The sequence below is a fragment of the Bos javanicus genome, chromosome X, assembly GCF_032452875.1.
Source record: "Bos javanicus breed banteng chromosome X, ARS-OSU_banteng_1.0, whole genome shotgun sequence".
NCBI classification, from domain to species: Eukaryota; Metazoa; Chordata; class Mammalia; order Artiodactyla; family Bovidae; genus Bos; species Bos javanicus.
This window is the reverse complement of record NC_083897.1, coordinates 107,175,501-107,281,467: the sequence shown is the minus strand read 5'-3', so window position 1 is coordinate 107,281,467 and position 105,967 is coordinate 107,175,501. Positions and strand designations below refer to the sequence as shown.

Sequence of the window (105,967 nt, the reverse complement as noted above, 5' to 3'; positions counted from 1 at the left end):
GGCTTAAGTCCTCAGGTTTGTCCACCAAATAAAGCCTAATTTTTAACTTTTAGGCATGAGCTCTAAAATCAGACAAAGTTGGATTCAAGGATCCTAGACTTCCTGTGTGTACTAGAGTGAGTACTGACTTTCTCAAGGAGTTTGCCTGAGTTTTCTAGAGTTTGTAGATTAGGAGGGGAGATTAAACTATCCAATATACAAATAATTGTTTACTTACAAAGCAAAGTGGGGGTTACTAAGAAAGTATTTAAACCAGGAGCACTGACCTGGAGTAAGAGGTTAAGAAAAACTTACCTGAAGAAAGGACACTGAATCTAAGAACTGAGGAAGGAGAATCTGGGAGGGGTGAGAGAGCTCCGGAGCAAAGAGTAAATTAGCTACAAAGATGTATAAGGAGCTTGGCTGTTTCCAGGAGCTCAAAGAGGTGACACTGGCCCATGGCAAACTGGCAGGATCTTGGGCCTGTTGCAAATCTGAGATTTTATCCTGAGGATAATGGGAAGCCACTGAGGGTTTGTAAACAGTGAATTGATGGAATCAGGTATATATATTCCTGCAGTCACCCTACCTGGCTGCTTTGTAGAATATAATTTGGAGCAGGGAGGAGGATTCGGAGCTATTGCAGAAATTTAGATACTTGTCATGCAGCCTTGAAATACAGCACATTGGCACCTGAGAGGAGCAGACAGGTTCAAAAATATTTTAAGAAGGAGAATCAACAGGAAATGGTGTCTGACTATTGACTCCTAGGCAGGCCAGGGGCTCTTACAGCAACAGCAAAAAAAGGGCCCAAAATTATTTTGGAAAGGATCTGATATTCTGTTTTAAAAGCATCAGAATAGTCCCTGTGGGAAAAGCAGAATTTAAAAGACCTACTTTAGTTATGATATGCTTTAGTTTGTTTTTTTATTTCAATATAGAGTTAAGCACATTTTTGTGCTGAACCCTCCCAAAAGGATTGATGCAACACTGTTCCCAAGTTCCAACATAAGCAAATAGGTGGAGGATGGTACCCTTTACTGAGATGGGGAACTCAGAGGATGGAGCAGGAGGGGTTGAAGTTAAGTAAGCAGAGGCTGTTCCCAGGTGGCTTAGTGGTAAAGAATCCACCTTCCGATGCAGGAGACACGGTTCGATCCCTGGGTTGGGAAGATCCCCTGGAGGAGGAAATGGGAACCCACTCCCATGGACAGAGGAGCCTGGCAGGTTACAATCCATGGGGCCACAAAAGAGTCGGACACAACTGAGGGACTGAACATGCACGCACTGAAGCAAACAGGAGAGAAGTTGATGGTCCAGCCTTTCCCACACTAAGACGTCAAAGTGGAAGCAGGCAACTGACCAGGCAATTGGTGAGCAGAAGCTCCAGGTGGAGTCACACACTTGAGGGATGCCTGGGTCGACATAGTGATAGCAGCCTTAGCAAAGACTGCTAGGTGAAAGACTGAAAAGTGACTACAGGGTGAGAAGAAAAGAGAGGCTAAGATGAGTTGTGACAAAGGCTAAAATTTAATGACCCAGCACCCGATGATGAAGCTGCAAAGGAGACAGTGACCAGAGAGGAAGAGCCTACAGCATGAGGTTTCATCAGGAGGCTGTGGATAATCTTGTCACGTGATGCTGAGAAATGATGTAAGGTGAAAAGTGTCCACTGAATTTAGCCACACGGAGATCATCATCGGTGTTGAAAGTAGCTGTTTGGTAGAGCGATGGCAGAAGAATGGTATCGTAGTAGCTGGAGAGGGGGGACACTGAGGGAAGGAAGGGAGGGTGAACACTTTCAAGACAGGAGAGAGAGACGGGACAGGAGAGGAGGAAATGAGGTGGATGGCAGGCTTTTATGAAGCTTGGAGAGACCTGGGAATGCTGAGGGACAAACTGAACAGAAGTGGGGAAAACACAGATTTGGGAGAGTGAAGGGATAATCACTAATGGAAGGGAGGAAGAGACGGCATCCAGATCTCATGTGGAGGGACTGCCTTACTAAGAAGGAGACACTACTTCCAGCATAACAAGAGGAAAGGAAGAACACATCCTTCACAATATACTACAGCTACACATAAAGCTACCATCCCTTGGTGGCTCAGATGGTAAAGAATATGCCTGCAGTGCAGGAGACCCAGGTTCAATCCCTGGGTCTGAAAGATCCCCTGGCTAAAGGAATGGCAACCCACTCCAGTATTCTTGCCTGATTTGGGCTTCTCAGGTGGCTCAGTGTTAACGAATCCACTTGCAATGCAGGAGACATGGGTTTGATCCCTGGGGCAGGAAGATCAAGATCCCCTGAAAAATGAAATGGCAACCCACTCCAGTATTCTTGCCTGAGAAATCTTGTGGACAGAGGAGCCTGGTGGGCTATAGTCCATGGGGATGCAAAAGAGACATGATTTAGCAGCTAAACAATAACAGCCCATTATATCCATATCTACACAGCAATGATATCAAATACTATTGATACATATGATATAGATATCTCTCATATAGGATAATACTATGGTCTATCTCAGAAAGTTGTTATGGGGTACCGGGTAGTACTTACTGCTTGGTGTCTGGCATAGAGTAACATGCAACAGTATTAATAAGGCAGTCTGCTATGCTCTCACTGCATCAGTCAGTGTAACCCAGGCTATGCTGCAGTGCGACCACCACCCACATCTCAGTGGCTTAACACAAACAAAAAAGTTTCGCCTTCTTACCACCCATTGTCCAGATCCCGTATTCTGTGCTCCTGAACACTGCATGGTGGTGGGGAACTGTGGGAGCACTTCTGACATTGAATGAATAGGAAATACCTCTGCCACATCCCTGTAGCAAGATGTTTCCAACCTGTCGAGTCACCTGCTTCATGTTGCAGAAGGCAAGGAGTTTGAAAGTAAAATTTCATGACTCCCCACTGCAGTCATGTGCTCTTTGGTGCCCCCTTCATACATGGCCAACCACTCATATGTGCTGTGCTATGCTGTGCTTAGTTGCTCAGTCATGTCTGACTCTGTGACCCCATGGACTGTAGCCCGCCAGGCTCCTCTGTCCATGGGGATTTTCCAAGCCAGAATACTGGAGTGGTTGCAATGCCCTTCTCCAGGGGATCTTCCCAACTCAGGGATCGAACCCAGGTCTCCTGCATTGTAGGCAGATTCTTCACTGTCTGAGCCACCAGGGAAGCCCAAGAATACTGGAGTGGGTAGCCTATCCCTTCTCCAGGGGAATTTCCTGACCCAGGAATCAAACCAGGTCTCCTGCATTGCAGGCAGATTCTTTATCAGCTGAGCTACCTGGAAAGCCCAACCACTCATATGCTCCTTAGCAAATCACACTGATATACACACATCATCACACATCTGATGATATGTCCAACTCTTGGCAAATTCCCCTGTTAATTCTTGCTGTGACTCATTTCTGGAGCATTTTGTGTCAACTAAAAATAGACACATTTATGAACAAGGAAGACATTTGATGGATTATACATCCTAACTAGTTCCTTCCTTGACAGCATTCAACAAAACTTCCAAAGCCTGCATTTTACATGTTATCACAACTTGGCTACTATCACTGCTTATTTCTCTCTTTGGAATCAGATAAACAGGTGTGTCTCCACTTTGAGAACCTCACTATGAAATCCCATAAACATGTGAATTTACAAATCAGATTCTAACAGCTTCTTTGATTTCTGAAATTTTGTAGTGTCCTTGGTAGCTCAGATGGTAAAAAATCCATTTACAATGCAGGAGACCTGAGTGTGATCCCTGGGTCAGGAAGATCCCCTGGAGAAGGGAATGACAATCCACTCCAGTATTCTTGCCTGGAGAATCCCCATGGACAGAGGAGCCTGGTGGGCTACAGTCCATGGGGTTGCAAAGAGTCAGACACTACTGAGAGACTAAGTGCGTGCGCGCACACACATACACACACACACACACACACACACTCTCTCTCTCTCTCTCTCTCTCTCTCTCTCCAAGATATATGAATTGAGGACATATAGGTCCAAGGCAGGACTTTTATTTATAAAGAAGAAAGAGAAAGGTGGACTGGGCTATTATCCCAGGTAAGAAAATTTGCATATTTCTTAATCATTTAATCTAGTATTTAAAAATCAAATTTAGATTCTAATTTAGCGATAAGAGTGGGTCCTAGGAATCCACATTTATAAACAAGTTTCCAGATGCTATCAATGCTACTGGTCCATGGGTCACAATCGAGGTAGCAAGGGATTAACTTGTGGAAGAGCATAAGTAGTTTATAGAAGCAGTGAAGTAAAAGGCTGATAAATGTGATTTTTGCTGTTCATCACTGAGTTGTGTCTGACTCTTTGCAACCCCATGGACTGCCAGGCTTCTCTGTCCATGGGATTTTTCAGGAAAGAATACTGGAGCAGGTTGCCATTTCCTTCTCCAGGGGATCTTCCCAACCCAGGAATCAAACCTGAATCTCCTGCACTGGCAGATGGATTCTTTACCACTGTGCTACCAGGGAAGTCCCTGGTAAATGTAATTATGGACATTTAATGGATAAAGGACTTCTCTGGTGGCTCAGATGGTAAAGCGTCTGCCTGCAATGCAGAAGACCCGGGTTCAATCCCTGGGTCAGGAAGATCCCCTGGAGAAGGAAATGGCAACCCACTCCAGTACTCTTGCCTGGAAAATTCCATGGATGGAGGAGCGTGGTAGGTTACAGTCCATGGGGTTGCAAAGAGTCGGACACGACTGAACAACTTCACTTCACTTCAATGGATAAAGGATCTAGTATTCAGAATATGTATAGAATACTAACAAATTGATAAGAAAAAGACAAAATCATAAGAAAGAAAAAATGAGCAAAGGGCATTACATTAACAGAGATAAAAATTCAAGTGGTCAATAAGCATGTAAAAAGATGTTTAATCTTACTGGAAATGAGGAGAATGCAAAATAAGTGATAATGAAATGATATTTTATATTCACATTATTGGCAATATAATAATATTGATAAGTGTATTTAGGAATACAGGACACTTGCTAGTGAAAGCGCAAATTAGTACAAATGCATTAGAAAAGAATTTGTCAAAACTGAAGTTGAAAAGATAACCTGTCCCAAAGAGGCATACATGAGGATATACATCTCAGCATTGTTTATCATGGAAAAAAAGTGGAAATAACCTAAATTTGCATCAGTTGAGGAATGGATACTATTTATTCACACAAAGGAATATCATATAGCAGTTATAATGTCTGGACATGAGGTTTTACATGTCTGGACATGAGGAATTCTCAACAATTTATCTGTTGAGAAAAATGGTAAAAATACAAAATATTGCTATGTCATGCTATTTTATCTTATAAATTTTAAACACATGATAAATAGAATATTTGTATAGAGACATGCAACATGACCATTCATGGGAAGGATGAACATTATTTTAGGAAGAGTTATTTCCTCTGGAACAGGAAGGAAGGGTGAGAGATGAACAGTGAAACTTCATAAGTTTCAGTCATGGTTTATTTCCTTCAAAAGAAGAGAGATCTCAAACAAATATGTTGAAATGTTAACATCTTTTCAATTAGAGTGGTAATGTGTGAGGGACTATTATGTTATTTTCTGTACTAATTTCCTGTACTTTAATGTACAAGTGAAATGTTTTGATTCAGGAACAAAACAATTTATTTCTCTAAGTCAACATGATTGAGGCATAATTTACTTAAAAATGGATACACCCATTTTAAGTGTATATTTTGATGGCCTTTGACAAATGTATATACCATTATGCTATTTAACTACCACCCTAAGCCAGATATGTGTTTTCCTCCTTCACTTCCACCTTCTAGGAAAAAAAACCCACCATTCTGATTTTTCATCATGCATAGATTAGTATTGTCTTTTGTACAATTTCTTTTGTGTCTGGTTTCTTTCAGGAAAATGCCTTTGAGAAGATATCATGTTGTACATATTGGTAATTTGTCCATTTTTATGGGTATACATTTATTTCTCTGTCCACCTATTGATGGACATTTGGGTTGTTTCCAGTTTGGGTCTCTAATAAACCAAGCTGCTATGGATATGCACAGGGTTTTTTTGTGGACAAATGCTCAAACTTCTTTTGGATAAACATCCAGTATCCTTTGTCAATTTACGTATCGCAAATATTTTTCCTTAGCCTACGACTTGCCTTTTTTCAAATTTTAAAGACAAAAAAAGGAAAAAATAAATAAAAGGAACTCCGGCAATGGACAAAAGTAGGAAGCTTGTACCGAAAAATCCAAAATTTAAACATACGAAAAGATAATTTACTATTAAAAGTGCAAATAAAGCAATAATATTTATTTATTTTGCCTATTAGACTGGCAAGGATTAAGAAGATTACCAGGACCTAGTCAGCAGGAGAAGTGAGCACTTTCCTTTTCAAAGGCAATATAAATTAAACATATATATTTTAAAAGCATATAATTCTTTTTTTTAATTTTTATTTTATTTTTTAACTTTACAATATTGTATCGGTTTTGCCATATATCAACATGAATCTGCCACAGGTATACACGTGTTCCCCATCTTCTTACTCATCATAATCACTTCTGGAGATACGTGGTTTCAGAACTTTTTTTTTTTACAGAAAGTTTGTTTTTTTTTTACAGAATTTACAGAAATATACAAATTTGCACCAAAAACATGTACAAGGATGTTCATTACAGCATTATTTAAGAAAAATTAAAGACACATAAAGTATGTCACTAAGTTAGTGAATAAGTAAATTATTAGGCTTCCATACAACAGAATACTATGCAACCATGAAAATCAGTATAATGAGTTTGTGTGTACTTATATGGGAAGATATCTAAGATTACATTTTTAGTGATAAGAACAAGTTGTAAAATAATATGCAGAGTATTACCCTACTATATAAAAGTACATTAATCAATATAACTACAAGCATAGGCTTGATATACACATAGGTAAATATCTGGACCAACCTTTACTATGCTATGCAGCAGTGGTTACCTCTGGGGTGAGGAATTAGAGGGGACTTCTATTTTCTAATTCATTTATATCTGTATGGCTTTAATTTTTTCATAATGAACACAATTTGCTTTTTCAATCAAAATCAAAGAGATTTTAAATGAAAATAATAAATAGAAAAGCTGATCGAAGCTGACAATCATAGCAGCTAACATTTAATGATTATTTATGATGTGGTAGGCATATTTCTCAGCACTTTACATATATCAACTTATTGAATCCTCATAAAACTCCTTGGGGTATATTTTATTGAGTCCATTTTACAGATGAAGACACTGAGGTACAGAGAGATTAAGCACCTTGCTTATGATCAAACAGCTAGTAAGCAGTGGAGTCAAGATTTGAAGTCATACTTGCTGTCTACAATACCCTAACTCTGGGGACTATGCCATTTGTCTACTGAGGAAAAATTAAAATATGTTAGGAAGGAAGAGGATATCTTAGAAGATCCTAGTTCATAACAGTCCGGAACAACTGGCTACCCAGTGACTACTGTACAAGTTGTGAGCATAAAGTAATAATGACTGTGTCTTTTTATTGGTTTCAATGTATACCAGATACCTTATTGGGGCCTTTTACTTACATTATTCCTTTTGGCTACAAAATATCAAAATATATCTGCAAACTCCTCATATCTTATCATCTTCAAAATTACCTCCCTGCTCCAAAATACCATCACCTCTCATCTGGAGTACTGCCATCATTTCTTTTTTTTAAATATGGTCCAAGTTTTTATTTGTAGCCCTAGAGTACAACATACATTATCAATTATCTGTTAAAGTCAAATGTCACTGTAATTATTTTTTTAATTGAAGTATAGCTGATCTACAATGTTGTATCAGTTTCAGGTTTACAGTAAAGTGATTCAGATGTGTGTGTGTGTGTGTGTGTGTGTATTGTTTTTCAGATTCTTGTCCCTTATACTTTATTGCAAAATATTAAGTAGAGTTCCCTGTGCTATATAGTGGATCTTTGCTGGTTATTTATCTCATATATAGTAGTGTGTAAATTTTTCTAATTATCCCACCCAACCCTTTTCCTCTTTGGCAACCATAAATTTGTTTTCTTTATCTGTGAACCTAGAGATTATCATACTAAGTGAAGTAAGCCAGACACAGAAAGACAAATATCATATAGTATTGTTTATATGTGGATTAAAAAATAAAATGATACCAATGAACTTATATACAAAACAGAAATATACCCTGCACATCACTTCTTAATCAGTGTCCTGCCTCCATCCTAACAGTTTTCACAACCCAGGAGTCAGAATGATTCTTTTAAGGGATATGCCTTCCTCTTTTCAAGACCCTCAATGGCTTCCCTACTCATTCAAAATAAAAGGCAAAGTCCAGCCAATAGCCTACTCGTTTGGCTCTATACCTCACTGAGCTCATCTCCCATCCTAGACTCATAAGCAAGGAATCATTAAATCACTCTACACGAGTTAATGATCTGTAAGTGATTCTATTAGCAAGTATTGAACCAGTAATCAAGCTGAGTTTTGACACTGGTTACTGGACTCCCTACATTACACTGTGCTTTGATAAACCATTTGATAAAATGGTTATTTTTTTTGCAGGAATATGAGACATAACTTAGATATCCAAATGAAATTTCTCCTTCTCTGTGCAGTCACTTGGTCTAGCATTGCTGAAACTGCTAGAAATGTGCTTTGACTCTTTTGGAAGAGACTCTGGAGCTTGAGTTATGTTCTTGTAAAAAGCCATGGGAGTGAAAATCCTAAATCTCTATACTTGTATTAGATTCATAAAAGAGATTTATTTTGAAGAGCAATTTTGAACTTAAATGGATGAAAAATATAAAAGATTTTCAAGAAAAAAATATGCTTTGGGGTGACAAAGAGTGACTATAAAGAAATGGACTTGATCTCCTGTGACTCGTGGACTAACTCAAGAGACAACTCCAAAAGTAGAACTATGAGGGGTATATGGCAGTAGTTGTATGACTAGGTTATTTCCTAGATGACTACTTTTAAGGTTCATGTGATGCGATGATAATGCCTTAGATTATGACACTCTTGTTTGTGCCAGACACTGGTTTAAGCACTCTATGTATTATTTAAGTTTGCCTATCACAGAAAACTGAGGTACAGAGAAGTTGTGACCCAAAGTTAGCTAAAATGTGGTAGGGCTGAGGTTTGAATACAGAGTCTAGTTCCAGAATCTAAGCTCCAAATAACTACACTATGTTGTTGTTGCTGTTCAGTTGCTAAGTTGTGTCTGATCCTTTGTGACCTCATGAACCGTAGCCCGCCAGGCTCCTCCGTCCTTTGCCATCTCCTGGAGTTTGCTCCAATTCATGTCCACTATACTGCCTTTTGAAAGAGCACAGAGTAGTGGTCTTCAAACTTGTAGATCACACATCTCATTCATAACCAACCAGAAGGCAGAAAAAAAAAAAAAAAAAAGAGCTCGTCAATGTACCCACGCACCTCAACTTTCCTAGGTAGATACCTAGCATTTGAAGCTCTCAGCTGGTAACAGAATCAGTGAAAAGTTGGAGGAATGAGGCTCAGAAGAAATAAAGGCAGAGATCAAGAAAAGCTACAGAGCAGAAAGCAATACATGTGTGTATGCATGTAATAATATACTGTGTATATTGTAAAACATACACAAAAGCTTAAATTATGAGATAAAGAATAAACAAAACTAAAAGCTCTAGTATTTGGTTTGCTCCACCAAGATGGATTATCTTGAGCATCCCGTCAGTGGGGGAGGGGAGGGTCACACACCTCAATTGAGAAAATAGGCTTGTGATTGCATGGTTTTTAATTCTGGCTTTACCACTTGTTAGCTGAGTCATCCGGGCAAGTTGCTTATTCTTAGCCTCTGATTCTTTATCTGTTAAATCAGGATAATAACTCCTAATGTGCTCGAAACCTGTAGTGCCTGGCTTTCAGCAAGTTTTTTCCATATGGTTTACTTTCCCTCATAATACAAAATTCCCCTTATTTGCTTTATGGTCTGTGTCTTAAAACTCACTATTCCATTAATGAAGTGGAGGCAGCTCTGCAGTTTGATTTGGTGTGTCTAGGTGGCGCTAGATCAATAGCTTTGTCATGCTGCATAATTCCAAACACTGTACCGCTGCCTGACAACAAGAAAACTGTTGGGCAGAGACACGGAGAAGAACCAATGTGCATTTTAATTTGCACAGAACACTATAGGAACTGGGGGGGGGGCGGGGGCGGGGAGGAGGACTTAATGACTGTCCAAACACTTAAAAAATGAATGGCCCAACTGTTCAGTAATTGTATATCTGTGAACAGAAGTTCCCTTTTACATGTGCCATTTGCCATTGCCCTTTGTGATCGGAATCGGGCTTCAAGACTCTAAGAGTATTTTGAACTACTTTTATTTATGCCTTTACACGGGTAACTTTTTCCTAACAGGGTCCCTTGGCTACATTCAGCCCCATTTATTGCCAGTGACTGAAAATTTCACCTTTGACCCCAACTCTGGGCTTTTGTTTTTTCTTTCCCCTCCTCCCAGATTGCTAAGACTGTAGGCTTTCTTTGGCATAAAGCTAACCAGAAAATAAATATACTTGAAGGCATGTCAGTTAGGTTTCTGACAAACAGGTGAAACCTTCTTATTAGAATAATTTGAAATGGATTTATTGACAAAGGAACAAATTTCAAAGGGTTGGAAGGGGGTTGGGGCATAACCACAAGGTACAGTGCCAAGACCCAGGGCTAAAGGCCGTGGAACTGTTGCTCTCCCTTGGCCCAAGGAGATGGAGGGATGCAGAGCTCATCAGAACTTGGAAGGAGAGTGGTGTAAAGTAGGTCACCTCGATAGGAACATGCATTTCTATCAAGGAACAGCCAACCCAAGGCAATCTCATGGGAAACAAGGAGACTCTGACTTCACTCTACTCCCCCTCCCAACTTTCCTGGGTAGGTATTTTGCACTAGAGGCTATCAGCTGGTGAAGAGAATCAATGGGAAGATTGGGGAATGAGGCTCATTTAAAAAAAGGCAGAGATCAAGGAAAGCTACCCAACAGGAGCAATCTGACTAGGACACCACTGCTGGATGGACACCTGCTCTCACTATGCTTCTAATCTCTTCCTTCATCTTTCAGTTACATTCTTGAGAGCAAAGTCCTGGATGGGAACATCCAATTGACTGAGGTTAGCTCACCTGCTAGATCACCCTCTTTGCTAAGAGGTGGGGACAGGAAATATTGCCTCCTTTGCTTTGTCGGGGGCTTCCCAGGTGGCTCAGACAGTAAAGCGTCTGCTTGCAATGCAGGAGACCAGGGTTCGATCCCTGGGTTGTGAAGATCCACTGGAGAAGGAAGTGGCAACCCACTCCAGTATGCTTGCCTGGGAAATTCCACAGACGGACAATCCATAGGGTCGCAAAGAGTCGGACATGACTGAGTGACTTCACTGTCTTTCACTTTGGCTTCCTTGATGGGAACTGGACTGCTACTTTCTTTTAAGACTCACACACTTGGGAATTTCTAGATATTCAGAACAAGGCGTTTTCTGTCTCCTCTAAAAAAAGACAAATCTCCATTAACAAATGACCTCCTAAATATCCTTTGTAATCTGCAGCAGTAAGACTGTCAGACAAAAGTAGAGATTTGGTTTTTATTTCCAGTTCTCTGTCTTTTCTCTCTCATTTCCTTCCTTCCCCATTTCCTGATCTTAGGAAGTTCCATTTATCTATCTAGATCTTTCTACAAGAAAGCAGGACTAAGATCCTCAAATCTAATCAGGGGTTCAACTGTTGGACAGCCAAATAATATAATCAGCCCACCTAATAGAATGCCCTAATTAATGATTTCCTGATAGAACACCTAAACCCATTGTGCTGTTAATATCTAAACTTTATTGAGCATGTATTTCTCTCAATACAATGTTGAGGATTTTTTTTTTTTTTTTTTTTGTAGCTGCTATTTATATAGAAGGACTTCCCTGGTGGCTCAGTGATAAAGAATCCACCTGCCAAGTAGGAGAGTCAGGTTCAATCCCTGGGTTGGGAAGATCTCTTGGAGAAGGAAATGACAACCCACCCCAGTATTCTTGCCCTGAGAAATCCCATGGACAGAGGAGCCTGGTGGGCTACAGTCCATGGGGTCACAAAAGAGTCAGACACGACTTAGTGACTAAGCAACATTTATACAGAAAGTGTTTATATTTATGTCCATAACATTCAGTGTAGCTTTTTTTAAACAGATACAGTAATAAATGAGACAGACATAAGAGACTTTTGCTTTTTTGTGTGTATCACAAGGAACATCGATATTTCCTCTGAGAAGCCCACTCACAATTTTCTTGAGACTTCCTTGTCTGCAGTCTTGAATCTTATTCCCTTCCATGCACCTAATCATCTGGCCAAATTAACTAGTGCTTATGAATCAGAACAGACCCATGCCTCAGGGATTCTCTCCCTCCAGGACAAATGTCAGGGAGGTATAAGGCTTGATACCTGGGAACATTTTCCTTCTTCATCCCTTGGATTCAATATACCTGCTCAATCTACAGTAATCTTTCATTATTGTATACAGACAATCCAAAATCACATTTCTCATCCTTGATCAAGCATCCTTAGGCTCTCTTCTCACACACACTTCCCACAGTTTTTCAACATAAACTAGAAATCCAGGAGTTCTTTGGCCTTCTCTGGCTTTGACTTTGTCATTGCCAGCCCCCTCCAAAGGCCATGCTAGAATCTGACAATCTTGGGGCTTCGTGGGGACGGATGAAGTGAACTGACTTCAGCTTGTAAGGCAACTCCCTTAAGTAATAATATGTCTTCAATCAAGAAAAGGACAGTTTCACCAGACAAGCCAAGGGAGATTTCTGGGGCTGACAAGGGAGATTCAATGAGACTTAAGGGTTCAGCACTCTTAGGATTCTCTAAATCCTCTCATATATTTCCATGTCAATTTTCCAGCATTTGGTCTAACCCAAATAATGCCAAAATGTACACCTCAGAAACCTGTCAGGGTTGTGAATACCACTGTAATTCATCAGCACCCAGGATCAGACCAAAGTTTGAGTTTATCTTTGACCATCTCAGATCAGTGCAGGCAGATGACTTTTTCCTGCCATTAAGCCATACATTATAAGAAGCAGCCATTTCCTTGACTGTCATTGAACTCTTCATGCCCTTCATACTATTCTTAAATCATGTTCTCCATCAGCATTCCAGGTGGCCATAAGCAATGGTTTAAGCATCTGTTTTGCCACTGTATTTCTAAGGGGGAGTTTTAATGTCATTTAATTATTCCAAATTTTTTATCACTTTTCCCCAAGTGTCAGTTGCCTGCAGTTCACTTTGTGGTACTGATTTCTGAATCAGTCAGAGTTCTTGAGGTTAAAAAAAAAAAAGACAGTGGGAAATCATCAGGAAACTCATAGAACTGATGAGTGGAATGCTTGATTAAGGTAGGCAAAGTAGCGAGGCAAGGTAGCAGATTAGGTTAGGATGGTACTGCTGACTCTGCTGTAGTCCATGGCCACCGATGAGTCTAGTCACTATGGCAAGAGTGTGCAAGTCACTAGATACAGCTAGAAAGGCTGGTAGATTACAGCATTGTCGACTCATCTCCCAGACTCTTTTTCTTTAGTCCTTCAAGATTCAAAGCCCCAGGTGAGAGAATCTGCTGGATCATGTGCCCATGATCTGACTTTGCAGGGGGTGGAGAGAGGGAGAGAATGTTTTAACACCAAGGCTCTACACCAACACTCACACAATGAGAACTGGATGGGGTTTTGGATGCTGGGCACAGCAAGTCCCCTACATGTGAACCTTCAAGTTGCAAACTTTCAAAGATGTGAACATGCCTTCGCATGTCTAATCATGTAAGTTAGTGTTCGTGTGTGGTATATACCTTGTCGTGTGCATGCATCCTGTATAAGTGGCTGTGCTTTTGTGTACTTTATTGCATAATATGGTATAGAGTATAGTATTTTTATTTCAAGCCCAGAAAGTCTGGAAGCAAGTATAAAAGCAGCGGTGATGTAGCTGGTACTGCTAAGAAGTGCCAAATGATAACAATGGAAATAAAAGAGAAAATAATTGAGAGAGTGGCGTGAGGAGATAAGGTGGTAGACATTACTCATTTTTTGTGTTTGTTTTTTATATATTATTTGTGTGAAAAGTATTACAAACCTATAACAGTACAGTACTGTAAAGCTGATTGTGTTAGTTGGGTACCTAGGCTAACATTGTTGGACTTACAAGCAAATTGGATTTATGAATGTGCTCTCAGAAGGGAACTCGTTCGTATGTAGGGGATTTACTTAGTGAAAATTCTTCCTATTCAATCATGGAAAGAGCTTTCACTAGGAGTCCACAAGCTGTTTTCTATTTCTCATTCCCTCACTTGCTTTCTCTCTTTTCCCCTCCATTACCAGATTTTGAGAAAATCAGTGTACCTCCCTGGTCCTCTGGAGGAGAGAGCTGGACTAAGATATCCTTGGTCCATCTATGTCTAACACTCTATGATCTCAGATCTCTCAAGAATCTAGTAAGAAAGCTGCTATGCTTACATTAAAAGTTTGATAAAGGCAGAATCTAACATCTTTCCTTTTATCTAATGAGTAGTTTTAGAGGAACATTTTTGACACCGTTTCTTACTGTATATGAAAGTTCTACATATGTCAACAAGTCGTAATATGTATAGAATTCCTCTTATAATAGTAGATATTGAAGCATTTTGACCTTACTTGCCTTTTGGCATTTGATTTTTATTTTAATAGCTTCCTCAGTACCCGTCTCCCCCTCATTCCCCACCCTGTGATCCCACCCAAGTTAAAATGTATATAAAAATCAAGGTGAACCTTAGGGAGAGCAGTGATAAAGGAAGTTAATATTCCAAGAGGTCTTAGGGTCTTATCAAGGTTGAATCATCAGTTTTACTTTAAATCTCTTATCTATCTAATTATTTCACCACTTTGATTAAATGAAGCTAAAATTGGTATTGATAAAAAGAGAAAGCACAATCAAAGAAGCAGATAAGCAAATAATTGAATGCAAGTAACTTTTAATTATACTCACTTAATAAAGTTAAGGATAGTGTCAGGTGCCAACATTACTTTGTCAAATCAAAGGGCAGTGTTGGGATAAAAATAAAATCACAGAAGGATTTGAAAATTGTAATCAATTTCAAAATCATGAAATACTTTTATATGAATCTGGTTCTAAAACAACCCGGTATCCTGGGTTGTGAATATGTTCAGAGCTTCTAATGGAAACCCAATTCTTTGCATCATGCCACATGTATTATTCATTTGTCAAATCCTACTAAAGTCCCTAGTCTTCCCCAAACAGAAAGAAATACATGGGCTTCCAGGTAAGGCAATTATACTTGGCTAGTTTAAACTACTCTATATAAAATAGATAACCAATAAGAACCTACTGTAAAGCATAGAGAACTATATTCAATATCTTTTAATAACCTATAATGGAAAAGAACCTGAAAATATATATTTTATATACATATATATGAATCATTTTTCTATACATCTGAAACTAACACAACATTATAAATCAAATATTCTTCAATTAAAAAAAATTTTTTTAAGCTGTCCTATCCCAGGTGGCTCAGTGGTGAAGAATCTGCTTGCCAATGCAGGAGACAGAGGAGATGTGGGTTCGATCCCTGGGTCGGGAAGATCCCATGGAGTAGAAGATGGTAACCTACTCCAATATTCTTGCCTGGAGAATCACATGGACAGAGGAGCCTGGCAGGCTACAGTCCATGGGGTTGCAAAGAGCTGTACACGACTGAGCGACCAAGCACACACACGCACATAGGTATCATAATAGGAAAACTAGCAAATAGCTTTTCTGTAAGTTGATTAAACAGTGTCTTCTAAACTCAATAACGCATTTACTTTGTCCTTTACCTAATCCAAGGTTACCTGGATGATTTCTTCTCTCTGTCCAGTTCCCTGCTGCTCTGAAGCAGGATGCATAGGAAACACCAGGTAGTGATACAAACTAACAAATACTTGCCGAAGAGATGTGGACAGCACATTTATTGCAGACAGAGAGCTTGCAGGTGAGGAAAGAGTCACTAATATCATTAGAAACTGAAGATGATCATGATGTGTTATTCTCATATGGACGCTGCAAAATGAATTTGCTCACATCTCCAGAGTCATTTTATGTTCAATTGATTAGGGACACTGACACCAACTTTAGAAAATGACGGGGTTGTTTTCATGGCCCTCGTGGCTTTGAACAAACAGGCTATAGTTGTAAATTTTAACTGGCAAAAAAGAGTAGGGTCCATGGTAGCAAAGAGATTTTATGATCCATTTTTATGATACCATTTTGTTATACTAGAAGGCAATAATGACTCTTGGCACTTAGAGAGTCCTTCACGTCTTCAAAGCACTTAGTAATCAGTAATTCCTTTATCTCCCTTCCATCTCAAATGTGATAGGCTGGTTAGCACGGCAGGGTTTCAGAAGGAAAATACTATCAGACAATAAAAGATTAGAAACCTGAATAGTTAAGCTGTTGAAGTACTAAGGGTGAATAAGTCCCTGGTTTTTCCATCATTTAAGGGGAAAGGGGAAAGAGAGAAGACAACACATCACAGGTCTTCACTGAGAAACATTGTTTTTGTTTCTTTCTTATTTCTGATTAGTTTAGAGGATAGCAATGAAAAAAAGGAGGGCACCTCCACACTTCCATTTAGGAAAGCAAAAATCATAAGGCAACAACCAGGGCAGGCATGGGGGCTCTCACCACATGTACTGATGCTAGTAACTAATGACAGCTAACATTTATTAAAAACTGAGCGAGGTACTGTACTACAGGACTCTATATCCATTACCACACTTCATCTAAACAACAAAACCAAGGGATGGGGCTGCTGGTACCACCAGTTAAAGAAAGGGGAAATTGAGGCTTAGAGAGAAATTTGCTCACAACAAACAGCTCTCCAACAGAAATGGAATGACTCCCACATCCCTAGATTCATTCTCCTTCTATTGCTTCCCAGGTGATTTGCTTATTCCTTAGTAATAACATGGGCTTCCGAGGTGGTACAGTGGTAGAGAATCTGTCTGCCAATGCAGGAGACATGGGTTCAATTCCTGGGTCGGGAAGATTCCCTGGAGGAGGTAATGGCAACCTGCTCCAGTACTCTTGCCTGGAAAATCCCATAGACAGAGGAACCTGGTGGGTTACAGTCCATGGGGGTCACAAAGAGTGGGACAAGACAGAGAAGCCGAGCACTAGTAGAAACACACTGTAACAATTGAGGATGACCTGGGAATCCACGAACTCCAGTTAATGAATGCTGGAGGATGAGGGACTTCCCTGGTGGTCCAATGGTTAAGGCTCTTCATTTCCACCATAGCGGGCATGGGTTCAATCCCTGGTCCAGAACTAAGAACTCCCACTTGCTAGGAGGCAAAAATGTAAAAAAATTAAAAAAAATAAAAGCAGGAGGAATGAAATTGGTATTGGTAAATGCCCAATCTCCATGACCTAGATGCCAAATACTCAGGAAAATTCCAAGAAAAGGGCTTGTTTCTCTCCTGTTTTGGAGGCAAGATTTCCATAGTTCATCTTCTGGATTCTGGGTAGGTCCCATCTTTAGAAGCCACAGAATTATTAACAGTGGAGCAGCCTTAAGAGAAGAAGGCTGTGATTTCCTGTTGGCTTAAGGTGAGGACAAAGCCCTTCCTTAGTCGAGGTGGCCAAATACAACAATCATAATCAGGTCAAGTGAATTTTCCAAGTACTATCTAGAGGGAGACACCAACCACAAAGATGATTATAGCTTTCACCAAGAACTAGAAATGGGCATGAAAGTCATTCACTAAGCTGTAATTTCTGAGAACATACAGTATATATGTGCTAAGCTCAGGAGAGAATGTCCCTGTGGAAGTTATTGTTGGGACAGTGCTTCTTTTGGTTTTGTTGTTGTTTTCTTTGCTTGTTTTTGGTCACACCTTGCAGCACATAGGATCTTAGTTCCCTGATCAGGGATCGAACCCATACCCCAGGCAGTGGAAGCACAGAGTCCTAACCACTGGATCTCCAGGGAAATCCAAGACAGTGCTTCTAAGCCAAGTCCTGGGCAGCAGTAAAGTGATCCCCATAGCCTCACAGGGGCCCCACATCACTCAAACTCTAGAAGGATCTGGCTGTCCTAGAGAGCATCATGGATGATTACTGAGACAGTGGTAAACTTTGAACCTCTGTGATTTTCCTGTTTGCTTAATGCCTGATAGCCCCTGGTCTGCTAATAAATCTCCTTTATGCACAGCTTGACCTCTATGCTTCCAAGGGGAGGAATTGGAATCAGCCTATGGGGGAAGAGAAGGCTGTAGGATTCTGGGTGGGAGCTTGAGTAAACAAAAGTGCACTCCTGAAAGATAACCTCACCTTTTGCATCTCATCTGCCATTGACATAAAAGTTGGATCAGATTTATTTACCCTTTATCTACCTCCTGAATTTCGTGTGAATTTCCCAATCTTGTTTTCTAATGCTGAAATTTACCAGATCACAAAATAAAAAGCCCCAGGCTTGAAACCTTGAGATTTTTATCCCTATCTAAGCTCGGAAAAATCCTAGGCTCTACTTAAAATCAACAACTGCCAGAGTAAATGATTAACAGAATAACTTCAGTGGAACTATGGTTTAATAAGACAACAGAGAAGAGAGATTACACTTGAATTTGATGATCAGTATTTCACGCTCTGGTTTAGAATTTGGTCGTATTTTGGTCCTCATGTAGGACCCCGTCTACCTTCTTCATATGCCTTGGTTGAAAGGGTATGGTGGGAAAGGGAGTGGAGAGGGGATCAGAGATCTTCTTCACTGATTTCACAATCTCCCTTAGGGCCTGCATGTTTGAACAAATACTTAGCAGTGAGGTAGCAAGAAAACACCCCCAAATCAATATTTTGACAAAGTCCTATTACCATCTGTTAATTAAAAAGTAATTTTCAGATTATCAAGTGCTCTGTGGTTGACATATTTATGAGTGGAGAGGAATATAATAGTAGCCAGCTGATGGGTGGTTTACTTCATAATTCTGATTTATTTTCTTTTGCCAATTCCTATGCAGATCCAGACCTCATACGAATACATTTTTACAATAGGGTACAGGTTTATATTTTATGATATAATGGCTCAGACGGTAAAGCGTCTGCCTGCAACGTGGGAGACCCAGGTTTGATCCCTGGGTCAGGAAGATCCCCTGGAGAAGGAAATGGCAACCCATTCTAGTACACTTGCCTGAAAAATCCCATGGACGGAGGAGCCTGGTAAGCTATGGTCCATGGGGTCAGTCCATGGGGTCGAAAAGAGTCAGACATGACTGAGCGACTTCACTTCACTTACAGTTTATGAAGCACTCCAGGGACATTGATACAAAAGGATTTTTTGGATTCTTCAGCAAATTAGATATGACCAAGAACATAGAGAGCTCTTCATAAAAAGGAAGCTGTACATCCTTATGCCCCAACTGCCCCTGCAAACCTAAACCCCTTACCTTAGACAAGACATCTCAAAATGGATCATAGATCTAAATGTAATTTATAAGGCTATAAAATTTTCAGAAGACATAGAAAATCTTTGTGACATTGGGTTAGCAAAGAGTTCGTAAATATAGCAGCAACAGTGTAATCCACAAAAAGAACTTGATCAAAATTTAAAATTTCTGCTCTGCAAGAGAATGAAGAGACAAGCTACAGTCTGAGAGAAAATATTTGCAAGGCACATATCCAATAAAGGTCTTGTATCCAGAATATATAAAGAACTCTCAAATCTAAAAAAAAATTTAAAAAAATCAGAAAACAACTCAGTTAAAGAATAAAGTAGGGCAAATAGGCACATGAAAAGATGCTCGTTTCACTAATTATTACAGAAATGCAAATCCAAACTACCTCACATTGGTCTGAGTGGCCATTAATAAAAAATCTACAAATAATAAATGCTGGAGAGGGTATGGAGAAAAGAGAATCCTTCTACCCTGCTGGTGGGAGTGTAAATTGGTGTAGCCACTATGGACAACAGTATGGCAGTTCCTCAAAAAACTAAAAATAGAGTTTCCATATTATCTAGCAATCCTACTCCTAGGCATATATCTGGACAAAACTATAATTCAAGAAGATACATGCATCCCGACATTCACAGCAGCACTATTTACAATAGCCAAGACATGGAAACAACCTAAATGTCCATCGACAGATGGATGGATAAAGAAGATGTGGTCCATATATACAGTGGGATACTACTCAACCATTAAAAAGAATGAAATCATGCCATTTGCAGCAACACGGATGGACCTAGGGATTATCATACTAAGCAAAGTAAGTCAGAAAGAGAGAGACAAATACCACATGATATCACTTATATGTGGAATCTAAAACAGGTTCAATGCACAATACTGGATGCTTGGGGCTGGTGCACTGGGACGACCCAGAGGGATGGTATGGGGAGGGAGGAGGGAGGAGGGTTCAGGATGGGGAACACATGTATACCTGTGGTGGATTCATTTTGATATTTGGCAAAACTAATACAATTATGTAAAGTTTAAAAATAAAATAAAATTAATTAAAAAAAAATAAATAAATAAAATAAAATATGACACGAATCAACATATCTTTGAAACAGACTCACAGATATAGAGAACAGACTTGTGGTTGCCAAGGGGGTGGGGGAGGGATGGATTGAAAGTTTGGGATTAGCAGATGTAGGTTTTTATATATAGAATGGATAAAAGCAAGATCCTATAACATAGCACAGGGAACTATATTCAACATCCTGTGATAAAGCCATAATGGAAAAGAATATGAGAATATGAAAAAGAATATGTATATATACAACCGAATCACTTACTGAATAGCAGAAATTAATACAACATAATAAATACACTATACTTCAATAAAAATTTATAAATAAATAAAGTAGCCCAGCTTGTTTATTTTTTAAATTTAAATTTATTTGTTTTAATTAGAGGCTAATTACTTTACAATATTGTATTTGTTTTGCCTTAATTGTTAACAGATACTTCACCAAAGCTTCCCAGATAGCTCAGTTGGTGAAGAATCCACCTACAATGCAGGAGACCCCGGTTCAATTCCTGGGTCAGGAAGATCCACTGGAGAAGAGATAGGCTATCCACTCCAGTATTCTTGGGCTTCCCTTGTGGCTCAGCTGGTAAAGAATCTGCCTGCAATGCGGGAGACTTGGGTTTAACCCCTGAGTTGGGAAGATCCCCTGGAGAAGGGAAAGGCTACCCACTCCAGTATTCTGGCCTGGAGAATTCCATGGACTGTATAGTCCATGGGGTCACAAACAGTCAGACACGACTGAGCGCTTTGACTTCACTTCACCAAAGAAGATACATAGATAGCATGTGGAAAGATGCTCAGCATCATTAGCCTTTAGGGAAATACAAACTAAAACCACAATTAGAAACCACTACATACCCATCTGGGTGGCAACTATGAAATATACTGACAATGCCAAGTGCTGACAAGAGCACAGAGCAACTGGAACTCTCATGCTTTACTGGGGGAACCACAAAATGGCACAGCAACTCTGGAAAATATTTTGGCAGTTTCTTCAAAAGTGAAACATGTACTTCCCATATAACACAGCCATTCTACTCCTAAGTATTTACCCTAGAAATAAAATTTCTGTTCACACAAAACCCCATACATAAATGTTTGTAGCAGCTCTGTGTGCAAGTTCCAAAACCAGGAAACAACCCAACTGTCTCTTAATGGGGAATGGATAAACTGTGATATACCCACACAATGGAATACTAGTCAACAACCAAAAGGAAGAAACTAATGACAAACACAACAATACAGATGAATACCAAAGGCATTATGCTGAATGAAAGAAACCAGTCTCAAAAGATTACCTAATGTATGATTCCATTCACGGTACACTCTGGAAATGGCAAAGTATAAGGAGAGAGAAAGCTCAGTACACCAGGAATTAGGGATAAGAGGAGGATGTGACTACAAAAGGATTTAAAGGAAGGTTTTTGAGGGGAACTGTTTTGTATCTTGACTGTGGTGGTGGCTACATCAATCTATACATATGTTACAACTCATAGCACCACACACACACAAGTCATTCACTGTGCTAATTCTAAAAGTTTAAAAATTACAAAGCATATCAAATACATTCATTTAACCAGAAGAATAGAGAGATAAAAAGAATATTGTTTTCATTGGCAGATAAGGAAACTAACTTATGATGTCCAAGGTCATTCAACCAATAAATGATAAGTTCTGAAGTAGAACCTGGACTTATGAAATACATGATTCTTTTCCTGTTGTTTTCCATGAGTATTAAATTTCAAAAACCTAGCCAAATTTTGTATTAGTTAGCATGCATTTGGTTGTGTGTGTGTGTGTGTGTGCTAAGTTGCTTCAGTCATGTCTGACTCTGCAACCCTATGGACTGTAGCCCGCCAGGCTCCTCTGTCCATGGGGATTCTCCAGGCCAGAATAATGGAGTGGGTTGCCATGTCCTCCTCCAGGGGATCTTCCTGACTCACGTCCCTTATGTCATCTGCATTGGCAGGCAGATTCTTTACCACTAGCACCACCTGGTTGTTGGTAACAAAAATCCCAATTGGAGTGACTTAAAGAAAAAGATCATTTACCATTTTATTTATAATTTTATCATTTATTTTTATTAATGTTTTTGGCTGTGCTAGGTGCAGACTTTCTCTAGTTGCTGCAAGCGGGGGCTGCACTTCCTTGCGGTGCTTGGGCTTCTCATTGCAATGGCTTCTTCTGTCACAGAGAATGGACCCTAGAGTGCACGGGTTTCAGTAGACTTGGCTCCTGGGCTCTAGAGCACTGGCTCAGCAGTGGTGGCACACTGGCTTAGTTGGCACTCAGCTTGTGGGATGCTCCCGGACCAGGGATCAAACTTGTGTCTCCTGCATTGGTGGGCGGATTCTTTACCACTAAGCCACCAAAAAAGCCCCTATTATTTTACTGAGTTGGCCAAAAAGTTCATTCAGGTTTTTCTGTAACATCTTATGGAAAAACCCAAGCAAACTTTGTGGCCAACACAATATTCAGACGGTAAAGAATCCGCCTGCAATGTGGGAGACCTGGGTTCGATTCTTGAGTCAGGAAGATCCCCTGGAGGAGGACATGGCAACTCACTCTAGTATTCTTGCCTGAGAAATCCCATAGACAGAGGAACCTGGTGGGCTACAGTCCATGGGGTCGCAAAGGGTCGGACACAACTGAGCCACTAAGCATAGACAGCACAGAAATGCATAACAAGGTGTCCAGTGGTAGGAAGAGTGTGAGATTGGTTGATTTTACAACTCAGTGATGTCATAAATGATCAAGATTCCTTTCTTCTTTCACTCTGCCAAACCACAGTTTCATTCTAAGGCTGCTTCTCCTCATGGCCACAAGATGCCTACTGGTCTCAGACAGATACATGCTTCTTTATTCATATCCGGTGGAAGACAAACTACAGGCAACAACCCAACAGAGCTTGTAACTGAAGTGTGTACTGCATGCAAATGCTGTGGTTTCTTAGGATCTTAAAGACTCTAGACAACCCGCCATAAAAAGTATTTATGTAAATAGTAACCCTTTGAAATAAACAGAGCCTCTCACTGCAATTAACAGCCATATGTCTTATTTGTACAGAGCTCAGATTTGCAATAGATCTTTGGCTAAATAGCTATGTCAATGTTTTTAGACACTGAACGCCATGTTTGGTTGAAGCTGAAGGTGAAAGTCACTCAGTCATGTCAGACTCTTTGCAACCCCATGGACTGTAGCCTGCCAGGCTCCTCTGTCCATAGAATTCTCCAGGCCAGAATACTGGAGTGGGTAGCCATTCCCTTCTCCGGGGGATCTTCCCGACCCAGGGATCGAACCTAGGTCTCCTGCATTGCAGGTGAATTCTTTACCCTTTACCACCTGAGCTACCAGGGAAGCCCATGTTTGGTTAGCATGTTAAAATTTCCCAAGCAGTGTCATAGCCCATTTTGATAAAACCTTTAGTTGAACAGATAAGGACTCTGAGGGTCTTAGAGGAGTCCAGTGACTTGGCCAAATTCACCATTAGTGACTCACCCAGAGATCACATTTGATCTTCAAATGTCCTTCCCATAATTCTTTCCTTTACGTAACATTGATTCCCTCTTCAGTGCTTAGATTTCACTAGGGAAGTGCAGTAGCGATTTCAAAGAAATATTGCAAGTTCATATACGATACTTACAAGCTCTAAATGTCAGGAAATGATTTTTATATCCCTAATTATGACATTTAGCTATTTGGAATTTTAGACCAAGTGTGATTACACTTGAAATCCTGGAGTCTATTTAACTTCTCCATCTCTCTTCCCTTACCATCCACCCAATTGTCCTGATAGGTGGATTCTAAACCCTAAATCTCTCTTCCATCCATCTCTAGTTTTCCATTTCCACAGCCCTAGTATGTTCTCCAGTGTTCTTGCCTGGAGAATCCCAGGGACGGCGGAGCCTTGTGGCCTGCCATCTATGGGGTCGCACAGAGTCGGACACAACTGAAGCGACTTAGCAGCAGCAGTATGTTCTCAGGCCTTTATTATTCTATTTATTTACCTTTACTTGGAGGATATTTGCTTTACAATATTGTGTTGGTTTCTGCTGTACAACAAGGCAAATCAGTCATAACTATATACATATATATATATATGTATATATATCCTGTCTGTCTTGAGCCTCCCTCCGACCCCCTCAATCCCATCTCTCTAGGTCATCACAGAACACCAGGCTAGGCTCCCTGTGTTATAGAGCAGCTTCCCAGTAGCTATCTATTTACACATAGTAGTGTATATATGCCAATGCTACTTTCTCAATTAGTCCCACACAATAACGTCTCTTTGTCTCCATTTTCTCCCCACTGTACTTCTTACACAGTGCTGCTGGATTAAAGCCTTCAAAACACAATGCAGACAATGGCATATGTCCCCCTGTCTGCCCCAGCTCTAAAACTTTGATAATCTTCCTCTGACGATAGATTAAATTCTTAATTCCATAATCTGGATTTCAAGGCCCTCAAGAATCTGGTTCCATTATTCCTTTCCAGTCTTGAGAGAATCCTCCTTTCTGTGTGGGAGTTGTCAGCTGACAATGACTTGCAAGAGCCAATCTTACACCTCTCTTCCCAACTCTGTGTTCAGTGATGTCGCTTTGTAGCCTGAAGCTGTCCACGGTGGGAACATTTATACCACACAAATTGGTCAATGCCACAAGTCAGAACTTTTTTCTTTTTTGAAGAGCTGGTTATTAAATATTTACCAGCATACCACCAGGTACAGGGTAACAAGGACCAGACCTGAGAGTGTTTGAAATGCTATAGGATACAAAGATGTTGACACTGAAAGCCCAAATCAGAGATAGGAGGGCCCTGAAGAAACGAGTAAGAAGCAGAGCACTGAAAAACTTTTAAGTAAGTAGACCTGGGCAAAGACTGGGTTCCCATAGAAGCAGATATTGAGAAAGGGATTTGGGTTCAAGTAGTTTATTTGGGAGATGATCCCAGGAAGCACTGGTAGGGGATGGAGGGAAGTAAGACAGTGAAGGGAAGGCAGTTAATAGAGGGTGAATCGACAGGCAGGTGACTACTGTGGGCGATCAGGGCTTAGTCCCACTGGGGACCTATGGAAGAGCATGTAAAACATGCCTCATGGTTGCCCACACAGGACTGAGGAATATGAGGACTTTCTTCTCAGCCAGAAAGCTATAGGCCTGTGCACTAAGAAGTGACAGGGGACTTCCCTGGTGGTCCAGTGGTTAAGACTCTGTGCTTCACTTGAAGGAGGCCCAGGTTCAATCCTTGGCTTAGAAACTAAGATACCTGCATGCTGAACAATAAATACAGAATTAAAAAAAAAAAGTGGCAGGTATGCTTCCCCAACAACAAAAGTCATCACCCCCTCACCATGATCTCTGTCCTAGGAAACTCTTACAGATGATTTTTTAAAGCTTATTTCTATGCCAGTATTATCCTAACAAGTTGCTGTTTTATGCATTTTATGTAATAAATTTCATCTGAAGTAATGCTTAATCCCAAACAATGATACAGTGGATGAAAATTTCAAGTAGAAGAAAACTTTTGGGGGAAGGAAGGATTTTGTACCTGAAATCACCATAATAATAATCACTCATTATTATGGTGTGATTAATAATAGGTATCAATAAATGTAATCACAATAATAATCATTTATGGGAAAAAAGACAATAGAAAAATAGTGTATTCCAATTATAGACTTATTCTCTATTTCCTTCATTTTGAATAAAATATTATGTCGGGAAATTTAAAAAAGAATTGGCAGGTATGTAGGGGAAGACCAAATACCAAGGGGATACAAACAGGACGTGGATGCTCATGGTTTTGTGTTTTTCATAGCGGGCCTGGTGGTGGCAGGGCTTCATTTACATGGTCAAGGATAGAGTGGATCCACTCCCCTAATTCTTGTTACCCCACACACCCTATTTGTTCCGTTGGGTCTATCTTTTGTAGCCCCCCTCCAGTTTTGACAATTCCCTAATTCATTCCAGTTCATCAAGGATCAGTGCTACTTCCTCCAGGAACCCCACCTAATCCCCAACCACCAGTAATGGAAGCTGGATGAGGGACCCTCCAAGCTGGAGGTCCCAAAGGGCCTGAAGCAAGGGCACAAGGGATAAGCCCTACCTTCTTGGTGTGGATGCACGAGGTCAGGGGACAGAGACAGAAGTTGTGCTCTGGAGTCATTCCAAATGGTGAACTCCCTGTGGGAAAGGACTCATCGTTCCTGGTTATCACTGTATCCCTCAGAGCCCGCCCAACACAGAGCCCCGGCCTACTGGTGGTGGTGGTAAAGGAGAGGGAATGAATGAAGGGCTGGGTGAACAAAGGAACTAGGTCAGAAGCCAAAGCCGGCAGTTGAAGTGGAATTAGAGGAGTCATGGGGGTGGTCCATAAGAGCGCCTGTATGAATTCTGAGGACTGATGGCAAACCCTGTATGCTGTCTTTCCACCTGTGACCCAAATGTTCATTGAGACAGCTTGTCTTTTGGGAGTCAGTGAAATGACCTTTACACTCATTGCACTTGTGGTACAGCACCTCTCTTCCAGTCTCTCTGGGGGTTAAGTGGAGGGTAAGCTTTTCTTAGTCCTTTCTGGGAGACTGAACTCCTACCTGAATAGAAGGATGAGGGTTTGTGAGTCACTTTGGCATCTCAGCAGTGCTGCCCACGTTCTCTGCCATGTGGCATGGCAGACTGCATGGTTTCTCCCTGAGCTTTGTTCAGATGAATTGTTTGTGTGGGTAGCATCCTTGACTGAAGAGGTGGGCTTTACATCAGCATGCAGTTGAGTGCAGTTTGCCCACTTCTCTTCGTGTCTCCCTGCAAGCATCCAGTTTCCTTCCCTGTATTAGGTAGATCAGATCTGTTCACTAAAAGCTCTCCAACAAGAGGCCAGTTTTGTCACTTCAACAACGCTTTTAAAGCAATCTTTTCAAACAGAGCTGCCATCTCGTCTCCCACGTGGTGCGTTCACTATCTGCTTTCTCACCACCACCACCACCCCCCGACTCCCCGCCCCGCCTCTGCAAACAGTCTGCCTGGAATAGTCTTTCCAGAACAGAAGATGTGGCAGAGGTTTGGAGATTTCAGTCTTTCCCTCTATATCCCACCTCATTCTCTGTGAGTAGAAGGGAATCGTGTCAATAAATTTCCCTGCTACTAATTATAACATCATATCACAACCCTCCCTACCCCTGAAGTGGTCATAGTTGGTTTTAAAATGGCACTTTTTTTTTTTTTTTTGCATTCCACAAACATCAAGCAAGTGTTTACCTTACCCTCTTACTCTGCCTCCCATCCTCCCCAGCTCAGAATTCTCCCTTATCTGTGATGAGGTTGCACTTTACCTGGATGTCTCCAATAAGGTGTCCCCTATAGGCATCTGTTATGGGTATTTATTTACAGATCTATGACTTTTACCAAATACTAAACTCTGCAAAGATGAGATCATCCTCCTTCCCTGAAATTCCAGTCTTGCCCAGTATCTGCCACAGAACAGATTTTGAAAACATCCGATCTACGACTACGGATGAACGAATGAGTGAGGGTGAACCTCTGGATTGGCCCCTTAGTTGCCCAGATAGGCTGCAAGGGGAGGAACATTTGGTACCCCACCTCCTCACTTATGCAAATGATGGGTTTCTGTAGGAGTTAATAGGCAGCTCCTTACTTATTGAAGACCTACTATGTGCAAGGCACAATGGGAGCTCCAGGCTTGAGATCTTTTTACTCCATCTCCAGCCCCTCTCCAGCTTTTGTGCCACACACACACACACACACAAAATACCTTCCAGGGCACGTCTTTCTGTTTGTTTTTGTGGATAGGCTGAGGCTTAGAGGGAGGAAAGTGCTATTACTGAAAATACTCAGGGATGTCATGTCTACATCTGGAGTTTTGCATTGCCAATTCGCATTTTCTGAATGAGTTATTTCTATGTACCTTCGCAGCAGCCAGCCCTGCAGTCTCTTGCATATATTATACGCTCAATGAGTACTTGTCAATTGATTTGGTACAAGTATGTGACAGCATAAATATATGATGAAAAATGAGGAGTCTAAGCACCAAAAGTGTTAGGATTCCGACCCCCAACACCACCAAAAAAAAAAAAAAAATACACAATGGTGGAGCATGGCTTAAAGTTCAAATACTCCTGGACCCTGCCCTGCACTATCTCTAGCCTGGGGAACTTGATAAGGTAGTTGAAGGGCAATATTACCTTTGCTCTCTCACTGTGATCGAAACCACTCTTAGCTTTCAGGTGGACCCCACTGGCTACCTTGGTGCGGCATTTTCAACAGCACAGAATCACCCTTTACACGATCAAAAGATGCTGTTTCATCTAAGGACCCTGTTGAACAATGCAGCTCTTAGAAATGGTCACAATTTCGTGGTTCGAAATTTTCGGTAAGTGATGGCCAGAGACTAGAGTCTGACTTAGGAGCCGTGGTGATAAATGAAGTTCTATTCTGCAGAGGAGTGCCACCTCCTAAAGCTGCTTTCTGCTATAGTGTTTCTGTTATAGTGGCAAGTTCTATCCTTATTGTAGACAGCTGTCTCTAATTCCAGCTGAGCTTTCATTCCTCAATCCCCTGTAATCAGATTTCACAGGGTGCTAGGGGTGGGGTTGGGATGGGGGGACTGTGGCAGGTATAACAGACTAAATGTTCTTGACATCTTCCATTTGTGTACATTCTAAAGGAGCAAGTGGCTGAAGGAAATGAGAGAAACTAATTTCCATGGGGCCTTCTGCTTGTATTTAGGTCAGCCTGAAAACAATATATCATTCTAGAGCATGGGGATTGATTCATTCTTTAAAAAAACAGACCCCAAAAGAATGACTAGATAAATACTTGCAAACTGCTGGAAAGAAGCCTTGTATGTGATGATGATAATGATATTTTTAAAAGAAAAATCTAAATTTAAAATCAATTTCTGAATTTTTTGTTAGCATGTGAAACGAGGCTGTCTCCAATGAATTCATTAAAAAGCTACATCCTGGGACTTCCCTGGAGGTCCAGTGGCTAAGACTCCAAGCTTGCAATGCAGGGGGTCCAGGTTCAATCCCTGGTCAGGGAACTAAGATCCTGCATACCTCAACTAAGACATGGTGCAGCCAAATAAATATTGAAGAAAAAAAAAGCTACATCATGCTCAGAATTAGTCAATTGTCTATGCACACAGTCGAAGGCAGTGTGGAGCCTGTCCCCCAGGAAACGAGACAGGGGTGATGGGTTAATCAGGGAAGCAATGCTCTCAAATTTGGACATTGTTCCCAGAAGACTTCTGGAGTAGTTGCCTGTTAACAATCAGAATTTTCCCAGTGCCTCTTGACAACCTAAACCAATCTCAAAACGACCTCAATGACTTCCTAAAGTTAGAAGCTTCTAGTCTGAAGTTTTCTCCCACTGTTAAGTGGCCCTGGGCCTCCCCTCTCTGGGCCACCTGACAGCTCTGGACTCTCTGGACTCTACCTTTAGCACCACTCAGAAGCCAGAACGACGTAGTAAATGATACTGTAAATTACACCCATAGAATTAGATGCAGCTGGGACCTCAGAGCTGCAGAATAACGCCTTCTCTTATTTTATAGATAAGGCAAATGAGGTCCAGAGAGATAATGAGGTTTACTAGTTAGTGGCAGAGCTAGACAACAGAAGCCAGAGGAAAGCTCAGGTTTAGAGTCTAAAGAACTGGGTTCAAGGCCTGTCACCACCACTTATTGGCTATATGACCCTGAGCAAGCTACTAAACTTTTCTTTGACATTGCTTCACTTACAAAATGAGAGAAAGTGTAATACATGTTCTGCCTACATCACAGTGTGGTTCAATTATTAATTTAATAAATAGCTATTGAGTGCCTACTTTGTGCCATGCCCTAAGCAAGGTGTTGGAGATACAGCGGTAAATAAGATAAAAAGTTATTTCATTCCAGACACATGAATTCACAGTCTAGCAGTAATCTGTAAGATAATTTGTGTGGAAATTGTAAAGTGACAGGCAAGTGTTCATTATTTTATCATTCCATCCCACTGAGTTACATCTATTAAGAGTGTGATGAAATTTTATTCCATACTTTTTTAACAAACACTGAGCTAGAAATAATCAGCTGAATGAATAACCAAAGCTTGGAGCTTAAATTTATACTTTTCTTTGAAAATCACAGTGATGATTTTTTACCATTGAAAGTGAAAGTATTAGTCAGTTGTGTTTGACTCTTTGTGACCTCATGGACTGTAGCCCGCCAAGCTCCTCTCTCCACGGAATTCTCCAGGCATGGGTCGCCATGCCCTTCTCCAGGAGATCTTCCTGACCCAGGGATAGAACCCATGTCTGTTACGTCTCTTGCATTGGCAGTTGTGTTCTTTACCATCTGAGCCACCAAGGAACTCCCCCCTTTTAACATTATTACAAGTTAAATTTTTGCTACTAAAACCTCTTCCATGTATTTAGGTAGGAAATTCCAGTGGTCCAGTAGTTAAGACTCCACACTTCCACTGCAGGGGGCACAGGTTTGATCCCTGGTTGGGGAACTAAGATCCCACATGCCGTACAGCGCAGCCAAAACCAAAAATAAGAAACAAATATTTAGGCACTTTGGGGTATTTATTAACATTCTATTTTCTATATCCAGTAGCCAGACTATGACTCTGAAAATCCTGGCTAGCTGTCTCTCACAGTGAGTCAGGGCTGAGGCAAAAGTAAGACTAAATCACCTCAAATCCATACTGGCTATTTGAAAATACAAAAGCCTCGGATCACCCATGTTATTAGAAACTATAGAGAATGAGTCTGTTGAAAAATGACTTAACGTGGAAATGCTGTGATTTTCATGTGGCGTGAGTATTTTTCTTTCCTACTCTTTTAATGAGCCACACTACCCGTTAGATGAATTCAGACTTGCTGATCTCCAGTAACACCTACTGGGGCTTCCCACGTGGCACTAAAGGAGAAGAACCCGCTTGCCAATGCAGAAGACATAAGAGACACAGGTTCGATCCCTGGGTCGGGAAGATCCCCTGGAGGCAGGCATGGCAACCCATTCCAGTGTTCTTGCCTGGAGAATTCCATGGACAGAGGAACCTGATGGTCTACAATCCATAGGGTCTCAAAGAGTTGAACACAACTGAAATGACTTAGCAAGCACTCAATAATACCTACAGTCTTTGATGACCCATTAACAACAGAGAAAATCTTCTTGTCATCTCCACCTATATGGTATTTTTACTTTGATTTTCAGCCTTCTTCAGAGATTCGGGTTCTTTTTCAACCCCACCAGCCACCCCCCACCCATCTCTCTTGGAACGGTGGAGGGTCCCTGTTATGAAATATACCACATGCGTTTAGCACTAGGGAGCAGTAAGAAATACGTGGTTAGGGTTTGGCAATGCCACAAGTGGGGGCTTCACAGTTTTGAAGTGAGCAGCCATATGGCCATGGACGTGATAAAATAACCACTTGAGTGAGGCTAAAGCCATCTACACAGGCTCCCAGATCAATCATTTTTAGTCAATTTTCTTTCTTTTTTTTTTTTTTTTACACAAAATCAATAGGATCAGACACCAAGACTGCCAAAAACACCCAAATCCATCGGCTTTTCATCTCACAAACAAGGCTCGAGAGCCTGGCTGTGTTTGGATAATAGACAGTATTCTATGATTTGTTGCCTATTACGGGAAACACAGCTTTTAAAGAAACCACTAAAAAAAAAATTCTTTCTTTATCAGAGAAGACCCATTTGTAAGTGCAGTTCAATTTCATCTCACAAATAGAAATTTCTTCAGAGAATATTGAGCTAAGCCACCCAATTCTGTGGAGGTTATGGATTGGAGCCGGAGGTGACTGGTTTTCAGGTATTTCATTCCAGACCTCTCTAAGGGCTTACAGAACTCATTAAGTTCCCTTCATCCCACACACATGCCCATCTACACACACGTGGACACACATACACAGACATAGCCATTACAGGCCATCCGTGCTCTCATGTCATGGACAGAAGACAGTCCTCTTTGATTATTCACATTTTCCTTCATAACTGAAAATAAATGCCTTTAAAAAAACATATTTCTTGACTTCAGAAAACTCTGCAAGGCAAGAGACCAAGAAAGGAAGGGTCGCGATGTTTCCCTTGGCCAAGAGTAGAATTGAGGTTTTATTTCTAGTTTGTTATTTTTAGTAATTTAGCGATTTACCCAAGATAAAAGAAAGAGAGGTGGCCACAGATTTTCAACAGTTTCTGGTTTCCAGCCCTTTAATAGTAAGTCTACATGAAGCTAATCCTTATCCCAGTCTTCAATTTTCAGATGAGGGCTAAGTTTTGCAGTTTTAGAATACTGACAATCTAAGTTAGCTTTGACATCCTTTAGTCACCCAGTTATCAGTAGTAATTTATACTGCATACGACCATGTGGCAACGGTGAGAAAGGCTGCAAGTATATTTTTATTAATAAATTATCATTATGTCTAAAAATATAGAAATTTGGAAACAATTTGTGCTTTGATTTCCCAGATCAATAGGATCATATTCAAGGGTTTTGTGAAAAAAGAGTCACTCTCCCTGGCACGCATTGCAATATGCAATGCATATTTTTTTCTGAGATGGAAACAACAGGATGAAATGAAAGTTTGGCCACTGAGAATTCAGCTGGCTCCAGTGTGGCCTGTGGGAAATCTTGTATATATGAACTTCATGACTATTGTGGAAGACAAAGACATGAAGGATCACTGATTTGTAGTTCATTTTCTTACTTTTTCAAATGAGGATTTAAGGCCAAAAATGGAAAATGATCGGAGAAGGCAATGGCACCCCACTCCAGTACTCTTGCCTGGAAAATCCCATGGACGGAGGATCCTGGGAGGCTGCAGTCCATGGGGTCGCTAAGATCGGGACACGACTGAGCGACTTCACTTTCACTTCTCACTTTCATGCATTGGAGAAGGAAATGGCAACCCACTCCAGTGTTCTTGCCTGGAGAATCCCAGGGACGGGGGAGCCTGGTGGGCTGCCGTCTATGGGGTCGCACAGAGTCGGACACGACTGAAGCGACTTAGCAGCAGCAGCAGCAGCTCTTTTCATTCCATTGCTTGATGACTTTGATCCTTCCACACTGATCAAATTGGCCAAACTACCCTTATTCAATATTTCGCCCCCTTTTAAAGATAAGCAAAAGACCTCAGTAAAGAAGGAAAAAAACACCAAGAAAGTATGCCTTTTGTATCAGTCTGTAATGTTAAAGAAACCAAAAAATCTCTGCCATATCATCCATTGGCCCTCTCTTATGCCTCCAGAAGCTAAAGTCTTTATCTCAAATTCTCCATAGGGATCAAAATATTTAACACTGAGTTTTTTCCTACTCTGGCAAAGTCTGTTTCTGACTGACCACATTTTACTCAAATTAAGCACTTTCTCTTCCAACAAAATACAATTATACAAGGGAACACATCCAGGTCTTCCCCCAGACTCCAAACAGTTTACTAGAGCTGGAAAATGCACTCTAGCAATGAAAGGCTTCATTCTGCCAATAGAGAATTCTCTTCCATTTTTTAGCTAGGAAGATATTTGGGTAAAGCTAACACAAGGGTCTACTATTACCTTGGCCTAACTTCTTAGCATTCAGTGATCTAGGGTTGAAAAACATCTGTAATTATTTTTTGAAGGGATAAAATTAATGTGATGAATGAGTCTTGCCTTTTTTCAAAAGCTCTGGCTTTAACCCGATTGCCATGACAGTTTTGATGGAAAAATCTATACATGCTTCTCATTGTTTTCTCCAATACTATATCCTCCCTGTTATGTGTTGGCTGAAGAATGATAATGTGGTTTAGGGCTGGTTTACCAAGGAGACACACTTAAGTACAAAGAGACCAGGCATTTTATGGGAACACTGAAATAGTCATTCTGGCCTTGGTTTGGGTGCTCATGAACCAGACTGGGCTGCTTCCAACTGAAGCACAGGGTCTCTATGAGAACTTAAAAGCCATTTAGGTCAGCAGTTTTATCTGGCTAACTAACTAGAATGTGGGTTTGTCACCAGAAAGCAAGAAATGCTTAACACAAACAAGGAAAAAAAAGGAGGGTGCCTGTAATGGAGGTATTTTGACATGGTACAATTGTGGAGGTTTTCAATTTTCCTCTAATTTTTGAGTAGCTCAGGAAAGAGGTGTGGCAACTCCATTTTGGAGCCAAGGGGAGGTCTATGAGGAGACAGTAAACAGGATAGGAATTTAAACTGGAACCATTGTGTTTGCTTTCCTTCCAGTGATAAACTGTCCTGGTTAGCTCTTGATATCTATGAAAAACAGGTCTTTTTCCCAAGCCAACATTTCCTGCCCTACCTCCTGGATAGAACTGAGAAAAGGTGGTGGCTGCTCTAATGGTCTTTCAATGGTGTAAACATTATGAACCCCTTAACCAGGTGAGATATAACTTTAAAAAAATTTTCCAGTTAATCACTCAAACCCTCTCAGGCTGGTATGACAGATGGACAGGATCTACTGCTCCAATCTTTTTGTCCCCAAGAACCTTGGGAACTTATTCTGTCCAAAAGGGGTTCATGGAAAGAGGTAACCAAAATATTGGTATGCTAAGTCGCTTCAGTCATGTCCGACTCTGTGCGACCCCATAGACGGCAGCCCACCAGGCTCCCCCGTCCCTGGGATTCTCCAGGCAAGAACACTGGAGTGGGTTGCCATTTCCTTCTCCAATGCATGAAAGTGAAAAGTGAAAGTGAAGTCACTCAGTCGTGTCTGACTCCTAGCAACCCCATGGACTGCAGCCCACCAGGCTCCTCCGTCCATGGGATTTTCCAGGCAAGAGTACTGGAGTGGGGTGCCATTGCTTTCTCTGAAATATTGGTATAGTTCATTATTAATGTATTTCGGATTTGACCCTCATGGTACTATGGACAAAAACTCATCCACCAGGCACTCTCACCAGTTTTCTAGTTTTTGCACTTGTCTCAGGCTACTATCTGTAGGCTTTGAGGTTATAATGCTTTTTTTTATTTCATGTGTATATGTCCAACTATTCTTCCCAACAGTGCAAATACTGTAGAACCTTAGGGAATTTCAGCTTTAGCAACATACCAGGCCGCAATCAATTCTCCTCCATGACTCTTAGGCCTTGTGTTCAGCCTGGACCACAGCCCACACTTGCTCTTGCCTCAACATTAATTCTTTTGGGGGTGGGGCAATTTGGTATCTTTTTTGGTCATCAGACTTCAGTCAGGGCCTTAAAAATCCATCATGGCGAATCTCTCTAAATTCATGCCCAGAAATCTGCTGAATTCCTTATACAAGTTGATTTACTTCTACCTCATTCAATCATTCATTTACTTAAGAAATATTTATTGAATGCCTACTATATTCCAGGCATTGCAAGCAGCACTGGGATATATTAATGAACAAAACAGGCAGGACCTCTGACATCGTGGGTCATGCGATTTAATGGGAAGATTAAAAGTAAGAAGTGAACAGGGACTTCCCTGGTGGCCTAGTGGTTGAGAATCCACCTTCCAATGCAAGCAACTTGGGTTCAATCCCTGGTTGGGGAACTAAGATTCCATATGTTACAGGGAAACTAAGCCCAGGCACCACAACTATGGAGCCCGAGTGCCACAACTAGAGAGAAGTCTGCATGCCATAACAGATCCCATGTGCTGTGACTAAAACTCGATGCAGGCAAAAATAAATAAATCAATTTTTTAAAGACCTTAAGAAAAAAAAAGTACGCAGTGGACAGACACAAATAGATTGGGTTGGCCAGAAAGTTCCTTCTGGTTTCCAACCTGAACAAACTTTCTGGCCAACCTGCTGTATTAAAAATTGTGATAGGTGTTTTGAGGAAAATGAAGCCAAAGCAGAGATTACTTGGTACAGGGAAGGAATCTCATAGGAGGTGGTATTTAAGCCCCCAGCCTAAGGATGAGAAAGAGAGCTTGACAGCTGTGGGGCGAGTGTTGTGGACAGAGGGAGGAGTATGTGAAAGGAAGCCTGTGATGGGAATGCATCTGGAGTACAAACAGTTGTTCCTTTGTATGGTCCCCACACGAAGGAATTTTAATTACCGCAGTTTTCTCAAGTACACAGTTCAAATTTCAGTTGCCATGGGACATTAATTGGGTTTAGTTGCCTAAAGTAAAAATTTCATTGCTGGCTCAGTTCAGTTCAGTTCAGTCGCTCAGTCGTGTCCAACTCTTTGTGACCCCATGAACCGCAGCACTCCAGGCCTCCCTGTCCATCACCAGCTCCCAGAGTTTACCCAAACTCATGTCCACTGAGTCAGTGATGCCATCTAACCATCTCATCCTCTGTCGTCCCCTTCTCCTCCTGCCTTCAATCTGTTCCAACATCAGGGTCTTTTCAAATGAGTCAGCTCTTCGCATCAGGTGGCCAAAATATTGGAGTTTCAGCTTCAACATCAGTCCTTCCAATGAACACCTAGGACTGATGTCCTTTAGGATGGACTGGTTGGATCTCCTTGCAGTCCAAGGGACTCTCAAGAGTCTTCTCCAACACCACAGTTCAAAAGCATCAATTCTTCTGCACTCAGCTTTCTTTATAGTCCAACTCTCACATCCATCCATTGCTGGCTCTTCAGTTTACAAATCACTGTGTACATAACAGATGCACTTCATGATCGGTGGCCAATCACATCACTTCTTTCAAAGTCTGTTGCTGATTGCTCACTGTGCAGCTGTTACCCAGTTCACCTACACACATTAAAGAGTATAGTTGTTCTGCCTTCTCTTCTTCCAGTGATAAGCCTGTGTGACACTTTAATAAAAAATGGATAATTAAAAGACAGAGTTGTCTGAAAGAGGTGAAAATGCAGCAGAGAAAGAAAAATAATAACATTGACAAGTTAAATGTGAATGCAAATGTATTTATAGAAGAAATAGCTGACTGTGGGGTTGTTGACCCTGCTACTATTTGAGAGGTTCTAGCTATGTAGCTAGAGAAACTTAGTGAAAACAAACTTATCGACATAAACGAGTATAGTGGTGTGACCAAAAGTATGAAGATATTCCAGAGGAAGTGATACCAGTAAGACATTTCACACTAAAGGAATTCTCAGGACTTCCCTGGTGGTCAGGTGGTTAAGACTCTGTGCTACCAGTGCAGGGGGCCCAGGTTCAATCTTGGTCAGGGAACTAGATCCCACGTGCTGCAACTAGAAGATTCCACATGCCATAACTAAGACCCAGAGCAGCCAAATACTAAATATTTAAAGAATTAAAGGAATTCTCAGAGAGATTTCACAATATTAAGAGTTCAAAGAATAAAATGTTGGAAGTGGATTCAAACTTAGAAGTATAACAATTCACCAAAGCGTAACAAACGTGATAAGACAGCATACACTGTTCAAACTACCTGATAATTTTTACAAAGAAATAAAACACTGTAATTCTTGATGTTTCTAATGTTTTAAATGACAATGTACTAAATATATATCAGTTTTACTCTTTTATTCATTTCCTTAAGCCTTTATAACTGACTATAAGAGAGTTTGTAATGTTTTGCCAAAAAAACTTAAGTCACAGAACAATTGTGATTTCTCCCTTTGATTATTAAGGTTATTTTACATGGCTTCAGATTTAATAGTTATTTACAGTCCCTCACTGCTGTGCAAAGCCAGAACTGTTTTTTTTAAATAGGTTATCTGCTAAGATTTATTGGTTTATTGGAGGTGTGATTCCACAGTAACAGGAAGGAGGGCAACATATCAGCTGCTGCCCTGTGGAGACTAGGGACACAACAGGTATTCTTCTGATCTCTTGTGGTCTAAGGAAAAGAATTTGAAATAAGGCTTCTGTCACTATATAAATTTGAAAATGAATGGTCTGGACAAGAAGGGAATATTCGAGCAGGATGTTGGTGTCTTCTATTTTTAAACTCAAATCTGTCAATGGAGAAATAAAAAGAGCCTCTCACAACACAATCCCAAAAGCAGAATATCAGCCCTAACTCTAACCCTACCTCCAACTTAGAAATTTCTTAAAGTTTGTAAGGACAAACTTGAGAAAGCTTCAGAGACCTTTTACCTCTTCCAATCTGTTTTCTGTTTGGGCAATAAAGAGCTGGAAGTTGACGCTCTTTTGCAGCAGCTAAAGGTGTTGCTGCCCCTCCTCTTTCACCATTATTTTGCTATTTCCTTTCATGGGAAGGGGGGAGAAAAATCAGTGCTCTTCAAAAGTTCTATTTCCTTTTCATTTCCAATTATTTTTCTCTGAGATTCAACCACACCACCACAATTCTAAAATCTATGATATGCATTCAATGAAGCATATAGTCCTGTGAGTACTTAGAGCAGAGTAGATGCAACAAGGGCTTCCCAGGTGGCTCAGACAGTATAGAATCCGCCTGCAATGTGGGAGACCTGGATTCAGTCCCTGAATTGGGAAGATCCCCTGGAGGAGGCCGTGGCAACCCACTCCAGTATTCTTGCCTGGAGAATCCCCCTGGACAGAGGAGCCTGGTGGGCTACACTCTATGGTGTTGCAAAGAGTTGGACATGACTGAGCGACTAAGCACACAAATATAACAAAACCCTATAGGGGCTGAAAGTAAGGGAGGATACTGAATCCCTTAAGTGTTGGAGTTTGGCAACTCAGCTTTCGTGGGCTCCAATATAGCCAGGAGTCAGAGCTTGAACTCTAGGGAATTAAAAAAAGGCCTGAAAATTAGCCCGTGGTTTGTTTTTCCTGGTTTTGATGGATGCAAATTCAACAACTATAGTGATATTTCCCAAATTTCTTGAATCTAGGGAGTGGGGTTTTCCAGGAAGGTTTTTTTCCCTTCCCCTTTTAATATAATATCAAGTGACATCTTAACCCATGGAATATTAATGTGTTATTGTAAGACACAGAGTCAAGAAAGTTTGTCTTCTGTGATTGTATATTGTTTGGACCTTATTCCAGAAGAAATAATACTCTCAGAGCTGCCTTAAATGTTGTTGACTTAAAAAAAAATGCACAACATGAGAGTTGCGAGTTAAGTTTTATTGCGGTGTGGATGCAAAATGAGGTGCGGACTGCAGCCTGGGAGAGAGCACCTCAGGTAGCTCTAAGAGACTGCTCCAAAGAGACAGTGGGGAAGGTCAGTATGTATGAGATTTTGGTGAAGGGGAAGTACATGCAATCAAGCACATATTTTTCCAGAAGGTTTCTACTAGTCTCGGGAAGCTTTTGCTAGTCATGAAAACAGTCATCACTGTGAAGGATTTTAGTGCTTTTCTAAATATGGGGAGATACAGGAATTGGGCTCATAAAATTAGCTCCTGAATTTATCTAACTATCTAAAGATCTGTCCTGCCAGCTTTTCCCCTGAGCACAGAGTGCCTCATTCCTGCTCTCCACCCTGAACTCCTTTCATGGAGTGTTGAACGTCAGCAGCTACAGTAGCTCATGATTTAATCCTTGTAGAGGTAGATGGTAAGTGCCCATGGCAAGTACCTATTTGTAGTTGACAGTGTGAATTGGGAAAGATTAAGCTGCCATGCCTCCATCCCAAGCCAGACATGTTAAACCTGTTTACAGATCCTAGAAGGATCCAACTGACAGAGAAAAATGCATGAATACCAGACAAAGGATTTACTTCTCAACAACATCACTACTTGTATATTCCAAGCACTCAACAGTACTAGATAGTATCACTAGTTAATATTATCAGAGTCAAACATAAAACCCACATACACACATAAAATTAAATTTCCTGCCTAAATGCCACATCTCTAAAGTTATCAAATTGTTTTCTGTTACTACCCAGATCTTGGACACAATTTTGTAAGCTTTTTACTAGGGTTTCAGTAAAAGGAAGAAAATGAATATCTATTCTAGAAACTTCTTTAGCTAGCAATATTTTTTGTATACTTACAAATTTATTTTTACAATATCTAAATCTTATTCTACACTTTAAAATTTTTATTTCTTTTTTATGTTTTGTTACGTGCATAATCTATTAGGATAGTAATACATATAAGTAAGTAAACATATATTGTAGATCTATCTTCAAAATTTTTTAATGTTTTGCATCTGTAATAAAAAAATTGAGACAATTGCTTTAAAGAAATTTCCATCTGAAGAGTATTTGAATCACACATTTTTAAAAGTTGAAGACAATGGTAGGTCTTAGGAATGTTGAGCAAAATTTTAATGCACATATAGGCTGAAAACTCTAATCTTTATTAGAGTTGAATACATCATTAGATCTTGTATTAAATCTATCAATTAATCATTAGCCAGCTAACCCGCAAACCCTCCATCTTTATGGAAGCCCCTTTCCTTACTAATTAGAATCTCTGAAGGGCTTTATCTCATAAAAGGTCTACTGAAAAAAATCTGTTCACCTTCTGAACATTAAACAAGCTCTGCTAGAAAGTTGGATACTTAGTAAAATATACATTTGTCTGAGTTATTTGACATCATGCAGTGAAAACAACAAATGGAGAGAATTTGTTATTTTCTTACTTATTATCTTGTTATCAATGCAAAAAGACATAAATTCCACCAGATAATTTACTCTTCATCTCAAGTAGCACAAGCTTTTTTTTGTTAGGCTGGAGTTCAAGCATGATTATTTTCTGACAGTCATTTTACTCCAAGTAAAATGAATGCTTAATATACGTGGTAAATCACAATTTGACTTTGGTTATACACAATTTCTAATGGTATACAATACTAATTATTATTAAATAGAGAGAACACTGAGAATAAATGCTGTCCATTTTATATACTGATTATCCCAAATAACAGTTACTGTCATCATAATGTAACAGAATGTTAAAATGGGACTTGGTCTCAGTTTCTGCCCAGGCCCAATAAGTTCTGGCTCTTTCCTCAATCTGAAGTGAGATGCTAGACCACTAAAACAGGGGTTGCAAAGGAGGTACACAAGAATTAGTTTTGCAATCCACTGGTGATTGCCTCCAGCTTTTACAATGGATTGTAGAAACCAGGAGGTGAGTTGTAGATTTGAAGAGGATTTTACCCATGTACCATTGTATAAACACTAAGATCGTGGCATCTGGTCCCATCACTACATGGCAAATAGAAAGGGAAAAAGTGGATGCTGTGACAGATTTTATTTTCTTAGGCTCCAAAATCATTGTGGACAGCGACTGCAGCTATGAAATTAAAAGATGCTGCTAGAAAGGAAAGCTATGACAAACCTAGATAGCATATTAAAAAACACAGACATCAGTTTGCCAACAAGGGTCCATACAGTCAAAGCTATGGTTTTTCCAGTAGTCATGTATGGATGTGAGAACTGCACCATAAAAAAGGCTGAGCACCGAAGAATTGATGCCTTCAAACTGTGGTGCTGGAGAAGACTCTTGAGAGTTCCTTGTATAGCTAGGAGATCAAACCAGTTAATCCTAAAGGAAATCAGTCCTGGGTGTTCACTGGAAGGACTGATGTTGAAGCTGAAGCTACAATACTTTGGCTGCCTGATGAGAACAGCCAACTCACTGGAAAAGACCCTGATGCTGGGAAAGATAGAAGGCAGAAGGAGAAGAGGGCAGCAGAGAATGAGACGGTTAGATAACATCACCAACTCAATGCACATGAATCTGAGCAAATTCTGGGAGATGGTGAAGAACAAAGGAGCCTGGAGTGCTGCAGTCCATGGAGTTGTAAAGAGTCAGACATGACTTAGCAACTGAACAGCAAAAACAACCATTGTATACGATGTGCCTCACATGGATGAGAATTATTCCCTCACTTCAAGACTAGGGCAAGTGGCTATGATGGCACTAATATCTTCAATAGGAGAGCTTGGAGACATAGTACAGTGATGTCAGGCCTATAAGTGGAAAATATAGAGAGGGACTGGCTGGCTTGCTATTTTGATGGCAGAACAAGAGTCTATGCTGGGACGGACTCAACTCTAGTCAGAGCAAAGAACATGCAGGGTTTCCCAAGAACCAATATGGATGAAGAAAGAGACCTATCATGGTGCTGTGTCACATTATGACCAAAAGACTTCCTGAAGCACCCAGGTTGGGGAGATCTCAGCAAAAAGAGTTTGGATATGTTTCCGCCATCAAGAACTGCTATGAGAAATTCCCAGTGACGAGAGACTTCTTCCATGGACCCTCAAAAGTACCCCAGAAAAGAATCAGCCTCAAACACCTATACCAATGCTAGATTCTTAGAACAGAACCAGACTTTGCCTGGCCCTTAACTCCCCACCTTCCTTTGACTTTACTTGGAGGAACTAAAGGTAAGGAAACAGAGAAAACAGTTCATGGTTCTCCTTCCCCTGTGGAGGAGGCCAGCTTAAATTAGGCATGAGCTGGAAGGAAAAGGGTATTAACCTGCAGTACATTTCTTAAAGTCAAAAAAATTATCATTATTATTATACATTCTTTAACCAAGACTCTTTGAGGGAGTAAAGTTAGCAGAGAACTTTTTCTTTCCCTGAAAGTTACTAGAAAAGCCACAGGGTCCACTGTAGCTGACCGGGGACAACAAAGAACAATTCTTCAAGGATAGATTTGAAAGGCAGTAGAGGAAAATGAATGAAATTGTTTTCTCTTGTATGTACATACATATTCTATTTGTACCATCTAATGATTTCAATTACAGGGCTTCCCTGGTGACTCAGTGGTAAAGAATCCACCTGCCATTGCAGGAGACTTGGGTTCCATCCCTGGGTCGGGATGGTCCCCTGGAGAAGGAAATTGGAACCCACTCCAGTATTCTTGCCTGGGAAATCCCATGGACAGAGGAGCCTGGCGGTCTACAGTCCATGGGGTTGCAAAGAGTCAGACTCAACTTAGCGACTAAACAACAATGATTTCAATAGTACTAGCTAAAATTTATCAAATACTTATTATATGCCAGACACTATCTGATTTCCATATATCGAATAATTTCATCCTCACAACAACTCTATAAGCTTCTTATACTCATTTTCTAGGTGAGAAATTTAAGTGCAGAGAGTTTGGGTAACTTGACTAACTATGAAGTAACAAAGCCACTTATGATTATTTTCAGCGCAGAATTCAACCTCTTTCCTCAAGTTTTTCTTTTCTCTCAACATTCAAAAAACTGGATATCTCAAATGTAAATCACAGCCATATCAATTTGAAAGCATTAGCACTTTGCAGAGACACGAGTTTACACGTGACTTGCTATATTTTGTTTCAAAAATTAAACAATGAATTACCATAGGACATGGGTTTTGTTTTCTTAAATATATATTTTTCTTTTTCTTTTTCATAGATGTGGGCAACCACTACAGGATAAAGTACAGCTGAAGGGCCGTGACCTCCTCACTCTAAAGAACTTTACAGGAGAAGAAATTAAGTATATGCTATGGCTATCAGCAGATCTGAAATTCAGGATAAAACAGAAAGGAGAGGTATGTGGTATTTCCATATTACCTTCCACTGTTACCAATCAGTCTTTTTTTTTTTTTTTCTTTCTATTGGCTGCATGGCATGGCATGAGGGATCTTAGTTTCCTGACCAGGGATCAAACCCATACCCCCTGCAATGGAAGCATGGATTCTTAACTACTGGACAACCAGGGAAGTTCCAATCAGCCTTTTGAAAGACAGCCTTTACAAAGAAAGGGGAAAAAGAAAATACATTAAAATTCCTAAACAGTAGCTAAGTAATGAAATCACACAGGCAAGGTAATTGATTATCACTGAGTGCACAGGCATACAAAAAGCATAAAAATCAGTTATTCAATGGCAAGTCATTGCATTTCTTTCATGTGAAATGTTGAAAGTCATTATTAACTGAATCAGAACCTAAGGAATCATTTCTCTGGAATGATTTTATTTTTATCCTTACCTTCTTTTCTGTTTTGTAACAGATTTAAAATAAGGATGATATTTTTTTTTTCCTAGCAACAAATTTCAGTGGTGGATGAAGATCAGATATTTCATCATTAGGATAATTTCAAAAAATTCAGGATGATGTGACGGTGTTAAAAATTTAGATTAGCAAAGAACCAATTAAAAGGTAACCAAGTAGGAGAAGAAATGGGATATGGTGCTTAGCTGGAAGCATTATTCTGCATTTTGAGCAATTTATGTTTGAAACACAATGTAGCAGCTTCATTTAGACTGCTTAACTGTGAAAGTGTTTTCATATTCCAAGCTTGTTCAAAAGCATTTGAAAGAGCTGGTTTCAGGTTGAGAAAGTTGTACACAACCTTGATTCTCTTATCTAGCTCACAAACTCTCCAAGTTCCTATGAATAAACCAAAAACAGGTGTGACTCCAAATGCTATCGGTTCCTATCGAAGACCTTGAAATAAGGAGAAAAGCCCCTCACCTCGAGACCCCAGGCTTTTGTTTTACACACTTTGTGGTGAGGAAGGTTAGCTGGCAGGAATCTATTTGTTCTAGAACTCATCCTATCAGGAATTCCATCTATAGCAGAGGAAGGAGAAAGAGCCCCACCCCACACCCAAACTCAGATTGTTTCCACATGACTTCTAGAAACAAAGCCTTTGCACTCTCCCAAGGATGCACGATGAAAGTGTATTTGAAACTCTGGGGTGTCATCTTTAGGAGTCTGAGTGCCCCATGTTGTGACAGAGAAGCATGTTCCTAGCTGAGAAGACACTTCCCAAACAAGCATCTTTGAAGTCATTGAACATCGGTAGAAGTTTCTTTTACTGAGTCTAAGCTTGCTCTGCTTGCCTCATGATAGGCCAATGAATCTGAGAGACAAGGGTTGAGGAAAGGAATACAACTTTATTCGGAAAGCTGGCTGACCAAGAAGACTGCAGACTAATATCTCAAAATAGCCATCTTATCAGGGTCTGGATGCCAGGCTCTTCTATAGAACAGAGATGGGGGAGGTGAGGAAGTAAAGTAAAAAGGACATTAATCTTGCAAATATGTCCTGGAATGGCCAGATTTAGGGATAGGATATGTTAATTTCTTCCTTCCTGTAGCCATCCACAGGTGGACAGGGTCCTGAACAAAGGCATTTTGGTTTAACATTCAGGAAGATGAGCAGGTTTCACCAAGGCAGCCCATTATATATGGACAGTATCTTTTTACTGAACAAAAGCAACTGGAAGCAAATGTTAAAGTAAAAGAAACAGATCCAACATGGAGTCAGTTCTTCCCTCTAACATTTCCACAGATTTAAGTAAAAAGATGGTTCAAGTATGAAATATCAATACATTTTGGAACAAGTGTTCAGGTTGAACCCAGAGCAACTAATATTACTTTCTCATTACATGTCAATAAGCTGTGGGGTTCCTCTTTCCTTCCCCTATTTGTATACAACAGGAAATAAACTCTTTAAATTCACTTTGTAAATAACATATGAATGCTTATTTGGGAGCAGTGTTAATTATTCTACAGTTTCTGATAATGTAAAGACTAAATCTTAAAATATAATCCTTACTAGTAGGTATAAAATGTATATTTCATTTTAATTAGTTTAATTGTATTATTATCCTTGACTTTCAGTATTTGCCTTTACTGCAAGGGAAGTCCTTAGGCATGATTTTTGAAAAAAGAAGTACTCGAACAAGATTGTCCACAGAAACAGGTGAGTTCACAGACAAACTTGGGCTTGTGTTGAAGAGGGGGCCAACAGGTGAGGACCTGGGAGGAGGAGCCCAGTGGTGGGATTTATCTGTCTCTTTGGCAACAACAAAGGGAAAACAATGTCACCAAGAGTAGCAATGGGAGCCTCTGAATGTTCTTTCTGATTCTCACAGCAGCTGCAAGCAGGAAGATGAGCCTCATCTGTAGGAATTCCATGAGGACTTGAGTAGACATCTCAAATAATTCATGTTCAGTACAGAATATTAGTGGTCATAAATTCTCAGGCTTTCAATTCAACGTGAGCAAGAAATGTGCATTTTTCTAATGTGTAAAGAGCTTTTCCTTGTTTATATCAATTCTGCTGGATGATGGAAACAATCTCTGCAATCCAAATCCTGTCATTTCATCGTTTACTTTGTCAGTTTAGGGTCTCTTCACACTTTCCCCACAGTCATGGTTAAGTCCTAGAGAGAATCTCAATGTCAAGGCATCTAGGGCTATAGGGATCTGGTCTTTGATCATCAGGACATCATCATCAAATGTCTGTGTTGGAATCTGCTGGGACTTCTGTATCCCTACTGGACCTTGACTGGCTCCCATTCACTGTGGAGGAGTTTGTTTTACTCTGATCACAAGATCTGAGATAGCTCTTGGTTTGGCTCGCTTGTTGACACAAGTTTGTGTGCCTGACTTCCAGTGAGACCAAACAACCTGAAATGTTGGAGTTTGGAGCAGAGAAAGGTTTACTGCAAAGCCATGCAAAGAGACAAGGTGGCTCAAGCCTTGAAACGACTTGAGCTTCCTGAAGATTTTCGATAAATCATTTTTAAAAGCCAGGTGAGGGGGTGGGGGTGGGGGTTGCAGGTACTTGATCAGTTTGTGCACAATGATTGGCTGATGGGGAGTTAGAAGGGTAGTGTCACAGGGGTTAACATTATCAGTCCTTAGAGTCCAGGAGGCCTGGGGCTAGGTGATCAGAGTCATCAAGTAGTTAACATCTTCCATTTGGTGGGATTTTTCATATTAGATAAACAACTCTGAGAATTTATTACACCAAATACTATTATCTAGATGTCTTAGAGATGAGCTGAAACAGAGGATATGGGGGAAGGTCTGTCCCTGAGAAGATCCTATAGGGTCCTGCTTGGTTATACTCTCAAGCTCTTGTCAGCTCTCCATGCCACAGTGGGCACAGAGATATTGCAAGACTCTCTCTATTGTTCCTTCCTCTTTCTGGGTGCCAGGGAGTTCTAGAATATTTGCCCCTTCCTTGAACTCTGTCTTAAAAGAGACAGATGTTCTCATCTCTGGTGTCCCCCAAACTCATCTGAAATTTCCACTATGCTTCCCACACTTCAGTACGTGGCCTGGGGGACAGACAGCAGAGTACAGTGTCAAAGGTCCACCGATGTGTTTCTGTTGCTTTTTTGCTCTTGCTCTTCATCTTCTTCCCCTCCAGTTCCCAGGTGATAAAGGAGGAGGAAAAATTGGCTTTAACTACCATGCATTCTTTCAAGTCTGTTGTTTGTACTTGAAATCCTAGCTATTGACACTCAAAATATCTTTTTTCTCAAATTATGATTGTTGTAATGAGTTTCAAAAAACCTATTTTGAAATTCATCACCTCTTTTTTCTCTTTGCATTTCTACTCCATCAGACCTCCCTTGAATCAATAACATGACTGCCCCAAAGGGCAAATGGATAGGATTGAGGAAAAGGTACCACAGACGAAAACATATTGGTTGATTCTTTGTGTATCTTATCCTACTTACAAGCCTCAGAACTTTCTAGGGCTCAGAAGCAAACAACCACTTTATGCAGTTCTTGCATTGTAAGGACCAGTAATGAGGTATCTCAAATACATAACAAAATGGAGTCCAGAGGGATCAAGTGACTTGCTAAGTTCATGCAATTAATACAAATAGCACCAGGGTTCAGATCTCAAGTTTACTGTTATTGTTAATGCACTCCCCTTGCCCATTGAGAGAAGGAAGGAGGAAGAAAGGAAACATATAAGGTGTCACCTAATCTTTAAAGTCCTAGGAAGAAAACTGATGAGAACAGTTTGTTCTTTAAAGCTGGGTCCTTTAAAAGGTCACATTGACATCTGATGTCCAGCAATGGAAAAATGAATATTGCATAAACCAGTCAGTAGTTCTGAAATTCTGCTCCTTTTCAACACTGGTTATCATTCTTAAAAATCATTAGTACTTAAGAGAGGTATTCTTTTCTGAAGCCATCAAAGAATTGATTAAATACATACAATTTTCTCAATGTTAAGTTTTTCTCAAATTATTATTTTTTCTTAGTTGTTGATGTTGTTTACCATGTTTCTCTGTTCAAATGTTACATTTAATTTCACATATCCCTGAATAAGTGATCAGTTTTACCATGCACATGTCATGTGGTAGATAAGCTACTAATAAAACCAAGAGTGAAGATTTAATAAGCTTTTGGGCACAGACCCTACACTAAGTGCTCTACATTAATTACATGGATTATCTCACTTAATCCTCAGGACAACTCCGTGAGGGTGAGACCACTGAGGAAAATAGGCTAAAATAGGTTAGGCAAAAGGCCCGCAGACATATAGCTAATAAACGGCAGACCCAGGATTAGAAGCTATTATTAAACATATTTTTAAACGTCTAATTTAATTTGAGCATGTGTTAGTCATGTTTTATTCCAGCAAAATTGTTTCTACAGGTGGCATTAAGCATTTTGTTAAATGATGATTTTCTATAAAGAAGTGCTCTTTATAGAAATCTGCACAAAATTACAAACAACAAATACATGAGAAAAGGAACATATGACCATAAAAGTTATGGTTCAGAGTATTCATCATGATCTTCAATAAATACCCATGGGTTTCATTGAGATGGCATCCTGCCAAACTCAATAGTAGGAGAATCAGAGTAAGCAGCTAATTTCAATGCATATAGAAATGGTAAACCTCAACCCAAAACATGGCAGTACATTTCTATTATGTATATGTGCATCTTAATAGTTGTCTGTTGGCACAATTTTTCATCAAACCTATTACCCTGGTATTTAGAATGAAAATAGGATGTAATTAAAACTATTTCTACCCCAGATTTGTGCCAGCCTCTGGGATGTGGTGATCCTCACTGGACAGTCCTTGAGGATTCCATCCCAAACCTGAGTTGCAACGATACAGCAGTATTAGCTTGTTAGTTGGTCAGTCTTATCTGACTCTTTGTGACATCATGGACTGTAGCCTGCCATGGCTCCTCTGTCCATGGATTTCCCAGACAAGAATACTGGAGTGGGTTGCCATGCCCTCCTCCAGGGGATCCTCCTGACCCAGGGATCAAACCTGGGTCTCCTGCATTGTGGGCAGATTCTTTACTGTCTGAGCCACTGAGGTTTCCCTAGTATTATCTTAGGAGACAAAATAAAATTCTCCACCCAAATCAAGCCATATTTATTACTCATGTAATATTTTTATTAAAATGTAAGACACATACAGAAAAATGCACAAATCATTAATTACACAGTTCAATGAATTGTTATACATCCTTGTAACTAATACCCAGATAGAGAAACAATGTGAATAGCACCCAGAAGTCCTCCCTTGTATCGCTTTCCATTTGCTACTCTCTGCCCCACCCCTCAAGGGTAATCATTATCGTGGCTTCTAACCTCACAGATTAGTTTAGCTGTTTTTGAACTTTATAGAAATGGAGTCATTCAGTACCTGTTCTTTTGTGTCTGGCTTCTTCTGCTCAGCATTATGTTTGGGAGCTGTATCAATGTCGCTGCATGTAGCTGTAGCTCATTCATTCCTCACTCACTTTTTGTGTATGCCAGCCTGGCAAACCAGACAATTCTCCTGTGTGACTACTGATGATTATACTCCTTCATTGCAAATTAATTGAGCAGATAGATGGATACATTTATTAATCTCAGTAAGCGCAGTATTGGATGGAAAAATGCACAGGGCATCCTAAGAGATGGTTCTTTTCATTATTTAACACTGGTATTTGACTTTCAAGGTTGTGCTTTCCAAGCTCTTTCAAATTCGTCATTTTGCAAGGTGGCAATATAGAAACCATGATACTATGCCATGGGTATGAAAGTAAAGCACAGAGAGGGCAACAGTTGCCTTATCTCTACCAGCAAGAACCCCTGGAGCCCTCACATTTGCTACGTGAATTCTATTTATACCCCTTCTTCCAAAGCTTGCAGGGATCCCTGAAGAAAAGAAAGACCAAAGTAAGATGGACTTTTATTTTCTCAGACAGAAATTTAGATATTAACAGATAAAATCCTTTGTTCAAAAATATCTGATATGTATGCACAAATGAAAGAGATAAAAACAAACTTCCTCTGGACGAAGAGTGAAGAGAGAATAGAGATCTGTCCCTCTGCCCTCCTCTCCTCAGCAATGGCAGCTCCTGGTGGCTTCTCAGAATGTCTGACATCTTCCATAAGCATGCTGCATGCTAAGGCATGCTCAGTTGTGTCCCACTCTTTGTGACCCCATGGACTGTAACCTGCCAGGCTCCTCTGTCTGTGGGATTTCCCAGGCGAGAATACTGGACTGGGTTGCCATTTCCTCCTCCAGGGGATCTTCCCGACCTAGGGATTGAACCTGCGTCTCCTGTCTCCTGCATTGTCAGGCATGTTGCTCACCACTAGCACCACTGAAGCACTTAATTCCATCCAGGTCAGATAAATGAGCAAATGCTTGACTTGTGCTTTTGGACTAGGGTCTGAGGCTTCTTTCTGATGGGTGACCAAAAATTGCAGAGGTAATTCCTTTTTGGAGGCAATGGCTTCCCATTTTATCTCCTTCAAGAACTGCTGAAGGCTTTGTCGACTGAAAAACATTCAACAAACTGAAAGTTGAGAATTATATTTTATTCAGTGGACTTGCTGAGGACTGAAGCCCGGGAAGCTGTCTCTCAGTTAGCTCTGAGGGACTGCTCAGAAGAGGTCAGGGAACAGCCAGGATACATAGGAATTCTGAACTTAAAACCAGGTCGTTGGAACATTGAACGATTACCATTAATGAAAGAAACCAGACATCCCAAGTTAATGAATTTAGTTTTTTTCTATGTATTGGAAGAGCTTTTCTATGTATTACAAGAGTCTGGGCTCATGGAAATCATTCCTTTGATATGCATCTTAGCTATCCAGCACCAGTATCCTGTTCTTAGGCTTTTTATGGTGGCTCATTGGGTAAAGAACCCACCTGCAATGCAGGAGACACAAGAGACACAGGTTTGATCCCTTGGTTGGGAAGATCCCTTGGAAGAGGGCATGGCAACCCATTCCAGTATTCTTGCCTGGAGAATTCCCATGGACAGAGAAGCCTGGCGGGCTACAGCACATGGGGTCACAAAGAGTCGATGGGACTGAAGTGACTGAGCACTCATCCTGTTCTTTCCCATCCCGAGTCCCCTCAGGGTGCACTGTTGGGGTGGCTGCAGTGGCTGAGGGCTTGGGAGTGGGCAGCCTTTTTGTCTTCATCCTGAGTTTCCTCAGGGCTCACACTTGGGGCAGTGGTAGTGGCTGATGGCTTGACAGCCACAGCATCCTTTGCTTGCTGATATGGCAGGCTACATTTTTCCGTCAGAGCTTCCGCTGCTATTTCCTAACACTTTCTGTAACCTTTCTTCCTACCCCTATTGGCTAAGTCCAGATTTGATGTGAATCTTCTTTATAGCACAAAGAAAAAAATGAAAACACAACAAACTAAACCTGGATTGTTAGCAAAATGACTTCTAGTCAAAGTAAGAGTATGACTTCAAGTAGACCAGCCAGGAGGTCTTAAACTGCTTGAAACCTTCCTCCACAGCCCCCAACCCTCAGTGGCATTTCCCTATGCCAGGCACATAGTAGGGGCATAATAAATACTTTCTTGATGAATATGCAGTATTCATATTTGTTTAGGTGATTTCCCTTGTTTAGAAACAGATTAAGTGCTCAAGAGTGATTCATAATTATAATCATCACAAAATCCTATTAGCTCACTTAACAGATAATAGAAAAGTCCATTAACAAAATTAGGAGATGTTTGCAAGTAAGAAGAATGGGTTCTCTCCCCAGAGTCAAAATCCTTCCTACATTTGTTCAACAAGTTTGTGTTGAATACTTACTATGTGAAAGATAAAACTGAAAATGTTAGCTGCTCAGTAGTGTCCAGCTCTTTGCCACCCGACAGGCTCCTCTGTCCATGGGATTCTCCAGGCAAGAACACTGGAGTGGGTTGTCATTAACCTTTTCCAGGGGATCTTCTCAAACTAGGGATCGAACCCAGGTCTCCCCCATCGCAGATTGATTCTTCATCTGAGCCACCAGGGAAGCCACTTACTATGTACCCATATTTATTCTAGGTTCTTGAGACTAATATTGTTAATGCAAGTTTGTGTGCCCAATGTAGTGAGCCAAACAAATTGAAAGGTCAGAGTTTGGAACAGGGAAAGGTTTATTGCAGAACCATGCAAGGAGAAAGGTGGATGATGCCCTAAACGCCCCGAGGTCCCAGAAGGGTTTCAGCAAAGCATTTTTAAAAGCCAGGTGTGGAAGCGGGGGTCACTAGGTCTGAGATCAGCTTGTTCAGTGTTCTCTGACTGGCTGATGGTGAGGGAGCAGGGAGATGTCACAAGCTTTATCAACCTTTAGGCTCCAGGAGGCCTGTGGCTTTGTATTCAAGGTCTTCAAGTACTTAACACCTTACTTTTGTTGGAGAGAGGATGACTTTTTACATCTCCAAAACAACTCAGGAAATGTGCATCAAATACCAATACCTAGGTACTTCAGAGAGGAGCTAAAGCAGAGCATACAGGGGAAGGCCTTTCCCTGAAGGCCCCTTAAGGGTTCTGCTTGGTTATAACATATCAGTGAATAAAAGATAGGAAAATCCCTGCCTTCATGGAGCTGAGATTCTAGTTGGTATGCAGATAATAAACAAGAGACATAATAAATTGTAAGTGAATGATGTATCATGGTGGATGGTGATCAGTGCTCTCAACAAAGACAAGACTGCCTGCAAGTGAGGGAAAAATATGTATCCTATTATTTGGACTTTGCCTTTTACTCTGAGTAAACAGGGGAATCTTTGGAGGGTTTTGAACAGAGGAGGAACGTGGTCTAACTTGCATTTTATTTATTAAATTAAAAAATTAAAAAGAAGATTTATTTTCTTGGCCATGCCACATAGCATGTGAGGCCTTAGTTCAGCATATGAGCTCTTAGTTACCCAAACAGGGATCAGACCCATGCTTCTTGCATTGGAAGTGAGGAGTCTTAACCATTGGACCACAAGGGATGCTCCTAACTTCCATTTTAAATGGATCTCTCTGCTCTGTTGAGAATAAACCGGGGCACTGCTGCTGCTGCTGCTGCTGCTGCTGCTAAGTCACTTCAGTCGTGTCCGACTCTGTGTGACCCCATAGATGGCAGCTTACCGGGCTCCCCTGTCCCTGGGATTCTCCAGGCAAGAACACTGGAGTGGGTTGCCATTTCCTTCTCCAATGCATGAAAGGGAAAAGTGAAAGTGAAGTCGCTCAGTTGAGTCCGACTCTTAGCGACCCCATGGACTGCAGCCCACCAGGCTCCTCTGTCCATGGGATTTTCCAGGCAAGAGTACTGGAGTGGGGTGCCATTGCCTTCTCCGAACCGGGGCACTAGGGGTGGAGAATTCCATGGACTATACAGTCCATGGGGTCGCAAAGAGTCAGACATGACTGATAGACTTTCACTTTCACTTTTCGGGGGTGGAAATAAGATAGAAGCAGTGAAAGCTGTCAACAGGTAGGTACAGTATATAGAGGCTGGGGCCATGGTGATGGCAGATTTGGGCCAGATAAGAGGGCTAGATTCGGGAAATATTTTGAAGGGAGAGTCAACAAGATTCCTGATGTATCGGGTAAAAGAGAGGTGTGAAGGATGACTTCAAGGTTTCCATCTGAGCAACTGTCAGCAGGATGGAGCAGGATAGAGCCAATCAGGCAGGATGGAGATGAAGTGTTTTAGAAGTGTGGAGTTTGGGATGTCTATTAGACACACAGCAAAGATGATGAAGAGGCCACTTGGTATTTGTTTGGAGTATGGGAGTGAGATGTGACAGAGATACCTAGAAGTCAGTCGTCAGTTCAGTCACTCAAGTCATGTCCGACTTTTTGTGGTCCCGTGGACTGCAACACACCAGGCTTCCCTGTCTATCACCAACTCCTGGAGATTGCTCCAACTTATGTCCATCAAGTCAATGATGCCATCCAGCCATCTCATCCTCTTATTGTCCCCTTTTCCTCCTGCCTTCAATCTTGCCCAGAATCAGGTTCTTTCCCAATGAGTCAGTTCTTCACATCAGGTGGCCAAAGTATTGGTGCTTCAGCTTCAGCATCAGCATCAGTCCTTCCAGAGAATATTCAGAACTGATTTCCTTTAGGATTGACTGGTTTGATCTCCTTGCAGTCCGAGGGACTCGCAAGAGTCTTCTCCAACACCACAGTTCAAAAGCATCAATTCTTTGGCACTCAGCTTTCTTTATGGTCCACCTCTCACATCCGTACATGACTGCTAGAAAAACCATAGCTTTGACTAGACGAACCTTTGTCAGCAAAGTAATGTCTCTGCTTTTTGCTTTTTAATATGCTGTCTAGGTTGGTCATAGCTTTTCTTCCAAAGACCATGCATCTTTTAATTTCATGGCTGCAGTCACCATCTGCAGTGAATTTGGAGCCCCCCCAAAATAAAGTCTGTCACTGTTTCCATTGTTTCCCCATCTATTTGCCATGAAGTGATGGGACTAGATGCCATGATCTTAGTTTTTTGAATGTTGAGTTTTAGGCCAGCTTTTTCACTCTCCTCTTTCACTCTCATCAAGAGGCTCTTTAGTTCCTCTTTGCTTTCTGCCATAAGGGTGGGATCATCTGTATATCTGAGGTTATTGATATTTCTCCCAGCAATCTTGATTCCAGCTTGTGCTTCATCCAGCCTGGCATTTTGCATAATGTACTCTGCATATAATTTAAATAAGCAAAGTGACAATATACAGCCTTGACGTACTCCTTTCCCAATTTGGAACCAGTCCATTGTTCCATGTCCGGTTCTAACTGTTCCTTCTTGATCTGCATACAGATTTCTCAGGAGGCAGGTAAGGTGGTCTGGTTGTCCCATCTCTTGAAGAATTTTCTAGTTTGTTGTGATCAACACAGTCAAAGGCTTTGGTGTAGTCAATAAAGCAGAAGTAGATGTTTTTCTGGAACTCTCTTGCTTTGTCTATGATCGAATGGATGTTGGCAATTTGATCTCTGGTTCCTCTGCCTTTTCTAAATCCAGCTTGAACATCTGGAAGTTTTCAGTTCATGTATTGTTGAAGCCTAGCTTGGAGAATTTTGAGCATTACTTTGCTAGTGTGTGAGATGAGTGCAATTGTGCAGTAGTTTGAATGTTCTTTCTAAAATTAAAAAAAAAATTCACTGTGGAATGCAAAAAAAAAAAAAAACAAAACGTGTTAAAGGCTTCACTGGGTTGTTTCATGAGACTTCGGGTTGAGTTTCTGTTCATAGGTCTAATACTTCTTATCACACAATTCACCATGCAATTAATGATTTCTCTCTTTCTCACAGGAAACAGGTAGGATTAGAATATTGTGACTGTTGCATATTTCCCAAAAGACAAGTTAGGTAAAAAAGTAATGTTTCCAAGGAGGGAAAAAGTAATGTTTGCAAACTCCCTCAGACAAGTCTCTATCTTGTAATTATACCTTTACATTGTCTATGTATATATATCTAAGAAAGCCTGCCTATTGAACCTTTCTCAGATGATAGAGTAAAGTTCTGATTGGATGTCATCATTTCCCATAATTTTGCCCCAGGGTGTGTGATAAAAGGGTTCTCCTTGTTCCCACAGAGTTTAGCTATGGCTTGAGGCAGACCCCTGTCTGTCATCCTCCCAGACCAATGGGATGTGCTATGAGGGTGGGAAAGGAGCCAGCTTCATCTGCTTAGATGTCTGCAGTAATCTCACATTCCATGGAGGGTTGAAAAGTGGCGAGGGTAATATGTAAGTGGTGCTTAGCTCTGTCTTGGTTGGAGGATAAATAAAACGGTTGAATGACCTTTGATCTCACTAACTTTTGAAATTTTATTTACTTTTGGCTGGGCTAGGTCTTCATTGCTCCATAAAGGCTCTTCTCTAGTGGCAGAAAGTGGGGGCTACTCTCCAGCTGTGATGCACGGAGAGCCATCACAGTAGCCACAGTACTCACCACTACTCTCCAGTGTGGTGGCTTCTCTTGTTGCAGAGCACAGGCTCTAGGTACATGGGCTTCAGCAGTTGCGGCTCACGGGCTCTAAAGTGCAGGCTCAGTAGTTGTGGCGCATGGGCTTAGTTGCCTCACAGCGTGTGGGATCTTCCCAGACCAGGGATTGAAATCATGTCCTCTGCATTGGCAGATGGATTCTGAACAACTGGACCATCAGAGAAGTTCGATCTTGCTGATTTTTAGAGAACTGAAACTGCCATTTCAATGCTCACTTTATTTTCAATTTTTTAAAAAGGTATAATGTATATATAGGAAATGCACAGATCTGAAGTGTGTGCAATTCAGTAAGTATTGAAGAATACATATACCCATGTATTGGTATGTAACCTTACCATGTCTGTCAAGGTATAACGTACTTCTGTTACCCCAGAAAGTTCACCAATGCTCTTTCCCAGCCAATCACCCTCTCCAGAAGCAACAAGTATTTTAATTTCAGCCACTCTATGTTTGTTTCACCCATTGTAGAACTTCATATGAATGGAATTATACATTATGTACTCTTTTGCGTCTAGCTTCTTTCATTCAGCATAATGTTTGTGAGATTCATCCATGTTGTGTGTACAGTTCATTTCTTTTAATTACTGAGCAGTGTTCCATTGCCATCCATGACATCCCACACTACAGTTGATGTTCCCATTTTCCTGGTGGACATCACTTATATATTTTAAGATTAAAAATGAGATATAGCCTCCAGAAAGGAACAATGGCCCATAATCACACAGTTCTGAAAAGATGGTGGAGAGATGGTCACACATCTGAAGGAGAGTTAAGTGCTAGTACAGAAAATCTCATATACTTCTCTCAGCTCCTCATTTTGCTTTCCCTGGGAATTCCCTATTAGAGAGGCTGGTGAGATTGAAAGATTTTGACTTTTCAATTAAGATGGTGCTGAGACCTCATGATTTTGTTTGCTACTTTAATTCTTTTTTTTCAAAAAGCCTTTCTTCTCTCTCTTTTACTGCAGGCTTTGCACTTCTGGGAGGACACCCTTGTTTTCTTACTACGGACGATATTCATTTGGGTGTGAATGAAAGTCTCACAGATACAGCCCGGTTTGTAAATCTTCTCTTGGAAGCTTATTTCACAATTTATGGATACATCTTAAAAAGAAAATATGCTTCTCTTTAACTAGCGGTTTTCCCTCTCAGCATCCTTTGGACTGTTCTGTTTTTGTTCTTTACCTTTTTACCTGATGTCCTGAATGAATTTCTCTCATCTTCTGGCCACTTTCCTTGGGTTAATTTTTTTTTTTTTCTTAGCAATTTGAAGAGGCTTCTGATTATAGAATTTCAAACTCCAGGAGATTTAGTCATCAAGCATGACTCTTATGTTTTTCAGCTGAAGAAATGGAAGGCCAGGAAAATTGACATGTTCAATGACCCATAACCTGCTAGCATCAGAGCAGGAAGTAATATTGAGGGCTAACATTTATTGGACATTTATTATGTGTAAGGCATTGTTCTGACTCATTTAATCCTTATAAAAACCCAAACAGATTGGCATAAAGAAGGGAAACAACTTTATTAGGGACATACTAGCTACTATAAGACAAAAATCTCAAAATGTCAGAAGCTTAACATAGTGCAAATGTTCCTGATTGATAAGACAGAAGGAGTGATTGTTTATGTGGCCATTTAGGGACTGGGGATGAAAATGGCTCTGCTATCTTCAACATGTGGCCTCCAAGGTTATCCTAGGTGTCAACATCCAGCCAGGTGCTAGGGAAGAGTGCCTGGGGACAGGATGCTCACTTCAAAGCCACCTTAGCAGGGAAGCAGCACAATCACTTCCACTCACATTCTATCAGCAACTACTAAGTAGCTCAGCCCTACCTGGATGAAAGTAGAGGTGAGAAAAGGCTCTGAATCACTATACTATAATTAGAGACTGAAACATAGGTCCTCTGACTTCCCATGCAGTGCTCTCACCATTGTATCATGCCTGATAGAGAAATACAGAGCAAATGTCTGTGTTTAAATATCTCACACTTGATATCAAAGACTAATGATTATTTTCTGAAAACAATATGTCATAAAGCAACTCCCTGCAGACACTGCCTGCTTTTTATGGCCGATACCCTAGTATGTACTAAAGAATCCACCTCATTTGAATTGCTGAAGAGATTTGAAATAACTCATCTTTAAAACTTTTAGTTATGTTATTTAAGATGAGACAGTGTTAGTATTAAGCCGTGTTGTGTTCATCTTCTGGATGCAAGGGACAAGAAGAATAAATAAACATAAAAGAGTTTTTCTTCTAAATATGCTGTCACTGGTTAGAATTCTATTTGCCTAATAATTCTGTTTCCACCAGAGTGAAATATGCTTTGTTCCAGAATAATATTACAAGCTGGTTAGGGGATGAAGCCAGGGACACAACCAGGAAAGAAGTTTCAGTGGGGATCCTCTATATAGGACCAAGTGAATGACAGTGAGTGTCACATGTGAACTAGTGGTTGGAAGAAGGTACAGTTGGAGAAACAGATGAGCATTCAATAGAGAGTGAAGGAGTGCAGAAGTGCAGATCGGCAGCCAGAAAGAGGTCAGGGCCCAGAAATCAGGGGAGTGGGCGGGACCTCCAAAGCAAGAGACAAATAGCCAAGCATGGGTTGAAACCGGAGGACGAGTGTAAACATGTTCTTTTCTGTGCTTGCTCACCACACAACAATTGCCACTGGAAGTCCTTCATTAGAGGAGCTCTACACAGATCCTGGGAAAAACAATCACAAGTTCTGCTAGTGGTAAAGAACCCATCTGCCAATGCAAGACACATAAGAGACTTGGGTTTGATCCCTGAGTTGGGAAGATCCCTTGAAGGAGGGCATGGTAACCCACTCCAGTATTCTTGCCTGGAGAATCCTGATGGACAGAGGAGCCTGGCAGGCTACAGTTCACGGGGTTGCAAAGGGTTGTACACGACTGAGCAACTAAGCATGCACATCTCATTGTGGGAGAATTGCAGACTGAACGCCAAAGAATTGATGCTTTGGAACTGTGGTGTTGGAGAAGACTCTTCAGAGTCCCTTGGACTGCAAGGAGATCCAACCAGTCCATTCTGAAGATCGGCCCTGGGATTTCTTTGGAGGGAATGATGCTGAAGCTGAAACTCCAGTACTTTGGCCACCTCATGCGAAGAGTTGACTCATTGGAAAAGACTCTGATGCTGGGAGGGATTGGGGGCAGGAGGAGAAGGGGACGACAGAGGATGAGATGGCTGGATGGCATCACTGACTCGATGGACGTGAGTCTGAGTGAATTCCGGGAGTTGGTGATGGACAGGGAGGCCTGGCGTGCTGCGGTTTATGGGGTCGCAAAGAGTCGGACACGACTGAGCAACTGAACTGAACTGAACTGAAACCTCAAGGACCAGAGAAGGCAATGGCACCCCACTCCAGTACTCTTGCCTGGAAAATCCCATGGACAGAGGAGCCTGGTAGGCTGCAGTCCATGGGGTTGCTGGGAGTCGGACACAACTGAGGGACTTCACTTTCACTTTTCCCTTTCATGCATTGGAGAAGGAAATGGCAACCCACTCCAGTGTTCTTGCCTAGAGAATCCCAGGGACGGGGAGCCTGGTGGGCTGCCGTCTATGGGGTCACACAGAGTCAGACACGACTGAAGTGACTTAGCAGCAGCAGCAGCAGCAAACCTCAAAGACAGGTACACTTAGGGAGGGACAGGAGTAAATTGTTAAGGTACAAGGAAAATTAGGGTAGTGCAATATCATAAGAGGCTGGAATGGGTGATGGAGATATCAGAAATGGGGGGTGGGTAGAGTAGATACTGTGGAAATCTGACTCTTTTGTGCACCCCATCACTGCTTCATCTGCCCAAATTCCTGACAAACAAGATATGGCTGAGATTCAGAAATTCACTAAATCTAAATTGAAGAAGACAAGGGAAATCCACCGCCTTGCACAGAAGTAATTGAACAGGAGAAGCAAGGAAGTGAATCTTAATGGCATCGACCCTGCCAATATGCACAGTACAACCCATTGCAATTGCCTCCTTACTTTTTATAGCAGTTAAACTCTGTAAGATGCAGAGATTGGATGATGTTTAAATGATAGTGCTGGCCCTTTGGAATTGAGGCAAGCGTACATCTGACATTGATTGACGGTGTTGCTTCACTAATCTGCCTGTCTGGCTGCTTTGGGGGTCTGGTGGAACAAAAAAATAGTGACTGCCCACTGGTGAAAAAAACCTGATGGGGAAAATACTGAATATGGCAACAGAAAAAAAAATAAAGCAAATTGGGCCAGTGTCCTGAAAACTGTTAAGTGCAATTTCCAAAATGTCATTTATTTAATCAAATGATTTAATTATTCATTTATTCAAAAATATTAACCCAATGCCTGATTTTTCTTCCAGGTGTTGGTTTAGCACTGAGAATAAAATGCTGATCAAATCAAACAAAATACTTTTTCGAGTGGAAATTATATTCTAGAGGGAGAAGGCTTTCAGTAAACAAAAAATAAAGCATGAATACAATAGAGGGTTGAAATAAGTGCTATGATGAAGTCAAAGCAGGGGGATCTGTGGGTAGAGTGGGGGCTCCTTTAGATTGGGTGGTCAGGGAAGGTCTCTCTGAGGAGGTGACTGTTAAGGGGAGTGCTCACTGAAAAGATAGAGCGAGGTATTAAAGGCTATAGGGAAAGCATCTCAGACAGGAAGAGCTGCTGGTACAAAAGCTTAAGGCAAGAACAAGTTTGATGCACTGGAGAACAGAAGGACAGCTAGCAACGTTTTTATATCAGCAAATAAACATAGTTTAAACTTGCAAATTTAAAAAACAATGTACCCTTACAAGCTGGTCCTGTCTAAGACACCAAAAGAAGGAAAAACCAGATCAAGAAGTAAAAGACCTAAATACACATTCAAAATAAAATGTATTGCTCTTTTCTTGCATGCATGCTAGGTTGCTTCAGTCGCGTCAGACTCTTTGTGACCCTCTGGACTGTAGCCCGCCAGGCTCCTCTGTCCATGGGATGCTGCAGGCAAGAATTCTGGAGTGGCTTGCCATGCCCTGCTCCAGGGGATCTTCCCAACCCGGGTCAAACCTGCATCTCCTGCAGCTCCTGCATTGCAAGCCGATTCTTTATCGCTGAGCCACAAGGGAAGCCCCATTGCTCTTTTCTTACTTGATTACAATAATTAAACCTGTTCACTTGTCAAAATGTAGTGGGTGAGGGGGACAGGAGACTTCCCTTGCAGTCTAGTGGTCAAGACTCCAGAGGCACGGGTTCGATCCCTGGTTAGGGAACTAAGGCCCCTCCCTGCATGCCATGTGATACAGCCAATATATATACAGCTGACTCATTGGAAAAGTCCCTGATGCCTGGAAAGATTGAGGGCAAGAGAAGAGGGCATCAGAGGATGAGATGGCTGTATGGCATCACTGATGCAATGGACAAGAACTTGGGCAAACTTTGGGAGATGGTAAGGGACAGAGAGGCCTGGCATGCTGCAGTCCATGGGGTTGCAAAGAGTCGGACATGACTGGGCGACTGAACAACAACAGCCAATATATACAGCATATATATATACACACACACACATATATCATTGGTGAATTCTCTTTAGCTAAGTCTTAGTTGAGTATCGTATAATCTGAGGGCACCACTGGGGAGTGAAAGGGAGTGCTCAGATGGAGCTGTTGACTGATATTGTGGAGGAGTTGGTATGTCAGGGTCCCAAGACCAACCCCAGGTTCAATGATCCATTAGGAGGATTCGCATGACTCAGGATATGGTCATGGCTAAGATTCATTACAAAAAAAAAAAGGATAGAAAGCAAAGGGAAAAGGCACATGGGCAAAGGCCAGGGGAGACCAGGCACAAGGTTGCAAGGGTCTTCTCCTGGTGGGGTCAACAGTTCATGCTTAGTTCCCCCAGCAATCAGCTGTGGCCACATGTGTGAAATGCTATTTTTCATGGAAGCCCATTAGACACAGAGTGCATAAGACTTTTATTGGGGACTGGTCACATAGGCACCGTCTGCCTAGCATGAAGCCAGCTTCTAGACTCCCAAAAAGATTCTGTTCAGCATAATCCATAGTATTTTTACAAACAGTTTAGGGAGTGAGCCATCCTTATCATTTCTGGGAATGGTGGAAACCCTCCCACCAAAGTTCAAGTTCCCAGATGCCAGCCAAGGACCAACCTAGGAAGCAGGCCTTTTAAAGACAGCCATCTCAGGACTGCTGTGTTAACTCTTGCCCCCCCCCCAAAAAAAATGGGCCATGATTTCTCTTCTGAATTTTGCTAAACTAGTAAGGACGTGTATCCTACACCCATGGAAAGACAGCCTGAAGATTCAGTATGGATCCTCAGTTCATTGTGGATCCCTGTAGGGTCAGTCTCCCATTGGTGAAAATTGACCATTGCTCACTTCCCTCTTTAGAAAAGTCTCTCTTAGTGACTCTTTTCCACCCCTAACATATCAGAAGCTACAAAAGATATACATATGTATTCCATTACATTTGCTTCAAATCTGGTGTTATTTTCAGATTTTGTTAATTCTCAGGTGCTCTACCAGGGTCAAGGGTTGGATGTTCTATTTTTCCCTTCACTCCGGGCTTGTCTTTTTAGATATGACACCTTGTGTGTGTTAGTCGCTCAGTCGTGTCCAACTCTTTGTGACCCCATGCATTGTAGCCCACCAGGCTCCTTTGTCCATGGGATTCTCCAGGCAAGACTACTGGAGTGGGTTGCCATTTCCTTCTCCAGATCACTTACTCTTTGGAAGTTTAAAAATGGATGAAACTTAGCAACAGCAGTGGGACATTATCACTCCACTTTCAAGCCTTTCTGTTTCTTCCATAATGACAGCTGTTCATGCCTAATGCTCTGAGTCCACTATTGAAAGGTTCATAATACAATAGCTTCACAGTCATTTTCACTTTAACACAGTACTTAGTAAAACAGCTTCAGGAAACGTGTATGAAAGGCACCATATAAAACCAAATAATGTAACATTGTTCTACTCTAATTAAGTCCCCTATAGAGGTAATTTACTTATGGTAGTGATTGCTAAAGTGTTTTCTGCCAGTGTAAAACCAGTAGGAAGGAAACTCAGCATAAACCACTGTATTAGTTTCCTAGGGCTGCCATACAAATTACCACAAACTTGGTGGCTTAGAAACAACACAGATCTATTCTCTCACAGTCCTGGAGGCTCCTGTTGCTGCTGCTGCTGCTGCTAAGTCACTTCAGTTGTGTCTGACTCTTAGCGACCCCATGGACTGCAGCCTACCAGGCTCCTCCGTCCATGGGATTTTCCAGGCAAGAGTACTGGAGTGGGGTGCCATTGCCTTCTCCAGTCCTGGAAGCTAGAAGCCCCAAATCCACATGCCAGCAAGGCCATGTTCTCCCTGAAGGCTCTAGGGAAGAATCTTTCCTCACCTCTTCCTAGCTTCTGGAGGCTCTCAGCAAGCTTTGGCACTCCTCAGCTTGTAGCTCGGCTTGTAGCTTGTCACTCCAGTCTATGATTCCACCTTGATATTCTCTGTATATCTCTGTGTTTCTTCACCTCTTCTAAGGAAAACATCTGTCACTGGATTTAGGGTCCAGCCTACCCCAGCATGACTTCATCTTAACTAATAACATTCGCAAAGACCCTACTTCCAAACTCTGCCCCATTCTCAGTTTCCTGGTAGATATGAATCTGGGGGACACCATTCAACCCATTGGGCTTGGGGGTGGCTCAGTGGTAAAGAATTCACCTGCCAATGCAGGAGGCACAGGTTCGATCCCTGGGTTGGGAAGATCCTCTGGAGAAGGAAATGGCAACCCACTCCAGTATTCTTGCCTGGAAAAAATCACATGGACAGAGGAGCCTGGCAGACTACAGTCCATGGAGCTGCAAAGAGTCAGACATGACTTAGCAACTGAACAACAACATTCAACCCACTACACAACCACATATCCATATGGCCCTGCAGCAATGTGGAAGGGTTTCAAATCATTGTCATTCTGGTAGTTCAAATAACGGAAGTTACAAAGGAATTTGTGGATGAGACACGGTCCTTAAGAGTAGGAATGTGAAAAAAAAAAAAGAGTAGGAGTTAAACTATTGTCATATTGAAAGGAATGTTTTGAAAAGCTGGAATACTGTTTCTAAGATATTTATAGTAATGATTTTAGGACCAAAAAAGGTAATCTTATTTAGGTTTCTTGGTAAAATGTTTTAAAATGTTGGTACATAATGGGAAATATGTACCTAACTGGATACTAATAAATTTGTATCTAAATAGGAAATATGATGTCTCCATGAATCTTTACAGAGGCCACCAAGCAGCATGGCAGTTTTATGTCCTTGGGTAAATAGTAACAAAAGCCAGTTGTTCACAACATGAAATATGATGTAGTTCAGAGGCAGTTTGCCATAGTGTAAGAGTAAGGGCTTCGAAGCAGGGTTGGACTTTAGGTCACAGCTCATAGCACATTGGCCCTGTGGTTTGGACCAGTTGCTTCTGAGACTTAGGTTTCTCAGTTGTAAAATGGATGTACAAATATGTATCCCAATGAGTTATATGAGGGTAAATCACATAGTGCTTTTAAAGGACAGGCACATGGGAGAAATTCGTGTATTTTTCACTGAATCAAGTTACAGTCTAATTCAATCTCAGGAGAAGCCCTGACTCAATTCTGGCCATCTTCGTGGTCTCCTAGTCAGTTTACACTGACCCAACACTAAAATTCCTATAGCACATTTTGAGGAGGTCGTTATGAATACCATTATGCCCTAACCATTTATCTCTGAGGTCTTCAAAACATATACATCAAAAATATGGCAATTTCATTCAACATCCCTGTGCTTCCATCTTTGAGGGGGAGCCAATCTAGGTGTGCTGAAGGTATTATTTTGTTTCCTTGTCATTCTTATATTGATATAACTAAAATTATAACCTGGGTAGAGAATATCAGAGCACTGGAATATTCTCCATCCCAGAGGGAGATTCAGTCAGCAAGTTTATTCCTTGGCCAATTTACACTGGGGATAAAGTCTACGCCTTCTCTAGGGCCTTAGCCTGTTTCCATAAAAAATAAAAACAGGAAATGCCCATTTTTAAATGATTACAGGGTTCTCAACGGTATCATTATACACAGCCCAAAATTCCTCCTACTGTTGGCCAATCAGTTATTCAACTGGTTGGAGAGAGACATCATTGATAACATACTGGAAATTAGGGGTGAGAAATGGAATATTTCTTGCCATATCAGTAAACAAGGAAGTCCCAGTCATCAGTGACTGCAACCCTCCAATGTGCGTTGGTGAGCCCTAAGGGCACTCAGGAAGGAGAATACCTGTGATCTAGCAGCCATCAGAATGGCGGCCACTACCTAGGTGAGCCCTGAGGAAGGAAGCTCAGGATGTGAGAACAGGATACTGGCCCCAGATAGCTGAGATGAATATGAAAGGAATGATTTCAGTGAGCCCAGACTCTTGCATCTTTCCATACAAAGAAAAGTTAAGTTAGGTTACCTTTTGAATTAAGTTAACTGAATTCCTTGTTAGGTTACCTAGTTTTCTTTAATTAACAACAATCTTCAGATGTTCAGACCACCTGCCCTTCGTTAACAAAACTTCTATATAACCTGGCTCCTCACCTCCTTGGAGCAGTTCTCTTCCTGGTTACTTGAGATTCAGTCTCCCGGCCTTGAAGTCCTAAAAATTCCCACTGAATGAAACATAACTCTTAACTTTCAGGTTGTTAATATTTTTTAGGTCAACGCTAGGACACACAGAAATTCAAGGCAGGATAGGGACATAGGAAAGAATGCATGGCACGACCCTATGAGAATACAACCACTGTCTGTCTTTAGCTTTTGCAATGCATCCACCATGTTCTGATAGTTTAGGAACTAATAAACTCTTTCTACGGAGAAGGCAATGGCACCCCACTCCAGTACTCTTGCCTGGAAAATCCCATGGATGGAGGAACCTGGTAGGCTGCAGTCCATGGGATCTCGAAGAGTTGGAGACGACTGATCGACTTCACTTTCACTTTTCACTTTCATGCATTGGAGAAGGAAATGGCAACCCACTCCAGTGTTCTTGCCTGGAGAATCCCAGGGACGGGGGAGCCTGGTGGGCTGCCGTCTATGGGGTCGCACAGAGTCGGACACGACTGAAGCGACTTAGCAGCAGCAGCAGTAACTCTTTCTAAGCATATCAGGATTGTTGAGTGATTGCCCATCTCATCCATATACATGTTTGCTCTTAAGATCTGGCCCAGCACACTATTTGGGTTTGGGGTTTTGTTTGTTTTTAGTATCTGTTTACCCACACACATGGACTCTGCATCAGGTCTTCCTCCGGCCGTAGGAGACTTTGTTTACAGTATTTATTGTTTTGGTTCTTTGCTTTATTTTGGCTTTCTGGGAGTTTTAGTTAATTCCTAAACAAGTTTTGATTTCATACCAAAGGGGAAAATATTAAAGAATAATAGAAACTTGAGATTTCAAAGATCTTTATGAGCTATTTTATATCAACCATCCTTTTCATGCCTCCTCCACACCATTCCTTCGAAATCATTCTTTAGCCTGCATGAAAATACCCAGCATCAGGGTATTCTTTATATGCACAGCTATCTTGTTCTATTTTTATACGGTCTGACTTTTCTGATCAGAATTCATAGAAACTGACAGAGCGTTCTCTTTTACACTGAATTAAAATAGATCTTACTATGGCTCTTCTCAATGTTCCTCTGTTTTATAGTATCTTCATAAACTCATACATTTTAATATATTAATACTTGAAGGTTTCAATTCATTGCAGTTAATACTCTTATTGGTGCTTAAATTGTACCCTATTTGGCCAATGTGATCTGTCTTCAAGTTGGCTACTGGGTCATTTTGACATAACGCTATTAGTCTTTGATAACTCCCTTGCACATCTCTTCACTAAAGCCAAGAATTAGCCATTACTCTAGGAAGTCCTATTTCATTTTCAATTACTTTCAAAATCATGTTTGGGAGAAATTTCCTTCTTTGAATGGTATGTTTTTTTCTGGTTATTACAGTCATACTCTTTTTGGTAAAAAAAAAAAATACTAAAAGAGATTTTTAAAATAGTTAGAACCACCAATACTGCCATCATCCAGAAATAATCAATGTTAACATTTTATCTCCTCAACCATCTTCCCATTTACAATCCTATGTCATGCTCCTCCTTTTTCTAAACAACAGGAAAAGAGATAATGGTGAAAAATAGTTGCCATTTTAAAACATTTAGGCAAAATCAAGTTGAATAAATATTTGAGCTTGTTGACTATTCATTTTAAATCCTCATATAGCTAATTAAACATCCAGAGCAAATTGATCAGTGTCAGAAACTTTAAATTTGGGTACTTTGGATTTTGCAAAAGCTGTTTTGCTACCACTGTTGACAGATTCCTAAGACTGTAAAGCTGCAGGAATCCACCAGAAGGCAAACAAAACTATATGTTCAATGGAAATGAAGAGGGACCAAAATGAAAAGTCATTACAGAGCCAGAGAGTATTTTTAACTTTGTCAACCTTTCATTTGTAACACATAACACAGCTCTTACAATATGTAAAGCTGGGATAATTAATTTCTGGAGGGCTATATAGAAAGCCCAGTGAATCCATGGTAAAGAATTCTCCTGCCAAGCAGGAGACCCAGGTTTGATCCCTGGGTCAGGAATGTCCCCTGAAGGAGGAAATTGTAAACCACTCCAGTATTTTTGCCTGGAGAATCCCATGGCCCGAGGAACCTGGCAGGCTACAGTCCGTGGGGTCACAAAAGAGTCAAACGTGACTTAGCAACTAAACGACAACATAAAAGGCCCAGATCACTGTTAGTGGGCCTCTAAGTCCAGCCCAAATTAGAGGTTTGTCATTGTTTCCAGTGAAAAGTGTTTTTTTAAAGATTTTTAGTAGACTGGAAGAAAACTAAGAATGGTGATTTCTCTATGATTTATAGTGCCTTTAAACATAAAGCAGAAGGCAACATTATTGACAAAATAATATTGACTATTTAGAGATCTCTAATATCTTTGTTTTCCCAAGTGATTCCAATGTGAAAACAGCTTAGGAGTTGCTCCTTCCCCCGTATCATTGAATCCATTTCACCTGTAGCTTCTGTGGCTGAAGGATTGAAGTGACATTTTCTATTAACCTTTGTCATGCTCCCCCTTGCTCATAGATTCTTTAATGTCCAAGAGGCTTTATTGTCTATAGAAATATTCCCTATTCTTTGTACTTTGTTTTACAGTTCAATATCTTAATCTTATGAATTTAGCATTTCTATAAACATAAAAAGAGTAAACAGAAAAAAAGAGCAAATATTTTTGTTTGTTTTGTTTAGTCACTCAGTCATGTCTAACTCTTTGCAACCCCATGGACTATATAGCCTGCCAGGCTCCTCTGTCCATGAGATTCTCTAAGCAAGCATACTGGAGTAAGTTGCCATTTCCTCCTCCAGGGGATCTTCCTGACTCAGAGGTCAAACCAGTGTCTTCATGTCTCCTGAATTGCAGGCAGATTCTTTACCGCTGAGCCACCGGGGAAGTCCAATATAATAGTCTTATGAATTAAGCATTTCAATAAACATAAAAGAGCAACATTAGAAAAAAGAGCAAATATTTATGGACTTAAAAAATACTCACAACCTAAAAGTTGAGAGTTATGTTTTATTGTGTGGGAACTTTTGTGGCTTCAAGCCCAGGAGGCAGCATCTCAAGTAACCCCAAGAGAACTGCTCAGAGGAGACAGGTTATATAGAAGTTTTGCAACAAAGGGCAGATAGTCTGAATGTAGAAAGCCAGATATCCCAAGTTAAGGAATTTAGTGGTTTTTCATGTATGGAAAGATGTAAGAGTCTGGCTCACTGAAATCATTCCTTTGATATGCACCTCAGTTGTCTGGGGCCAGTACCTTGTGTTTTCACATCCTGAGTTTTTTCAGGGCTCACCAGCTCACCATCCGTGGTAGCTTTAATCACTGATGACTGTGATATCCTTTGTTTACTGATATGTCAGGGAATATTCCATTTCTCATATTCCTCAGTGGTTCTCAAAGTGCGGTCCCCAAACCAGCAGCATAAGCAGTACATGGCAGCTCATTAGAAATGCAAATTTTGGGGGCCCCTAAAACAACAACCAGACCCACTGAATCAGAAACACAATTGGCCTCCTGGTGATTCTGGTGTTGTGTTTAAGTTTCAGAGCAATTGCTTTAAATGGTCACATACTAACTTATACAGCCACTAAATCAAATACATATTAAATGAACAAAACAAGTCTCATCAACCATTTAAACACTGATTGCAACTTAATCAAATGCTCTAAAACATTTAACTTAATCACAAGCCTAGCATTTCAAATTTCCTTGAATGCTCTAAATATTTTAAAAAGGAAAATATACACATAAAATACCACATTGATTAGAGAGCTGATTAATTTTTTAACAATAAAACTAAGCACAATGCTATTAATATCATAGATTTAATTTTGTTTACATTCTTGCCCCTACTTTTATTCTTATCCTTACATGATCCTGGAATTTAAATGCATGTGTGTAATTCTAGCAGACTGGAAAGAAGAAAAATCATCTCAAGAGGCTAGAAATGCAGATTAAGTGGATTGGTGATCACTTAATTTTGGTTGGATTCCGGAACTGCTTGCTAAGTTCAAGATGAATTAAATTCAAGCTGCCATCCACTAGCTTGAATATATTTTTATCACCTAGTTTTCACTTTTAACAATGGGAGCTGCTACTGGTTTCCTATTACTGCTTTAACAAATTACCAAGGCAATGGCACCCCACTCCAGTACTCTTGCCTGGAAAATACCATGGATGGAGGAGCCTGGTAGGTTACAGTCCATGGGGTTGCAAAGAGTCGGACACAACTGAGCGACTTCACTTTCATGCATTGGAGCAGGAAATGGCAACCCACTCCAGTGTTCTTGCCTGGAGAATCCCAGGGATGGGGGACCCTGGTGGGCTGCCATCTATGGGGTCGCACAGAGTCGGACATGACTGAAGCGACTTAGCAGCAGCAGCAGTGACTTAACACAAGATTTATTATCTTACACTTCTGCAAGTCAGAGGTCTAAAATGAACCCCCCAGGGCTGTGATCCTTCAGGAGGCTCCAGGGGAGAATCCAATTCCTTGGTCTTTCCAGCCTCCAGTGGCTGCCTACATCCTATGGCACATGGTTCCCTTCTTCCATATCAAAGCCAGCAACATAGCTAGCATCTTCTCTTCTGACCTCCCGCTCTGCTTTCTCTCTCTCTCTCCTTTTTTTTTTTTTTTTGCCTCACTGTGCAGCTTACAGTGTCTTAGTTCCTCAACCAGGGATTGAACCCATGCCCCCTGTAGTAGAAGCACAAAACCCCAACCTCTGGACCACCAGGGATGTCTCCCTCCTGCTGCTCTGTTATAAGGAACCTCTCTCTTAGATTAGACCCAGCCCAGGATCATCTCCCCATCTCAAGATCCTTAAATGAATCACACATGGAAAATTTCCATTGTCATGTAAGGTAACACTCACAGGCTCTGGGTATTAGGACAAGAGCATCCTGTGGGGGTAGGGGGCTTATCCTGTCTTCCATAGGATCCTTGCTTCTGTTTTTCATACGAATTCTCATTTATTAAAGAAGTTAAAAGATGGGGTGTCATTCAATTTTTATTTGTTTTCAGTCTCTGGCAGGACATGACTCATTGTAATATTTTTATGCTATATTAACCTGGCCTGGTCTCAATGTTTTAAAATATATGCTTTTCTGATTGGCATTGTTTTATAATTAGTTGGGTCACCAAGAGGTTTCACTCCCAGAGTGACAGGAGAGTGAGTTTGAAAATTTAGATTTCTTCTTCAGGACAGTAAACTAAATATTTATTTTGGAATAAATGGTTGTATCATCTTTCTAATTGGAAATTGTATATGACAACAGGTGCTAGTTAGCTGCAGGATTCTTCTTCTACATCACTTCATGTAAGACCACAAATGCTGATGGGGCTTTTCCAGTCATGTTATAGCTTCTGCTATTTCTAGGACAATTTGACTTCTAAGTTGTCTTAATTATTTGTGGTTTACACAAACTAAAAATGGCAGATATCTATACTTTATGAACAGAAATAACAAAAACCCACAAAATATCTATCTGTATCTACACAGTTACATATAAGCATTTTCCTACTTACTTGAGTAAATACATTTAAATGCAATGGTAATAGTCATCCTTCTTTGACATTACAATTATATTTTTGTACATTTTCTTTACATTCACTCTTTTCTTATGAGCTTCATGGCCTTTTTATAAGCACAGCTTGCTTTACTTAATGACTTTTGCTATAAATGCTCACAACTTGACAAACGGTTAAGCTGCTCCTTTTTTCCTTTTAGCACTGCCCCTGCTATTTTAAAAATATCTTTGGCTTCCTAGCAACAACAGGGTGTTACAGACTATACTGATTTTATCCTGACGAGGGACATGGAATTAACTAGCCTCTGGTTTGTGGTTCCTTTTTTAGGTATAGCACAATATTAAGACCAAAATTCGGGCACTAGGGATGCTTACAAATGTTGAGGGGAGAAAAGATTATAGCTATTGCTCCTGCCATGGCAGCTCTTGGTAGTAACTGAACTGAAAGGAAAATACAGTAGACCCTTGAACAACACAGGAGTTAATCCATATACAACTTACAGTCCACCCTCTGTATCTGTGGTTCCTCAGCATCCAGGGATTCAACCAACCAGGGATTATATTCTAGTACTTACTGTTGAAAAGATGCACGTACAAGTGGACCTCTGCGGTTCAAAGCCACGTTGTTCAGGGGTCAGCTGTACTTCTTTTATGTGTATGAGATCTTGTTCTTTCCAGCATAACATATTGTGTTGTTATCCCTTACTTTTCTTAAAGTCTGAGAGTTCAGCCACTACCAAGACTTTCTTCCTCTACACTGATCCATTGTTCCACCCAGAAGCAGAGTATCCCACTCTTCTGCCACCTCCTCACTATCTCTGTTTTCTAGGACAATTGCCGGGGTCCTGCCCCGGCTGATCCAGGGTATTCGAAGCGGGGATGGCGTCGGTGACCTATTTATTTAAATATTTTATCAAAGATATACAGAGTAATAGGATGAGGATAGCTCAGTAGGAAAATTCAGTGGAGAAAAGAGGCTGAGTAGCTTGGTTTACGCGGGAGACCAATAAAACTTCAAGACAAGAAGTTTGCACCACTTACGTAGGCCACAGGCGTCCTTCCGTTCTCCCGAAGGAGAGGAGACACTGAGGCCTCCCCGGTCGGATCTTAGAAGCCCAGGCATAATTAGTAAGCATGGTGGGTTCCGCGCTCCAGATGGAGACTCAACCAGAGTGAGAGAGAGAGTGACATGGGGAGACCAGTATTTCGAGAAACTGATCCCAATTCTTTATTTTCCATGGTCTACTTTTATACACTGAGATGTTATGCAAAAGTCACGCGGGGTCAGCAGTCCTGACTTTTATCAAAGTCAGGTGCTTCATACAAATGTATACAGAGGTCTTAGGGGTGTTACATCATCTTCTGGCCAGGGGGGCCTGCTGACAATTTATGACCCTCTCCTTGTGACAGCGGTCAGTCAACCAGGACACTTATTTCTCCAGGGCTGATTATTCTCAAAACAGACACTACCCAAATAAAGTTACATTCCTATAGGGTGAGGATGTAGTGGGTTTTAGTTAAGGAAAGAATTTACTTAGCCTAAGGTCTAACGTGATTAATATCAAAGGTTAATACTTATTTCTTCTATATATTCATTAATGTGTGTAAGGGCAGGGGATGTGGAGACTTAGCAACAAACATTGGCTCAACAAATGAAAAACCCTTCACCAATACAATTTCTAATCAGCCCATTATACTTATACTAATAGTTTTCTAACTTTTCTAAGGAACCTGTTTTTAGAAGGTTTAAAGCATCTCGTGCCTCTCACGGTTGGGAGGCTGTGAGCAATCACATGTGGCCGGACAAGCCTGTCAGGCAGGCTAGAGAACCTTCAGAGGAGTTTGTAGGTTAAAACACTCTTATCACGCCCAGGAATGATTATTAACTGGAGCTCTAAGTTAACTCCTTCTCCGAAAGAGGTGGTGGGGGACAGCCCCCCGTAAAGTCAGAGATGTAGGTGAAAGCACAAAGTAGTAAAGTAGGCAGGCTCTGGTTATGGGGGTAGATACTCGAGGAGTTCCAGGGGGACTCCTGAGGCTCGTTCCCGCCTTTGCGTATGTCGAGCCTCCTTCCTCATGACCTTTGTCACGGGCGGAGTACCTCACTCTGGCCCCCAACAGACAATGGTTCTCAGCCTTGTCTGTAGATTGGACTAACTTGGAGAGCTTCACAAATATGGATATGAATCCCCCACCACAGCTTCTGGTTTAAACTTCCAAAGGGCTGAATATGGCATCAGCATTTGTACACCTTCATAGGTGATGCTAGTGTTCAGCCAACGTCAAGAACCCTTCTAGGAGGTGTTGGGCAACCTGAAAAAGCAGACCAGTCACTATTTTATGAGACTATACCATAAAGGTCCCAGGGATACAAAGTCCATGTTATAAACAGGGCAAGTAAATACCTGCTTGCCTGTTGGCTTCTTTGCTTCCAGAACTCTTGGGATTGTTCAAGGCAGGGAACGATAACTGCCCTTTTTCAATATTCTTGAAAATTTCAAGTGTATAGGGCACTGACTTCTCCAGTTGCTCTCCCAGTGTTTCCCTTTGTCAGCCTCACCTTTGTTCAATCTTTCCTAACCTTACTGTAATTCAAAGCTTTCAAAATCTTTCTCAACTATGAGATTAAGATAACATTTACAAAACAGGGCATTGTAGAGTTCATGAACCAAGAGGTTGGCAGCCCACAGTACTAGCTCCCTAAAACTATCTGAGAGGCTACAACAGAAGTCAGATCAGTTTTTCTGACTGGGAGATTCCAGAAGGTCAACTGCAATCTGCTAATCCAGATTTTTTTTTTAAATCCCATCTCTACACACTGAGGGAAGTGATGCACATTTAAAGATGTCCTTTGGGGTCAAACACTCCTCTACTGCTCTCTGATAGGATTTTAACTATCATAAAATTAACCAATTCTTCTGAAAAAGGAAACTGATAATTGTTTATAATTATAGACTTTATTGGAATATCTGCTGCTGCTACTGCTGCTGCTAAGTCGCTTCAGTCGTGTCTGACTCTGTGCGACCTTATAGATGGCAGCCCACCAGGCTCCCCCATCCCTGGGATTCTCCAGGCAAGAACACTGGAGTGGGTTGCCATTTCCTTCTCCAATGCATGAAAGTGAAAAGTGAAAGTGAAGTCGCTCAGTCATGCCCAACTCTTAGCGACCCCATGGACTGCAGCCTACCAGGCTCCTCCATCCATGGGATTTTCCAGGCAAAAGTACTGGAGTGGGGTGCCATTGCCTTCTCTGATTGGGATATCTACTGCCATCTAAATAACTCTCCCAACACAGAGTTAAAAACCTGTATTCTGTAATATGAAATGTCAGTATTTCTGTACTGTGAAGGAAATTTGTACTGCGATCTTGAAAAAAGGGGAGAAGATCTAAAATTCTTTTAATATGATAGCCTATGTCTTAGGACTATGGTTCAAAAACTTTGAAAGGTTATCTGAGTTACTTGGGGAACTTGGTAAAAGTACAAAGACCCGGCCTACTCTGTTTCAGGAGCTTGGACCTCTGTGGTTTATTATTCACTTAGTTCTAATATACACCCAAGTTTGTGAACCATTGCCTCAGGGCATGAGATTGATCAAGCTAGGTGGTCACTCTAAAGATGGAGGCCTTAATGGAAGAGAGTAAATGATTCATTTTTCAGGATTTGAGGTGCTTTTTTCTTTCAACTAAACTAGAAAGCATTCTCTGCCAATGAGATTGTGGACAAAGTCCTCTGTCACTGTGGGCTGTCATCCCTTGATCTCTTGATTTCTGCGGAGTTGGGTGAGGCTGGTTAGGCTTCAAAGAAAAGAATGGATGGTACTTTTGAAAATATGGTGGCATCAATTTCCTCTTTATAAGGAATCTCGAACTTTAATATGCAAATGAATCACCTGGAAACCATGTTAAAATACAGGTTTTGATTCAGGGTGGGGCCTGCAATTCTGCAGTTCTAATAAGCCCCAGGTTAGATGCTGATACTGTTGATTTGAGCAGTGAAGTTCCAGCTTTGGTTCTTAACCTTGGTTGCACACTGGAATTTCCTGGGAAGTCTTAAAAAGTGCTGATCAGTAGGTTGCATCTCTAGAGATTATATTTTTCTGATGAAATTGATAGAGATTATGGCCTGGGCCTCAAGAGTATAAGGAATTCTCTGGGTGACTTTCATATGCAGCAAAAATGGAAGATCCTGATCTTAGTCAACCATCAAATATCACCCATTTCACAGGAGAAACTCTTAAGTGGCTCTTTTAGTCACCTCTTTCAAACTGCAATGTACAATGTGCTTAGACAGCTCAGAGCACTGGTTTGCAAGTCTTGACCCCCTCCCCTGATGCCCTGCCATACGAATATTTCATCAGAAGTTTTAAAATAAGAAAATAAAGACAACAGAGTCAATTTCATAAAGCTAAATTAATTCAAGCTCAAGGATGATTTTTGAGATTAAGTCATTTACACATTTTTGTTGTTAAAATGTCTTTTACTAAATGAAGACATTAACATATTTTATATGTTTATTTGTTTGTTTCTCATGTCCTTAATTTTCTAAACGAAAAGTTAGAAATTTTATGTTGATTGCCATATGGTTTTAGAAATTTTGCTGATCCATGAAATCTGAAAATCTGGAAGCTATGGGTATGAGAAATTAGGAAAATATGAAAAAAAAAAGTCCAAGTACTTACAGTGGTAAGGACTCTGCACTTCCACTGCAGGGGTCATGGGTTCCATCTCTGATTGGGGAGCTAGGATTCCACATGCCACACATCTCAGCTGAAGAAATAAATCCAAGTCTAGAAAATATTGTTGCTGGAATATGATTTTCAATCTTTGATTGTATAATCTCTTGGATAGAGGAATTTTTTTTAGCGGTGCTTGAATTTTATAAGCACCAACAGTTTTCTATGGACTGAGTTCAGCCCATATCAGTTCAGTTCAGTTGTGTCCAACTCTTTGCGACCCCATGGACTGCAGCACACCAGGCCTCCCTGTCCATCACCAACTCCCGGAGCTTACACAAACTTATGTCCATTGAGTTGGTGATGCCATCCAGCTATCTTATCCTCTGTCATCCCCTTCTCCTCCCACCTTCAATCTTTCCCAGCATCAGGGTCTTTTCAAATGAGTCAGTTCTTTGCATCAGGTGGCCAAAGTATTGAAATTTCAGCTTCAGCATCAGTCCTTCCAATGAATATTCAGGACTGATTTCCTTTAGGATGGACTGGTTGGATCTCCTTGAAGTCCAAGGGACTCGCAAGAGTCTTCTCCAACACCACACATAGTTCAAAAGCATCAATTCTTCAGCACTCAGCTTTCTTTATAGTCCAACTCTCACATCCATTCATGACTACTAGAAAAATCATAGCTTTGACTAGGTAGACCTTTGTTGGCAAAGTAATATCTCTGCTTTTTAATATGCTGTCTAGATTGGTCGTAGCTTTTCTTCCAAGGATCAAGTGTCTTAATTTCATGGCTGCAATCACCATCTGCAGTGATTTTGGAGCCTAAGAAAAGAAAGTCTGTCACTGTTTCTATTGTTTCCCCATCTATTTGCCATGAAGTGATGGGACCAGATGCCATGATCTTAGTTTTTGGAATGTTGAGTTTTAAGCCCGCTTCTTTACTCTTTTTCACTTTCATCAAGAGACTCTTTACTTCTTCACTTTCTGCCATAAGGGTGGTGTCATCTGTATATCTGAGATTATTGATATTTCTCCCAGCAATCTTGATTCCAGCTTGTGCTTCATCCAGCCCTGCATTTCGTATGATGTACTCTGCATATAAGTTAAATAAGCAGGGTGACAATATACAGCCTTGACATACTCCTTTCCCAATTTGGAACCAGTCTGTTGTTCAGACAGATAAAAAGGATTAATTTTCCAAATATACGATGATTTAAATACAAATCCATGAAATACTTACTAAATACATACTAGCTTTAGTTTTTATACAGTTTCTTTTGACATGGTAATATCATCAACTATTTTTTGATCTTTCACCACGAACAAGGCATCATACTATGCATCTTATGTAGGTTATCTCATATAACCCTCACAACAACACAATGAGATAGATACCATTATAATGGCTTTCAGTTCAGTTCAGTTCAGTCACTCAGTCATATCCGACTCTTTGCGACCCCATGAATCACAGCATGCCAGGCCTCCCTGTCCATCACCACCTCCCGGAGTTCACTCAAACTCACATCCATCGATGATGCCATCCAGCCATCTCATCCTCTGTCGTCTCCTTCTCCTCCTGCCCCCAATCCTTCCCAGCATCAGAGTCTTTTCCAATGAGTCAACTCTTCACATGAGGTGGCCAAAGTACTGGAGTTTCAGCTTTAGCATCATTCCTTCCAAAGAACACCTAGGGCTGATCTCCTTTAGAATGGACTGGTTGGATCTCCTTGCAGTCCAAGGGACTCCCAAGAGTCTTCTCCAACACCGCAGTTTAAAAGCATCAATTCTTTGGCGCTTAGCTTTCTTCACAGTCCAACTCTCACATCCATACATGACCACTGGAAAAACCATAGCTTGACTAGATGGACCTTTGTTGGCAAAGTAATGTCTCTGCTTTTGAATATGCTATCTAGGTTGGTCATAACTTTCCTTCCAAGGAGTAAGCATCTTTTAATTTCATGGCTGCAGTCACTATCTGTAGTGATTTTGGAGCCCAGAAAAATAAAGTCTGACACTGTTTCCACTGTTTCCCCATCTATTTCCCATGAAGTGATGGGACCAGATGCTATGATCTTAGTTTTCTGAATGTTGAGCTTTAAGCCAACTTTTTCACTCTCCTCTTTCACTTTCATCAAGAGGCTTTTTAGTTCCTCTTCACTTTCTGCCATAAGGGTGGTGTCATCTGCATATCTGAGGTTAATGATATTTCTCCCGGCAATCATGATTCCAACTTGTGCTTCTTCCAGCCCAGCGTTTCTCATGATGTACTCTGCATATAAGTTAAATAAGCAGGGTGACAATATACAGCCTTGCTGTACTCCTTTTCCTATTTGGAACCAGTCTGTTGTTCCATGTCTTACAGATGAAGAAACCAAGTTATAGAGAAATTAAATAACATGTCCAAGGTCACACAGCTAGTAATTTAGAGACTCAAAATTACAAAGTCTAACTTATTATAAGACTAACTTATAATAACTAACTTATAAGGTATAAGGATACCTTCTAATAATGACTCTATATTTAATAAAACTACTATCATGAGAGGTTTTCCCTTTTTTGCCATTATAAAGAGTTCCTTAAAACTGAAATGACTAGAAGCCTCTGCTGTGGGGTTTCTGTTTAATAAGAAATAAGACATAATAATGAAAAAAGCAAGATTTTAAACAAAAAGCCATCCCTGTTATTTTTGTAAGGCTAAAACTTTAGCTGTGGGACCGCCATCACTCTGACACATGGAGAGAACTTAAACTCTGGATCCCAGATTCTCATTCCAGGTTTTTGTCATCTGCACATTTGAGGCAATGTATTATAATGGTAAGATCATGGACTTTTGAAATTAAACTGACTTTGGTTTGAAGATGAGTTCTTCCAATGTAATGAGTTGTGTTAGCTGGGGCAAGTTACTAAACTTCTTTGTATTTCAGGTCCTTCAGCTATAAAATTAGAATAGTTATATCCATCTTCACTGCCCAACAGAGGCGTCCCATGTCAGGCAGAATGGCCCAGCTCTGGGGACCCCACTGTGCTTGGCCCTTGGTGGGAGCAGGCTGGGGAGGTTGTGGCCTTGACAGAAATGCTGTGATAGATCCCAAAGGTGCAGCACCTGGGGGCTGTCAGCTAATGGCACTCCTTCCAGAAGGTTCTCTCTTGAAAAACAATCTGTGTATTTACCTCCATGGTTGCCACACTGCTACTTTCTATTTTGTAGTGAAACTGCATACTTGAGGGGTGATGTCTCCCCTCCCAAATGCCACAATCCAGTTTACTAATTTTTCTCTATATATCTTGTCTTTAGTCTTGTCCCTTTCAACTTTACCAATTGTCATATATCAATTATAGTTCATCATTACAATTGATAGGCCCACAATTGGCTTCTTAGCACTGCAAAAAATACTACAATCAAGGCTAAGACATCAGGGGAACAACATCTGGCTTCTGTAATGACTACATATTTATCATTAGCTTTTAAACCTGTCATGTTGATAGGTAGTTGTAACAGTAAAAATCCTCGTGTATTAGCATTTCTTATGACTCTTTAAGATCCTAAATTACGAAGGAATCATTGAGCCTAATCAACTTGGATAATCTTTTCCTCATTTGCCACAGTGTGTTGTCTAGCATGACAGATGCCGTGCTGGCGCGAGTGTACAAACAATCAGATCTGGACCTCCTGGCTAAAGAAGCTTCCATCCCAATTGTCAATGGGCTGTCGGATTTGTACCACCCTATCCAGATCCTGGCTGATTACCTCACGCTCCAGGTTGGCTTACTTCTTTGCCTCACACAAGAGCAAAATCAATAAATAATTCCTAAGTAGCTCTAAATGGAAGCATTTAAATTGTGGTATTGGTGTTTTGTTTTCAAATAACATCTTGGCAGAGATGCATAGCATATGTGTACAACTTGATATCCAAGGAAGATAGGGCATTATTGAAAACAGACTAGAAGACACTTCAGTTCTCAAACCTTTGCTTTATGGGTGCCATATTTAACACAGTGGATGAACAGGGAGTGCTGGAGCACAGAAAATGGAAACATCTTTATGTCATGCATAATACGTCAGGTTCTATGATTTGGGAGTGAAGACTGATGGAGAGTGCTTTTAATATTCAAAATGGTAAATTACTAAATCACTTTCTGAGAAGAAGGCCATTTGCTATTATTTTAATAAACTGCTTAAGACTGGAGTTAAGAGCATGCAGAATTCATAGAATGGAGGTGCAGATTTAGGCATGTCCCTTCAAATTATGAACCTGAATAACTTTGAAAGATTCATCCTGTTGGGTTGGCCACAGCCAATCTACATAGTCTTGCCACTGGGAATCCTAACAACCATGGTTTCTGCATCTATGAACTATTCTGGGAGACAGGGCCAACTGGACAGGTCCACCTTGCTCCTCATTTGAATATGCCACACACATGTAAATGTGAGGTTAAACTCAATATGAAACTCTTGGGTGATGAAGATAAGATGAATGCAGAGAGGATATACTATGTTAGAAACCAAGCAGCTGTTACATACAACGTATGGCTTTACATATATGCCAGATAATTTAATGCTTCTTGCTGGGGTTTCATCATTACTAGTTTATATATTCATGAGGGACAGTGAAATGTTCTATTTATCATATTGTCCCCTGCAGGACCTGGTGCAATGCCTTCATAACAGACATGCTCAAAGTAGGAGTTGAATGAATAAATAGCAGCTTGTTAAGAGCATAGAATTTAAATCAGATGGACCTGGATTTACATCCTAGCTTAGCCCCTTAACTAATTTGTGATCTCCAAATTCGTTAGCCTTTCTCTTTTAAACATCTTAAAATCTTTATGCTTACATTTAAATCTCTTTACATTTGTAAATATATAAATGTATACAATATATGAAACCTACAGACACTTCAAGAAAAGTAAAACAAACACCCATGTGCCCATTATGCAGTTTTGGCAAATCTTACTTTAGAATTTTTTGTTTTTAAGTAAAATATTACAGGGACTTCCCTGGTGGTCTGGTGGTTAAGACTCCAGGGTTCCACTGCAGGGGGTGCAGGTTCAATCCCTGGTCAGGGAACTAAGATCCTACAACCCCATGCAGTGTGGCCAAAAAATATTACAGGTAGATTTCAAGTCTGCTGTGTAACTATCTTTGATCCCATTTCCTCCAACCCCTCAAAGACATTTTATCCTGGTGTTTGTATTTATGATTTCAAAGCATATGTTCATACTTTAACTGTCCATGTCAATATCCATAAGAAATCAAGTATATTAATGGTTTTTCAGCTATATAAACAGGAACATTCTCAATACCCATGCTATATTGTTCTAGGTGCATTGCATTTCCCCTTTCTTATTCTAATAAGTATAAGCTTCATAAAGGCAGAGGTTTTTGTCTCCTTTGTTCATTGTTATATCTCCAGGGCCAAGGACAGTGTCTGGACATGGATGGTTCTCAATTGTTGACTGAAAGAACAAATGCAACACAGATTCAGATTTGTGATATATGAAAATATTAATCTTCATATGTTCATATGATGTCTTGGCTTAAGATATTAGGATATTTTTTGGTGATTAGGACTTCTTTTTGGTGATTGTACCTTCATGTTATCAAATTGCTCTGTATAATGCAAAAAAAAAAAAGTAGTTTCTTCATTCCAACAAAGCATTTAAAATCGAGATGTGGACTGTTTCTTTTATAGTAACTCTAATAATTGTTTCACAGAAGTGGATTTCCTCCTGGATGTAATTTCCTCCATCCCTTGCCTTTCAGGAACACTACGGCTCTCTGAAAGGCCTTACCCTCAGCTGGATTGGGGATGGGAATAACATCCTGCACTCCATCATGATGAGTGCGGCTAAATTCGGGATGCACCTTCAGGTGGCTACCCCAAAGGTAGGGAAACTTTCTGCCTTGAAACTAACCCCCCTTTGAAAGCATTCCCAGATACAATTACCTAGTGAAAAACAAACCTCTCTTCCATTCAAGGAGAGCACAGTTAAGGCTACAAAATTTAGGTTATGTTGCTATCCCTACTATTACAGCTATCCGGCCTCTTTTTTTTTTTTGTATCCGGCCTCTTGAGTGTCCAATTTCTCATCTCTACAAAAAGAGATAATCTTGGCTGATGCCTTTCATCTTGTGAGTTTCTGTGTTAAAAGCATGTCTGAATTATCCCTTTGAATGCCCTGAAACCAGCCATTATGATAACTGGCTTTCTTGTGTATTGCTACCACAAAGGCTGAAGAAAATAATGAAATCCAGACAGCCTAGAAATCTCAATGCATGGGGAAGATGCTGTCATTGTTTGAATATTACAGTTTGGTGAAAAAAAATTCAATCTAATGTGAAGGACACAGTGATGGCGTCTGCATCAGCTTAGTGTTTCAAAACTCAAATCCAAGGGTCCTTCAGCCTTTTAAATCTGAATCCTGGCTGCGAAGCTGACCTACCCTACTTCCTGTCCTGCTGTTAATCTCTCACAGGATGTATGGGAATGGGAACAGGCCTCCTTTTATAGGTCCAAAGTAACCCTTTTGATATATAAGAAACTAGTAATAATTGTTGTCTGTGAGAAGTGAAGCTGGGAGGTTCAAGGTTAGAGGTAGGAGGGAGACTTTATTTCTGCAATATATCCTTTTATATGGTTTAAATTTCTTAACATGTAAATGTTTTACATACATGATTACATAAGTCCATAAATAAATACACTAAAATTAAAAAGTGCAGATCCTCCTAGGAGAAGCCCTATGTTACAAAACTCCCAGCTTCGAGTATAGGATTAATAGATGCAAATTAGTATATATAGGATGGCTACACAATAAAGTCCTACTGTACAGCACAGGGAAATATATTCGCTACCCTGTGATAAACCAGAATGGAAAAGAGTATGTGTATTATATGTTTACATATATGTATGTATGTTCTTTTTATATATAATGGCATCTCCTTGCTGTGCAACAGAAATTAACACATTGTAAATCAATTAAACTTCAAACATTTTTTTAAATTAATTTTATTTTATTTTTAAACTTTACAATATTGTATTAGTTTTGCCATGTATCGAAATGAATCCGCCACAGGTATACCCGTGCTCCCCATCCTGAACCCTCCTCCCTCCTCCCTCCCCATACCCTCCCTCTGGGCCGTCCCAGTGCACCAGCCCCAAGCATCCAGCATCGTGTATCGAACCTGGACTGGCGACTCGTCTCATACATGATATGACACATAGATACTCCTAGCCTCATATGGAATGAGTAGGCCTTTTAGAGGATAAAAACTAATCCTACAAGTGACTCATACACAAATCAGTTCTGAGTGATCCCCACAGAACCTTTTACATAACCCATCTCTACTAAATTCTTTTCTTCGTTACGTTTCTTATTGGTTATGATTTCTGATCAGGAGCCTTTTGGAAGAAAAATGCCCCTAGATAGAAGCCATTGCAGAAAACAAAGGACAGAATTGACCTTTCCGTTAAGGGACGATGATTTATAGTATTGTGCACCAGTGTGTTTCTGGCTGAGCATGTGTTTGCTGTTATCGCAGCGGTCAATGCTGTAGTTCACTTTGATAACCTAAGACATTCAGAGGTGAGTGTATGAGGCCTAAAACTCACTCTCTGCTTCTGCTTCTTGAGTTTAAGATTGACTAAGGGATTTCTTTGGAAGAAATGATGCTAAAGCTGAAACTCCAGTACTTCGGCCACCTCATGCGAAGAGTTGACTCATTGGAAAAGACCCTAATGCTGGGAGGGATTGGGGGCAGGAGGAGAAGGGGACGACAGAGGATGAGATGGCTGGATGGCATCACTGACTGGATGGACGTGAGTCTGACTGAACTCTGGGAGGTGGTGATGGACAGGGAGGCCTGGCGTGCTGCGATTCATGGGGTCGCAAAGAGTCAGACACGACTGAGTGACTGAACTGAACTAAAGGGATTTCTAGGGACACGGGACTATCAGGAAGGCCACAGGCAAACTAGAGTGATCTGGTCACCCAAATATCATGTCAGGCACAGTGCTTCGAGCTGATCCAACAGGCGAGCTCTGGAGTGGAGGTTATGCCCCAGTGTTGCCCCAACCTGAGACAGGGAGGATGGGCTTTTATCCTTGGAAGCAGTCATTGGTCAAGGGCAGCATGGAGAGGTGGGTGGTGAATCCTCTGGCAATTTTTTTCTTTGTGCTTTACTAGCTTCAGATTTTATCTTTGGATTCTTTTTTTTTTTTTTATATATAATTGGAAGATAATTGCTTTACAGTATGGGCTGGCTTCTGCCATACAACAATGTGAATCAGCCACAAGTACACATATGGTCCCCTCCCTCATGAACCTCACCCCCCACCCCATCCCACCCCTCTAGGTTGTCACAGAGCACCAGGCTGAGCTCCCTGTGCCCATACAGCAGCTTCCCACTTTGGCAGGAAGAGCAGCTGGGGAGTCAGAGGGCCATCTCCTAAAGAAGAGCTGAGTGTTAGGTATTAAAAGCACACTGATGGGGACGTCCCTGGTGGTCCAGTGGTTAAGAATCTGCCTGCCAATACAGGGGACACAGGTTCAATCCCTGGTCAGGGAAGATCCACATGCCACTGAGCAACTAAGCCCACGAGCTGCAACTACTGAAGCCCACGCTCTAGAAGCCTGCACACCACAGCTAGAGAGTAGCCCTCACTCATGGCAGCTAGAGAAAGCCCTGGTGCAGCAATGAAGACCCAGCACAGCCAAAACTAAAACTAAATAAATAAATAAGTATATTTAAAAAGCACACTGAAAAGGGAAGAGGGGGCAAAAGATATAGATCAGGGTCCTCTGAGGGCCTCTGGGTAGAGCACCAGCATTGTCTGCTGCATCCTGCCAAAACCAAATGCAACAAACAAGGCAAAAGAAAATATTTTCCCTTCGTGTTCCTGCTGAACCAGTTCGAGTCAACGTACCCTGCTGCCTTAGTCTCCCAGGACTGCCATAACAAAGTCCCACAAACGGGGTGGCTTAACACAACAGAAATGTATTCTCTCACAGCTCTGGAGGCTAGAAGTCCAAAATCCAAGTGTTGGCAGGACAACACCCCACCACCACCACACATACACACACACACACAATGCCTCTAGGGGAGGATCCTTCCTTGTCTCTTTCCCACTTCCAGTAACTTCAGGCATTCCTTGCCTTGTGGCTGCATCACTCCAGCCTCTGCCTCCATCCTTCCTTTATTCCCATTTTCTCTGTCCACATGTTCCTCTTCTTATGAGGATATAAATTATATTAAACTTAGACCAACCCTAATCCAGTATCGGTTTAGTTTAGTTGCTCAGTCATGTCTGACTCTTTGCAACCCCATGGACTGCAGCACACCAGGCTTGCCTGTCCATCACCAACTCCCAGAGCTTACACAAACTCATGTTCATCAAGTCAGTGATGCCATCCAATCGTCTTATCCTCAGTCGTCCCCTTCTCCTCCTGCCTTCAATCTTTCCCAGCATCAGGGTCTTTTCAAATGAGTCAGTTCTTCGCATCAGGTGGCCAAAGTATTGGAGTTTCAGCTTCAGCATCAGTCCTTCCAATGAATATTCAGGATTGATTTCCTTTAGGATGGACTGATTGGATCTCCTTGCAGTTGAAGGGACTTTCAAGAGATCTTCTCTAACACCACAGTTAAAAAGCATCAATTCTTCGGTGCTCAGCTTTCTTTTTGGTCCAACTCTCACATTCATGCATGACTCCTGAAAAAACCATAGCTTTGACTAGATGGACCTTTGTTGGCAAAGTAATGTCTCTGCTTTTTAATATGCTGTCTAGGTTGGTCATAGCTTTTCTTCCAAGGAATAAGCATCTTTTAATTTCATGGCTGCAGTCACCATCTGCAGTGATTTCGGAGCCCAGTATTACCTCCTTTTAACTAAGTACATCTGCAAAGACCCTACTTCTAAAAAAAGGTCACATTCTAGGACTGGTGGTCCAGTGGTTAAGAATCCACCTAGCAGTGCAGGGTACATGGGTTCGATCCCTGGCCAGGGAACTAAGATTCCACATGCCCTGGAGCAAATTAGCCTCTATTAGTGAGACCATGGAGAAGGCACTGGCGACCCACTCCAGTACTCTTGCCTGGAAAATCCCATGGATGGAGGAGCCTGGTAGGCTGCAGTCCATGGGGTTGCGAAGGGTCGGACACGACTGAGCGAATTCACTTTCACTTTTCACTTTCATGTATTGGAGAAGGAAATGGCAACCCACTCCAGTGTTCCTGCCTGGAGAATCCCAGGGACGAGGGAGCCTGTTGGGCTGCCGTCTATGGGGTCACACAGAGTCGGACACGACTGAAGAGACTTAGCAGCAGCAGCAGTGAGACCACATGCTCTGGAGCCCACACACTACAACTATAAAGACTGTGGCCTGCAATAAAAGATCTCACATACTGAAATTAAGATCCTGAGCATGCAATTAAGACCCGACACAGCCAAATAAATATATTTTTAAAAGGTCACATTCTGAGGTTCTGGTGGGGAATAAATGTTTGGAAGACATTCTTCTACCTAATACACTTGCCATGGAAGAAATGCCAGGTAGGCAGCATAGGGTGTCACCTTATTATATATAGTAAACTTTGGGTACTCAGAGAGCTAACTCTTATAAGAGAGAATTCTCTCTCATTCAGCAAAAACTGAGATAAAAGGTCAGATTTGACATGTGAATGAGGTAGTTCTTCATTTTATGGGAAAACAGCACGCTTTTGCTGCAAATCTAGTCTGAGGAAGGGCTCTATATTAATGCAAACAATTTTACAGATAAAATATATATTCACAATTATTGTTCCCTGCTATAAGGTGTTTTTGGAAAGGTTTTATTCTGTTGGAGAAATACATGATTTAAACATTTTATTGTATGTCCAAGATGTTTTATTAACATCAAAGGGAAAAAATTCCAATGTTACAGAGTAATTTCAGTATTGTTCTTATGCAGAAACTCATTTAAATGATAACAAGTACTAAAACCTGGTTGAATCTGGGTGGGAGTAAGAGTTTTTAAAAGTCTTCTGGAAAGTCTGAAGTGTAGAAGGTGCTCCATCAATTTATAAGTAGACCCATTTCCTTTAAAGATAAAGCTAGCAGGTTTATTATAAATCTAAGAAGCACTGAAAAATTTCCAAGGCCATAATTAATCTATTTCTCCATCCTTTAACCAAGAATAACTTACATGTTTGAGAAAACATAATTTTGTCCTGGATTGTAAAGTTATTCCATAAACTATTGATGGTAATGATTTTAACATTGTTCTAAGTGAGTATTTAGACTGAACTGGGTTTGTTAATCACCTTCATCTGGTTTTGAGATTTATGTCAAAGCCAATGAGTGATTTAGTACTGAAAGCTTAGCTGTGAGTAAAGAATTCCTCTTTGTATTCTCAGTCATGGCCCAATGCATTCAAGGTTGGGTGATTTTGTAATTTCCAAACCACTGTATTGGTTCTCTAAGTACTTATTGATTCCTTCTATAAGAATGATTATACTTGGAAGTATAAAACCTGCTTTCCAGAGGGAAGGCTGAATTTTCAGGGCAGGAGGTACCTGGGGTAAGAGCCAAGCCTCTTCATTTATGTTTACCGGTATGAATGGTCACAACATGAGTTACTAAATTAGCAAGCCTTTATTAATTAGCTATTTATGGCTATTGAGGATGATAAAGCTGCAAAAAGATCTGCAGGAATCATCACCATCTGATAGCTTCTATCCTCAAGAATTTTTTTATTGAGAGAAGGAACTATGATAGATAAACATGTGTAAATAACACAATTTCCAATGAATAAACCTGAACATCCCTGTTGTGGGCTGAGTTTCCTGAGAAGCCGACTCGGAGACAGGTTTCAGCCTACAGGTTGTTGATGCTGGCGTGCCCTTAAGAAGGGCGGGGAAGGAAACAGGAGAAATCAAACTGCGATGCAGGCCCGAGAGCAGCCTCAGCTGACCTGATAGAGAATTCTAGATCTGAGATGGTCATTTAAGTGTTGTCGCAGGTTGGGAGGAGGGAGTCAGGTTTTCATGTCCCCCCATCAATCAGTCCCTGAATGCAGGTGGCCTTGGAAGGGTATGCGACCTTGGGTGCATCAGCTCTCTGCAGCTGTGCCAGTGCCCAACTAGGGCTGACAGCTGAAAGCCACCTTCCAGCACATGCGCAGCAGCTGGAGCACAAGTCCATTATTCATGAAGGGGATCTGGGTGGCATACCACACCCATCGCTGTGCCCTACTGAGAGTTTATAAAAATGAGGCATAAATCAATTCTAAGAATTCAGGAAAATGAGAAGGATGGGGAAGCTGAGAATAATGATGGTGTTTTGACTGACGAGCCTTCCACTTGGAGGGTCTGGAGGTGGGGCTGGCCCAGGGTTTTGACAAAGGAAGAGCTGACATGTTCCAATAAAGACGCCCAGGAGGAGACAGAGGGGGAAGCGTTCAAGGGTGAAAGGCTGTGACGGCAGCAAAGGGCAAGACGTGTACAAGTATGACAATGAGATTGGTTTTCCTGCAGCTGATGTTGAGAAAAATTAAGAGAGACAGAAGCAAGAGATGTCGGTGGGAAGCCTTGATACCCTTAATCAGCTTCGACTTATGGAACAAGTGGTAAACATTGAAGGCTTCGGAGATTATTCGTGCTGCTGTGTATAGCGCAGATTGGAGGAAGATGGAAGAAGACGGGCTACCTGTGGGGTCTAGAAGAGCTGGGGGGCCTTCAGCTGTTTCCACAGTGTCCCCTCACCTAAGATCAGATCAGATCAGATCAGATCAGTCGCTCAGTCGTGTCTGACTCTTTGCGACCCCATGAATCACAGCACGCCAGGCCTCCCTGTCCATCACCAACTCCCGGAGTTCACTCAGACTCACGTCCATTGAGTCAATGATGCCATCCAGCCATCACATCCTCTGTCATCCCCTTCTCCTCCTGCCCCCAATCCCTCCCAGCATCAGAGTCTTTTCCAATGAGTCAACTCTTCGCATGAGGTGGCCAAAGTACTGGAGTTTCAGCTTTAGCATCAGTCCTTCCAAAGAAATCCCAGGGCTGATCTCCTTCACAATGGACTGGTTGGATCTCCTTGCAGTCCAAGGGACTCTCAAGAGTCTTCTCCAACACCACAGTTCAAAAGCATCAATTCTTCAGCGCTCAGCCTTCTTCACAGTCCAACTCTCACATCCATACATGACCACAGGAAAAACCATATCCTTGACTAGACGGACCTTTGTTGGCAAAGTAATGTCTCTGCTTTTGAATATGCTATCTAGCTTGGTCATAACTTTCCTTCCAAGGAGTAAGCGTCTTTTAATTTCAGGGCTGCAGTCACCATCTGCAGTGATTTTGGAGCCCAGAAAAATAAAGTCTGACACTGTTTCCACTGTTTCCCCATCTATTTCCCATGAAGTGATGGGACCGGATGCCATGATCTTCATTTTCTGAATGTTGAGCTTTAAGCCAACTTTTTCACTCTCCACTTTCACTTTCATCAAGAGGCTTCTTAGTTCCTCTTCACTTTCTGCCATAAGGATGGTGTCATCTGCATATCTGAGGTTATTGATAATTCTCCCGGCAATCTTGATTCCAGCTTGTATTTCTTCCAGTCCAGCGTTTCTCATGATGTACTTTGCATATAAGTTAAATAAACAGGGTGACAATATACAGCCTTGACGTACTCCTTTTCCTATTTGGAACCAGTTTGTTGTTCCATGTCCAGTTCTAACCGTTGCTTCCTGACCTGCATACAAATTTCTCAAAAGGCAGGTCAGGTGGTCTGGTATTCCCATCTCTTTCAGAATTTCCCACAGTTGATTGTGATCCACACAGTTAAAGGCTTTGGCATAGTCAAAAAAGCAGAAATAGATGTTTTTCTGGAACTCTCTTGCTTTTTCCATGATCCAGTGGATGTTGGCAATTTGATCTCTGGTTCCTCTGCCTTTTCTAAAACCAGCTTGAACATCAGGAAGTTCACGGTTCACATATTGCTGAAGCCTGGCTTGGAGAATTTTGAGCATTACTTTACTAGCGTGTGAGATGAGTGCAATTGTGTGGTAGTTTGAGCATTCTTTGGCATTGCCTTTCTTTGGGATTGGGAGACCAGAGTGAGCAAGCAAGGAACCTCGGGTGCAAAATTCATGTTTGCATGACTGTCAGTGAGTGCCTCACTGAAGTTCTGACCCTGCCCTCACCAAACAAACCCAAACACATATATTTCAGCAAAAACAGTACATTTGCTATGCAAAGGCAATTTCAAAGCCAGCTCCCTGCCTGCAGAACACTGGCTGGAGAGACTAAGACGTGTGTGCAGGCTCTTAGTATTTAGCTGAGATGCTGAGGGGAGGTTTCTCTGAGGAGGAAACATTTGAGCTGAGAGCATTGAGACCTGAAAGCATTATCCACATGGAGTGGATAGGAAAAAGCATTTCAGACCAAAGGAAAACAAAAGCATTAAAAAGAAAAAAAAAAAACCGCTTGTAGAAAGACTCTGAGACAGAAATGCAGTAAGTTGTAGACTTATGTATACAATCTTCTTAAACTATTAGAGGAACAAGAAAGGCGCTACCAAGAGCTGGAAAGCACCACACGCCGTTTATCTTTAGGACTAAAGAGGTCAAAAGTAATCAAAGCAAAATGGGGCAACTGATTACCTTTTTAAATTCCCAAAAGCACTCTTAAGCTTTCAAATTCTAGATGTCAACATCATATTCTACTGAACATGGGGAGTAGGCATGTTCAGTAGGTTGGGCTACGACTTAAAGCAGAAACAGGAAAGAGCAGGAATATTGTTGAAAGTGATGCATATATAATTAAAAAAAAAAAACCCACACCAAATAACAGTTAATTCTTTCCCCTGCAGGGTTATGAGCCGGATCCCAGTATAACCAAGATGGCAGAGCAGTATGCCAAGGAGGTACGCTCCTTATATGTAAAGGTGTCATTGTCTTTCTCTGTTTCGTGAAGTTCTTTAACCAGCTTGCTTGTGTATGCCAGAACGGTACCAAGCTGTCGCTGACAAATGATCCATTGGAAGCAGCTTGTGGAGGCAATGTATTAATTACAGACACTTGGATAAGCATGGGACAAGAAGAGGAGAAGAAAAAGCGGCTCCAGGCTTTCCAAGGTTACCAGGTTACAATGAAGGTACAAATTGATGCCTCCCTGAAGGTTCATTAATCCCATTCATAAAGGCCACAATCAGCTAATCACTCAACCACTTTTGGGAGAGCAGACTGTCCTTTCCTTCCTTATCAAGGACACGCTGATTGTATCCCCCAGTGATTTCTCTCCTCCTGAAGATGAGCTCTGCCCTTTGGAAAGACACTTTTGTCCAGAATGAAGGAATTGAAACCCAGGCAGAAGAGAGAAGCCAGCCTTTCCCTCTCGCAACAGCAGAGGCATCAGAATGCTTGATGATCTGTTCAGATATACTAGGCGACTTCTGTTGCAAGTAGTTTCTTTTGATTTCAGCTCTAAGAAAAGCCCCATAGTTCAGTACTTCAGGCTAGCCCTTGCCTCTATTTTCCAAGGAATTTTTTTTTTAATTTTATTTTATTTTTAAACTTTACATAATTGTATTAGTTTTGCCAAATATCAAAATGAATCCGCCACAGGTATACATGTGTTCCCCATCCTGAACCCTCCTCCCTCCTCCCTCCCCATACCATCCCTCTGGGTCGTCCCAGTGCACTAGCCCCAAGCATCCAGTATCGTGCATCGAACCTGGACTGGCATCTCGTTTCTTACATGATATTTTACATGTTTCAATGTCATTCTCCCAAATCTTCCCACCCTCTCCCTCTCCCACAGAGTCCATAAGACTGTTCTATACATCAGTGTCTCTTTTGCTGTCTCGTACACCGGGTTATTGTTACCATCTTACTAAATTCCATATATATGCGTTAGTATACTGTATTTATGTTTTTCCTTCTGGCTTACTTCACTCTGTATAATAGGCTCCAGTTTCATCCACCTCATTAGAACTGATTCAAATGTATTCTTTTTAATGGCTGAGTAATACTCCATTGTGTATATGTACCATAGCTTTCTTTATCCATTCATCTGCTGATGGACATCTAGGTTGCTTCCATGTCCTGGCTATTATAAACAGTGCTGCGATGAACATTGGGGTACACGTGTCTCTTTCCCTTCTGGTTTCCTCAGTGTGTATGCCCAGCAGTGGGATTGCTGGATCATAAGGCAGTTCTATTTCCAGTTTTTTAAGGAATCTCCACACTGTTCTCCATAGTGGCTGTACTAGTTTGCATTCCCACCAACAGTGTAAGAGGGTTCCCTTTTCTCCACACCCTCTCCAGCATTTATTATTTGTAGACTTTTGGATCGCAGCCATTCTGACTGGTGTGAAATGGTACCTCATAGTGGTTTTGATTTGCATTTCTCTGATAATGAGTGATGTTGAGCATCTTTTCATGTGTTTGTTAGCCATCTGTATGTCTTCTTTGGAGAAATGTCTATTTAGTTCTTTGGCCCATTTTTTGATTGGGTCGTTTATTTTTCTGGAGTTGAGCTGTAGGAGTTGCTTGTATATTTTTGAGATTAGTTGTTTGTCAGTTGCTTCATTTGCTATTATTTTCTCCCATTCTGAAGGCTGTCTTTTCACCTTGCTAATAGTTTCCTTTGATGTGCAGAAGCTTTTAAGGTTAATTAGGTCCCATTTGTTTATTTTTGCTTTTATTTCCAATATTCTGGGAGGTGGGTCATAGAGGATCCTGCTGTGATGTATGTCAGAGAGTGTTTTGCCTATGTTCTCCTCTAGGAGTTTTATAGTTTCTGGTCTTACGTTTAGATATTTAATCCATTTTGAGTTTATTTTTGTGTATGGTGTTAGAAAGTGGTCTAGTTTCATTCTTTTACAAGTGGTTGACCAGATTTCCCATCACCACTTGTTAAAGAGATTGTCTTTAATCCAAGGACTCTTAAGTCCAGATTAGTTTTGCTAACTGCCTCCAGGGCACTCCCAGGGGAATTCCATCTATTCTGATGCCTGTCATTAAGCTCTGAAGTATGGCTTGTCAACCTTGAGCGTGACTGAGAATTGACTGGAGTTGTTAATACACAGCTGGCAGGACCCCCACTTCTCCAGGGATTCTAAATCAGTAGGTCAGGGGTGGGACCCAAGAATTTGCATTTCTGCCAAGTTCCCAGGTGGTGCAATGCTGCTGCCCCAGGGTCAAGCTTTGAGAACCACTGTTCTGCAGGAATATCCTAAAAGTCAGGTGTATATTGGGATTCTGTCTGCAGAGCAATTCCTTTGTTTGGTGGAGAATGGGATTAAGCAATTGCAATAGATGTTTTATTGATAAAATATTTAAAATATAAATACAAGCCCCTTATTTATACATGACAATAGAATGAAATTAGAAAAATAAAGTGAAAATGTATTTGCCCTAGCCCCTTAACAGTGACTATTCCCAGAGGTAGCCACTGTTTAACAATTTGATGTGTCTCTTTGCAGACCTTTTCTGTGTATTTACATATTCCTATACACACCCACACCCCTACACCTCTAATGATTTATCATAAATGATAGATTAGACATATTATTCTGACTTACTTTTTCCACTTAACAAATCTTAGATTTTCTTGTCCATTCATTTAGATATTTTTCCTTCTTTTTAATGACTGCATAGAATTCCAAAGTATGAGTGGGCCTTATTTTATCCATTTCCTGTAAAAAAAAAAAATTAGGCTATTTCCAATTATCCCAATTACAAACAATGCTGCAGTGAAGATCCTCATATATATATTTCTTTGTGCAGGTATTATAGAGAATAGAATTCTCTATAATTTAGAGAGAATTTAGGGAGAAGTAGTATATACTTTTTAAAATATGAGAAATACTGCTAAACTGCCCATCCAAAAAGATTTGACAATTTATAACTTCCTTCCACACTCTCTCCATTTATTTGCTATTTACACTTGTAATTTTAAAAAATCTGTATCTCATGCTTTTTAAAATTTGTGTTTCTTTGATTACTAGTGAAGTTAAACATCTATGAATGTTTATTGGCCATTTCCATATGTTTTTCTATAAACTGCTATCATATTCTTTCATATTATATCATATCATATTTTTTGCCCATTTTCTATTTTTTTTTAACAAAACAAAAAAGGTTTAGCACAAAGGCAGTAATTTTGAGGGAAGAATTTATGAGGGAATATAGTTTTGAATCTGTAAGTGAACAATGAAAATGGATGGGAAAATGTAATTTTTAGGAATTAACTGTTAGAGAAAATTAAAATTGTTAGAACATTTACATGAAGAATGAATCACCTAGTGTATAGTGCCCATAATCCTGTTTAATGCAGTCCTATCTCAGAGCTCTTTTTCAACATTGTTTTAACCAGTAATTAAATTTGCTTCAAGTGCTAAAAACCATAATTTGGAGACAGGCTAAAAAATATAATACAATCATGTAAAGGCAACCTTTAATATATTGGGTTGGCCAAAAATTTCATTTTGGTTTTTCTGTACCATCTTACGGGAAAACCCAAATGAACTTTTTGGCAAACCCAATATGTTGGGATATAATTGGTGATTTTTGCTCTCATCTGCATCTTACCCTAGTAGAATTCTTTACTGAAAGGTCCACTATCTCACTAGACAGAGTACTAGAAAACTGAATTAGTGGTTTTATTTGGAGTGGTGATCTTCCAAATTAAAAAAATGACTAGAAAGTTTCATAAGCTGAAAGTATATACATTTCTGCTGGGTGCCTTGAGCTGAAATCCTCAGTCTGCCCCTTTATCTCTCCCTTTGCATGGACCTTTGAGCTTCCGTGATGGCCCAGACTGTAAAAAGTCTGCCTGCAGTGCAGGAGATCTGGGTTCAATCCCTGGATCAGAAAGATCCCCTGGAGAAGGAAATGGCAACCCACTCCAGTATCCTTGCCTGGGAAATCCCGTGGACGGAGGAGCCTGGCAGGCTACAGTCCATGGAGTTGCAAAGAGTCGGACACAACTGAGTGACTTCACTTGACTCCAGGTCAGAGACGCTGACTCTGAAGAAGACAAATGTGATAGCTACATATCAAAACACAGTCTTATCTCCATCTCTTCTGTAGACTGCTAAAGTTGCTGCCCCTGACTGGACATTTTTACACTGCTTGCCCAGAAAGCCAGAAGAAGTGGACGATGAAGTGTTTTATTCTCCACGATCTCTTGTATTCCCAGAGGCCGAAAACAGAAAGTGGACAATCATGGTAAGCAAGAAATGGGGATTGGAGGATGGGGAATTCTCTGTGTGGCTCCAAGTTGGTCATTCACGCCTTTTGGTAAACAATAAGCAGCTGGTATTACCCACATACATTACTTGCTCATATGGTATCTATTTTTTTCCAGAAAGTTCACAGTAGATCATTAGTGCTTAAAGCATGTATAGTTTTTAATGGAGTAAGACTGACCCCCATGTAAATATATCTATTTTAGTAAAAATTCTTACCATTGTTGATCAGCCTGAACACTAGCCACCATTGCCTGTCAACCATAATAGGTTGTATAATTCTTATACAATAATTTTAGAATCCCCTTGTTAATGTTTACAGAAGCCCCTAATTCAGTGCCTGGCACAAAATGGGCATTGAAAGAAATATTATTTCCTTCCTCCTCTCTTTCTTCCCTTCTGTCATTGCCTAGGTAATTGTTTGGTTCTCTACTGGCTTTAGACAGTAGAGAAACATTGTTCTTAGGTATAGAACATTGCCAAAATTGCAGCAAGACTAATCTTAAAAATTATTAGTCCCTTTAACAAAATGCCACTAGTTTCATCTTCACCACCACTATTCTTGGAAACATTAACCTCACATCTCTGCTTTACAATATCTCAAATACCATGTTTTTCTCTGGAAAATGGAACACTCCAGTGCCATAATTTAGTACCACCATTTTTTAGTTTTTGGTGATTTAACTGATCTCCATTACTATATCAGCTAGGGTCTTCCTGGAAAACAAAAAAAGTCTACTTCAGGTAGAGAAATAAAAAGAAATTTGTTAAAAGACATTAGGCACTTCCCAGAATGATTCATTATTGTATATCACATATTCAGAAACACAGGCAGGAAAACTGCCCAACAACACTGTGCTTCTTTTGTAACCAAAACACCACTGACACAGCCTCCCATAGCCTGGTACCTAATGCCCTGGAAACAAAATGCCAGATAACCCATTATAGCTTCCATGGAGGAGAAAATGGCAACTGGCTCCAGTATTCTTGCCTGGGAAATCCCATAGACAGAGGAGCCTAGCGGGGAGCCTGGCAGGCCATGGTACAGGGGATCACAAAGATTCAGACACGACTGAGCACACACATACACAAAACATTTAGTATGTTATCTAATACACTGTAAATATTGTTATTATAATTATCATCACCACTATCGTCTTCATTGTTGATCTAATGCAGAGATTTGAGCTCCAGTATGGCTTCCCTGCTGGCTCAGATGGTAAAGAATCTGCCTACAATATGGGAGACCTGGGTTCGATCCCTGGGTTGGGAAGATCCCCTGGAGAAGGGAACGGTTACCCACTCTAGTATTCTTGCCTGGATAATTCCATGGACAGAGGAGCCTGGCAGGCTCTAGTCCATGGTTGCAAAGAGTCAGACATGACTGAGTGACTTTCATACACACACATGAATCCCTTTGCAATGAAAAGTGGTATATCAGGCCCAAGTTGTCATATCTAATGAGAGGAATGACTTTTTTTTTTTTTTTTTTACTGTACCTTTCAGCTTACAGCCTCAGGACACTAACTTTGGCCAAAATGGCAATTATCATGTCATTTAGACCAGTGCCTCTAAAGCTTTTGATCCATTTGAATCACCTAGGGACTTGTTAAGTGCAAATTTAGATTTGGTCTGAGATGTGGCCCAAGATTCAGCATTTTTAATAAGCAACCAGGTAATGAAGATGCTGCTGTCCTGCAGACCACATTTTGAAGAGCAAAGATCCAGATGCAAAAAAAAAAAAAAGTGAGCTCTCCAGCCATATACCTCAGGAAGAAACATAGCAACGAATTTTCCTCAAGCTCTAGTCTTTATCAGAAGATGACGGCAATGACAAAGATAGATCAACCCAAATCTGTTAAAATAGATTCTTTTGTAGAAATTCAGGGGCCGGAGGGGGAACTAAAAGTACATTTTCCAAAATATAATTATGAAGATGCTCTGTACTTCTGAATTTTTAAAGAGCTTATTATGCACTTGTGTGTATATATATTATACACACATACACACATATATATACACACATATTCACAGTGAAGTCTTATGCCCACCCATTTTCCACCATCTAAGTCCTACCACCCTCTCTCCATCTCCCACCTTCCTGAGGTATCCACTTCCCCTAATGGGTAAATTTATTAAAAAAAAAAAAAAAAAGATGCACAGCCATATCAAAATGAAAGTAAAGAATCTAAAATAGAAAGAATGCTTGACTGGGAATGAGAAGACTTGAATTCTGTAACTGTCTTTGATACTCGTCAGCCATATCATTTTGGCTAACTGTGACCTCTCTGGGTCTTAGTTTCCTTCCACATAAAATAAGTAGGTTGAGCTATCTAGATGGCAAATGACTTTTAATCTTAGGTCTTCAATCTCATCAGCGGGCTACATGGAGTCCTACGTTCAGAAGCTTCTAAGCCTGCCTGTGGTCTCAGAAGGAAAGAGTGACATAACTGACTAGCGATACCCGACATGGATTCTGGAAGGGGGTTGGTGACACACACGCTGTCCTCTTTATGTCTCCAAACCAGATGATGTGGACATCCCACTGAGTTAAGTTCATTTCAGCAACCATATACTGAGCATCTACTATGTGCCAGGTTCTCTGCCAGGCACTGCAGATTAAGAAAAAAAGAATATTGTTCAGTCTCTGCACAGTCTGTACAATTCATAGAAGCATGGCATTTTCAAGTGGGATGAGATCTTACAGATTATCTAAATTCCTATTTTATAGGCAGAGAAATTATTCTTAGATGGCTTATTTAGAATGGCATTTAGGTTCAGCACTGCTCTACTAGATTCTTCTGGAACGTTCTAAAGATACAATACCTGTTTTCCTCTAGAATCTCCCTATCCAACACAGTAGCCACTAGGGGCATGTGGCTATTTAAATTTAGACTTCAGCTAACTAAGTGGAGAAGGAAATGGCACCCCACTCCAGTATTCTTGTCTGGAGAATTCCATGGACAGAGGAGCCTGGCGGGCTACAATCCATGGGGTTGCAAAGAGTCAAACACAACTGAGCAACCAAACAACGAAAATGAACTAAAAGATAATAAAATATAAGATTCAATTTCTCAGACATACTAACCACATTTTAAGTGTTCAATAGTCACATAGGGCTGGTGGCTCCACTATTTGTATTTGACAGCATAGACAGGGAAAGTTTCCATCATGACAGAAAGTCCTACTGGGCAGCACTACTGTCTAGAGGGTGATTTCCACACACAGTTTCATTTACAGTCAGGATAGAAGAAGGAAGGAGAGACACAATCCAGCCTCAAGTTCTGAGGTGCCCATAATGACTAATGTAATAACTAAATAGGTGATGGGCTTGTTCTAAAAGCATATAACATTTTTAAAGCAAACGTGTACTCATTCAGCACTCACACTAGCTTTTTAAGGCCCTCATACTGGGAGATTTCCAGCAGTGCTTTTCAGAACACTCTGGTAATCACATCATTCTCTCCATAGTGCACAGGCCTTTGGATCTCTTTGTTTAAAAAAAAAAAAAAGAAAGAAAACAACACACACACACACACACACACACACACACACACCCTCTCCTCACCACAAAGCTTGCTTTTATATTTTTCAATAATTACGAAGGCTACAGGACTCACAAAACGTGAGGTGGGTTTCTTCCTCTGCCTACAAATTTTACTGTGGAGCTAAAGAAACCTAAAGGGACCCTGCAAAAAATCTGCCACTTCAAAGTACTACTATCAGGATGACCTTTAGATATACAACACCATTGCGAATGTAGTTCACAGTATTTTACCATCTCTTCTCTCCAAGTGAGGGGTGCCAGATAAAATACAGGATAACCAGCTACAGTGGAGTTTCAAATGTGGTGTGGTGTTTAGACAATTTATTAAGACAATAAAGAACTGTTTAGTATACACATGTCCTAAGGGCTTTCTTCATAGCTCAGTCGGTAGAGAATCTGCCTGCAATGTAGGAGACCGAGGTTCGATACCTGGGTCGGGAAGATCCCCTGGAGAAGGAAATGGCACCCCACTCCAGTATTCTTGCCTGGAGAATGTTGCAAGAGTCGGACACAACTTAGCGACTAAACACCACCACCAATAGACATGTTCTATGTAATATTTGGAATATACTTATAGTTTAAGAAAAATTGTTGTTGACCTGAAATCCCTGCTTATGTATGTATGTATATATGTATGTCTGTATCTAACTACATCTGGCAGCAGCTCTACTCATAATTAACTTTCTAAGATTAAATACTTGAAAATAAATTTGACATATGCTATGACCATTAAAAACAAAACCAAACCTAAGAGGTGACCCCAGGAACCCATAAAAAAGCTTAAAATATTTTACTGGAAGATGTTCTTATCCTAGTGTTTGACCTTTCTGTCTTCTTCCTGTCATTGAGATCTCAACTTAAATGTCACTCTTTAACAAGATTTTCCCTGTCCACCATCTCTAAGTGGTTCCCCAACCTCCTTTATCCTGTTTTTTTTTTTTTTTTGTAATTTTCTAATGACATTTATCACTCCTTGGTATTTTATTTTTTATTTGTTACCTGTCTTCTCCCCATAATGATATGTGCTCAATACATTTTTGTAGCCTGAAGGTAATACAGAATACTGTTTGGTTCTCAAACATGGGCTTTGGAAATCAAGTTAAAATTCTGGCTCTCTGTGTGGTCTTGAGAAAGTATCATAACTCCTCTAAGTCCAGTTTATTCATATGAAAATCGTGGTCAAGGAGTAGGACAGGTAGGTACAGATTCACACCTCACTGCCACCACTCAGGAAATACCTGTGCTGCAGTCTCCTCGTCTGTATTTCATATCTCTTTCTACCTCACACAGTAGAAAAGGATATTACATAGTCTGGTCAAAAAGCAACAGCACTCAGAAATAAAAAGGAATCAATGAGTCATCTGTACTGATGTGGATAAATCCAGAGCCTGTTGTACAAAGTGAAGGAAGTTAGAGAAAAACAAGTATCATATATTAATGCATCTGCATGGAGTCTAGAAACATGGTACTGATGAACCTATTTGCATGACAGGAATGGAGATGCAGATGCAGAGAACAGACTTGTGGACACAGGGAAGAGGGGGTGGATGAGCTGAGGGAGTAGCGCTGACATACACACACTACCGTATGTAAGACACATGGCTACTGGGAAGCTGCTGTACAGCACAGGGAGCTCAGCTTGGTGCTCTGCGATGGCCTAGAAGGGTGGGACTGGCAAGGGGTGTGGGAGGGAGGCTCAAGAGGCAGGGGATATATGTATACTTAGAGCTGATTCACTTTTTTGTACAGAAGAAACCAATACAACATTGTAAAGCAATTATATTTCAATAAAAATAAAATAAAAGGAAGAATGCAAAAAAAAAAAAAAAAAAAGCAGCAGCAGCAAGAGCAAGTACCTGAAAGGCAGTAAAACTACCTCTTAAGAGTAGAGTCAGAGAAACTTGGGTCCAAACCCAGTCTTGTGTTGTTTCCAGGCTTGAGTTTCTCATCTATAAGTGATAATAGCAGAGATTGCCTTAGAAGGTTGTTGTGTTACACAAGCTAATTTACAAACACTTCTCTCTACCTTACTGCAGTACCTAGCACAGTGATAATATCAGCAACAGTGATGACGACAAATGTTGATGGTAAGACACTTAGTCTGGTACATAGTAAGCACTCAGTCAGCATTTGTTATCATCACTGTTTCTGATATTATTACTAATGTTGTGATTCTGGAAGTTGAGAAGAGTAAAAGTGAAAATTCCTGTTTGCTGCTGATGGGAAGCTGTAATCTAGCTTATAAATATTCTTTCAGGAGAACCCAGATTCAGAAAGACATTATTCATTAAGCTTAATAATCTACATCTAATTTATTCTAAACTTTTCTAGGTTACAAGTATCCAAACCACAGTGAAAACACAAGGATGGGAGGAATTCTATTTCTCTACAACCAGCCAATAGTCAGTCAGTTCAGTTCAGTCGCTCAGTCATGTCCGACTCTTTGCGACCCCATGAACTGCAGCACGCCAGGCCTCCCTGTCCATCACCAACTCCCAGAGTCCACCCAAACCCATGTCCATTGAGTCAGTGATGCCATCCAACCATCTCATCCTCTGTCGTCCCCTTCTCCTCCTGCCCCCAATCTTTCCCAGCATCAGGGTCTTTTCCAGTGAGTCAGCTCTTCGCATGAGGTGGCCAAAGTATTGGAGTTTCAGCTTCAACATCAGTCCTTCCGATAAACACCCAGGACTGATCTCCTTTAGGATGGACTAGTTGGATCTCCTTGCAGTCCAAGGGACTCTCAAGAGTCTTCTCCAACACCACAGTTCAAAAGCATCAATTCTTCGGTGCTCAGCTTTCTTCACAGTCCAACTCTCACATCCATACATGACCACTGGAAAAACCATAGCCTTGACTAGACAGAACTTTGTTGGCAAAGTAATGTCTCTGCTTTTTATTTTTTCTTTATATATATATATTTTTTTAATTAACATGATTAAAAGTGACAGCATATTATCTTAGATACTTACCTATTTGTGTGTGTGTGTGTGTGTGTGTGTGTGTATATATACATATATATATACACACACCATCTGAGCCACTTTTTAATATGCTGTTTAGGTTGGTTATAACTTTCCTTCCAAGGAGTAACTGTCTTTTAATTTCATGCCTGCAATCACCATCTGCAGTGATTTTGGAGCCCAGAAAAATAAAGTCTGACACTGTTTCCACTGTTTCCCCATCTATTTCCCATGAAGTGATGGGACCGGATGCCATGATCTTCATTTTCTGAATGATGAGCTTTAAGCCAACTTTTTCACTCTCCTCTTTCACTTTCATCAAGAGGCTCTTTACTTCTTCTTTGCTTTCTGCCATAAGGGTGGTGTCATCTGCATATCTGAGGTTATTGATATTTCTCCCAGCAATCTTGATTCCAGCTTGTGCTTCTTCCAGCCCACCGTTTCTCATGATGTACTCTGCATATAAATTCAATAAGCAGGGTGACAATATACAGCCTTGATGTACTCCTTTTCCTATTTTGAACCAAGCTGTTGTTCCATGTCCAGTTCTAACTGTTGCTTCCTAACCTGCATATAGGTTTCTCAAGAGGCAGGTCAGGTGGTCTGGGATTCCCATCTCTTTTAGAATTTTCCAGTTTGTTGTTATCCACACAGTTAAAGGCTTTGGCATAGTCAATAAAGCAGAAATAGATGGTTTTCTGGAACTCTCTTGCTTTTTTGATGATCCAGCAGATGTTGGCAATTTGATCTCTGGTTCCTCTGCCTTTTCTAAAACCAGCTTGTACATCTGGAAGTTCATGGTCCATGTATTGCTGAAACCTGGCTTGGAGAATTTTAAGCATCACTTTACTACTGTGTGAAATGAGTGCAATTGTGCAGTAGTTTGAGCATTCTTTGGCATTGCCTTTCTTTGGGATTGGAATGAAAACTGACCTTTTCCAGTCCTGTGGCCACTGCTGAGGTTCCCAAATTTGCTGGCATATTGAGTGCCAGCACTTTCACAGCATCATCTTTCAGGATTTGAAATAGCTCAACTGGAATTCCATCACCTCCACTAGCTTTGTTCGTAGTGATGCTTTCTAAGGCCCACTTGATTTCACATTCCAGGATGTCTGACTCTAGGTGAGTGATCACACCATCGTGATTATCTGGGTCATGAAGATCTTTTTTGTACAGTTCTTCTTGTATTCTTGCCACCTCTTCTTAAGAGCTTCTGCTTCTGTTAGGTAACTACCATTTCTGTCCTTTATTGAGCCCATCTTTGCATGAAATGTTCCCTTGGTATCTCTAATTTTCTTGTAGAGATCTCTAGTCTTTCCCATTCTATTATTTTCCTCTATTTCTTTGCATTGATCACTAAGGAAGGCTTTCTTATCTCTCCTTGCTGTTCTTTGGAACTCTGAATTCAAATGGGTATATCTTTCCTTTTCTCCTTTGCTTTTTGCTTCCCTTATTTTCACAGCCATTTGTAAGGCCTCCTCAGACAGCCATTTTGCTTTTTTGCATTTCTTTTTCTTGGGGATGGTCTTGATTCCTGTCTCCTGTACAGTGTCACGAACCTCCATCTATAGTTTATCAGGTACTCTGTCTATCAGATCTAGTCCCTTAAATCTATGTCTCACTTCCACTGTATAGTCATAAGGGATTTGATTTAGGGCATACCAGAATGATCTAGTGGTTTTCTCCACTTTCTTCAATTTCAGTGAGTAGGCTTCACTTATGACTAGCAAAGCCAATCATGGCTACCGCCTTGGTACCTCCATTTGGCTCTCACCCCCACTGGTCCTGGAATGAGGCCTAAAAAAGCATGGTGTTTGCATATATATTTGGGTCATCATGATCCCTCATGCTGCTGCTGCTGCTAAGTCGCTTCAGTCGTGTCCGACTCTGTGCGACCCCATAGACAGCAGCACACCAGGCTCTGCCGTCCCTGGGATTCTCCAGGCAAGAACACTGGAGTGGGTTGCCATTGCCTTCTCCAATGCATAAAAGTGAAAAGTGAAAGTGAAGTCGCTCAGTCGAGTCCGACTCATAGCAACCCCATGGACTGCAGCCTACCAGGCTCCTCCGTCCATGGGATTTTCTAGGCAAGAGTAGTGGAGTGGCTTGCCATTGCCTTCTCTGTGATCCCTCATGAGCTCCCTTAATAAAAATAAGTATTAGTTTGGAAGTGACCCCTTATCATTTCCTTAGGAAAACACATGTCTGCCATAGGCCTTCAAAGCTGTAACCCAGATTGTCTTCTATAGGTCCCTAAGTAGGATCTTGCTAATATTTACCCATTTCTTTCTTTCTCTTTCTCTGCGTGTCATTCCAGGCTGTCATGGTATCCCTGCTGACAGATTATTCGCCTCAGCTCCAGAAGCCAAAGTTTTGATGCCCTGATGCTTCTCAAGAGAGAAACCATGTTCTTCAGGAACAGAATGAGTCAGTTTATGAGGGAAGGAGAAGAGAACAAATCACGGAAATAAACAAATTCTAACACATGGTATAGGTGAATGGTATGATATTGCTTTGTCACTGTGAAACCTTCCTGAAGCTCCTAATTTCAGTCCTGATGCACTGTAACATGTGGCTTAACTAGGTTTAAACTTTCTAATTCACAATATCTGAGTTACATTTGGGTACGATATTAATAATCATATACATTTGCTTCAACTAAACATAAAATACTGTGTTCATAACACATAATGCCTATGCCGTTAAAAGTAATCTATGCTTATTGCTCTAATAAATTATCACCCACGCTAATTTATAAGTAAACATTTACGAGGCAGTCAGCTGCTGGCAGACCTATGGGCTGTGCTCATATCCCCTAGGACAAACAAGGAAGCCAAATGATCCATCTCGCTGATGTAACACAATTTGCAGGCAAATGGGGTAGACAGACATTCACTTATGGAGGCAAAATGGTGAAATTCTTAGAAAAACAGCTATAATTGTGTCCAAACTCCGGAGTTTTTTCTAGTCATTTGTGGAAGCAGGGTCCTCCGAGAGCACACATCTCTCTTCTGTAATGAATACTTAATGCTACAAGCCTAAAGAAGCCTTTGTGAACAAGTAGTAAAACCACGGATACCTAAATAGGAATATAATGTCCATTAGTGACATTTTCATAGGTTCAAATTCTCCAGCAGGAGCAATTTAATTTTTTTTCATGTTTGTGTTTGTCATGCAGCTCATCATACCATGCACTGGATATTCCCATAAATCCACTACTTGCCACATTTTACACTATATTTTCCTCTAATTTTTCTTCAAGCTAAGAACAATTTGCACCACTGGATTATTATGTAATTAAAGCTAGATGTCTCTTGTGGGTGAACGAAATGTGTAGTATTAAATTATTATGATATAATTTAAAATCTTTAGTTCAAATGTTAAATAAGTGAAACTTTTCAAAAGTAATGTATTTTATAGAGGACAAGAAGAGTAATTAACTTGACATTCCATTTCTACTACTGGAAGAATGTTTCCAGCCTAGTTGACTGATATTCTTCAACAGATAGCTATGACTTAAATGAGTGAGTATGAGATGAATTACAAATTAGATCTGCAATGAAGATGCAATAAAACATATTTAGTAGGGAGAGGGGGGGAAGTGCATAATATTACAGGGGGAAAAAATCAATTTTTCTAGTAAATAACAAAGGTGACTTTCACGTTGATGGCGATTTATTGGGAACACTTAAGAAAGAAAGAGTGGAGTTTTGTAAGCTGTCTTCTTTCAGCAGAGAGTATAAGGACAATTTAACCAAGAGGTGTTGTGTGGGTTGTAGGGGCTTTCCCTCAAACTGCCTCCATACAAAGGACATGATCCTGAGTAATCTTCCACTTTCTAAATGGTCCCCTATAGCAGGGGTCCCTCAACCTTGGAGATCTAATGCCTGGTGATCTGAGGTAGAGCTGATGTGATAATAATAGAAATAAAGTGCATAATAAACGTAATGCACTTGAAGCATCCTACAACCACCCCCCACCCCCAGTCTGTGGAAAAACTGT

The 105,967-nt window shown here is 40.8% G+C and overlaps 1 protein-coding gene across 1 annotated transcript; it reads left to right on the top strand.

Annotated features, from left to right (window-relative positions):
• The first annotated feature begins 28,743 nt into the window (after nt 1-28,743).
• Nucleotides 28,744-104,454, top strand: OTC (ornithine transcarbamylase). Its single transcript, XM_061410441.1, has 10 exons — nt 28,744-28,960; nt 43,779-43,917; nt 45,997-46,078; nt 57,342-57,429; nt 79,836-79,989; nt 81,994-82,116; nt 91,073-91,126; nt 91,207-91,356; nt 95,298-95,435; nt 104,283-104,454. The coding sequence occupies exons 1-10, from the start codon at nt 28,884-28,886 to the stop codon at nt 104,340-104,342; spliced, it is 1,065 nt and encodes a 354-aa protein (XP_061266425.1). The 5' UTR covers nt 28,744-28,883; the 3' UTR covers nt 104,343-104,454.
• Nucleotides 104,455-105,967: the final 1,513 nt, after the last annotated feature.

Bases quoted from the DNA above. Each gene is read 5' to 3' on its own strand.
- OTC (XM_061410441.1), top strand. From the start codon at position 28,884: ATGCTGTTTCATCTAAGGACCCTGTTGAACAATGCAGCTCTTAGAAAT. The intron at 43,918-45,996 runs GTATGTGGTATT...CTTGACTTTCAG, and splicing joins GGATAAAACAGAAAGGAGAG to TATTTGCCTTTACTGCAAGG. The intron at 46,079-57,341 runs GTGAGTTCACAG...CTTTTACTGCAG, and splicing joins AAGATTGTCCACAGAAACAG to GCTTTGCACTTCTGGGAGGA.